This window comes from Narcine bancroftii, chromosome 5 (assembly GCF_036971445.1).
Source record: "Narcine bancroftii isolate sNarBan1 chromosome 5, sNarBan1.hap1, whole genome shotgun sequence".
NCBI classification, from domain to species: Eukaryota; Metazoa; Chordata; class Chondrichthyes; order Torpediniformes; family Narcinidae; genus Narcine; species Narcine bancroftii.
Window position 1 is genome coordinate 188,406,770 of NC_091473.1, and position 144,179 is coordinate 188,550,948.

The following is a 144,179-nucleotide window of genomic DNA, read 5'->3' on the forward strand; positions in this document are numbered from 1 at the left end:
TGAAAGATTGGATTTTCATTGAAGCAAGTTGTTATTTTTTTGACTTGTTAGCTTGTGAAAAAAAAAACATTTAAAAGGAGCTTAAAGGCAAGAGAAATATTATTTATTGAATATTTTATTTCTTATTTGTTAATTCTTCTTCTGGAAAGAGTTTAACCAAAACTATTATTAAACATTTATTTTAATAAGAAAAAGTTTAACATTACATATGTTGAAAGAAGAGAAAACATGCAGATGTTGTTGAAAATTTTCAATAAATATTTAGTTTGGCCCACGATTTAGTCCAAGTTTTTAATTTTGGCCCTCTGTGAATTTGAGTTTGACACCCCTGATCTAAATAATTTGAGACTGAAGAAGAATTTAGTGCCAATTCTGAAATGTGAAAATTGCAGTTTCATAATCAGAACTTATAGCAGTAAAGCCACAAATCATAGATCTCCCATGTAAAAATAGTAATTAAATCCATGAATCGAGAAATTGCATAATTATCGTGGCAATTATATAAAATGTAATTATTATTCAATTCCTTATGAATTAATTAGTCAAAATATTAGACGAAAAATATAAAATGTGATATAAATCATCAAATGGGCATCAAGGAGTTGCCGTAACTGAATCCCTTGAGAAAGTCTTTTACTGGGACCAGGTTGGGTCCTCGAGGTGGGGCCGGAACCTCGGTTGGAGGGACAGGTTGTGCAGCCGGACGGAGCGACGGAGACCGTGCGTCGCTCTTTATTTTCCGCCAAGATGGCGGCTCACGCCCGGTTTGTGTCTCGGACGGTGATGGTTCGAGGAGGCGACGTGGAAACGGCTTACCGGACCCTGACCCGGTGAGGGGATGGAGGGAGGGGGTTGGGGTAAGGGGAAGAAGGAGGAGGGCGGTTAGAGGGAGGGGGAGGAAGAGGAAGAGGAAGGCGGGGCAGGGGGAGAAGAGGGAAGGAGGGAGGGGGAGAAGGGAGGAGAGGGGGATGAGCAGGAGGAGAGGGAAGAAAGGAATGATTTCCCCCATAGTGAAAGGGGGTGGTCATTGCTCGGGTTAGGAAGCAGATAACTAGGTAGTCAAGTACTAGCCACATAGGCCATTACAGTGCAGTACAGGCCCTTCAGCCCACGATGTTGTGCTGACCTATATTCCGTATGCTAACCAAAAAAAATACAAATCCCTTCCTACCACAAAACCCACTTTCATCCGTGCGCCTGTCTAAGAATCTCTTAAATGCTCCTATATTTTCAGCCTCTTCCACCACCCTTGGCAATGCATTCCAGGCACCCACAACTATTGAAGCCCAGCATGCGATAGGACTTCTTCATGATTCTATCAACCCGTGCGGCATTCTTAAGTATCTGACCATTAGCCACGTTCTCTGCCATTGACCTTCCAAAATGCATCACCTCACACTTATTTGGATTAAACATTCTAGAGCACACATGTATTAGAGGTGGCCCGCCCTGCAGCGAGAGCCGATGCTGTTTTTTGGTAATGTCACCCCCACCATCCTCCCCCTTCATTGCACATCCTTCCCCATTGTAACATGAGAAATTGTAACACGAGAAGTCTGTCGATGTCATCAGCTGGCAAGCCAGTTGGAAGGCTCCCCGCACTACCAGTCACTTCGCTCACCTGTCGAGCGGTGCGGCGGATTGGCGAGCACCTGTGATTTCCTGTCGGCGTGACGGGCATGGCAGGCTGCGCACGGCCCCTGGGCAGCGCGAGCCCCGCGCGACTAGCACTGGACGGTCCTTCCACAGCGCGAGCGCACTTCTCCCGGTCGCCACGGCCTTCAGTGCTTGCACCTGCGCGGACCCCAGGGACGGCTGGTTCAGCCCTGCACGTGAAGAGAGAGATGGTGGCTGTCCGCAAAGGCTGATCGGCAGCGCGCTGGGCCTGAGTGGGTGGGTAAGCAGGGGTGGGCAGAGGGTGTAGATGAGGAGTAATGGGCAGGGGAAGTTATGGTGGTGTGAGGGGCAGTTAGAGGGAGAGATGAGTAGAAGGAGGGGTGGATAGGGAAGAGGTAAAAGGGGAGGGGCAGGGCGAGTAGGGGAGGGGTGATTAGAGGGTGAGAGACAGGTAGAGGGAGGAACAGGTTGAGGGGAGAGGCAGTAGAGGGGCGTGTATAGGATGAGGTGGGTAGAGGCAGAGCGAGTGGAGTGAGGGGTGAGTAGAGGTTGGGTAAAGGACTGGTCAGGTAGAGGGATGGTGGGTTGAGGGTGAATAGAGGCCTAGAGCCTGAGGAGTGAGCAGGAAATGCTGAGTCCTGATGCAGGCCAAAATGGACACAGCCTGTGAATGCTGACTACATCTCCACAGGGACCAAATATGTTTCCCTTAGGTCAAGCAAAGGGTGAACTTGAGCTACCTACTCCTGACCTGTAACATTATCCTCCTAAAGTTATATCCTAAAGTTTAACATTACATATGTTGAAAGAAGAGAAAACATATGATGTTGTTGAAAATTTTCAATAAATATTTAGTTCGGCCCTCGACTTAGTCCAAGTTTTTAATTTTGGCCCTCCGTGAATTTGAGTTTGACACCCCTGTTCTAGAGGTAGGTACACAGGAGAATGCAGACGCTGCCACCTGAAGCAAAACATCATCTGCTAGAGGAACAGTGGGTTGAGTAACATTGGAAAAGAATGGTCAATGCTTGGAATTGGAACCCTCATCAGGACCCTGTAATTCCTGCTTCAATCTCTTATTTTAGATCCAATAAATAAGACTGTCCCTAGCAGGCCCCATTGCTTCCACTCGCTCATGCCCCACCGAACTTGTCTCCTCGAGAGACTGGGAGATAGCTTAGACATACATACATATAGCATGGTAACAGGCCATTTTGGCTTATGAGTCTGTGCCGCCCAAGTTAACCTACACCCCTGGTTCGTTTTGAACGATGGGAGGACACCGGGACCCCCGAGGAAAGCCCAAACAAACATGGGGAGAACGTACAAACTCTCAACAGACAGTGCTGGATTCAAACCCCAGGTCCCAATTGCTGGCGCTGTAAAGGCGTTGCGCTAACCGCTGCGTCAACTGTGCTTTGTTGAGCACCTCGGCTCTGTCTGCCACAATAGCATGGATCTCCCAGTGGCTACCCATTTCAATTTCCTGCCTCACTCCCTTACTGACATGTCTGTCCATCTTATGCACCATAGACTGAGACCACTGGCAAATTGGAGGAACAACCCCTCATTCTCCATCTGGGCACCCTCCAACCAGATAGCATTGACATCAACTTCTCTGGCTTCATTAAACCCCCTCCTCCCCCCACTTCTTCCCATCGCCTTCCCCCAATTTGCTCTCTCTTCCTTTTCTCTCTGTCTCCTTCCTCAAAGACAAAATCAATTCTCCCCTCTCCCATTCTCAATTAACACCTTTTGTTGGTCTGAGCTCCTCCCCTAGCCAGCACTCTTTATTCTGAGATTTCTTGTGTCTTTTTTGCTTATTCCTTTAAGGGCTCAAGTACACATCCAAGTGTTCCCGGCACTTAATGCCTTTATACCTGTTGTTACCCGAGGAATGATGGGAGTCAGTGAGGAAGTTTTCCAAAAAGTACTTGTGTTCATCTTCTGTCCTGAGAGGCCACAATGCGTGGTATCTCTGTGTGTGCTGTAGTGTGCAGCAAATCTCCTGAGATGGTCTGGTAGGAGCTTTGTAGTCACCTGCCAAGATTGATGGTCAATGAGCCCTTATGTCCCATTTTTAGTTGAGGTTGCAGAATAAACATTTCTGGGAAGAGCTTCCATTCACAGGTATGCTATAGGATCTTTTACATTCTTCTGAGACGACAGTATCGAAACATCAGAGCAGGGTGCTGAGACACTCCTCCTTCGTGCCCCTCTGTCCCACTTGGTCCCAGGACGGGGACTTCCATGCAAATCATCAGCAATGTCCTCCTCCTTCAAACAACGTGGCTTTTTCCCTCTTATCACCATCAACTTGGCCCTCATCCTCCATCACCCGCACATCTGCCCTGGCTCCCACGTGCAACAAGGACAGGATTTCCCTTGTCCTCGCCTATCACCCCACCAGTCTCCTCACCCAACATATCCTCAACCATTTTCCGCCACCTACTACGTGATTCCACCATGAGTCACATATTCCCCGCTCCGCCATCTGCAGACTGCTCCCTCCGTCCACTCCTCCCTCCCCACCAATCATCCCCTTGGTACCTACCCCTGCGACTGTAGGAGATGCTCCACAAGTGTCCACACCACCTCCCTCGGCACCATTCAGGGCCCCAAACAATCCTTCTAAATGAAGTGACATTTCACTTGTGAACCTGCAGGGGTCATCTACTGCATCTGGAGCTCGCCTTGTGGTCTCCTCTACATCGGTGTTGCTGAGCACAGACTGGGAGATCGCTGCGTCGAGCACCTCTGCTCTGTCCATCGCAATAGTGTGGATTCCCAATGGCCACCATTTCAATTCCCCTTCCCATTTCCTTACTGACATGTCTGTCCATGTTCTCGTACACTGCCAGACTGAGACCACCTGCAAATTGGAGGAAATAACACCTCATATTCTGTCTGGGTACACACCAACCGGATTGCATTAACATTGACTTCTCTAGCTTTCATTAAACCCCACCCCCTCCCCTTCTTCCCCTGTCACCTTTCCTCCAGCTCTCTTTCTCTCCCTTTTTCCTGTCTCCTTTCACACAGACAAAATCAATTCTCACCTCTTCCCTTATCATATCCAATTAACACCTCAGCAGGTCAATGTCCTTTAAATATCAAAGGTAAAGATACATAACTGATCTTTCTGGCTTGAGCCCTTCATCAAGGTAAGATACCCTGCTGAGTCTCTCCAGCATTGTGTTTTTACAGCAACCACAGTATTTACAGATTTTCATGTTTTACTTTTAACACCTTAAAAGTTTGCTCCGGTGTTTGAGAGGTCCACTCCATTCCGTGGGCTCCTCCCCCAGTCAGCCCTGTCTTTATTCTGAGCATTCCTGTTCTTTTCTTGTTCCTTGAAGAAGGGCCCAGGCCCAAAACACTATCATGACTTACTATGGACACTGAGACCAGCTGAATTCCTCCATCATTTAATGTGTGTTAACTATCACCACAGCGTCTGCAGACTTCCACGATTTTCTCTTTCAGAATTGGTGACTGCCTGGAATTATGTTCTGAGATTCGACTCTGTGACCTTCTGGCAGAGTGGGGGTTGGGGGGGGGGGGGCGGAAGAAAGAGCATGATCATCAACCGAGGAGCTGCTGGCCTACTCCCTCTTTGGGCTGTGAATTCAGACACTCACTTTCTGAACTGATGGTGGTGGGCTACAGCATTGGCTGAGTCAGGGCCACAAGGCCCAGAAGGTAAACCTTTGGTGTCTGACTCAGTCGTAGGGCAAGGGTTGTGGGCAGTGAATGTGGTTCAGTGTTATAGCAGTAGTGCACTCCTGACCACAGGAGTGGTGTTTGAGAGGTCCATTCCATTCCGTGGATCAATGTCCTCTCTGTATTCCTTCTCTCCAGGTCCCACTTTTATCCCCGGGTGCTGTTCACCCTCCCCCATTCTGCCTCTTTCTTTCTCTCCCTTGGACACCCAACTGCTTCTTTCCCTGGGAAACAATTTCCTCTTTTCACTCAGGCCCCTCTCTTCCCCTCCATTTTCCTGTCCACCACCAGAAACCATTCCTTCTCTTTTCTTCAACCCCCATTCCTCCATCCAAGAATCCTCTCTCTTTAATGATGTACATTTAAACCCCTAGTATCCGGAATTCAAGCAACCAGCAACTAAATTGAGGAAAATACATTTTAAAAATTAAAATAAATAATAAAATAATAGGTAAGAAATACGAAGTATAAAATTTGTAGATGTTCTCTGAAATAACACATAAACCTTTGGTGAAGATTGGAGCAAATATTCAGCCAGCGGACAGCTTTGCTCGTAGCAGCAGTTTGAATAAAGTTGAGTGAAATAGCAGTGGTGTCGCCCAGGAAGATGCCACTCACCGTTGGGGTGCTTCTTAAAGGGTCTGCTTATCTCTACCCCAGTCAGAGGCTTTATCTGTAAACCTGGGGAAGGAGGGGCGGTAAATGATCTGAAATGTTATTGTTTGTCTTTTGGGCGGCTCCAAAGAGGGGGAGGAACCTGCAGATGCAGCGACGATTAAATGTTTTCAAAGAATGTGACTGAAAATAAAGTAACTTTAAGGTTTATATATTCATGCGATGGTATTTTTGTCTTTTAAACTGTTTTTTTTTAACTTTAATCCCATTTATTTTTATTCTTCCCACATGCCCATTAACTCTCCTCAGATTCTGCCATTCACCTATGCACAGCAGCTAGTCACCAACCCACACGACTTTGGAATGTCTGACGAAGTCAGTGCTCCCAGAGGAAACCCATAGAGTCACAGGGAGAGCATGCAAACTCTACATAGGCAGCAATGGAGATCAAGATTGAACTCTGATCTTTGGCACTGTGAGGTATTAGCTCTACCTTCATCAAGTACACAACTGTGCATATACAGGTAGCTAATAAATAAGCCATGTAAATAATAATTTTTTTTCTTTAATTTTTTTAAGTTTTTTACACTATGAACCACACTGACCAAAATACACACAAACATTTCCCTCTTGAATATACACAGTGTCATTTTCTCCCCTTTTCCTTCCCTCCCTCCTTCACCCCCCCTCCCCACCCACTCAACGTTCAACATATACGATACATTAAACCCATTAAACAATGACATCACATAATGAAAATAATCAAGAAAATTGTGTCATCTACTTTTACATACTGGTCAGTTCATTTTGTCTTCTTCTCCTTCTGTCATTTTAGGTGGTGGAGGTCTGTGGTAGGACTTCTCTGTTGTGTTCCATGTACGGTTCCCAAATTTGTTCAAATACTGTGATGTTATTTCTTAAATTATATGTTAATTTTTTTCCAATGGAATACAATTATTCATTTTTGTGTACCATTGCTGTATTCTCAGGCTATCTTCTAATTTCCAGGTTGACGTCATACATTTTTTTGCTACAGCTAAGGCTATCATAATAAATCTTTTTTGTGCTCCATCCAAATCGAGTCCAAGTTCTTTACTTCTTATATTACTTAGAAGAAAGATCTCTGGATTTTTTGGTATGTTGCTTTTTGTGATTTTATTTAATGCCTGATTTAGATCTTCCCAAAACTTTTCCACTTTCTCACATGCCCAAATTGCAAGTACTGTTGTTCCTGTTTCCTCCTTACAGCGAAAGCATCTATCTGATACTGTTGGGTCCCATTTATTTAACTTTTGGGATGTGGTGTAACCAATTATATTGTATCATGTGTAACCTCGTGTTCATAGTTCCAGAGCATAGCTTTTCCCATGTTTCATTCTTTATCTTTATGTTAGATCTTGTTCCCATTTTTGTTTGGGTTTACAGCTTGTTTCCTCGTTCTCTTTCTCTTGCAGTTTGATGTACATGTTTCTTATAAATCTTTTAATTATCATTGCGTCTGTAATCACATATTCAAAATTGCTTCCTTCTGGTAACCTCAGACTGCTTGCCAATTTGTCCTTCAAGTAGGTTTTCAGTTGGTGGTATGCAAACATTGTACCATGTGTTATACCATATTTGCACTTCATTTGTTCAAAAGATAATAATTTATTTCCCGAAAAACAATTTTCTATTCTTTTGATCCCTTTTCTCTCCCATTCTCGAAAGAGAAGGTTATCCATTGTGAAAGGGATTAGTTGATTTTGCGTCAATATTCATTTTGGTAGTTGATAATTTGTTTTTTTTCCTTTCTATGTGAATCTTCTTCCAAATGTTGAGCAGATGGTGCAGTACTCGTGAATTCCCATGTTGCACCAGCTTTTCATCCCACTTATATAGTATATGTTCAGGTACCTTCTCCCCTATTTTATCTAGCTCTAATCTGGTCCAATCTGGTTTTTCCCTTGTTTGATAAAAATCTGATAGGTACCTTAATTCTGCTGCTCTAAAATAATTCTTAAAGGTTGGTAACTGTAAGCCCCCTTGTTTGTACCATTCTATTAATTTATCTAGCGCTATCCTCAGTTTCCCCCCTTTCCATAAGAATTTCCTTATTATTTTCTTTAGCTCCTTCTAAGACACATTAAACCAGTCAAACAATGTTGTCATTCAATAAAAATAAACAAGAAAATCCACTGAGTCAATTCTTTTCATTTCCTTCTCCTTTCGTTAATTTAGGTGGTAGATGTCCCCGGTAGGTTTTCTCTATTGTGTTTCATGTATGGATCCCATATTTGTTCAAATATTTCAATATTATTTCTTAAATTATATGTTAATTTTTCTAATGGAATACATTTATTCATTTCTACATACCATTGTTGTATTCTCAAATTATCTTCCAATTTCCAGGTTGACATAATACATTTTTTTGCTACTGCTAGAGCTATCTTAACAAATCTTTTTTGTGCACCATCCAAATCAAGTCCAAATTCTTTGTTTCTTATATTACTTAGGAGGAAGATCTCTGGGTTTTTTGGTATATTGCTTTTTTGTGATTTTATTTAATATCTGGTTTAGATCTTCCCAAAATTTTTCCACTTTCTCACATGTCCAAATTGCATGAATTGTTGTTCCCGTTTCCTTTTTACAGTGAAAACATCTGTCTGATACTGTTGGGTCCCATTTATTTAACTTTTGAGGTGTGATGTATAGCCTGTGTATCCAGTTATATTGTATCATGCGTAACCTCGTGTTTATTGTATTTCTCATAGTTCTGGAGCATAGCTTTTCCCATGTTTCATTCTTTATCTTTATGTTTAGATCTTGTTCCCATTTTTGTTTAGGTTTACCATTTGTTTCCTCGTTCTCCTTTTCTTGCAGTTTGATGTACATATTTGTTACAAATTTTTTGATTATCATGGTGTAGTTGGTAATTTATTTTATTCCTTTCTACATGAATCTTCTTCCAAATGTTGAGCAGATGATGCAATACCGGTGAATTCCTACGTTGCACCAATTTTTCATCCCATTTATATAGTATATGTTCAGGTATCTTCTCCCCTATTTTATCTAGTTTTAATCTGATCCAATCTGGTTTTTCCCTTGTTTGATAAAAATCTGATAGGTATCTTAATTGTGTGGCTCTATAATAATTCTTAAAGTTTGGTAGTTGTAAGCCTCCTTGTTTGTACCATTCTGTTAATTTATCTAGTGCTATCCTCGGTTTTCCCCCTTTCCATAAGAATTTCCTTATTATTTTCTTTAACTCCTTGAAGAATTTCTCTGTTAGGTGTATTGGTAATGACTGAAATAGGTATTGTATCCTTGGGAAAATGTTCATTTTAATACAGTTTATCCTACCTATCAGTGTTAGTAGTAAGTCTTTCCAATGCTCTAAGTCATCTTGTAATTTTTTCATTAATGGATGGTAATTTAGTTTATATAGATGGCCGAGGTTTTTATTTATTTGTATACCTAGGTATCGGATTGCTTGTGTTTGCCATCCAAATGCTGATTCTTTCTTAAACTTTGTGAAATCCACATTATTCATTGGCATTGCTTCACTTTTATTTGCGTTGATCTTGTACCCCGATACTTCTCCATATTCCTTCAATTTCTTATGTAATTCTTTTATTGGTATTTCTGGTTCTGTTAAGTATACTATGACATCATCTGCAAATAGACTGATTTTATATTCCTCCTCTTTTATTTTTATCCCTCTTATTTTCTGTTCTTATCAGTTCTGCCAATGGTTCTATAGCTAATGCGAACAGTGAGAGAGATAGTGGACATCCCTGCCTAGTTGACCTGCTTAATTTAAATTGGTTTGATATATATCCATTTACTGTCACCTTCACCAATGGTCCCTTATATAATGCTTTAATCCAATTAATATATTTCTCTGGTAGGTTGAACCTCTGTAGTTCTTTGAATAAATAATTCCATTCTACGTTGTCAAAGGCTTTCTCTGTGTCTAAGGCAAAATGTTGGCGTCTTGTTTCCTTGTCCTGCATGGATTAAGTTAATGAACTTACAGATATTGTCCGTTGTTCGTCTTTTCTTAATAAATCCATTTTGATCTAGTTTTACTATTTTTGGTACACAGTCGGCCAATCTGTTTGCTAATAGTTTAGTTATTATCTTATAATCTGTATTGAGTAGAGATATTGGTCTATATGACGCTGGTGCTAGTGGATCTTTCCCCATCTTTGGTATTACTGTAATTATTGCTGTTTTGCATGAATCTGGCATGTTTTGTGTTTCTTCAATCTGGTTCATTACTTCCAGGAGAGGAGGAATTAATAAGTCTTTAAATGTTTTATAGAATTCTATTGGGAGTCTGTCCTCTTGTGTTTTATTGTTCGGTAGTTTTTTTAATATATCGTGTATTTCCTCTATTTAAAATGATTTTATTAATTTGATTTGCTCCTCTTCTTGCAATTTCGGTAGTTCAATTTTAGCTAGAAACTCATCTATTTTGTCTTCTTGCCCTTCGTTCTCAGTTTGATCTAATTGCTCGTAGAATTCCTTGAAGTTTTCAATGATCTCCATTGGGTTATATGTAATTTGTTTGTCCTTTTCTCTTGATGCCAATACTGTTCTTTTAGTTTGTTCTCTCTTAAGCTGCCAAGGTAGTATTTTGTGCGTTTTTTCTCCTAGTTCATAATACTTCTGTTTTGTCTTCATTATGTTCTTCTCCACCTTATACGTTTGTAGTGTTTCATATTTTATTTTTTTGTCCGCCAATTCTCTTCTTTTTGTTGTATTTTCCCTTGTTGCTAATTCTTTTTCTGTACTTGCTATTTCCCTTTCCAGCTGTTCTATTTCCCGATTGTAGTCCTTCTTCATCTTAGTTACATAACTTATTATCTGCCCTCTGATGAACGCTTTCATTGCATCCCATAGTATAAATTTTTCTTTCACTGATTCTGTATTTATTTCAAAGTACATTTTAATTTGTCACTCAATGAATTTCTAAACTGTTTATTCTTAATGCAGGTACGTGAGTTAGGCATTGAAAGAGTGAGTCTCAAGCAACCGGAAAATACACTTATCTGGCATCTACCACTCCCCAGAGGTGCTGCCGGATGTCAGAGGTTTTACTGTCAATAATAGAATGCCTTGAAAAGAATAATAGGATTGAGCAGAATGAAAGGAAAATTATGCTTGATTAATCTGTTGGAAATTTCGGAGGATGAAACCAGTAGAATAGATATGGCAGGACAATTGTGACAATTAGTGCAACTCTATTATTGCCACCAGTGATCCCGTGTCAGAATCCAGTGTTGTTTGTAAGGAGTTTATATGTTCTCCCTGTGTCTGCATGGGTTTCCTCCCACCCTTCAAAACATACAAACAAGGTTGTAGGGTAATTGGGCGGCACAAGTTGGCGGGCCGGAAGAACCTGTTACCATGTTGTATGTCTAAATTTTAAAAATAAATTAAAACAAGAACTTCAGATGTGGATAAGGTAGCATCCATGGCGAGAAACAGTCAGTGAATATTTCGGAATGGGACATTTTCCGGACCAGCATAATCTTGTGGACGTTTTGATGGGTTGGGGTCCTAGTGCTTACTAGAGGGTGTAAGTCTGAGCAGTTGTCATTTCCTTGATGTGTTGTGATCCTTCCCGCAGCATCCTGACCATGGACAGGATCATTGAGGAGGCAAAGCGAAGGCGCTACTACGAAAAGCCATGCCGCAAACGTATCCGGGAGAACTATGAGAACTGTCGGCGTATCTACAACGCGGAGATGGCCCGAAAGCTGGCCTTCCTGATGAGGGTGAATCGGCAGGATCCCTGGTTGGGCTGCTAGATGCCTGCTGCCCACCACGCACAACCCCTCCCCCATTGGCGCAGCACCTGGGTGTGGGGGGTGGCGGAGGAACTGATGACACTGCTCGGTGTGCCTATCGTTCGATGGTCAGCGCTGGACTCTTGTTTGGACTGAACCTCAATAAAGAGATGTGGACTCAATGAACCAAAATTAGCGTGTTTTCCTTTAGCAAGAAAATCTGCAGGTGCCAGGGTCAAGTGCAATACACAAGCCTGCTGCAGAAACTCAGCAGGTCACGCAGCATCTATAATCTTACTGTGTATAGTTTGTCTTGTTTTCTTTTAACTTCTCCTAACTGGTCATTCAGCTGTTGCTTGAGGCACTTTTACAGAGAAGATTAAAGCACAGTACAGGCCCTTTGGCCCACAATGCTAAAACTGACTTAACAAACTAAACCTTCCCTTCCTCGTGCCCACAACCCTCTAATTTTCTTTTATCCATGTGCCTGTCTAAGAGTCCCTATTGTATCAGCCTCCACCGCTCCCCCCCAGCCCCCGCCCCCCAGCAATGCATTCCAGACACCCACAACTCTGTATAAAAATTTACCCCTGATGTCTCCCCTAAACTTTCCTCCCCTCACTTTGTCAGATGTCCTCTGGTGTTTGCTACTCTCGTCCCGGGAGGAACAGGTGCTGGCTGTCCGCCTCATCTATGCCTTTCATAATCTTGTAGACCTCTATTAACTCGCCTTTCATTCTTTGTCGCTCCAAAGAGAAAAGTCCCTGGTTCTGTTAACCTTGCCTAATGAGACACGTTTGCCAGTCAAAAAATATTACGATATTGTGAGAGCCTCTTTTAGTTTTTTTAAATCTGAACCCAGTGCCAGGTTGATAATTCTGAGCAATCAGATTTGAACTGAGAGGTGACTTTATGAGGGGTGGACAAGATAATGAGGGCTGGACAAGATAATGAGGGCTGGACAAGATAATGAGGGCTGGACAAGATAATGAGGGCTGGACAAGATTATGAGGGCTGGACAAGATTATGAGGGCTGGACAAGATTATGAGGGCTGGACAAGATTATGAGGGCTGGACAAGATTATGAGGGCTGGACAAGATTATGAGGGCTGGACAAGATTATGAGGGCTGGACAAGATTATGAGGGCTGGACAAGATTATGAGGGCTGGACAAGATTATGAGGGCTGGACAAGATTATGAGGGCTGGACAAGATTATGAGGGCTGGACAAGATTATGAGGGCTGGACAAGATTATGAGGGCTGGACAAGATTATGAGGGCTGGACAAGATTATGAGGGCTGGACAAGATTATGAGGGCTGGACAAGATTATGAGGGCTGGACAAGATTATGAGGGCTGGACAAGATTATGAGGGGCATTGCCAGGGTGGACAGCCAGTGCTTTTTGTCCCCTAATTGCCAACACCAGAGGACATCTGTTTCAGGCAAGGGGAGGAAAGTTTAGGGGAGACGTCGGGGGTAAGTTTTTATACAGAGAGTGGTGGGTGTCTGGAATGCATTGTCGGGTGGTGGCAGAGGCTGGAACAATAGGGACATTTATAAGACTATTGGATAGGCAGGTGGAGGGTAGAGGGTTTGATTGTTGTAGAGCAGGTTTATGTGGGTTGGTAGAACATCATGAGCTGAAAGGCTTGCGCTGTGATATTCTATGTCAGTGGCGACACTATGGTTGGTGTCACCTATTTGACACCCGATGGACCTCCTCCCATACCAGACTAATGTTTTTTGTCCTAAAGTTACTTGTAAATCGTAATTCCCGTACGTCACTGAATGTAATGGTAATAGTAGTGAGATAAACAACTAGCAAAATTAAAACAGAGCAGCAACAGAAACAACGGCGCTTGCTGGTGGCACGTGCAGACGAAACCACGTGATTCGAAGCATCATTATAGTTGGGTAATAATGAAAACTCTGACTGGAGTGCATTAGAAGGTTCAAAAGTAAACTGCCATCGCGTTTTAGCTTTGTAGGTATATTGATAAATGTCAGCTGGCTTGCAATAAATGTTTTTGTTGTTATAACTAACTAAAAGGATATTTATAAAAAATTTCTGCTGAAACACTGCACAAATATTTTATAGACAGCCATTTTGGTACCACCCTCTCTGATAGTGTCACGCGGTACGGTCCGCACCCCCCGAGTGACGCCAATGTTCTATGTAACTGTGACCAAAATGCACAAATCTAAGACTGTTCCCTCCTCATCCTCAACACCACCCCTATCTTCGGACAATAAAACCCAATGGATCCAAGTCGAATCAAGTTCATTGTCATCCAATTGCACAAGTACAACAGATGTTTTAACATCTTCTCCGGTCCTCGGTGCAAAACATGCAGTCACACAACCAGACATAACACACAAACAGATTGGGACAAAGTCAAAGACACTTTTTTTCTTTTTGTTTTTCCTGTACGCCACAGTTTTAAATTTGTAATCAAATAATTCACGTGATTAAAGTGCACATTCCAGGTTTTATTCAAGTTATTTGTATACATGTTGGTTTGAATTCTGCGGACAGCTGTCATCAACTTATCTACATCTGCCTCCAGAGGAGTGTTTCTGATCTGTTCTCATCCGTTGTTATGAAGATTCTTGCGTCATCAGCAGTGGAGATCTTGGAATACCAGTCCCTTTGTAATTACTGAGCTCACCGGTATGTTCTTTCTTCTTAATGATATTCCAAATGTTTGATTTTGGTCATCCTGAGGTTTGGGCGATGTCTCTTATTGTTTTATTCTTGTTTATCAGCCTCATAATAATGGCTTCTTCAACTTTCAACGGCACAACTCTGGACCCCATGTTGAAAAATGGCAACTGCAGACTTGAAAGGTGACCAAAAGCTGAGAAACAAGCCTCACTCTCTTATACCTGCACCAATGACACAATTAATCAGAACTGAGTGAAGCAAAATGTCCCAAATGTTAAGGTGCCCTAAACAGTGCTGTAATTTCCACATGGTCAAACCAAAATGTATAGAAATAACCTTGAATAAAATCCAGAATGTGCACTTAAATCATATATATGAATTGTTTGATTACAAATTTAAAATGAGCACAGGAGCAAATAAAGCAAAAAAGTGTCTGTCCCAAAAATTACAGAAGGGCACTCTATGCAGGGCAGGTACAAATAAATAAATATTGTTTCGTAAAGATGACGGTCTCAGATGGTCAGTGTGAGCAGTTCCTTCAGTAATTTAACGTTCTCACTGCCTGTGGGAAGAAGCCGTTCCTCAGCCTGGCTCTGATCCTCCTGCATCTCTTCCCTGACAGAAGCAGCTGAAAGATGCCATGTGCGGGGTGGAAAGGGTGCTCACCGGTTTTGCATGCCCTCTTCAGACAATGATCACGGCGAGACCCCAGTTATCCTCATGGTCCTGAGGATTGTCCTCCGATTAATTCCTCTGCAGCAACCATACCTGCACAGTGATGCAGCCGGCCAGGACGTTCTTGATAGAGCTACTGTCAAAGGCTGACACGACAGCCGGTGGCCTTGCCCGCTTCAGTCTTAGGAAGTGCAGTCGCTGTCGTGCCTTCCTGACAAGTGAGATGTTGAAGTTCCAATGATAGATCACAAGTTAATTGAACTTCAAGGAACTTGGTGCTCTCCACTTCAGAGTTGTTGATGTGTAGTGGAGGGAGGTCATTCCTGGTCCTAAAATCTACGATCATCTCCTTTGTCCATGATGACTCTCAGGATCCATGCCAGTTGTCAACAGATTAATCGCATCTCTCCCAATTTATTCTCTCACATTTGATAATTACACTTTCGATTTTCCTCCAATTAACTTCACTCAGGGGTGTGAGAGTTTGTTTACCTACCAGTGTTCTGTGAGGAAATTGGAGTATCTGGGGAAATCTTTTTTTCCCCCCCTCCTCTTCATGTTTCAACAGAATTGGAGACAGGCAGAAATATACTCCACACCATCTCAGCCTGAAGATTAGCCTTCAGAGTACTTTACGGTGTGAAAATGTAAAATTATTACTTCCAAATAAAGTTTTGGATTAAACTAGCGTAGATTTACGTGAGACGCCTGTGGGGTCTTTATCTGAATGTAGCCATTTATCAGGTTGTATGCCTGCAAGATCTGAGGGAGGAGGAATGAGGGGAGGGCAAATGAGGGAGGGGTGAGGGGAAATGAGGGAGGGGATGAGGGGTGGGAGGAATGAGGGGCAGGGGAAATGAGGGAGTAGGAATGGGAGGGGAATGAGGGAAAGGTTAATGTGGGGTTGAGGTGGAGGGGAAATGAGGGAAGGAAGAATGGGGAGGGAGAAATGGGAGGAGGAATGAAAGGAGAACGAGGGGGAGGGAAGATTGAGGGGAGGGGGTTGAGATGAGAGGGGAATGAGGGAGGATTGAGGGGAGGGGAATGAGTTGAGGGGGATCGAGGGGAGGGGACTGAGAGCAGGGGACATCTCCCTCAACAAACTCTCGGCCCACACGGTTGCCGGGTGAAAGAAACTAATCGGCAGCGGGCAGTGAACACACACCAACAGGACATGATGACGTATGTACATCTATATAAAGGGTGTTCCAGAACTAACCTATCGTGAGCAGAGTGGCGCAGCGGAAGCGTGCTGGGCCCATAACCCAGAGGTCGATGGATCGAAACCATCCTCTGCTAGTTATTTTTCTCAAATCTTTCATTAAAATTTATATTGGGAAGTGCTTTGCAAATATTTGCAATTGCCATGTACTTCTTATTCTTTTGCATATTACTTTGGGAAGTGCTTTATAATTTTCCACATACCTTTTATTAATTTTAATACCACTTTTAATGGTATTTTTCATATGAAGGACAATATTCCTCACTGGAAAGCGTCAAGCTCCAAACACTGGGCCTCCGCACCCTCCTCTGCAACTGGATCCTCAACTTCCTCATCGGAAGACCACAGTCAGTACCAATCAGAAACACCTTCACTGACAATCAACACAGGATACGTGCTTAGTCCACTGTTCTAATCGCTCTACATTAAGGGGTCTCAAAAGTGGTTAATATCGACCCCCAGGGGTCGATGGGATCATCCAAGGGGTCAATAAATGCCAGAGGGTGGAAAAGGGGTCAAGTTAATATAGCACCTGTGGCAGAGGTGGCCGTGCTCTTACGAGAGCAGAGCTTGGCGGCCGCATGTTATATTTGGCTTCGGTCTACACTGTAGTTGAGAGGGAACGGGAGGACGGAAAGAGGTTTGAGGTACGTCCAGTGCCACTAACCCTCCCCGCCATCCACCACAACCACCGCCACCCACATCCAGCGCTGCCACCACTGAACACCCCTGTCTCACGCCACCACGTCCCCCAACCAATGCTGGGATTCCATGCCTGGGGAGGATGGGGGAACCCTGTAGTTCCTGAAGGGGTCGACAGTCTAAAGTGTTTGGGGGCCCCTGTTCTGCACCCATGACCTGTGTGGCCAGGCACAATTCAAATGCCATCGACAAATTTGCTGATGACACCATAGTAGGCGGCAAATAAGGAAGCATACAGGTGGGAGATAGATCAATCAGGTCATCGAGTGGTGTCACAAAGACATCCATTCGCTCGACGTTAGCAATTTCGTAAAGAATTTCAGGAGGAAGTCAGAAGCACATAACCCAGTCCTCATGGAGGGGTCAGCTGTGGAAAGGGTTAAGAACTTCCAATTCTTGGGTGTCAATGTCACTGAAGGTCTGTCCTGGGGCCTAGTGTCGATGCCATTACGAAGAAGGCTCACCAGCAGCTATACTTTGTGAGGAGTTGGAGGGGATTTGGTACATCACCAAAGACTCTTGCAAATTTTTACATGGAGAGCATTCTGACTGGTTGCATCACTGTCTGTTGTGGAGGTCCCGATACATAGTGTTAGGTAAAAACATCATGAGCTGGGAATGTAGAGGGAGTCACCCAGTGCTGGGCCGTAACAAGATGCAGTTGTGACCTTGTACTCTCAAGATAAGAGTGGGGATGACAAATTGATGTGCAGGAGGCTAGCAGAGAGGGACAGCAACAGTTTATTCATTGGACAATGTCATGGTATGATAATTTACTAAGTACGTATCCTAAGGTATATAAAAAACACCACTTGCTGATAACGGCAGAATGCGCCTTCTCCAACTAACACTGTTAGTTGCAAGTGTTACAATCCGGCAATAAAGAACAAAGCAGACCTAAGAATAGGCACCAGTCTTCACTCCACTGAGGGCATCTACAAAAGGCAGTGTCTTAAGAAAGTAACCACTAATCTCAAGGACCCCCACCACCCAGGCCACACCCTCTTCACTCTGCTACCATTGGGAAGGAGGTCCCGGAGCCTGAAGATGAACACCCAATGGCACAAGGACAGCATCTTGCCCTCCGCCATCAGAATTCTGAATGGACAATGAACCACAGACACTACCTCACCTTCTCTTCATTTTGCCCTAATTTATTTACTTTTAAATGTAATTTAATTTCATAACATGTTCATGATAATAAATTCTGAAGTGTCCAGCCTTGGGGAGATCAAAATCTAAGATGTTCCCCTAATCAAAGGGGTTCAGGTGCCTTTCAGAAGCCCATCATCCAAGCTTTAAACAGATGTCAAATTCTCTTCCTGTTACCTACTCATCGCCCGCATCTCAGGGCTCACGGCAGCAGACCAGCAAGGAGGTCAGCGGCTGGAGGACCCATACAGGCTGCATGCGACTGGCTCATGGGTACCATGATCAGGATTCGAGAGGGTCCTGAGGCTGAGGGAAAGAAGGGCTCCCAAAGGCTTCCTGATTGTGTCAGAGGTGTGGATCTGGTTCCCAATGGACAGATCAGGAGTCTGAGGCTTCAGGGGAATCCACAGACATTCAGTGACTCTGAAGGGACTCTCCCCCATTGTTAGGGGGACCGGGCAATGCTCATGGTAACTCTGTTTGCCTTGTGGAGGCAAACATATATCATGTGTTATATTTTTAATTCATTATTGCGTGACAATAAAATGTCCAATCCCCCCAGGCCCTTCCCCATCATCCTTAACCAACTCACCTTTTACATCTCTCATTCCAGGCTTCTTCTCCTCGCCCCTCCCTGCAGGGAGGAGACTCAAGATTGCAAAGGCTCTTACCAACAGGGTTAAGGGTTTCTTCTCAGCCATCAGGCTTCTGAACGATCCCCACAATGGTGCGCTCTTGCCTTTGCATTGCAGTCCTGCAATCTGTAGTTGTGCTCTTTACGCAGCTGTGCAAGGCTCGTTGGAGTCAGGAAACTGGCCCTTCGGCCCAACTTGCTTATGCTGACCAAACTGGCCCATCCACTTCTCGTGCCACCTTAGCTACATTTGGCCTATATCCCTCCAAATCCATCCTATCCGTGTGTCTGTCCAATTTTTTTTCTTGAACAGGTAAGTTAGACCCTCATAAAACAGTGCAAGAACAACCACCTTAATGTGGACAAGACAAAGAAGATGATTGTGGCTTTCAGGAGGTCAAAGGCTGACCTCTCTCCACTGCACATCAACGGTTCCATCACGGTGGGAACAAAGTTTCTTGGCACAGGTCACCTATCCTGGACCCACAGCATCTCCTTCTTGGTCAGAAAGGCACACAGCGTCAACATTTCCTCAGGAGGTTGATGAGGGCAAGGCTACTGGCCCACCTTTGGACAACCCTTTACAGGAGCATCTTTGAGAGTGTCCTGTCTGGCTGCATCACTGTGTGGGACAGTAGCTTGTGCGGACGAGGACACACACGTGTGTAAAAGGTGGTGCAGGCAGATATTCACCCTGGTTACCACAACCTCGGATGGCTCCGACTCCACAAAAGGACAGTCTGTCCTATTGCCAAGTTTTTTTTGGCACTAGGATGACTGACATTTTATTATTTATATTTTTATGTATTTATTTTCTTTTTAATTCAATTGTATATTGGACCCAGGTTTGAATCTGGTGCAGTCTGTAAGGAGTTTGTACGTTCACCCAGTGACCTGTGTGGGTTTCCTCCCAGGGTTCAAATTGTGAGGTAATTTCTACATGGTCAAACCAAAATGTACACCAATACCCTTTAATAAAATCTGGAATCTGCACTTCAATAACACAAATTGTTTGATTACACATTTAAAACTATAGAGCACAGGGGCAAATAAAGGAAGAGGAAAAAAAGTGTCTTTGTCCTAAACATTATGGAGGGCCCTGTATATATTATTATAGTTGTTTCTGCAATTTAAATAACATCTCCGGGTGCTGGGGCCAAGAGTAATACCGTATACACGCACAACACAAAAGTGCTGGAGAAACTCAGCATTCCTACCTCCTTCTCCTTTCCACCAGCTCCACACTTCCGTCAGTCATCGGCTATCTACCCCGATCACTTCTCAGCTCCCTCCTCTTTCCTCTCCTCCCTTGTCTCTTCCTACCATGCCCCTTCCTCTCTCCTCCTCCCCGCCCCTTCCTCTCTCCTCCTCCCCCTGCCCCTTCCTCTCTCCTCCTCCCCTGCCCCTTCCTTCTTGACCCTTCCTCCCCTCTCCTCCCTCCCCTTTCTCTCTTCCCCTGCCCTTTCCTGTTTCCTTCCCTCCCTCCTCCCCGCTTCTCCCTATCCCTTCCTCCCCCTCTCCCCTGCCCCTTTCTCTCTTCCCCTCCCCCTTCCTTCACCCCCTCTTCCCCTGCCCTTTCCTCCTGTTTCCTTCCCTCCCTCCTCCCCGCTTCTCCCTATCCCTTCCTCCCCCTCTCGCCTCCCTCCCCTGCCCCTTTCTCTCTCTTCCCCTGCCCCTTCCTCCTATTCTCCCCTGCCCTTCCCTCTCCACCCACCCCTCATGTACGCCGTACAATGTACATAACCAGAAATTCACTGTAAAACCCCTGGTATCTGGCACCTGGGGGGATTGGTAGATGCTGGATAAATGAATTTTCTGGTTGCTTGAGACTCACTCTTTCAATGCCTAACTACCCCGATCACTTCTCAGCTCCCTCCTCTTTCCTCCCCTCCCTTGTCTCTTCCTACCATTATTAAGAATAAACAGTTTAAAAGAAAAAAACTACCATCCTGTACCTTACATTGAACAAACTTCACTCACATGAATATATAAACCTTAAACGAAATTGCAGGAGAATTGGCCCTACAGGGTGCACAGAGAGGTAGTTCGGCACCATCAGTGTTGTGCACTACAGGAGGCTGCGCAGACTGCCACGTGTGAGTAACCAACCTAGAAATAAAAGTCATTGAGGCAGCTTCTAAGCTGATTGAAACACAGCAGCTGCAAGCAGCTCACCAGTCTGGCTGGCAGCTCTCCCCAGGCAAGGTCCTGAACCAGCATCCAGTGGGGGAGGAGGATATTGACACGTGGTTTGGGGGGGCGATGGACATGTGTGGATGTGACCATGAGAAAACAGAGCCCCACAACACAAATCCTTTCCCCGTGTGCCCAAGCCTGACCAGTGACCACGCAATCCCAGATCTGCCATTTGTGTCCAGACTTGTCTCTCTGTGAACCCACTGAACCAGATATTTTCCAAACACAACAAACGTGTACCGAAAGAGCCATGAAGTTCGAGCAAGCAGCTGGAAAGACTGATTAGGCTGGGGGCCATGAATGGATGACAGAGAAACAGATCTAAATTCTGCATTAAGAACGTTGAACTATTCCCCGCAAATGTGACAATAATTGGACACAGGACCTGATTTTCCCGCGGTCTGTTAATATTTTATTTGCTCTGGTCACATATTACACACAGTGTTCAAACTCTGACAAGCCTCACAGCTCCCCTGAGCAGGCGCTATGTCTCCAGATACTCACAACTCTGTCAGCCCTTGCACGAGGCTTTTGAGATGAACAAAAAAAACAGCAGGAAAAAAAAAACCCTATCGTAGCTTCAGCAGTCTGAAGTGGGGAAGAGAGAGAGAATAATTTAAGAAGCAGCAAGAAATCCACTACAATTGACAAGTGCTGGGGTGTCAGCACAGTTTTCCTGGGGATGTCAGTAGCAAACACCAGACCTGTTGAACAGAAAAGTCTGCACAGAAGTTTTTTTTTGCTTTGCAAATAACAGAGGTTTAAGGCAGCGGTTTTCAAATTTTTATTTTCCCTACTCACATCCCACCTTCAGTAATCCCTTACTAATCACAGAGCATCTATGGCATAGGAATTACTTAAAGTGGTAAGTGGAAATAAAGAATTTGAAAATCACTGGTTTAAGTGGAGGGGAGACCCTTTTTTTTTTAAAAAACAAAAACGCAGTGGTGAGTGCCTGAAATGGTGGTGGAGGCTGCTACAACAGGGGGAGGGCAGGTGCGTGCAAGAAAAGCACCGTAGAAACCCAGCAGGTCATGCAGTCAGGTGCGTGCAAGAAAAGCACCGTAGAAACCCAGCAGGTCATGCAGGTAAAAGGGCGCAAGGTCCCCCCTCTGAAATGCCAGTTTCCTGTGGATGCTGTGCGATCTGCTGAGTTTCATGCATTGCATCCTGTTGAAATGACCCATTGACCAGCCTGGATTGGGATAATTCGGGGTGGGAGGGTGGGATTTAAGCTTTAAATTTGGGGGGGGAATGGGGTGGAAAGCAAAGTTTCCTCCAATGCCCAAGATCGATGCTGCTCGTCCAGGTAGAACATAGAAAAATCACAGCATAGTACAGGCCCTTCAGCCCATGATGTTCTGCTAGCCTACCTTTGCTCATACCCATAACCCTCTTATTTCTCTTGCATCCATGTGCTTGTCTAAGAGCCTTTTAAATGCTCCTGTTGTTCCAGCCTCCGTCCCTGGCAAGGAATTCCAGGCACCCACTATTCTTGGTGTAAAAAAAAAACATCCCTGAGGTCACCCCTAAACTTTCCTCCTGTCACCTGAAACTAATGTCCTCTTTGCCACTGTCAACCTGGAGAAAAAAAGTCTGTCCACCTCACGTGAGCCCTGATTCACCTCGATTATGTCACCTCTCACCCATGCAATGCCAAGTGCAAGGCAGGGCCATCCTCTCCTAAAAGAGTAGACGGCTACCAAGAAAAGAGTGGCCTGGAATCTGACAGGGACAGTAACCAAGAAGAACCACTCTCCCGACTGGCGCAGGGATGTGGCGCCTCGCTCCATAATCCAAACCTTGTGCTCAGAGCATAGGGTGCGTCGTGTTGACTCGACAGTGGAGCTCGGGAACGGCACTGAAGATGCAAGTGCTGCCGGCCCACTAGTTTAGCATTATGACAACGTGCATGGTGGAGCATCGTTTCCCCTCCCCCAGTAGCGAGATCCGGAGGGAATACACCTATTCAGGACCCTTCCTCTTGCCCAGCCGACAGGGACCCAGTGCTCCCTGGGCGTCCTTCACTTGCATGGAGAACCTGAGAGGTAAATGCCGGACTCGAGGTATGTTTTCCTCCGGGCGGTTTCCTTTGCCACGCTGTGGTTTAAACGTCTCAGCCGTTCCTGCAGCAATGGCAAAAATTAAAACATCAATAACAGGCGGTGCTGGTACCGTTGTTGTTTGTCATCTATATCAATAATCTGGATGATAATGTAAATGGGATCAGCAAGTTTGCAGATGACACAAAGACTGGAGGCATTGTGGACAGCGAGGAAGGTTTTCAAACCTTCCACAGGGATCCGGACCAGCTGTAAAAAGAGGCTCATGGAATTTAATGCAGTTTGGAACGACAAACCAAGACTTACACGGTAGGGCAGAGGGGTGCGGTAGAACAGAGGGATCTGGGAATACAGATGTATAATTCTCTGAAAGTGGCGTCACAGGTGGATCGGGTTGCAAAGAGAGGTTTTGGCATATTGGCCTTCATAAATCAATGTACTGAGTATAAGAGTTGGGATGTTACGATAAAGTTGTATAAGACATCGGTGAGACCAAATGTGCAATATTGCATGCAGTTTTGGTCACCTAACTACAGGAAAAATATCAATAAGATTGAAAGAGGGCAGAGACGATTTACTAGGATGTTGCCCAGATTTCAGGAACTAAGCTACAGGAAAAGGTTAAACAGGTTAGGACTTTATTCCCTGGAGCATAGAAGAATGAGGGGAGATTTGATAGAGGTATTTAAAGTTTTGAGGAGTTAGACAGAGTAAATGTAGGGAGGCTTTTTCCACTGAGGGTAAGGGTGAAAGGAGAAAAGTTTCTCTGAATGAAGATGAGGAGGATCATCTTTATACAGAGTGGTAGAACGAGCTGCCGGCTAAAGTGGTGAATGTGGGCTCAATTTTAACATTTAAGAAGATTATGGACAGGAACATGGATGGGAGGGGTATGGAGGGCGATGGACTGGGTGCAGGACAGTGGGACTATGCACAAAAATAGTTTGGCACAGACTAGAAGGGCCAAAGGGCCTGTTTCTGTGTTGTTATGTTTTATGGTGAAGTTGACAGCTCTCACAAACAGTAGCCCCTCAAAGCCCGAACCCAAAAGAGGATAGGTGGGAGAGGGATGCTTCAAGCATCTCCCAAAACGATTCACATCTCTCACATCCCAGCAGCAGCCAGGGGAACAGGTCCCTCAGCCAAACTCATCTGTGCTGACCTGGGCTAGTCCCATTTGCCCGCAATCGAGTTCGAATTATCTTTTAAATTGCGAGACAAAAACATTCCTTTAGAATGAAGACGAGGAGGATCATCTTTATCCAGAGAGCAGTGAATCTGCGGCATACCTTGGAAATCCGTGGAGGCCATCACTGGGTAGATTTAAGACAGAGGGAAGGGAGGTGAGGGTTATGGGAAGAATGGAGTTGAAAAGGATAATAAATCAGCCATGGTGGGACAGATTCAATAGGCCAAATGGTCTGATTCCATCTAGTCCTTATAAAACTATTATTCACCCTCGTCCCAGTGACCTGCACCTCAGCTACATACACCAACCCCCATCCATGTACCTGTCCAAATTCTTCTTAAATGTCAAAATTGAGCCCACATCCACCACTTCAGCTGACAGCTCGTTCCACATCCCCCACCGCTCTCTGTGTGAAGAAGTTCCCCCTAAATGTTTCCCCTTTTAACCCATGTCCTCCGATTTGAATCTCATCTACCTTCACTGGAAAAAGCCGATCTACATTTACCCTGTCTGCAATAATTCATAATTTTGTACACGTCCATCAAGTCTCCACTTATTCTTCTACGCTCCAGGAAATAAAGTCTTAACCTGTTTAACCTTTCCCTGTAACCCAATTCCTCAAGTCCAGGTAACGTTCTAGTATATCTTCTCTGCCCTCTTTCAATCTTATTGATATCTTTCCTGTAGTTAGGTGACGAAAACTATGTACAATCCTCCAAAAGGCATATGTCATATAGAACTTTACCATAACATCCCAACTCATGTACTCAACATTTATGAAGGCCAAAATGCCAAATGTTCTCCTTACAACCCTTTAAACATTTCAGCATTAATGTCCTCTAGTTCTTGTTTCGCCCAACCTCAGTCTGTCTATTCCCCTCAAAATCTTGGAACACCTCATCAAATCTCTTCATTACCTACACCCTCTGATTTTCATTTTCTTTAATTTTAAAATTTAAATTTAGGCTTACAGCATGGTAATTGCCGTCCATTTGCCACGCATCTCTCAGAACAAATGGCCCCTTTGTTTAAATTTAAATTTTAAATGTAGACATTAAGCACGGAAATAGGCTATTTCAGCCCATGCGGTCCAATTACACCCAATTGAAGGGTAGGAGAAACCGGAGCCCCTGGAGGAAATCCGGAGAGACAAGGGGAGAACATACAAGCACTCGGCAGAGAGCGCTGGATTCAAACACGGGACGCTGGGCACCGTAATGGTATTGCGCTGACTGCGCCACCCAGACAGTTAGACTCCCCTTCCCTGGGGAAACAGACACCATGAAAAATGCAAAAGTCTGCAGACACTGATTGAAGTAAAAACACAACAGCTGGAGAAACTCAGCCAGTCAGTGTACTTTATATAGCAAAAGTAATGCTACACAGCCAATTGCCCCTCGGCATCTTCCCCTGCAGCCACAGGAGGTGCCACACTTGCCTCCACACCTCCTCCCCCACCACCAATCGTGGTCCCGAACAGTTCTTCCAAGCTCCCGGTGTGGTCTCCTCTACATCAGAGGGACTGGGAGATCACATAGACATGGGGAGAAGATCCAAGCACTCAAAAGAGAGTGCTGGATTCAAACCCGGGATCTTTGCTTTGTCCACATTAATGACAGGGGGACTTTTTAAATTCTGTGCCGCAATCCCACGCTGATGTGCCTGTTCAGGGCCTCGTGCGCTGCTAAACCAAGACCACCCGTAAATTGGAGGAGCAACACCTAATATTTGGTTTGAGCGCCCTCCAGCTGGGTGGCATTAACGTCGACGTCTCCAGTTTCTGCCAGACCACTCTTCTCCTCTCTTCCCCATCCCTCTGTCTCCTTTCCTCCCGCTCTCCAACCCTTCCCTTCTCCATTGACAGGGCTTTCCCCCTCTTGGTTTGCTGTTGTGCCCTCCCTCCCTTTTGCACCTCTTGCCATAGGAACACTGCTGGAGAATCTCAGCAGATGTACTTTACATAGCAAAAATAAAGATGGATAACCAACGTTTTGGGCTTGAGTCCTTCATCAAGATCCATTACAGGTACACGATCCTTTATCCAGAACCCTTGGGGGACAGTGTGTTCTGAATTTTGGATTTTTCAAAATTTTGGAAAGCCAGATTTAAGCCCACCCAAATTGTGCTGCCATCTCCCCCCACCCCCTCTCGTCCACCCGACTCGCGCTGCCAGTCTCCCGGCCGCCCGACTCTCGCTGCCGCCTCTCTCCCCACTTGTCGGGTTTTGGAGCTTTCCAGATTTTAGATGTCCGAATAAAGGATCGTGTACCTGTATTGTGATATAATAACAACTGTGCAATATTACATGGAATTTGCTTTCTAAGGTGGACAGATTTGCCACCGGCAGAAATTGCAGGGCCTCTTCCTGTCAGAGAAAGAGAAGCAAGAGTCCCTTCATGAAAGGCTCAAGCCTGAAATGTTGGTTATGCATTTTTATCTTTGCTTCTACAAAGGACAGTGACCTGCTGAGTTTCTCCAGCATTGTGTCTTTATTTCAGTCACAGGGTCTGCAGACTCTCATGTTTTACTCCTTTCAAGTCTGCATTAAACCCCCCCCCTCGAAAGGGCAAAACCCAGCCAATCTTAGTAATCAAACTGGAGAATATTCTTGAACTAGTTGTGTGACAGAGTATATAGCTGTTTTTGGGAGATAAATTGGGAAAGGTTTGTTAGAGTAGGTCACATACAAATACTTCAAAACAGATCTTATTTGAAATATTGGAGCTCTGCCCCATGCTAGACATAGCCTTGGAGCTTTTGCAAGAGCTTTGGAAAGGGCCAAAGAGACTTCACTAATGGATTGTTGTTTACAAAACCAAAAGATGAAAGATCTTGCTGGAGCCGCAGATTGTCTGGATGAGAACTTGCTGTTCTAAGAGGGTCATGTGGTTTTGCAAGCAGAGAGAGTCAAACAGGCATTCTCTCTGAGACAAAGAGTCAGAGATCACATCTACAGTCAGTAGAAGCAGCTGGGACTGGAACAGGACAAGCTGGCAAGCTTGTGGAAAACCCCATTTGCCAGAAAAATTATATAAATTGGATTAAACTATTGTATAATGGACTGTTGGCGAAGGTGACAGTAAATGGATATATATCGAACCGATTTAAATTAAGCAGGTCAACTATGCAGGGATGTCCACTATCTCCCTCACTGTTCGCTTTAGCTATAGAACCACTGGCAGAACTGATAAGAACAGAAAATAAAAGGGATAAAAATAAAAAAGGAATATAAAATCAGTCTATTTGCAGATGACATCATAGTATACTTAACAGAACCAGAATTATCAATAAAAGAATTACATAAGAAATTGAAGGAATATGGAGAAATATCGGGGTACAAGATCAACGCAAACAAAAGTGAAGCGATGCCAATGAATAATGCGGATTTCACAAAGTTTAAGAAAGAATCACCATTTAAATGGCAAACACAAGCAATCTGATACCTAGGTATCAGACTAGATAATAATCTAGGCCACCTATACAAATTAAATTATCAGCCATTAATGAAGAAATTACAAGATGACTTAGAACATTGGAAAGATTTACCACTGACACTGATAGGAAGGGTAAATTGCATTAAAATGAATATCTTCCCAAGGATACAATACCTATTTCAATTGTTACCAATTCCCTTAACAGAGAAGTTCTTCAATGAGCTAAAGAAAATAATAAGGAAATTCTTATGGAAAGGGCGTGGGAAATGGGGATAGCCATGGATAAATTAACAGAATGGTACAAACAAGGGGGCTACCAAACTTTAAGAATTATTATAGAGCAGCACAATTAAGATATCTATCAGATTTTTATCAAACAAGGGAAAAACCAGATTGGACCAAGATAGAACTAGATAAAATAGGGGAGAAAGTACCTGAACATATACTTTATAAGTGGGATGAAAAACATGGTGCAACATAGAAGTTCACCAGTACTGTACCATCTGCTCAATATTTGGAAGATTCACATAGAAAGGATAAAAACAAATGACCAACTACCAAAATTATTATTGACGCAAAATCAACTAATCCCCTTCACAATAAATAACCTTTCCTTTAGAGAATGGGAGAGAAAAGGGATCAAAAGAATAGAAAATTGTTTTTTGGGAAATAATTTATTATGTTTTGAACAAATTAAGTACAAATATGGAATAACTCATAGTACAATGTTTGCATACCACCAACTGAAAACGTATTTGAAGGACAAATTGGGAAGCAGGCTGAGGTTACCAGAAGGAAGCAGCTTTGAATATGTGATTAGAGACACAATGATAATTAAAAGATTTATAACAAACATGTGCATCAAGCTGCAAGAGAAAGAGAACGATGAAATAAGCTGTAAACCCAAACAAAAGTGGGAACAAGATCTAAACATAAAGATAAAAAATGAAAAATGGGAAAAGCTATGCTCCGGAACGATGAGAAATACAATAAACACGAGGTTACACATGATAAATATAATTGGTTACACAGGCTATATACCACGCCCCAAAAGTTAAATAAATGGGACGCAACAGTATCAGACAGATGTTTTCGCTGTAAGAATGAAACGGGAACAACAGTACATGCAATTTGGGCATGTGAGAAAGTGGAAAAGTTTTGGGAAAATCTAAATCAGGCATTAAATAAAATCACAAAAAGCAACATACCAAAAAATCCAGATCTTTCTTCTAAGTAATATAAGAAGTAAAGAACTTGGCCTCGATTTGGATGGAGCACAAAAAAGATTTATTATGATAGCCTTAGCTGTAGCAAAAAAATGTATTATGTCAACCTGGAAATTAGAAGATAGCCTGAGAATACAGCAATGGTACATCGAAATGAATAAATGTATTCCATTGGAAAAAATAACATATAATTTAAAAAATAAAGTCACAGTATTCGAACAAATTTGGGAACCGTACATGGAACACAACAGAGAAGTCCTACTGCGGACCTCCACCACCTAAAATGATAGAATGAGAAGAAGACGAAATGAACTGATCCAGTGTGTAAAAGTAGATGACACAATTTTCTTATTTATTTTCATTGTGTGAAGACATTGTTTAATGGGTTTATTGTATTGTACATGTTGAACGTTTAGTGGGTAGGGAGGGGGTGGGAAGGAGGGAGGGGGGAAAAGTGTGTATTTTGGATAATATGTTTCATAGTGTGAAAAATAAAATTAAAAAAAAAATCACTGTGTCTGCAAACTTTGGTATTAAGGTCATGACAATAAATTCTGATTCTGAAATCTAAATGGTTGGAATCAGAACTTATTGTCATAAACATGTCACGAATTCCACTGTTTGGTTGCAGCAGCAGCACATAATGCAAGCATTTTATGTAAAACACATCACAACATAAATACAGGGCGTCCCCGGGTTATGAATGAGATCTGTTCCCAAGTCTGTCTTTAAGTCAAATTTGTAGGCAAGTCAGAACAGGTACATATGGTTCATATTTAGCGTCAAATTTCTTGAAGTAGGCATCAAGGAGGTTTGTACAGAGCTCATCTTGCATCGACCATGATCTGACTTTTAAGGACGGATGACGCTCTACTTCCTCGAGCCGACGAATCCGCGAGTAGTCCGTTCGTAAGTACAAGTTGTCCGTAAGTCGGACTTTCATAACCTGGGGGCTGCCTCTAAAATGTAATGCTGTCACCAAACGAAATTCGTAATATGTTCACAACAATAAATTCTAATTCAATTCAATGAAATCAAGGGATCAGGTGCCCGCCTGCTTTTTGCTCACACTTTGATGAAGGGCTCATGCTCGAAAATGTTGATTCTATACCTTTGTTACCTGTGTGACCTCTGAGTTTTCCCTGCGTCTTTGAGCACTACACTGCCACCACAGCACCGGCAAACTTTCCTGTTTGACGCTGGTGTGTTGGGGGGGTGGATTGGCCAGAACAGCTGACCTTGAAAGCACAGGGAGGGAGGACTTCGGCAGATGACATACTGGTTGGGGGGGGGGGGGGGGGAAGCGGGGGGAGGTGGAGGTTTCTCCAATGAAGCCAAGCATAGTATTCATTCTGTTTCAGGCAATGGGGACGGGAGTGCTCAGGAGAGGGACTGGACGGAGCGGAGCGCTACAGTCTTCTGGGTATCCGACAAGCGGGCATTCCCATGGTGGTGTTCCTACCTGGGCGTTCTGTAAGATGTTGCTGACCAGTACCACCCTGCGCCGAGCATTCAGCAGCTTCTTCACGTACGGATCCAGGTCTAGTGACACCTTCTGCTCTTCATTTATCCTGCACAGCTCTGGATAAGAATAGAAATCACTGCCCTGCCACTTCATTAGCGAGGACCCTCCCCACCTTTATTCTCCAAACTTCGCCCCCACTCTCCCCTCCTCCTGCACCCACCTCACCTCCATCGGAAGACCACAGTCAGTATGAATTGGGCACTGTGATGATCAACAACTCAAGGACATGTGCTTAGTCCACTGCTCTACTCACTCTACACCCATGACTGTGGCCAGGCACAATTCAAATGCCATCCACAAATGTGGTGGTGACACCATAGTCGTCAGCAGAATCAGAGACGGCAATGGAGAAGCATACAGGAGGGAGATAGACCAGCTGGTTGAGTAGTGTCACAACAACCTTGCACTCAAAATTAGCAAAACCAAGGAGATGATTGTGGACCTCAGGAGGGAAAACAGGAGAACACGAACCAGTCCTCATTGTGGGGTCAGCAATGGAAGGGGTTAAGAACTTCATGTTCCTGGGTGTCAACATCTCAGAGGATCTGTCCTGGAGCCTCCATGTCGATGCAATCATGAAGAAGGCTCACCAGTGGCGATACTTTGAGGAGATTCGGTACCGAAGAGAGCATCCTGTCTGGTTACATCACTATTTGGTACAGAGGTACCAACACTAAGGAAAAGAAAAAAAACTCCAGAAAGAGTTGTTAACTTGGCCTATGACATCGCTGTCACCAGTCTTCACTCCATCGAGGACATCTACAAAAGGTGGTGTCTTAAGAAAGCAGCCTCTATCCTCAAGGACCCCACCACCCAGGCCACGCACTCTTCACACTGCTACCATTCAGAAAAATGTACAGGAGCCTGAAGACAAGCCCCCAGCAGCACAAGGACAGCTTCTTCCCTGCTACCAACAGATTCCTGAATGAAGAATGAACCAAAGACACTGCCTTACTTTGACTTTTCCTTGAACTATTTTTATTTCTTTCAAAATGTTGCTTATGGAAATGTTGCTGCCGCAAAATTAATTTTGTGATATGTTCATGACAATAAGTTCTAATGTGATCTGCCGAAACCCCTCCCCCCAGGCCTTCCTACTCCCCCCCCACCTTCCCTGGGCCCTCCATCCAACCTCCTTTTCCTGGGCCCTCCATCCCCCTACCTTTCTCCGGGCTCTCCATTTCCCCCCCCATCCATTCCCAGGGCCTCCACTCCCCCTTTTTTCCCCAGGGCCCTCCATTCCACCTCCTTTTTCCTCCCCACAAGGCCCTTCACTCCCCCCCCTTTTCCCCCAGGGCCCTGCACTCCCCCTTTTTTCACAAGGCCTCCCACCCCTGCTCCCCCCCAAGGCCCTTCAACCCCCTTTTCCCCAGGGCCTCCACCACACCCCCTCTCCTCAGGACCTTGGTCGCTCCCTGACCTCCTGCCAACTCGATGATTCGCTCCCTCACCCACTCCGCTGGAGCCTCAGGCATTCCCTACCCCCCAATCCCCCTCGGGCACTCCCCCTCGGGCACTCCCCCTCGGGCACTCCCCCTCGGGCACTCCCCCTCGGGCACTCCCCCTCGGGCACTCCCCCTCGGGCACTCCCCCTCCCCATCCCCACCCACGTTCGGGCGCTCCCTCCCCATCCCACCCTTGAATACTCCTTCCCCCTCAAACACCACCCTCCCCACCCTCGGGCGCTCCCTCCCCCATCCGAACCCCACCCTCATGCGCTCCCTCCCCATCCGAACCCCACCCTCAGGCGCTCCCTCCCCATCCGAACCCCACCCCCAGGCGCTCCCTCCCCCATCCGAACCCCACAGGCGCTCCCTCCCCATCCGAACCCCACCCTTAGGCGCTCCCTCCCCCATCCGAACCCTACCCTCAGGCGCTCTCTCTTCCCACCCTAGGGCTCCCTCACCTGCTGCCAGCCGGTCGATCTGCTCCCTCAGCTCCACTTGACTCTCCCTACGCGACACAAGACAGCCGTGTTAGTCGGGGCCCTCCCGGCCGCCGCGTCCACCCACCCCCCTCTCGGGCCCAGGCTCCTCACCTCACGGCCTGCACCTGCTGATCTACCTCCCGCACGCCCGGCTTCAGCAGCTCCAGGAGCCCTTCGCTCAGCACATCCCGCGCTGTATCGCCAACGCTCGGAGGCTCGGGCGCCATCATCGCCGCGGCGCTCGCTGGGAGGAAGGTCAACGGGGTGGATGAAGATGACAGGTCCACACCATGGGACCATGGGAAGAAGGTCATTTGTTGAATACTTTGCACCACGGGTAGGAGGTCAATAATTGTGACATCATGCCTCATAGGAAGGTGAACGGTCAAAACAAATGCTATTTATAGTATTTATGCTAAATTTCTCCAGCATTGTCAAGTTTATTGTCATCCGATTCTACAACCCGACAAAACAGCATTCTCCGGCCCTCAGTGCAAAAAACATGTAGACACAGATGGTTAATGGGAGCAGTTCCTTTGGTCATTCAGCATTCTCATTGCCCATGGGAAGAAGCTATTCCTCAGCCTGGTGATGCTGGCTCTGATCCTCCTGTATCTCTTCCCTGACGGCAGCAGCTGGAAGAGGCCGTGTGCGGGGTGGAAGGGGTCCGCGATGATTTTGTGCACCCTCTTCGGTCAAATAGGTCCTTTCAAACTGCTTGGTAAAATGGGGTTAGCTACGTGACAGTAACTGGTCAACCCTGTCGGAATCCAACCGGGTCCCTGACCTACCTCCGAGGTAATCAGGGAACCAACCCAGTTAAACTTGCCTAGGTCGCGCCTACAGGCGACTTGAACAGGAAAATGGCCGACCTGTTTATTCCGGTTACATCAGCGCTTGCGTGCGTGCATCACCGGGCACCTAGTATCCGAACGTTCGGTGAGTTGGCAATTTAAAAGGTGCTTCTAGCACCTTTGTCCCAGTACACACCTGGGACCCAGTAGGGCTACCCAGGTGCTGCAGTTTAAAAGTGGCTAATGATCCCAGTTGATCACGTCAATGGCGGGGTGGGGTGGGGGCTGGGTGAGGGAGAGGGAGACTCCAGTGATCCTATTTGCCTCTGTTATGGTCCTGCGATTGACCTCCAATCAATTTTTCTCTGCAGCAACTGTACCACACTGTGATGCAGCTGCCCAGGACGCTCTCAATGGGGCTCCTGTACCCTTCAGGTTTGACCTTTCAAAATGCATCACCTCACATTTATCCGGATTGAACTCCATTTGCCACTTTTCCGTCCAAATCTGCATCCTGTAACCTACGACAACCTTCTATACCATCCACACCTCCAACCTTTGTGTTAACTGCAAACTCAATGACCCGTCCCTTCACTTTGTCCGTCATTTATAAAAAAATTACAAAGAGCAGGAGTCCCAGAGAAAATCCCTGCTGAACTCCACTAATCAATGACGTCAAGGCAGAATACTTCGTATCTGCTGTTATCCACAGGCAAGCAAATTCTAAAAATCCAATTTTGTTTGCTCAGTGTGGGCTGTTCCATCAGTTTTGTATAAACAACCATCCATCTTAGACTAATCAGGGACTGCTCCGACACCACAAAAGGACATCTGCACTATATTGTTATGAATATTTATTATGTCCAATAGAAATGTGAATGGATGACTGGAGGTTACAACTCTTTACATCAGGAAACCTGCCACAGTTGGTAATCAACTCAGTGCTGCTTCCATAGGTATGACTGGATAGATGAGGCAGGGGAATGAGCTTGGATGAAGCCATTCTCTGGGTCCCAGATCAGAAAATCAACATCTTTGGGGGTCCTGAGGCAAGAAAGAATCATAAATAAATAAATAAATAGATAGATAGATAGATAAATAGAGAGAGATATATATACACACACATATGTGTGTGTGTGTATGTGTTTGAGTAGTTATGTGCTCCTGTGTGTCTGCCTGTGACAGCGTTGTGCATGTGTTTGTACAGAAATGTTTCTGAGTGAGTGCTACGAGACTATGTATGTCTGCATGCCTCTGTGCACTGTGCATACATGTAATTCTGTGCACGTGCACTGTATTTTTATGAGTGCACGCTTGTGAAAGTGCATGCACTTTTGTATGCATGCAAGTGCGTGTTTTGTGTTTATTTGCGCAGTGTGTGTGCATGCATATTTATGTACATGCATGCACATGTGTAAACAGGCATGAATGTGGTGGGTGCACGTGTCTGGACTCACCAGTTCAGAACATTGACAACAGCGGTTCCGTCCGGCTGCAGAAAAGCCACCGTCTCCAGCCCTGTCCCTTCACTGGGGTCAAGACCGACTCTCTGAGAGCCCTCGGGGACAAATTTACTGCAGAGTAAAGTGGAATTGGTTACACGTCCTCCTCAACACAGCTGCCCCACTCGCATGGTGAGGACAAGGTGATGCAACGCCCGCTCGATTTACCTAGCGGCTGCTAAGGCAGCAAGTACTCCCCCACAAACCCCTGCTCCATGTGCACCATAGAACACAAAAAGAGTTTTGGCACATTGTCCTTCATACATCAAAGTATTGAGTTCAGGAGTTGGGATGTTATGGTAAAGTTGTATAAAACATTGGTGAGGCCAAATTTGGAGTATTGGATGGAGTTTTGGTTACCTAACTACAGGAAGGATATCAATATAATTGAAAAAGTTCAGTGGTTTACTAAGACATTGACAGGACTTCAGAAACTGAGTGACAGGGAAAAGTTAGGACTTTATTCCCTGAAGCGTACAAGGATGAGGGGAGATTTGATAAAGATATACAAAATTATGATGGGTATAGACAGAGTAAATGCAAGTAGGCTTTTTTCACTGAGGTTAAGTGAGGACAGGGGATAAGGGTAAAGTTTAGGGGGAACTTCCTCACACAGAGAATGGTGGGAGTGTGGATCAGGAAGTGGTGAATATGGGCTCAATTTTAACATTAAAGAAAAATTTGAGCAGGTACATGGACAGGAGGGGTGCGGAGGACTACGTTTGAGCACAGTCAGATGAGGCAGATAAATAGTTTGACTAGAAGGGCTAAAGGGACTGTTTCTGTGGTTCCATGGACCAACCTCATCAGGTTGCAAGAGGCAGCCATTCCATTCAGGAGCAGGATTGTCATGTTACAACTGTTGCTAAGTCTGCACTTGGAAGATTGCAGGATGTCTATGACAATAAACTCCTATAGCTGGGCGACTAGAACTGCACTCAGTGTACAAATTCTTACTTGCTGCAGCTAGACGAGCAATTGTAAAGAAGAATTACAATAGTAAGCTAATTGAATACACATGATTGATATAAATATTCACAGTAATCCTTGAGCAAAAAAAAGTGACTTGAAATAGCCCACTCCTCTCTTCCCACCTACCCGCGACCACATTTGTGCCCACACTTCCTCCCTCACCACCATTTGGGGTAGCAAACAGTCCTTCCAAGTGAAGTTACATTTCACCTGTGTATCTGCAGGGGTCATCTACTGCATCTGCTGCTCCTGTTGTGGCCTCCTCGACATTGGAGGGACCGGGCGCAGACTGGGAGATCATTTGATTGAGCACCTTGGTTCTGTCCACTGCAATAGCATGAATTTCCCAAGGCCACTCATTTCAATTCCCTGTCCCATTTTGACATGCCTGTGCATGGACTCATGTGGTGCCACCTGCAAATTGGAGGAACAGCACCTCATCTTCTGACTGAGAGCCCTCCAACTGGATGGCATGAACATTAACTTCCATGGCTTTCATTAATCTCCCCTCCTCCCCCAACTCTCTCTCACTGTCCCCTTTTCCCTGTCTCCTTTCACAGATCAAAATCAATTCTCACCATTCTTCATCATATCCAATTAATACCTTTTGCCTGTTGGCCTGGACTCCTCCTCCTTCAGTCTTTATTCAATGGCTTCCTGTTTTTTGCTTATGCCTTGAAGAAGGGCTCAGGCCCGAAATGTTGGTAATATATCCTTACCTCCTATGGACACTGCAAGACTGGCTGAGTTCCTCCAGCATTTCTGTGTGATTTTAATACAGTCACAACACCGGCAGACTTTTGTGTTTCACTTGCAATAATGTAAATAGTCCTTTTGTGAATAGAGGAATTAGTGTACAACTGTAACAGTTAAGAGACTCTTTGACAGGCAGGAAAGGTTTAGAGGAATGTGGGTTGAATCTTTCTTCTTCTTTGGCTTGGCTTCGCGGACGAAGATTTATGGAGGGGTAATGTCCACGTCAGCTGCAGGCTCGTTTGTGGCTGACAAGTCCGATGCGGGACAGGCAGACACGGTTGCAGCGGTTGCAAGGGAAAATTGGTTGGTTGGGGTTGGGTGTTGGGTTCTTCCTCCTTTGACTTTTGTCAGTGAGGTGGGCTCTGCGGTCTTCTTCAAAGGAGGTTGCTGCCTGCCGAACTGTGAGGCGCCAAGATACACGGTTTGAGGTGATATCAGCCCACTGGCGGCGGTCAATGTGGCAGGCACCAAGAGATTTCTTTAGGCAGTCTTTGTACCTCTTCTTTGGTGCACCTCTGTCTCGGTGGCCAGTGGAGAGCTCGCCATATAACACGATCTTGGGAAGGCGATGGTCCTCCATTCTGGAGACGTGACCTACCCAGCGCAGTTGGATCTTCAACAGCGTGGATTCGACGCTGTCGGCCTCTGCCATTTCGAGTACTTCAATGTTGGTGATGAAGTCGCTCCAATGAATGTTGAGGATGGAGCGGAGACAACACTGATGGAAGCGTTCTAGGAGCCGTAGATGATGCCGGTAGAGGACCCATGATTCGGAGCTGAACAGGAGTGTGGGTATGACAACGGCTCTGTATACACTAATCTTTGTGAGATTTTCAGTTGGTTGTTTTTCCAGACTCTTTTGTGTAGTCTTCCAAAGGCGCTACTTGCCTTGGCGAGTCTGTTGTCTATCTTGTTGTCGATCCTTGCATCCGATTAAATGGTGTAGCCGAGATAGGTAAACTGGTTGACCGTTTTGAGTTTTGTGTGCCCGATGGAGATGTGGGGGGGCTGGTAGTCATGGTGGGGAGCTGGCTGATGGAGGACCTCAGTTTTCTTCAGGCTGACTTCCAGGCAAAACATTTTGGCAGTTTCCGCAAAACAGGACGTCAAGCGCTGAAGAGCTGGCTCTGAATGGGCAACTAAAGCGCCATCGTCTGCAAAGAGTAGTTCATGGACAAGTTGCTCTTGTGTCTTGGTGTGAGCTTGCAGGCGCCTCAGATTGAAGAGAATGCCATCCGTGCGGTATCGGATGTAAACAGCGTCTTCATTGTTGAGGTCTTTCATGGCTTGTTTCAGCATCATGCTGAAGAAGATTGAAAAGAGGGTTGGTGCGAGAACGCAGCCTTGCTTCATGCCATTGTTAATGGAGAAGGGTTCAGAGAGCTCATTGCTGTATCTGGCCCGACCTTGTTAGTTTTCGTGCAGTTGGATAACCATGTTGAGGAACTTTGGGGGGGCATCCGAGGCGCTCTAGTATTTGCCAAAGCCCTTTCCTACTCACGGTGTCAAAGGCTTTGGTGAGGTCAACAAAGGTGATGTAGAGTCCTTTGTTTTGTTCTCTGCACTTTTCTTGGAGCTGTCTGAGGGCAAAGACCATGTCAGTAGTTCCTCTGTTTGCGCGAAAGCCGCACTGTGATTCTGGGAGAACATTTTCAGCGACACTAGGTATTATTCTATTTAGGAGAATCCTAGTGAAGATTTTGCCTGCAATGGAGAGCAGCGTAATTCCCCTGTAGTTTGAGCAGTCTGATTTCTCGCCTTTGTTTTTGTACAGGGTGATGATAATTGTATCACGAAGGTCCTGAGGCAGGTTTCCTTGGTCCCAGCAGAGCTTTTAAAGACCCCCATTACCCCGGTTACAACCTCCTCTCACTTCTACCTTGGGGCAGAAGGTGCAGAAGCCTGCAGACCAGCACCTCTAGGTTCAGGAACATTTCCTTTCCAACAATATTAAGGCTCCTGAACCTCCCTGTGTGACACTGATCACGGACAGCAGCCACACCACAAGAGGACTGTCTGCACTATTGCTAAGTCACTTTCTTTGTGAATATTTATTAACTTTTATATTACATAGAAATAAGAGCAAAGATTTAGAATAAATATAGATAATGTCTCCTTTTCATTTCATTAATGAAACTATCATAGTTCTTTTTAACCTGCTCAGCTGCAGCAAGTAAGAATTTTGGGGCACATCTATATTGCACAATGTAGATACCACACAAGCTGCGGGCTGCTGGTGACTTGCGGTCAAAGGGGCCCCACCAGGCTGCTGAAGACTTACTCATGGCAACCAGGAATTGGAGCCGGAATTTGAGAGGACACTGGGGGAAAGAAGGGCTCCGGGCGCTGAAGGCTGCCTGATCGCGTCGGAGATTTGGATGTGGAGCTTGGGTTGCCAAAGGATCGAACAGGAGTCTGTAGGAGCACTGGAGGCGAATCCACGGACACTTGGTGACTCTGAAGGGACTCCCTTTTGTTCCTAGTCCTCTTGTATTGTAAGGATTGCCGGTCAGTGCTAATGATGACCCTCTGGTTGCCTTACGGCAGGCAGAAGGAAATTTTGTGCAATCTTTTTTCTTTTGGCTTGGCTTCGCGGATGAAGATTTATGGAGGGGGTAAATGTCCACGTCAGCTGCAGGCTCGTTTGTGGCTGACAAGTCCGATGCGGGACAGGCAGACACGGTTGCAGCGGTTGCAGGGGAAAATTGGTTGGTTGGGGTTGAGTGTTGTAAAATTACATGACAATAGAGGAACCTTGAATATGACTATATATTATCATTAAGTGGGACTGGCTTGGTCAACATGGGAAAGTTGAGCTGAAGGGCCTCTTTCCATGAAATCACTGCTCTTACAAGGGTCCCCTTTCTCTCACCTGAAGTGAGCCATGTGGTAGAACATGGGCTGTTTGTAGAATGAGTCCCTCTTGCTGTCCACGATAACTGGACTGTCAGCGAAATTTCTCACCCAGTTAGGGCCACCCTGCAGGTCCAAGGCAATGTTCCAATCTGTCCAACCGGTCACAAAGTGGTTCAGGTCCTGGCAGACGAGTGGAGACGGCAAATGGGTCAGTTCTGGTGGCCACTGGGTAACACAAGATGTCCCCACTGTGGCTGAAAGCCCCTGAAACATTTTCCATACCTGACCACCAACCTTCCCGCCCACCCCTTCCACCTGAAGCCACTTGCAGGAAGAAAGCCTTGCTACAGAGTGCGTGCACCATTAATGGTCAGTGTAGACGTATGGGAAAGTCACCAAAAATCTTAGCTACAAGCTGTAAAGGTTATCAAGGTGGGGTCCATTGGACGAGATTAGAATTAGATAAAATAGGGGAAAAGATACCTGAACACATATTATATAAATGGGTTGAAAAATTGGTACAACATAGAAGTTCTCCAGTATTACATCATCTCCTCAATATTTGGAAGAAGATTCATGTAGAAAGAAATAAAACAAATTATCAATTACCAAAACTAATATTGACGCAAAACAAGTTACTCCCTTTTACAATAGATAACCTTTCCTTTAGAGAATGGGAAAAAAAAGGGATTAAAAGAATAGAAAATTGTTTTTCAGGAAATAGATTCTTATCCTTTGAACAAATGAAAGATAAGTACAATATAACTGGAGATACAGCGCTGGCATATTACCAATTGAGATCCTACTTGAAGGATAAATTAGGAAGCAGTTTGAGTTTGCCAGAGGGAAGTAACCTTGAATATGTGATTACAGATACAATGTTAATCAAAAGATTTATAACAAATATGTATATTAAACTGCAAGAAAAGGAGAATGAGGAAACAAATGGTAAAACTAAACAAAAATGGGAACAAGATTTAAATATAAAGATAAAAAAGGAAACATGGGAGAAGTTATGCTCCGGAACGATGAGAAATACAATAAATACGAGGTTACGTATGATACAATATAACTGGATACACAGGCTATACATTACACCTCAAAAGTTAAATAAATGGGACCCAACAGAATCTGATAGATGTTTTCGATGTAAAAAAGAAATGGGAACAACAATTCATGCAATCTGGACATGTGAGAAAGTAAAAAAAGTTTGGGAAGATCTAAATCAGATATTAAATAAAATAACAGAAAACAATATACCAAAGAATCCAGAGATCTTCCTCCTAAGTAACATAAAAAATAAAGAATTTGGACTCGATTTGGATGGTGCACAAAAAAGATTTGTTAAGATAGCTCTAGCCATAGCAAAAAAATGTATTATGTCAACCTGGAAATTGGAAGATAATTTGAAAATACAACAATGGTATATAGAAATGAATAAATGTATTCCATTAGAAAAAATAACATATAGTTTAAGAAATAATATTGAAATATTCGAACAAATATGGGAGCCTTACATTAAATATAATAGCGAAAACCTACCGGGGACAATCATTACCTAAGTTAACGGAAGGAAAAGGAAATGAAAAGAATGGACTCAGTAGAATTTCTGGTGTATTTTTATTGAATGACAACATTGTCTGACTGGTTTAATGTATCCTAGATTGTATACCTTAAATGGACGGGAGGGGGGAGGTAGGGAGGATGGGATGGGAGGAGGGGGGGGGGAGAAAATGGCACTGTATATGTGTGAAAAGGAAAAAGTGTGTACCATGGTTAATGTGATTTATGGTGTGAAAAATAAAAAATTAAAAAAAAAAAAAAGGTGGGGTCCGGTAGCCTTGCCCTCCTCAGGAAGTGTAGAAGATGCTGCGCCTTCCTGACTAATGAGGTGTTTTGGATCCAGGATAAATCTCTGGGGCCGGATAATCTGCATCTGAGAGTGCTGAAGGAAGAAGCCCAGGAAATAGTGGGTGTGTTGATAATGTTTCAAACCTCTTTGGATACTGGATTAGTTCCTGAGGATTGGAGGGTGGCTAACGTAACCCCAGTCTTTAAGAAGGGAGGGAGAGAGAAAAAAAAACAAAAAAAAATGGGAAACTACAGACCAGTTAGCATGACGTCAGTAGTAGGGAAGGTGCTAGAATCGGTTATTAAAGATGCAATTGCAGCACATTTGGAAAGTCGTGGTATCATCGCACAGAGTCAGCATGGTTTTGTGAAGGGGAAATCATGTCTGATGAATCTAATAGAGTTTTTTGAGGATGTAACCAGTAGAGTGGATAGGGGAGAATCAGTGGATATGGACTTTAGTAAGGCGTTTGATAAGGTTTCGCACAAAAGACTAGTGTATAAACTTAAAGAGCATGGTAAAGAAAGTATGGTATTAAGGTGGATAGAGAATTGGTTGAGGGACAAGAAGCAAAGAGTAGGAATAAATGGGTTCTTTTCAGAATGGCAGCCAGTGACCAGTGGGGTACCGCAGGGCTCAGTGCTGGAGTCGCAGTTGTTTACGATATATAGCAATGACTTAGATGTGGAAATAGATAGCAGTATCTCGAAATTTGCAGACGATACAAAGTTGGGTGGCAGGGTTAGCTGTGTGGAGGATGCTAGGAGAGTGCAGGGTTATTTGGAAAAATTAGGCGAGTGGGCCAGGACATGGCAGATGCAATACAATGTGGATAAATGCGAGGTTATTTACTTTGGAGGTAAGAACAGGAAAGAGGATTATTATTTAAATGGTATCTGTTTAGGAAAAGGGAGGATGTAGAGAGACGTGGGTGTTGCTGTGCATTAGTCGTTGAAAGTGGGCGTGCGGGTGCAGCAGGCGGTGAGGAGGGCGAATGGTATGTTGGCGTTCATAGCGAGAGGATTGGAGTACAGGAGTAGGAAGATCCTGCTACAGCTGTACAGGGCCTTAGTGAGACCACACCTGGAGTACCGTGCGGTTTTGGTCACCTTATCTGAGGAAGGACATCCTCGCAATGGAAGGAGTGCAGAGAAGGTTCACTAGGCTGATACCGTGGATGGAGGGACTCGCATATGAAGAAAGGTTGGATAGACTAGGCTGGTATTCTCTGGAATTTAGAAGATTGAGGTGGGGATCTTATAGAAACTTATAAAATTCTTAAGGGTTTAGAGACTAGATGCAGGAAGGTTGTTTCCAATGCTGGGAAAAACCAGATCCAGGGGCCATAGTTTAAGGATAAGGGGGAAGTTTTTTTAGGACTGAGATGAGGAAAAATTTCTTCTCTCAGAGAGTGGTAAATGTGTGGAATTCTTTGCCACAGAAAGTAGTTGAGGCCGGTTCCCTGTCAATATTTAAGTGTAGGTTAGATTTGGCCCTTGTGACCAAGGGGATTATGGGGTATGGGGAGAAAGAAGGAACCAGGTATTGATCAGCCATGATCATAATGAATGGCGGTGTAGGCTTGAATGGCCAAATGACCAACTCCTGCACTTATTTTCTATGTTTCTACCAGAGAGTATGTGTTCAAGCTGAGGAGGAAAGTTTAAAAAAATGTATAGGTCATTTTCTTCCCCATACAGAGAGTGATAGGTCAGGAATGGGCTGCCAGGGGCAGTGGTGGTTCACGCTCAGGCACACAATCCAAGCACACACACTCACAAACACTCGGCAAGGTAACAGGCCATTCCGGCCCACAAGCTCGTGTCACCTAATTAACCTACAACTCCCGCATGTTTTTTGAAGGGTGGGAGCACTTGGAGGAAACCCATGCAGACACTAGGACAGCATACAAACTCCTTTACAAGACAGCGTGGGATTCAAACCTGGGTCGCTGGCACTTTAACAGTATTGTGCTAATGCTATGCTAATCGTGCCACCCCTACTGCAATGCTAACCATGACTAATAATTACTTATGTACATAAAGGGATCACCATCCAGTGGGAGGGTGGCCAGGGCCAAAATTAGACTTTTACATGGTATCGACTACAAGATGCAGAAATATGGTAACCATCCTGTCAGGCTTGAGTCCTTCATCAAAGTATGAACACAATGAACAAAATGGTGGGGCGGAGGGGGAGCCATAGTCCCAGGCAAGAGGTAACCGATGGATAAGAAAGGGAGGGCACACCAGGAAACAGGAGGGGGATATCTCTGAATGAAGAGGGTGAAAGGGGTCTACTCCCTGTTCTCCCTCTCTTCCCCTTCCCTCTGTCTTCTTTCCTCCAGCTCTTCAACTTCCCCCTCCCCCCCAATTTTCTGGTGTGCCCTCCTCTCTTTTTTTTCATAACTTTATTTATTCATTCAACAAAGTTATTACATACAATAATAAAAATACATATTATGAACGATAAAAAAATTATCTTTATATAAAAAAAAGAAAAAAGAACCCCCCCCCTCTCAGCCAACTCTCTGTAGGAGAGCCAAAGAAAAAAGAAAACAAATATATTTACTAAAATCTAATCAAGGTAAATCTAAATGTAAATATTCTAAATATAAAGACCACATTAAAAAAAGGAATAATTATCATGTTAAACATATGTAATTTTTTCCATTACTAAACAAGTTTTCATCTCATTATGCCATCTATTAATATCAATCACATTAGCATTTTTCCGTGTACTTGCTATACATTTTTTTTTGCAACAGATAAAGCTAAATACACAAAAGAAATCTGAAATTTATCTAATCCTAAATCTTTCAAAGGATTCAACTCACCCAACAAAAATATTGTCGGATCCAGAGGTATTTTGATCTTATACAAACATTCCAAAAACAATTGAATTGCTTTTCAAGAAGATTGTATATGTACACATAACCAAACAGCATGAAAAAAAGTTCCAACCGAATTACCACACCTAAAACAAGAATCTGATTCACTAAAACCATATTTTTAAAAAAAACTTTTCAGGTGTTAAATACAATTGATGTAAAAAATTGTAATTAACCATTGCATAATGAAGATATATCAATCTAGTAACACTACCATGACAAATATCTAACCAGTCATCCTCAGAAAAAGTAAGGTAAAGTCCTTTTCCCATTTAATCTTCGATCTATCCCATCCCTTTTTTTCCATACTTTCCTGTAATATTTGGTACATCAATGAAATATATCCCTTCTTTGGTGCAATCACAAGAAAAGATTCAAATTTAGTCAATTTAGGTAAAATCATATCTCTACCAAATATTTGTTTTACTAGCGATCGAAGTTGATAATAAACAAATAAAGAATTCTCATTAATACCAAGATCTTCCCTCATTTGATTAAATGATTAAAAATTGACCTTCTTTAAAACAATCCCCCAAATTTTTTATACCTTTAGATTTCCAATGTAATAAACATTGATTATACATTGAAAAAGGAATAAGTTCAGTTTATTTGCAGATGACGTTATAGTATACTTAACAGAGCCAGAAATATCAATAAAATCATTACATAAGAAATTGAAGGAATATGGAGAAGTGTCGGGATACAAGATTAACGCAAATAAAAGTGAATCAATGCCAATGAATAATGCGGATTTCTCAAAATTTAAGAAAGAATCACCATTCAGATGGCAAATGCAAGGAATATGATACCTAGGTATACAAATAAATAAAAACTTCGGCCATTTATATAAACTCAATTATTATCCACTAATGAAAAAATTACAGGACAACTGTATGGAAAGATTTACCACTAACACTAATAGGAAGGATAAACTGTATTAAAATGAACATTTTCCCAAGGATACAATACCTATTTCAGGCATTGCCAATACACTTGACGGAGAAATTCTTCAAGGAGTTAAAGAAAATAATAAGGAAATTTTTATGGAAAGGGGGGAAACCAAGGATAGCACTAGATAAATTAACAGAATGGTATAAACAAGGAGGCTTACAACTGCCAAACTTTAAAAATTATTATAGAGCCGCACAATTAAGATACCTATCAGATTTTTATCAAACAAGGGAAAAGCCAGATTGGACTAGATTAGAACTAGATAAAATAGGGGAGAAGATACCTGAACATATATTATATAAATGGGATGAAAAATTGGTACAACATAGGAATTCTCCAGTATTACATCATCTGCTCAATATTTGGAAGAAGATTCATGTAGAAAGGAATAAAACAAATTACCAATTACCAAAAGTAATACTGACGCAAAATCAGCTAATCCCTTTTACAATAGATAACCTTTCCTTTAGAGAATGGGAGAAAAAAAGGGATCAAAAGAATAGAAAATTGCTTTTCAGGAAATAAATTATTATCCTTTGAACAAATAAAGAATAAATATAATATAACTCACGATACAGTGTTGGCATACTACCAACTGAAATCCTACTTGATTTGGGAAACAGTCTGAGGTTACCAGAGGGAAGTAATTTTGAATATGTGATTACAGACACAATGATAATCAAAAAATTTATAACAAATATGTATATTAAACTGCAAGAAAAGGAGAATGAGGAAACAAATGGTAAAACTAAATAAAAATGGGAACAAGATTTAAACATAAAGATAAAGAAGGAAACGTGGGAGAAGTTATGCTCTGGAACTATGAGAAATACAATAAATACGAGGTTATGTATGATACAATATAAGTGGATACACAGGTTATACATTACACCTCAAAAGTTAAATAAATGGGACCCAACAGTATCTGACAGATGTTTTCGCTGTAAAAAGGAAATGGGAACAACAATTCATGCAATCTGGACATGTGAGAAAGTGAAAAAATTGTTGGGAAGATCTAAACCAGATATTAAATAAAATCACAAAAAGCAATATACCAAAAAACCCAGAGATCTTCCTCCTAAGTAACATAAAAAACAAAGAATTTGGACTTGATTTGGATGGTGCACAAAAAAGATTTGTTAGGATAGCCCTAGCTGTAGCAAAAAAATGTATTATGTCAGCCTGGAAATTAGAAGATAACTTGAGAATACAACAATGGTATATAGAAATGAATTAATGTATTCCATTAGAAAAAATAACTTTTAATTTAAGAAATAATATTACAATATTTGGACAAATATGGGAGCCATACATGAAACACAATAGAGAAAACCTACCGGGGACATCTACCACCTAAAATGACGGAAGGAGAAGGAAATGAAAAGAATTGACTCAGTGGAATTTGTTGTTTATTTTTATTGTGTGACAACATTGTTTGACAGGTTTAATGTATCTTAGATTCTGAACTGTAAATGAATGGGAGGGGAGGTAGGGAGGGTGGGATGGGAAAAGGGAGTGGGGGGAGAAAACGACACTGTATATATTTGAAAAGAAAAATGTATGTATCTTGATCAATGTGGTTTACAGTGTGAAAAATAAAAAAATTTAAAAAAAAGAAAAAGGAAGAAGTTGATTATTATGTAATGGCGTTAAAGTCAATAATTTACCCTTAGAACTGATCATTTTATTTTTCCTCATCCATAACTTCATTAAATGTTTTAGTATAGGCACATTATATTGTTGTAATAAATTTAATTTCCACTGAAACAAAAATTGATGTATTTCAAATTCAGAAATATTCGCCATCTCAATTTTAGCCCAACTAGGGGGCCGTTCCAAATCCATTAATAAACTAATAAATTTAAATTGAGCTGCCTTATAATAATTTTGAAAATGTGATAAGCGTAATCCCCCTAATGCATATTTCCAGGTTAGCTTATTCAAAGCTACTCTCAGAAATTTAGCCTTCCATAAAAATTCCCTAACCATTTTATTTAAATCTCAAAAAAAATTCTTATTAAGTAAACATTGAATTGACTGAAACAAATATTGTACACGTGGAAAGATATTCATTTTGATTGTATTTATTCTTCCAATTAAATTTATAGGAAGATCCTTCCACTTAATCAAATCAGCTTTGATTTTCTTCATTAATGGTACATAATTTAATTTATATAAAGATTGATAATCAACATCCACATTTATACCCAAATATTTAATTCGATCAGTCTACTTCAAATTAATAATATTCTTATAAACTAAATAATCTCCTTCACCTATCGGTAAAATTTCACTTTTTTCCCCAATTAACTTTATATCCAGACAAAGATCCATATTGTGTTAAACATTCCTTCAAGTGTAAAAGTGACTGAGCTGGGTTTGTTAAATACACCAATATGTCATCAGCAAATAGATTAATTTTATACTCCTCGTCTAAAACTCTCATACCTTGTATCTGTGTATTTTGTCGTATCAACTGTGCTAAAGGTTCAATTACTAACGCAAACAAAGCTGGAGACAAAGGGCAACCTTGTCGTGTTTAACGAGTTAATTTAAAAGATTCCGAGATCTGACCATTTGTCAATACGCGGGCTATTGGTTTATTATATAAAGCTTTAATCCGACCAATAAAAGGACCAAACTTAAATTTCTCTAAGACTTTAAATAAAAAGTTCCACTCAACTCTGTCAAAAGCCTTTTCTGCATCAAGAGATACCACCATCGGATGGTCATGGCACTGTCGATGTTTATTAATCAAACTAATCACTCAAAGAATATTTTCTGAAGCATAATTTATAAAACCTGTTTAATCAACATGTATCAACTTGGGTAAAAATTTAGCCAATCGATGCGCTAATACTTTAGCTATTATTTTATAGTCTACATTCAACAAAGAAATTGGTCTATATGAAGACACCTTTAACGGATCTCTATCCTTCTTAGGGATTACAGTAATTAAGGCACTAGAGCATGATTCAGGTAAATCATAATGTTCCTTAATCTGTCGTATCACATCTCCAATCTGTCGTATCACATCTCCAAACACTGTAGATAAATCATCATAAAATACCTTATAAAATTTAACCAAAAACCCGTCATCACCAGGGGATTTTTCCATTCGGTATTTCCAACATACCCGATTTAATTTCTAAATCAGTAAAAGGAGCTTACAGCTCCAATATATCTTCTCCCAATACCGGTAATTTCAACACCGATAAAAAGGAGTCAATCGAACCACCTTCCTGTTTTTCCTCAGAAGTATATAATTTCTTATAAAATGAGTAAAACTCATTAATCTCACAAGGTTTGTAATTAACAGTCGAATTTCATCTAACTGCATGATAACTTCTTTCTTTAATTGCAATGCAAGTACCTTATGTGCTTTCTCACCCCATTCATAATACCGTTGTTTAGATCTATTAATCAAACATTCAAATTGATAAGATTGCAGCGTATTATATTTCAATTTCAATCTAGACAACTCCATCTTCTGATTTTCTGTCACATCTCTCTGAAATTCCTTTTCTAATTCATCAATCCGTTTCTCTAATTCAAGGCTCTCGGTCAAATAATTCTTTTTAACCTTAGAGATATAACTAATTATTTGACCTCTCAAGTAAGCTTTCATAGCATCCCACAATATAAATTTATTCTGAACATTTTCTTCCAAAAAGAAATTAATTTGTTTTTTAAATAATTCAATAAATTCTGCTTTTTTTTAACATCGTATTAAATCTCCAACGAGGAGCTGCACGAACGTTTTCAGAACTTTCATGTAAAATACATCAAAGAATGATCCGAAATTACCTGACTTTTATATTCTGCTTATAATATTTTCCCCTGTAAATGTGCTAATACTAAAAAAAAATCAATTTCTGGAAAAAGATTCATGTCGAAATGAATAAAAATAGAAATCCTTCTCTGTTGGATTCTCTTCTTTTTCTTTGGCTTGGCTTCGCGGACGAAGATTTATGGAGGGGGTAAAAAGTCCACGTCAGCTGCAGGCTCGTTTGTGGCTGACAAGTCCGATGCGGGACAGGCAGACACGATTGCAGCGGTTGCAGGAGAAAATTGGTTGGTTGGGGTTGGGTGTTGGGTTTTTCCTCCTTTGCCTTTTGTCAGTGAGGTAGGCTCTGCGGTCTTCTTCAAAGGAGGTTGCTGCCCGCCAAACTGTGAGGCGCCAAGATGCACGGTTTGAGGCGTTATCAGCCCACTGGCGGTGGTCAATGTGGCAGGCACCAAGAGATTTCTTTAGGCAGTCCTTGTACCTTTTCTTTGGTGCACCTCTGTCACGGTGGCCAGTGGAGAGCTCGCCATATAACACGATCTTGGGAAGGCGATGGTCCTCCATTCTGGAGACGTGACCCATCCAGCGCAGCTGGATCTTCAGCAGCGTGGACTCGATGCTGTCGACCTCTGCCATCTCGAGTACTTCGACGTTAGGGATGTAAGCGCTCCAATGGATGTTGAGGATGGAGCGGAGACAACGCTGGTGGAAGCGTTCTAGGAGCCGTAGGTGGTGCCGGTAGAGGACCCATGATTCGGAGCCGAACAGGAGTGTGGGTATGACAACGGCTCTGTATACGCTTATCTTTGTGAGGTTTTTCAGTTGGTTGTTTTTCCAGACTCTTTTGTGTAGTCTTCCAAAGGCGCTATTTGCCTTGGCGAGTCTGTTGTCTATCTCATTGTCGATCCTTGCATCTGATGAAATGGTGCAGCCGAGATAGGTAAACTGGTTGACCGTTTTGGCGTTGACATCGCCAAATGTCCACTAAATTAAAATCTTTCATCAAAGCTCGAATTTGAATTGCCATTTTAGATTTTTTAACATTTTTTGGAGATTTATCTAATAAAGGTTCCAAAACACAGTTAAAATCTCCTCCAACCAGAACATTTTCATTAGCTTGTCCCAGAGCAGAAATGCATCCGAAATAAATGCTTCATCATCCACATTCGGTGCATAAATGTTGAGTAAAGTCCAAAATTCATTAAAAATCTTACAATTCAACTTAAGAATACGTCCTGCATTCATTTCCATTGATTGTAATTCAAAAAATAAATTTTTACGTATCAAAATTGCTACTCCCTTAGCTTTGGAGTTAAAGGAAGAAAAAAAAACATATCCAACCCAATCCCTCTTCAATTTCATACTTTCTTTTTCACTCAAAAGCGTCTCTTGTAAAAAAGCAATATTAATCTTCATCTTTTTAATGTAAGCCAAAACTCTTATGCTTGATCAGATTATTTAATCCCTGAACATTAAAGGTAGCAAATTTCAAATTCGACATATCTAATACAATTGCTAGATACCAAAAATAGTCACAAAATTAATAATAACAAGAAGACATTTATATATATATATATTTATATATATATATATATATATATATATAGAACCCTCAAATTAAAATATATAGGCCCTCCAAATAAAAATAATATTCGTTAATAAGAGAGAAAAAAAACCAAAAAAAAAACCAAAAGGTAGCAACTCCCTAAAAAAAAAACTGGGTGTGGATTACCCACTAGTGACTGATTACTAACAAAGAAGTTAGTGCAATGCCCTCCTCCCCAGCCAGCCAGTCAGAAATATTAACATATTACCAAAAAAAAAAAATCAGCCTTAAGATTCTGGTCCAGATGGTGAACTCATTTCAAGAGTAGATGAACTCTTTCCATTACTGCCATTTTGTCCATTTCCAAGTCTATCAGATTTTCTTTTAGGAGATAATGGTGGACTCTTTCTTTGTCCTCTGACATCCGGTAACGAATTAGCAAAAACCATTGCCTCATGCTCACTTTCAAAGAATTGAAACTGATAATTTCCATAAAACACTTTCAACTTAGTAGGATAACGAAAAGCAAATTTGTAACCTTTATAACCATATATAACCATATAACCACTTACAGCACAGAACAGGCCAGTTCGGACCTACTAGTCCATGCCATAGCAAATCCCCACCCTCCTAGTCCCACTGACCAGCACCCGGTCCATACCCCTCTAGTCCCCTCCTATCCATGTAACGATCCAGTCTTTCCTTAAATGTAACCAATGATCCCGCCTCGACCACATCTTCCGGAAGCTCATTCCACATCCCCACCACCCTCTGTATAAAGAAATTTCCCCTCATGTCCCCCTTATAATTTTCCCCCTTCAATCTTAAACCATGTCCTCTAGTTTGAATCTCCCCCTTTCTTAATTGAAAAAGCCTATCCACATTTACTCTGTCTGTCCCTTTTAAAATCTTAAACACCTCTATCAAGTCCCCTCTCAATCTTCTACGCACCAGAGAAAAAAGCCCCAGTCTGCACCTTTCCCTGTAACTCAGACCCTGAAATCCTGTTTTATGCCATAAAACATCTTTAACCGGATTAAATTCACGTCGGCGTCTGATGATATCTTGACTCAAATCAGGATTTTAAAAAAACTCTACTGTTCTGAACCATCATTGGAGCTTGCCTTTGTCTTGCATTTTGAACTGCAAGTTGAAGAAATATCTCTCTATCCAAACAACGAACTATCACAGCTCTTGGCGGCTGACCAGATAAAGGTGGTCTTCTTAAAGCTCTACGTGCTCTTTCCAATAGTAGTTCACCAGGAAAGGACTCATCCCCCAACATCTGGGGAATCCAATTTTTAAAAAATTTTGACGGGATCTTGACCTTCTATACCTTCTGGCAAACCCACAATTTTCACATTATTTCTTCTGCTTTGATTTTCCAAATTGTCCATTTTTTTAATTAACTCTTTTTCCCGGGCTCCTAAATCTTTAACTGAATTTTCCACCTTTACTATTGTTTCTGTATTGGATTGTACTTGTCGTTTACATTCAGAAGAAGCAGCTTCAAATTTTTTGAAGTTTTCCTGGTTTTCTTTAACTTCTGTCTGAACCACATTTAAGTCTGAAATTATATCAGTATTCATTTGAACCACCTGGTTCAATTGACCAGTAATAACATCCAAATAGGAACCAATACCTTCAAACATCACGTAAACAGGCTGAAGTGCTGTTTGAATTACAGGATCCGGTTCCATAATTTGTAACTCACTTTCTTCCAGCTCTTCTTCCATTTCCTGTGCAGTGGTAGAGTAAGGTAAGTCTTCTTCTTGTTGCTCTTCAAAAGGTAGCATTCTAGTTTTGCTGCGAGTTTGGACACCCAATGATGACCCCCCCAACTTCCTCAGGGGGTCGTCGCTGCTGTCCCCCCGCAGACCATTTTTAAAATAAAATTACAGAGTTCTCCGTAATTAACAGCATCACACAAGCACATAGTCGCTGCAGACTGCATGTCTGCCATCGGAATCTTCTTCCTCCGCTCTCCCGTCTCTTCCAACGGGAGAGTTCTTTGTAGCAAGCCTCCAGGCTCGTGCCCGACATCTCGGGAGCGCGCTCCTTCCTCCGCAGAACGGGTCGAACCAGCGCCATCTTGAGACTGGTGAGTAACTGTTACCTTTGCTTTTGTCCCCACCGGTGATTGTTGAAGCTTGGGGATCGCTGAAAACGGATCTGAGGCTGTTCCAAGTTGTTTCGGCCCCAATTCTTTTGCACTTCGAAACTGTATTATCTTTTGTAACTGAGACTTTTTTTTTACATTAGTAGCCATAATGGCTCACCACAATATCAAACTAAAAATTTAAGTTTTAAAATTAAAAATAAAGGGTTTAAAAAACGGGCATTTAAAAGTCTGTCCAGAGAGGGCAGGGATTACACGTCTGATCTCTACGCCATCTTGCCACACCCTCATGTGCTCTCCTCTCTTCACCACATTACCTCCTCCCCTTGATCATATGGTTCGGACTTATGCCTATGTTTTGCTCATACCTCAATAAAGGCCCAAAATACTGGTAATGTATCTTTATTTTTGCTGTATACCTACTGTTTGACCTACTGAATTTCTCTAGCATTGTTTTTCATGTACACAGAGGCTGTGTTACAGCTCAGGCATGCGTTGTTTGGGGAGGGTGGGTGGGAGGCGGGGGTTCTCTGTCCTCCCCCACACTCCTGGCTTACCTCAATAATGTCGTGACTGTACATGGCTCCTCGCTCCCAGCTTCCCAGCTGCACCGTGTGCTCCCAGGGCAGGTAGCCAGTGCAGGCTTCCGATCCGAACAGGAAGTACTCCGGGAAGAGCCAGTGAGTCGTTCCCAAGGTTTCATCAGCAGGGATCATCATGTCCATGTACCAGTGTACTGAGATTCCATGGACGTACTGGGCAGCATGTACATCTCCTAGGACCTGGTACAGGACCAACAAACCAAGAGGGCAGAGGTTTATAATGAGAGGAAGGGGGAAGGGGCTTCGTGGCACGGGGAAGGGGCTTTAAATGGATTGGAAGGGGCAGAGACTTGATGTCTGGAATTTGCTAACAGAGAAGGTAGTGGAAATAGATTAGAATTGGACTGCTTTATTGCCGTGGGCATGGCGATGCTTCTTTTTGTGTACTATCTTGGAAAATCAACTCAAACATGGTAGTTCACCAATAACAAATGAGAATCACGGTGTAGGGAGTCGTGTTACAATCAGTCAGATTGCGCAGGGTTTAGAGATAAGTATGGCTTCAATGTTGAAGGAATGGACACTTGAATAGGCAAGGCAGAAAAAAGACATGTAGCAGGCTCAGCACAAAAGGATACTGTCCTAATGCAGGCAAATGTGGATGGGCAAAAAGTCCAGCACAGAGACGATGGATGAAAGGGCCTGTTTCAGTACTTGACGACTCCATGATTGTGTGGCTTGCAACAATAAAGGCAGGAGGTGTTTCAGTTTGAAGTAAGCTTCTTATCCCAGGTTCACATTCAAGGTCTTACTTAGGGTGTTGCACAAGAAGCTGCGCCACCATTCGATGTGGCCATGGCTCGGGACACAGGTGGGCAGGGTGTTGAGGCAGGTTCTTGGAAGCCTACTTCCACAGGGCAGGGTACAGAATACAAATGCTGGGACCTAGCTGTACAGGGCACAGGTCAGACCAAGATGCGGAGAACTGTGGCAGTTCCGGCCGCCGTGCTGTCAGATGGACATCGAGAAGCTGCAAAGGGTGGTGCGGAAGCGATTCGCCAGGATCTTGCTATTTAGAAAAGTGTGTGGATGGGAGGGGTGTAAAGGCAATAGCTCAGGGGCAGGTTAGTAGAAGTGGCCAGAATAGTTCAGCACTGACTGGATGGGTATCTGGATAAATATCTTTGCCTCCTATGCCCACTGCAGGACCTGCTGAGTTCCTCCAGTACTGCAGACTATCGTGTTTCATTCAGCCTGGTGAACCTTTGTCTCCATAAGAGACTCCCAATGTGGAACCAGGCCCTTCAGCCCATCTTCTCCATGATGTCCATCAGACCACACAACGATCATATTGACCCTCACCACATTTGCCCACTTAGGTACGAACAATCGTTGATCATCTAGCATCATCAGCCGGATGTCCTTGTGGGGACTGTTGTGTAATGCAGGACCGAGATCCAGGGCAATGAAATCTCGTTGCAACTCCGGTGTGAAACCCAGGCACTGGAAACGGTAGTTGATAATCAGCCCCGCTGTGGGCTCGTTCTCCACAGTCACTGCCCAGAATGTGAGGTTGTGTTTGGCATACTCATCCAGGAACCTTCAAAGGGAAGTTGGGAAGGAGAAGGTGAAGGATACAGGGAAGGAGCGGGTGACAGGGAGGGGAGACAGAGAGGGAGGGTCAGAGAAGGGAAGGAGAAAGAGAGCCAGGCAGACAGACAGGCGATGGTGGGGGGTTGGAGGGCGACGGGGGGTTGGAGGGCGACGGGGGGTTGGAGGGCGACGGGGGGTTGGAGGGCGACGGGGGGTTGGAGGGCGACGGGGGGTTGGAGGGCGACGGGGGGTTGGAGGGCGACGGGGGGTTGGAGGGCGACGGGGGGTTGGAGGGCGACGGGGGGTTGGAGGGCGACGGGGGGTTGGAGGGCGACGGGGGGTTGGAGGGCGACGGGGGGTTGGAGGGCGACGGGGGGTTGGAGGGCGACGGGGGGTTGGAGGGCGACGGGGGGTTGGAGGGCGACGGGGGGTTGGAGGGCGACGGGGGGTTGGAGGGCGACGGGGGGTTGGAGGGCGACGGGGGGTTGGAGGGCGACGGGGGGTTGGAGGGCGACGGGGGGTTGGAGGGCGACGGGGGGTTGGAGGGCGACGGGGGGTTGGAGGGCGACGGGGGGTTGGAGGGCGACGGGGGGTTGGAGGGCGACGGGGGGTTGGAGGGCGACGGGGGGTTGGAGGGCGACGGGGGGTTGGAGGGCGACGGGGGGTTGGAGGGCGACGGGGGGTTGGAGGGCGACGGGGGGTTGGAGGGCGACGGGGGGTTGGAGGGCGACGGGGGGTTGGAGGGCGACGGGGGGTTGGAGGGCGACGGGGGGTTGGAGGGCGACGGGGGGTTGGAGGGCGACGGGGGGTTGGAGGGCGACGGGGGGTTGGAGGGCGACGGGGGGTTGGAGGGCGACGGGGGGTTGGAGGGCGACGGGGGGTTGGAGGGCGACGGGGGGTTGGAGGGCGACGGGGGGTTGGAGGGCGACGGGGGGTTGGAGGGCGACGGGGGGTTGGAGGGCGACGGGGGGTTGGAGGGCGACGGGGGGTTGGAGGGCGACGGGGGGTTGGAGGGCGACGGGGGGTTGGAGGGCGACGGGGGGTTGGAGGGCGACGGGGGGTTGGAGGGCGACGGGGGGTTGGAGGGCGACGGGGGGTTGGAGGGCGACGGGGGGTTGGAGGGCGACGGGGGGTTGGAGGGCGACGGGGGGTTGGAGGGCGACGGGGGGTTGGAGGGCGACGGGGGGTTGGAGGGCGACGGGGGGTTGGAGGGCGACGGGGGGTTGGAGGGCGACGGGGGGTTGGAGGGCGACGGGGGGTTGGAGGGCGACGGGGGGTTGGAGGGCGACGGGGGGTTGGAGGGCGACGGGGGGTTGGAGGGCGACGGGGGGTTGGAGGGCGACGGGGGGTTGGAGGGCGACGGGGGGTTGGAGGGCGACGGGGGGTTGGAGGGCGACGGGGGGTTGGAGGGCGACGGGGGGTTGGAGGGCGACGGGGGGTTGGAGGGCGACGGGGGGTTGGAGGGCGACGGGGGGTTGGAGGGCGACGGGGGGTTGGAGGGCGACGGGGGGTTGGAGGGCGACGGGGGGTTGGAGGGCGACGGGGGGTTGGAGGGCGACGGGGGGTTGGAGGGCGACGGGGGGTTGGAGGGCGACGGGGGGTTGGAGGGCGACGGGGGGTTGGAGGGCGACGGGGGGTTGGAGGGCGACGGGGGGTTGGAGGGCGACGGGGGGTTGGAGGGCGACGGGGGGTTGGAGGGCGACGGGGGGTTGGAGGGCGACGGGGGGTTGGAGGGCGACGGGGGGTTGGAGGGCGACGGGGGGTTGGAGGGCGACGGGGGGTTGGAGGGCGACGGGGGGTTGGAGGGCGACGGGGGGTTGGAGGGCGACGGGGGGTTGGAGGGCGACGGGGGGTTGGAGGGCGACGGGGGGTTGGAGGGCGACGGGGGGTTGGAGGGCGACGGGGGGTTGGAGGGCGACGGGGGGTTGGAGGGCGACGGGGGGTTGGAGGGCGACGGGGGGTTGGAGGGCGACGGGGGGTTGGAGGGCGACGGGGGGTTGGAGGGCGACGGGGGGTTGGAGGGCGACGGGGGGTTGGAGGGCGACGGGGGGTTGGAGGGCGACGGGGGGTTGGAGGGCGACGGGGGGTTGGAGGGCGACGGGGGGTTGGAGGGCGACGGGGGGTTGGAGGGCGACGGGGGGTTGGAGGGCGACGGGGGGTTGGAGGGCGACGGGGGGTTGGAGGGCGACGGGGGGTTGGAGGGCGACGGGGGGTTGGAGGGCGACGGGGGGTTGGAGGGCGACGGGGGGTTGGAGGGCGACGGGGGGTTGGAGGGCGACGGGGGGTTGGAGGGCGACGGGGGGTTGGAGGGCGACGGGGGGTTGGAGGGCGACGGGGGGTTGGAGGGCGACGGGGGGTTGGAGGGCGACGGGGGGTTGGAGGGCGACGGGGGGTTGGAGGGCGACGGGGGGTTGGAGGGCGACGGGGGGTTGGAGGGCGACGGGGGGTTGGAGGGTGACGGGAGAGGGGACGGATTCAGCGGTGATGGAAACAGAGTGGTTGGGAGAGAGAGAGGGAAAGAAGGAAGTTGACGGAGAGGGAGGGAGAAAGCGAAGATACATATCTTAATTTTTCTGCGTACAGATATAGATAGCTACAGTGCCAGTGACTGGGGTTTGAATTCAACACTGTCTATAAGGAGTTTTTACATTTTTCTCTTGTCTACGTGGGTTTCCTCCAGGTACTTCAATTTCCTCCCATCCTTCCAAATTTACTGGGGTTATAGGTAAAAAAATTGTAATTGGGTTGCACAGACTTGTGGGCCAAACCGGCCTGTACCATGCTGCATGTCTAAAAAATAAGTAATTCCTAGCATCTGGGCTTTGTGATTTGCCTGGAACTTGTAGAGTGAGAATAGCACTCTGGATGAGCACTCGCGCAGAAGGGAACTGGGATTAATACGAAGGGGTCAGCATTGGTGTGGAGAGCCAAAAGGCCTGCATCTGTACTCAACGACCCCATGATATTCAGTGAGCTGGGCAGCATGTGGAGAGAGAGGGGGAAAAATAAACTTTCAACGTTTCAAGACGATTCATCTGAATTGAGGAGAGTGAGATCAGCCAGAAACAAGAAACGTTCTGCTGGAGAAGTCAAGTCCATGGGGAGAGAAGAGCAGGGGACCATTCAGGTTGGAGACCCCCTTCGTCAGGACCGACTGACTGGAGTTAGTCTTCATGGGGGCCTCTGACCCAAAACATTAACCATTCTTCTCTCCCTGACTGATTCCTGAGTTCCTCCAGCAGACCACTGAGTGCTCCAGGTTCCAGGATCTGCAGTCCTGTTGGGTTCCCACTGGTTAGAATATAGAAATCTACAGCACAGTACTGGCTCTTCAGCCAAAACTATTGTTCTGACCCTATTCTATCAACTGCCTAGAATTTTCTCACTGCATAATCCTCCAATTTTCACAGTTCCATGTACTCATCTAATCGTCTCTTGAGAGATCCTATTGTTCCTGCCTTCACCATTGTTGCTGGCAGCATATTCAATGCACCCACCATCTGTGCGAAAGACTTCCCTCTTACACCCTCCCCCCGCCCTATACTTACTCCCAAGCATCTTAAAATGATTCCCCCTCATGTTACCAATTTCAGCCCTGGAGAAAAAGCCTCTGGCCGTCAACACAATCTATGTCTCTCATCATCTTGCATGCCTCTTATCAGATCAACCCCCTCATCCTCCATTGCTTCAAGGCAAGATGTTCTCATAAGGTGTACTCTCTAATCTAGACATCCTTGTGAATCTCCTCTGCACCCCCTATACAGCATCCACATCCTTCCTGTAATGAAGTGACCAAACTGAACATAATATTCCAAATGGGGTCGAATTAAGATCTTGTATAGCTGTAACATTTCCTTACGGCTTTTGAGCTTAATCCTATGGTTAAAAAACTGCTTACTCTAACCATCCGAGACTCTCAAATTTATAAAAGAAAATTTATTTATTTATATATTATGAATACTTTGTCCTGCATATATATGTATTGTTTATGTGTGTGTTATATCTGGGTGTGTGTCTGCATGTTTTGCATCGAGGACTGGAGAAGGCTGTTGTAGTTTTGTAATGACATCAAACTTGACTTAAATGAAGGCCCACACACCATATGCCTTCTTAACAACACTAACAAACTGAGTGATGTGAACACCGACTCCAAGATCACCCAGTGCATCCACACTTCTCAGAGCTCTCCCAATAACATTGTATTCTGCCTTCAGATTTGATGAACCACTATACTGCATTAAACTCCATCTGCCAATTCTCGGCCCAGCTCTGTGTCTTATCAATCTCCCTCTGTAACCACTGGCGACTGTCCAGACCAGGGATGGCAAAACTAGACCCCCGGGACAACTGTGGCCCATTGCCCATATTTAAGTTGTCCGTTAGAGGAAAAAAATGGTGGCGATGCCAGAGCTGCTGCAGTGGTGGTGTTGGTGTAGACTGCAGAGAGCAGGGAGAGAAGTCTCAGTGCTCTCCCGTGGGGTCCAACTTCCCAGTCCGAGTGCCGTCGGCTCTGTACAGGGTTTAAAAGACCTGTTAAAGGAACGGACAGTCATTGAAAACTGCCGAGCTTAATATTGTTTGGCTTGTAACCCCCTTTATTTTTTCTGCATGTGGCCCACAACCCAAACAGTTTGGCCACCACAAGGTTTACTGACTGGCTGCATCACAGTCTGGTCAGGGAACACCTGAGGGTAAAGCCCTGCAAAAGGTAGTGGACACATCCCAGGACATCACAGGAAAAACCCTCCCCACCATCGAGAACATCTACAGGGAACGCTCCCGTCGGAGAGCAGCAGCGATCATCAAGGATCCACACCATCCATCACACGGTCTGTTCTTGCTGCTATCATCAGGATTCAGGGATAGCTGCTACCCTTCCACCATCAGATTCCTCAATGACAAACTCAATCAGGAACTTATTTAAGGACTCTAACTTTTGCACTTCATTGATATTTTTTCTCTGTAATGCACAGTCAGTTTGTTTACATTTCTTTATTTGTCTGCATGTGTTCATTGGGTACAGCTTTCTTTTGCATTTTCAATATGTGGTAATTCTGCCTTGTCCACAGGAAAAAAGAATCTCAGGGTTGTATGTGATGTCATGTATGTACTCTGGCAAAAAAATCTGAATCTGAACCCATTTTCATGTCATCTGCGGAGAGGGAGGACTAGGCTGGAATAAGAGTGCACTGGGGTTCTGTCACAGGTTAGAGTGGAGCGCAAGGGAGTGGGAAGAGCAGGGTCATCTCACCGGATAAAGTAGTTGGCCCAGGTCTTGTAGTATGGTCCCCCAGGGTCTCCAATCAACGTTCCCTTCCCAATTGTGGAATTACTGGTCTTCATCCAGGAAGGAGCACTCCAGGGGCTGGCAAACAGAGACAGGGAACGCTTGGACATCTTCTGGACAGTCTGGATGAGTGGGATCTGGTGGGAAGGGGGAAACAAAAGAGGGAAAGAGAGGACTGCTGGCAATGAGGGGCATGAATTTTAAGGCAAGACTTTGAAATAAGAACACGAGTAGGAGAAGGTCATTCAGCCCCTTCACGTCTGCCTTGTCGGATGTAGAGGATAGGTGTTGATCCTCAATCCAGTTTATGGGGTGACCTCAATCAGCAGTTTACTCCCGAAGGAATGAAGGACTCAAGATTTGCCACTTCCCTTTATTTACACAGTGGGAGGTCCAAGGAGCTTTCCAAACATACAAATACATACCCCACTGTAATCTAATGTTAACCAATCACACAGCAGTTCCTTCCCATTGGCCTATCAGCATTAAGCTACAGTAAAAGTTCAAAAATCCAGATGCCTGAAATCTGGACCACCCGAGAATCCGGACTTCTCGAAAACCCTCGCCTGAAATCTGGACCACCCGAGAATCCGGACTTCTCGAAAACCCTCGCCTGAAATCTGGACCACCCGAGAATCCGGACTTCTTGAAAACACTCGCCTTAAATTCGGACCACCCGAGAATCCGGACTTCTTGAAAACACTCGCCTTAAATTCGGACCACCCGAGAATCCGGACTTCTCGAAAATCCTCATCCGAAATCTGGACCACCCGAAAACCCTCGCCTGAAATCTGGACCACCCGAGAATCCAAACTTCTCAAAAACCCTCACCTGAAATCTGGACCACCCGAGAATCCAGACCTCGAAAACCCTTGCCTGAAATCTGGACCACCTGAGAATCCCCTACTGATGCTACTGGGCAATTGGGGCATCCCTGCAGTTATTGCGCCTTGAAGAGAGGACATGTAGGAGAGAAGTCCAGAGAATTGCTTGGTCCCTAGGAGGCAGCACCGCGCCACAGCATGGAGATGAATATAGTTCGTGGGACTTTGCCTATGCTGTTCACTTTGCTCTGCTCTGCCTTTGCTCTCCCAGTCCCCTCTCACCACCAAATTCCACCTCATTGCCCTTCATCACTCAATGCCAGAGGGAGGAACATGTGGAACCAAAGGGCTCTGCAGCGTGGAAACAGGACCTTCGGCCCAACTCATCTATGCTCTCACCTTCATTTTTGTGTCTTCTGCTGTCAGGCTGAAGTACTTCAGATCAAAGTCTCCTGGATGATCGTCATATGTGTAGATTCGTGTGGAAAAGTCACAGCTTGCCATCGGCATGCGGATGATATTGTACTCAATTCCTACGCTAGGCAGAAAGCGGAAAGATTAAAACCAGAATCGGTGTGGCACAGAGATGGTCATTCAAGGATGGGGGAGAGGAGAGGCGAGGCGGGGGGGGGGGTGGAGAGGGTGACAGGCAGCACCCCAATGAGGTAAGAGGTCCGAGCATTCACAATTGAAGCACCACGTTGACCTATCACACACCTTCCTCAGAAAAGTAGGAGCGCAGAAGGTTCTGTTGTGATTGGGGGGAGAGAGAGAGAATGTTCATGGCTGCGGCATCCGTCATTGCTCCTCCAAATCCTTTTATCCATTGGTATTTCTTCCTCACATCCAGAGTGAGCTGGAGCCCTGGGAAGGAGAAGATGAATTTACTTAGCACTAAACCACTCTGCTGCTGGCAGTTGCTGCCTGTTACCCAAAGGAAGTTGTGTGAACTGGAGGTGCAGTACAGAGACCCACAATGAGGTCTTCCAGTCTAGATCAGCCAAGATATCCTCCTTCAAAAAAAATGTCTTCCCCTCTAACAACTCTTACTTGTATCTCCTCCATTTCCCGCACCGCTGCTTTGGGCCCCTCCCCTAGACGCAACTAAAACAGGATTTCCCTTTTCCTCACCTTCCACCCCTTTCAGATTTTAGATTTATTGTCAGAGTACATAAATGATATCAACCCTGAGATTTCTTTTTTCTGTTGGCACAGCAGAATTACCACTAATCGGTTGTGCAAAGGTTAACTGGACACAGCCTGAACATGTGTATTGGAAAGGGATGTGGCTGTCCTGTGACAGTTCTGCCCTCTACCTTATCGGAGGACACACCAGCTGCCAATCAAGGTTTGGTTCTGGCCCACCCATTAGTGCACACCTTCCTGTTGGACGCATGTAAATTACCCGGACTCACTCTCCAGCCTGCCTGTACTTGGCCTTGGACCATTGGCTGTTGTAATTAGATTAATCTTCCTGCCACTGAGCTATTGGCCCCCAGTAAATGGTGTGGGCTTGTCCCTCCAGCACTAGAAAGGTGCCATGTGCTCTTTATTCTCTCTCTTTGCCAGCCAGCTTGGGAGCACCCTGCTTCACTCCAGGCCATGAAATGTGGAAGGGGGCTGGAGAAACTGTTGGTAAGATGTGCACTGTTAAAAGAGTTGAGAGTGTTTAATTAGAGTCCCTTGTAGCATAGAGCCGTGCCTGCACTGAGTCGATGGGTAGTGGGGCATTGTAGTGATTTTTCCCTGATTATTGTATGTACCAGATCATTATGTGCGCACGCTCTGCATCAGTTGCCATTTTCCTACACTTGCCTTCTGTAAATAAAATCCTTCCCTACTCAAAATTGTGTTGAGAGTCCTTGCCTTTGAGACCGACCAAACCAGTTTCCTCACTCACACATGTAATCAAAAGAACTGTATACAGATAAAGAATGTAAACAAACTGTGCAATACACAAAGAAAATCAATAAAGTGGACTAGAGTCCCTAAATGAGCTCCCGATTGAGTTTGTTGTTGAGGAGTCTGATGGTGGAGGGGGGAGCAGCCATCCCTGAACCTGCTGGTGCGAATCTTGTGGCACCTGCACCTCTTTCCTGATGGCGGCAGCGAAAACAGAGCGTGTGCTTGGTGGTGTGGATCCTTGTCGATCACTGCTGCCCTTTGACGGTAGCGTTCCCAGTGGATGTTCTCGATGGTGGGGAGGGTTTTGTCTGTGATGTCCTGGGCTGTGTCCACTACCTTTTGGGGGGGGGGGGGTTTATGCTCAGGGGTGTTGGTGGCCCCAAACCAGACCGTGATGCAGCTGGTCAGCACACTTTCCACTACACATTTGTAGAAATTTGTCAGAATATCTGATGTCATAACAAATCTCTGCAAACTTCTGAGGAAGTAGAGCCACCATGTGCTTTCTTCAAGATGCCAATAGTGTGTTGGGTCCAGGAAAGATCCTCCGAGATAGTGACTCCCAAGAACTTAAAATTTGCTCACTGTTTCCTCCTCAGATCCCCCAATGATCACTCTGGTTTTCCTTTCCTGAAATCAACTATCATCTCCTCAGTTTTGGTGACATTTTTAAAATTTTTTTTATTTTTCACACTATAAACCATATTAACCAAGATACATACAGACATTTTTCTTCTTAAATATATAGTGTCGTTTTCTCCCCCTTTCCCCCCCTCCCTTCCCTCCCTCCCTCACCCGCTTCCCCGTTTATTTGAAGTTCAATCTATAAGATACATTAAACCCGTCAAACAATGTTGTCACTTAATAAAAATAAACAAGAAATTCTACTGAGTCAGTTCTTTTCGTTATCTTCTCCTTCTGTCATTTTAGGTGGTGGAAATCCACGGTAGGATTTCTCTATTCTGTTCCATGTATGGCTCCCATATTTGTTCAAATATTGTAATGTTATTTTTTAAATTATATGTTATTTTTTCTAACATTTATTTTTTCTAACATTCCAACATTTATTCATTTCTATATACCATTGTTGTATTCTCAAGTTGTCTTCTAATTTCCAGGTTGACATAATACATTTTTTTGCTACAGCTAGGGCTATCATAACAAATATTTTTTGTGTTCCATCCAAATCAAGTCCAAATTCTTTGTTTCTTATATTACTTAGGAGGAAGATCTCTGGGTTTTTTGGTATATTGCTTTTTGTGATTTTATTTAATATCTGGTTTAGATCTTCCCAAAATTTTTTCACTTTCTCACATGTCCAAATTGCATAAATTGTTGTTCCCGTTTCCTTTTTACAGCGAAAACATCTGTCTGATACTGTTGGGTCCCATTTATTTAACTTTTGAGGTGTGATGTATAGCCTGTGTATCCAGTTATATTGTATCATGCGTAACCTCGTGTTTATTGTATTTCTCATAGTTCCGAGGAATAGCTTCTCCCATGTTTCATTCTTTGTCTTTTGTTTAGATCTTGTTCCCATTTTTGTTTAGGTTTACCGTTTGTTTCCTCGTTCTCCTTTTCTTGCAGTTTGATGTACATGTTTGTTACAAATTTTTTAATTATCATTGTGTCTGTAATCACATATTCAAAATTGCTTCCTTCTGGTAACCTCAGACCTTTTTCCAATTTGTCCTTCCAGTAGGCTTTCAGTTGGTGGTATGCAAACATTGTATCGTGAGTTATATTATATTTATCCTTCATTTGTTCAAAGGATAATAATTTATTTCCTGAAAAATAATTTTCTATTCTTTTGATCCCTTTTCTCTCCCATTCTCTGAAGGAAAGGTTATCTATTGTGAAAGGGATTAGTTGATTTTGCGTCAATATTAGTTTTGGTAGTTGGTAATTTGTTTTATTCCTTTCTTCATGAATCTTCTTCCAAATGTTGAGCAGATGATGCAATACCGGTGAATTCCTACGTTGTACCAATTTTTCATCCCATTTATATAGTATATGTTCAGGCATCTTCTCCCCTATTTTATCTAGTTCTAATCTGGTCCAATCTGGTTTTTCCCTTGTTTGATAAAAATCTGATAGGTATCTTAATTGTGCAGCTCTATAATAATTTTTAAAGTTTGGTAGTTGTAAGCCTCCTTGTTTGTACCATTCTGTTAATTTATCTAGTGCTATCCTCGGTTTCCCCCCTTTCCATAAGAATTTCCTTATTATTTTCATTAACTCTTTGAAGAATTTCTCTGTTAGGTGTATTGGTAATGACTGAAATAGGTATTGTATCCTTGGGAAAATGTTCATTTTAATACAGTTTATCCTTTCTATCAGTGTTAGTGGTAAGTTTTTCCAATGCTCTAAGTCGTCTTATAATTTTTTTTCATTAATGGATGGTAATTTAGTTTATATAGATGGCCGAGGTTTTTATTTAGTTGTATGCCTGGGTATCGCTTTGCTTGTGTTTGCCATCTAAATGGCAATTCTTTCTTAAACTTTGTGAAATCCGCATTATTCACTGGCATTGCTTCACTTTTATTTGCGTTGATCTTGTACCCCGATACTTGTCCATATTCTTTCAATTTCCTATGTAATTCTTTTATTGATATTTCTGGTTCTGTTAAGTATATTATAACTTCATCTGCAAATAGACTGATTTTATATTCCTTCTCTTTTATTTTTATCCCTCTTATTTTATCTTCTGTTCTTATCTGTTCTGCTAGTGGTTCTATAGCTAACGCGAACAGTGAGGGAGATAGTGGACATCCCTGCCTTGTTGATCTGCTTAAGTTAAATTGTTTTGATATATATCCATTTACTGTCACTTTCGCCAATGGCCCCTTATATAATGCTTTAATCCAATTAATATATTTCTCTGGTAGACTGAATTTTTGTAGTACTTTGAATAAATAATTCCATTCTACTTTGTCAAAGGCCTTCTCTGCGTCTAAAGCAACCGCTCTGTTGGAGTTTTATTTCCTTCGACTGCATGAATTAAGTTAATAAATTTACAGATATTGTCCGTTGCTTGTCTTTTTTTTAAATAAATCCAGTTTGTCTAGATTTACTATTTTTGGTACATAGTCGGCCAATCTGTTTGCTAATAGTTTAGCTATTATAATCTGTGTTAAGTAAAGATATTGGTCTATATGACGCTGGTGCAAGTGGATCTTTCCCTATCTTTGGTATTACTGTAATTATTGCTGTTTTGCATGAATCTGGTATGCTTTCTGTTTTATTAATCTGATTGATTACTTCCAGGAGGGGAGGAATTAATAAGTCTTTAAATGTTTTATAGAATTCTATTGGGAATCCATCCTCTCCTGGTGTTTTATTGTTCGGTAGTTTTTTTAATATCTCCTGTAATTCTTCTATTTCAAATGGTTTTATTAATTTATTTTGCTCTCTGTTTGTAATTTCGGGTAGTTCAATTTTAGTTAGAAATTCATCTATTTTGTCTTCTTTCCCTTCATTTTCAGTTTGATATAGTTGCTCGTAGAATTCCCTGAAGTTTTCATTGATCTCCGTTGGATTACATGTAATTTGTTTGTCCTTTTTCCTTACTGCCAATACCATTCTTTTAGTTTGTTCTGTCTTAAGCTGCCATGCTAAAATTTTGTGCGTTTTTTCTCCTAGCTCATAATATTTGTTTTGTCTTCATTATGTTCTTCTCCACCTTATATGTTTGTAGTGTTTCATATTTTATTTTTTTATCTGCTAATTCTCTTCTTTTAGTTGTATCTTCCTTTATTGCTAATTCTTTTTCTATATTTGTTTCCCGATTGTAGTCCTTCTTCAACTTAGTTACGTAACTTATTATTTGCCCTCTGATGAACGCTTTCATTGTGTCCCATAGTATAAACTTATCTTTCACTGATTCAGTATTTATTTCAAAGTACATTTTAATTTGTCGATCAATTAATTCCTAAAATCCTGTCTTTTAAGTAGCATGGAGTCTAATCTCCATCTATACATTCTTGGTGGGATGTCCTCTAGCTCTATTGCCAATAACAGAGGTGAGTGGTCCGATAATAGTCTAGCTTTATATTCCGTTTTCCTAACTCTCCCTTGAATGTGGGCTGATAACAGGAATAGGTCTATCCTTGAGTATGTTTTATGTCTACCCGAATAATATGAATATTCCTTTTCCTTTGGGTGTTGTTTCCTCCATATATCCAAAAGTTGCATTTCTTGCATCGATTTAATTATAAATTTGGTTACTTTGTTCTTTCTGTTAGTTTTTTTTTCCAGTTTTATCCATGTTTGAGTCCAAATTAAGGTTAAAATCCCCTCCTATTAGTATTTTCCCATGCGTATCTGCTATCTTAAAAAGGATATCTTGCATAAATTTTTGATCTTCTTCATTAGGTGAATATATATTGAGTAAATTCCAAAATTCTGAATATATCTGACATTTTATCATTACATATCTCCCTGCTGGATCTATTATTTCCTCTTCTATTTTGATTGGTACATTTTTATTGATTAATATAGCTACTCCTCTGGCTTTTGAATTATATGATGCTGCTGTTACATGTCCTATCCAATCTCTCTTTAATTTCTTGTGTTCCACTTCAGTTAGATGTGTTTCTTGTACGAATGTTATATCAATTTTTTCTTTTTTCAGTAAATTTAACAGTTTCTTCCTTTTGATTTGGTTATGTATTCCATTAACATTTAAAGTCATATAGTTCAACATAGCCATTTCATACTTTATCTTTCCTTTCCGTTTCCTCATCATCACCTTCCCTTCTTATCCATTTCTGCTTTCTTTTTTTGAACACATTATAAGACAACATTTCTAAAACATAAAGTATTTCCACTATTCTCATATCTAAAATTCCTTTAACCCCAATAGTCCCTCCCCTTTCTGAGTTGCCCTTTGTCCCTTGTCGGGCAACCACATCTCCCCTCTCCATTTGGATTTGCGAATCCGCTCGCAAGCGTCAACTGATTTTGCAGTAACTGTTATTCTTCCCCACCCAGTCCCCACCAGAAAAGATTTTAATTTTCATATATAACAAAGGTCACTCTCTTAATTCCCTCCTTACTTCCTTTCTTCCCTTTCTTTAATCTCTTCATCTCTCTGTCTGTTTTGTAGTTGTTCTGCAAATTTTCGTGCTTCTTCCGGATCCGAGAATAGTTTGTTTTGCTGCCCCGGGATAACTATTTTAAGTACCGCTGGGTATTTTAACATAAATTTATAACCTTTTTTCCATTGGGTCGTTTTTGCTGCATTGAACTCCTTCCTCTTCTTCAGGAGTTCAAAACTTGTATCTGGATAGATCCATTCTTTTATAAATTCTCTCATATTTTTGCCTTCTTCATCTTCCTCAAGGCCCACTATCTTTATATTGTTCCTTCTACTATAATTTTCCATTATATCTATCTTCTGAGCTAACAGCTCCTGTGTTTCTTTAACTTTTTTATCAGATTCTTCTAATTTCTTTTTTAAGTCATCTACCTCCATTTCTATGGCTGTTTCTCATTCTTCCACCTTGTCTACTCTTTTTCCTTTATCTGTCATCATCATCTCTAATCTATTCACTTTTTCTTCTGTACTTTTTATTCTTCTTTTTATTTCACTGAATTCTTGTGACTGCCATTCTTTTACTGTTTCCATATATTCTTTAAAAAATATATTTATCCATGTACTTGCCCTTCCCTTCATCTTCCATTTCTCTGTGTTCTTCCTCCTCTTCTTCTGAGTCCACTCCAGGGTCTGTGTCCTTTACCTCTGTCTCTTCTGGTTTTCTTGTTGGGTTGTTTATTTTACTTTGTTGGGTATTTTTGGTCTTCTTATTTTAATTAAAAGTGTCTTGGTGTTGGTCTTCTTCCTCTGGGTTGGTCATCTGTTGTTTCTTTGATGTCCTATTTTTATTCTCTTCCTTCTTGTTCTCGTTATTTTCTATGTTTTGCTGTTGAGAGTCTTGCTGTTGTGTTGTACTTGTCTGCTTCAGCTGTGGAGATTTACTCCTCAGCTGGTCCCCCCTCCCGTCAGTGTTATTTTTTTCTTGCGCATCGTGCACGCGAGGCTTCGCGCGCGTGAGGATTCGCGCACTTTTGTTTGGCTCCGTGAGCCATTTTTGTATTCCTGAGTTCAGGGTTTCCACTGACCTCAGGGAGCGGGCTTCTCGCTCCACGGTGGGCCTCCTCGTACCGGTAAGGCCTTCACCTTCCTCCTCCGACGTCCTTCCTTCTTCTTTTCTTCCGTTGTTTTTGGTTTTTCTTTCTTCGCTGCCATTTTCTCCACACTCACTTTGTTATGGTTTCTATATTTGTGCCTTTGTTTTTTCTCTATCTTTTTTTAACTTTTCTGGAGAGGGCTGGAGTTCACCTACTGGCCACTACTCCATCACGTGACTCCCCGTTTTGGTGACACTGAGTGTAAGGTTGTTATTGGTGCCTCATTCAGCCCAAGTTTTCAATCTCCATCCTGTTCACAGACTCATCCCCATCCTTTATATAACCCACTATCGTGGTATCATCGGCGAATTTGTAGATGGTGTCATCGTCATACTGAGCTACACAGTCGTGGGTGTAAAGTGGATAGAGCAGGGGGCTAAGAACACAGTCCTGTGGCGTTCCAGTACTGATAGAGATTGCGGGTAAGAAGTTCTTACTAATCTTCACTGATTGTGGTCTGTCGGTGAGGAAATCCCAGATCTAATTACACAGTGGTGTTAACTCCCAAGATTGGAGTTTGCTGATCAGTTTTGAGGGAATGATGATGTTAAATGCCAAACTGTAATCGATAAGGAGCAACCTGGTGTATGCATCTTTGCTGTCCAAGATGTTCCAGGGCTTTGTGTAGGGGCAGTGAGATGGTATCTACATCCAACACATCATCCTCCGCAATTTCCGCCTTTAATAATTTTATATGTTTCTATGTGTGTCCCCTCTCATTCTTCAGAATTCCAGCTGTTACAAACCCAGACAACCCATCTCTCCTCATAGACCAACCCCCTCATCTCTGGAATAAACCTGGTGAACCTCCTCTGCACCGCCTCCAAAGCCAGTCCATCCTTCCTCAAGTCAAGAGGCCAGAATTGCACGCAGTACCCCAGATGCAGCCTCGCCAGTACCTTGCAGCGTAACATCCCTGCTCCTAAATTCAATCCCTCTAGCAACGAAAGCCAACATTCCATTTGCCTTCTTCACAGCCTGCTGCACCTTTTACGATTCAAGCACAAGCTCTCCCAAGTCCTTCTGCACGGTGGTAATCGTTTGCCATTTAAATAATATTTTGATCTTCCATTTTTCCTTCCAAGGATGATAACCTCACATTGACCAACATTGTACTCCGTCTGCCAGACCCTTGCCTTCTCACTTAACCTATCTATATCTCTCTGCAGACTTTCCACATCCTCTGCACAATTTGCTTTTCACTCAATTTACTATCATCTGCAAAGTTAGATACAGTACTTTGTTGCCCCTTCCAGATTGTTAATGCGTATTGCGAACAGTTGCAGGTCCAGCCCCTGCGGCACACCACTGATTGCCAACCAGAATAGCACCCCTTTATCTCAACTCCCTGCTTTCTATTGGTTAACCAATCCTCTATCTATGCTAATACAGCACCCCTAACTCTATGCATCCTTATTTCGTGTTTAAGTCATTTATGCAACACCTTCTGGAAATCCAGCTGAATAATGTCCATCTGCTCCCCTTCAACAAAGGGCAAAAAGATGATTCCCTTCCACTGCTATTAACTATACCTTTCTTCTTTTTTTTAAACTTTAAGATTTTATAACATGAATAACATATAGGATTACATTAAAAAAAAATTAAGAATAAAATAATAAAATTACAATACAATATCAGTAATCTAAATAAACTATACCCTCCCCAATAATTATTACACATTAATAACCCAACTCAAATTAGTCCAACCCCCCTTTCCCCCCAAAATAAAGAGTGAAGAATTAATAAAGTTAATAATATATGTAAGAAAAAAAACCCACTTACAAAAAAAACAAAAACATAACCGATTAAAATACTAACAAAAAAAAGTAATTAATACTAAGATATCAGACTTTAAAAACATATTTAAATCAAGATTAAATGCATAAATTTAACAAACGGAGTTAAGATGAAACATATATTTAACTCAAACTTAATATAAAAAATTAGTAAAGTTAGTAACATTATCTATCAAAAATTCTTAAACAATAATCAATTCTTAAAAAAAAAATTGTAGCATAAAAAAAAGATGAAAAAAAACTTTCTCTATAGATAAACCTTCACCAAATATCAACTAACTTCACATCTATCATCATATTAGTCACATAAACCACCATCTTAAAACAAAATTCAAACCTCATTAAGCATTGTACAATTCAATTTTAGTACTCTTCCACCATTTTTCCCTTTTACTCTTGAATAGTTATCCAATAAAAGCTCCAATACCACATTTAAATATCCCCAATCATTACGTTAAAATTCAGATATCCAAATAATAAAAACACATCTACAACGAAATCTATATCTTCAACAAATGGAGCATAAACCACAAACAAAATTCAAGCCTCATTAAGAATTGTACAATTCAATTTATAACTTTCACCATTATTCCCTTCGTTCTATAACTAAAATAGCAAAATAATATACACCAGAATTACCACTCCTTTCACCTTAAAGTTAAAGAAAAAATATAAAAACTTATCCATCCCATTCACATTTAAATTTCAGATATTCCTTATCTACTGAATAAACTTTACAAAAAAAAACCACATCAATTTTTAGTTTTTTTAAACAATCAAATACTTTCTTATGCTTTTTTTTATATTTAAACAAAAAAAACCCTTCTCTCTTTAATCTAATAATACAAAAAAAAGGGAAAAAAAAAAACAGGTAGGAGGTTAAAAATACCCCCTCCCGTCTAAACCGCGCAATGCGGTAACTCACCAAAAAAAAAGTACCTTTCTTCTGTCCCTGCACTCTGTTTGTACCTTCCTCTATACTTTGTCTTCTGACTTATTGCCTACACTGTTCTCTTATTTGTTTGCATGGCTCGCAATTTCAATTGACTTGAGTGAAAAACAAGCGTCTGTGGATGCTGAGATTATATTAAAAACACAAAAATGCTTGAGGAACACAGCAGGTCACGCAGAGACAATAGGAGGTAAGGATATATAACCAACATTTCAGTTTACACAAAAATGTTGGAGAAACTCAGCAAGGTTGAATCACTAAGGTTTCGGGCTTGAACCCTTCATTAAGATGCGTATCTGAATAAAATGGTGGGGGGGGGAGGGGGAGGAGTGGGACGAGCAGAGGGTCACAGGCAAGTTCATAGGTGGATATGGGTGGGAGGGCACCCTTATCCACCTACATCTCCCGCTACTAAGGAGAGGCAGCCAACATGCAGGAAGGTCCATCACAGCCCAAACTCTCTTCTCTCCTCCCATTGGAGAGAAGGCTTAAGAGTGTCAAATCGTGCACCAACAGTTTCTTTCAGCTTTAATAAGGGTCAGCCAGGATCGTATTAACAGCAGAGCAGGCTTGATGGGGCGGATGGCCTACTCCTGCTCCTTGTTCTTCCTTATAGCCACCAGACTCCTGAATGAACTGCACAACAGCATGCACATGCTTCTCATGCCATAAACTAACTGATCTTGCACTGAAGCGCCACACACTTGATTTCCTAATTTGTTCTGCAATTGACCCCCTGGACTGATCGCAGAAGAACCCTGTTCACTGTGCCAGGTGACAATAAACTTGAACTTACTGACAGAGGTGTGCCAGGGCACGCACCTCTCCCTTTGGCTGAAGAATTACCTGGGTGTTTGACACTAGGCAGGATGTGTCCAATCTTGCTCTCAAGTCGTTTACCGGCCTTGTTGGTCTCATATAGAAGGTAACGTCCCTTCCCGGGTACCACCACAGGATCCATGGTGTCACAATAGGTCGCATTGCACACGCAGACCACCGAGCTCTGGCCAAAGCTTTTGGCTTGGCATGGATTACCAGCTGGATAGAAACAAGCAATCATTAGAATTGATTTTTGCTCCAACATCTCACCTCCCCCTTCCCCGCATTGTTGATGTGATTTTATTAGCAGGCGAAGGTCATTCGGCAAGTTGCCCTTGTCCCTCAACAACAACTTCAGGTGCTTGTTCAAAAGTAGGCTTGCTGAAGGCGGGAGCAGCTAGCTGGAAATCTGAACGTGGTAAACGCATGCAAATCTCACTCCCCGAAGCTGCCAGAAGTGGTAGAGGTGGGAACAATTGTAATGTTTAAAAGACACTTAAACTGTGAAGTGGATTGGGAAGGTTGAAGGCAATTTGGCCAAAATGCAGGAAAAAAACTCCTGGACACCAGATTTCACTCCATCGAAGACATCCACAAGAGGCATTGCCTTAAAAAGCAGCCTCGATCCTCAAGGACCCCCACCACTGCTACCATTGAGGGAAAAAGGTACAAGGGTCTGAAGACAAGCACTCAGTGGCCCAAGGCAAGCTTCTTCCCCCTCTGCCATCAGATTCCTGAATGAACAATGAACCAGACACTACTTTGGCTTTTTCTTACACTATTTTTATTTATTTTGTAAGGTGGTTTATTTAAATATTTGCACTGTGATACTGTTGCAAAACAAGGAGAGGATTCCCCTTGTCCTTACCTATCACCCCATCAGCCTTTGTATCCATTTATCCTCCTTAGCCATTTCCGCAACCTCCTACATAATCCCATCACCAGCACATAATCCCCTTTCCTTCTCTTCTGCAGGGACTGCTCCCTCTGTGATTCCTTCGTCCACGCCTCATTCCCCTGCATCGTCCCCTTGGCACCTACCACTGTGACCACAGGAGATCTTTCCCGTGACCAACCTCCTTCCCATTCGGGGCCCAAAACACCTCACATGAATCGACTAGGGTCATTTACTGCATCTGGTGATGCCTGTTGCGGTCTTTACATTGGAGAGTCTGGACGCAGACTGGAAGATCACTTTGTTGAGCCCCTCAGCTCTGTCCGCCACGATAGTGTGGATCTCCCAATGGCCATCCATTTCAATTCCCCGTTCCATTCTGACATTTCTATCCACAGACTCATGGCAGTCTGAGACCACTCACACTTCAACTTCCGTCTGGGAGCCCTCCAACGAGATGGCATTGACTTCTCTGGTTCTGAACAACCCCTCCCTCCTTTCCTCTAATTCTGTCTGTCTCTCTTTCTTTCCCCATCTCCTTCAGAGTCAAAAATCAATTCTCACTTTTCCTCTCATCATATATAATTAAAACCTTTTGTTTGTTGGTCTGGACTCCTCCCCCTCCCATTCTTCCACCTTTCTTTCTCTCAATCTCTATTGAAACGCCTGCCTGCCAACCTTGAAGGAGGGCTCAGGCCTGAAATGTCACTAATATATCTTTACCTCTGATGATCTACATGTTCCTCCAGCATTTACTATGTGTTTTTACTCCAATCACAGTATCTGCAGACTTCCATATTTCACTCCTACTATTGTTTGTACACCTTGATTAAATCTCCCCTCAGCCTCCTCTGTTCCAATAAAATAGTACTAGTGAGAGACTATTCATTCTGATTCTATTTTCCCAGCAGCCTCCTCTGCACTTTGAGGGTTTGTCAAGTTTATTGTCACCTGACTGTACAAGTACAACCTGATGAAAGTGTTCTCTGGTTCTCAGTGCAAAACACAGACACAAAACCAGACAAATACTACATATGCAGGACATGTATTTTATCAATAGAACATTGGCTTTGCTTAAATGTTGTCCGATTACCTGTGACTGGAGGGACAGTCAAGAGAGGAAGACAAGCGAATAACCAAAAAGTGGACATCTTGGAGGAGCAAACTGCTAATACTGTTCTAGCAGTACACTTTGCCTTTAATTAGAGAACAAAGAGGAAAAAAGACAGACAGATTATAGCAGCTGCAGGATCCGAGAGACCATGTCTAAGGATTTTCATCTGTCGGCGTTAACGGTTACAGGTACGGTTAGAATACTGGGCGGTACGGTCAGCGCCACATTCTTACAGCGTCAGCGACCCGTGTTCCAATCTGCTGCTGTCTGTAAGGAGTTTGCACATTCTCCCCGCGTCTGTGTGGGTTTCCTCCAGGTGCTTCAGTTTCCTCCCACCCTTCAAAACGTATGGGGTTGAAGGTTAATTTAGGTATTTGGGTGGCACGGACTCGGAGGCGTTACCGTGGCTGCACGTCTAAAAATGAAAAAAAATTATAAAGCACATTTTTGCATCACAGGCCAACAGCAAATCCTTATTTATTTGTTTCCTCTTCCTTTTATATTTATTTTTTCTCTGCTTTTGCATAATAATGTTTAAATTGTTCTCAGAGTGTTTTATTTTATTATAACCAAAACGTTGGTTACAACTCTTTATCTTTCTTAGAATCACTTTTGCTGAGCACATTTGCTCTGACCACATTAATGGCAAGGATCTTTCAGTGGTTTAACCACTTCAATTCTGCGGCAGGATATTAAGGTAAAAAATAAACTTAAATTAGTCAACGAGAACTTGAACTTATTTTTTTTTAAATTTTTTTTTCCCACACCATAAACCACATTGACCATGATACATACATTTTCCTTTTCAAATATATACAGTGTCATTTTCTCCCCCCCCCTCCTCCCATCCCACCCTCCCTCCCTCCCCCCATCCATTTAAAGTACAAAATCTAAGATACATTAAACCAGTCAAACAATGTTGTCATTCAATAAAAATAAACAAGAAATTCCACTGAGTCAATTCTTTTCATTTCCTTCTCCTTTCGTTAATTTAGGTAGTGAATGTCCCCGGTAGGTTTTCTCTATTGTGATTCATGTAAGGCTCCCATATTTGTTCAAATATTTCAATATTATTTCTTAAACTATATGTTATTTTTTCTAATGGAATACATTTATTCATTTCTATATACCATTGTTGTATTTTCAAATTATCTTCCAATTTCCAGGTTAACATAATACATTTTTTTGCTACGGCTAGAGCTATCTTAACAAATCTTTTTTTGTGCACCATCCAAATCAATTCCAAATTCTTTGTTTTTTTGTTACTTCGGAGGAAGATCTCTGGATTTTTTGGTATATTGTTTTCTGTAATTTTATTTAATATTTGGTTTAGATCTTCCCAAAATTTTTCTACTTTCTCACATGTCCAGATTGCATGAATTGTTGTTCCCATTTCTTTTTTTACATCGAAAACATCTATCAGATACTGTTGGGTCCCATTTATTTAACTTTTGAGGTGTAATGTATAGCCTGTGTATCCAGTTATATTGTATCATAAGTAACCTCGTATTTATTGTATTTCTCATCGTTCCAGAACTTAATTTCTCCCATGTTTCCTTTTTTATCTTTATATTTAAATCTTGTTCCCATTTTTGTTTAGTTTTACCATTTGTTTCCTCATTCTCCTTTTCTTGCAGTTTAATATACAAATTTGTTATAAATCTTTTGATTATCATTGTATCTGTAATCACATATTCAAAGTTACTTCCCTCTGGTAACCTCAGACTGCTTCCTAATTTGTCCTTCAAGTAGGATCTCAATTGGTAATATGCCAGCACTGTATCTTGAGTTATATTGTATTTATCTTTCATTTGTTCAAAGGATAATAATCTATTTCCTGAAAAACAATTTTCTATTCTTTTGATCCCTTTTTTCTCCCATTCTCTAAAGGAAAGGTTATCTATTGTAAAAGGGAGTAACTTATTTTGCATCAATATTAGTTTTGGTAATTGGTAATTTGTTTTATTCCTTTCTACATGAATCTTTTTCAAAATATTGAGTAGATGACGTAATACTGGAGAACTCCTACGTTGCACCAATTTTTCATCCCATTTATATGTGTTCAGGTATCTTTTCCCCTATTTTATCTAATTCTAATCTAGTCCAATCTGGCTTTTCCCTTGTTTGATAAAAATCTGATAGGTATCTTAATTGTGCGGCTCTATAATAATTTTTAAAGTTTGGCAGTTGTAAGCCTCTTTGTTTATACCATTCTGTTAATTTATCTAGTGCTATCCTCGGTTTCCCCCCTTTCCATAAGAATTTCCTTATTATTTTCTTTAACTCCTTGAAGAATTTCTCTGTTAGGTGTATTGGTAATGACTGAAATAGGTATAATATCCTTGGGAAAATGTTCATTTTAATACAGTTTATCCTTCCTATTAGTGTTAATGGTAAATCTTTCCAATGCTCTAAATCGTCCTGTAATTTTTTCATTAGTGGATAATAATTGAGTTTATATAGACGGCCGAGATTTTTATTTATTTGTATATCTAGGTATCTTATTGCTTGCATTTGCCATCTGAATGGGATTCTTTCTTAAATTTTGAGAAATCCGCATTATTCATTGGCATTGCTTCACTTTTATTTGCGTTCATCTTGTAACCCGACACTTCTCCATATTCCTTCAATTTCTTATATAATTCTTTTATTGATAGTTCTGGTTCTGTTAAGTATACTATAACATCATCCGCAAATAAACTGATTTTATATTCCTTGTCTTTTATTTTTATCCCTTTTATATTATTTTCTGTTCTTATCAATTCTGCTAGTGGTTCCATAGCTAACGCGAACAATAAGGGTGATAGTGGGCATCCCTGCCATGTTGACTGTCACTTTCGCCAATGGCCCCTTATATAATGCTTTAATCCAATTAATATACTTCTCTGGTAAACTGAATTTTTGCAATACTTTGAATAAATAATTCCATTCTACTCTGTCAAAGGCCTTCTCTGGGTCTAAAGCGACTGCTGCTGTTGGCGCTTTACTCCCTTCTACTGCATGAATTAAGTTAATAAATTTACAGTTATTGTCTGTTGTACGTCTTTTTTTAATAAATCCAGTTTGGTCCAGATTTACCATTTTAGGTACATACTCTGCTAATCTGTTTGCTAATAGTTTAGCTATTATCTTATAATCTGTGTTAAGTAATGATATTGGTCTATATGACGCTGGTGCAAGTGGATCTTTCCCTTGCTTTAGTATTACTGTAATTATTGCTGTTTTACATGAGTCTGGTAAGCTTTGTGTTTTATCAGTCTGGTTGATTACTTCCAGGAGGGGAGGAATTAATAAATCTTTAAATTTTTTATAGAATTCTATTGGGAATCCATCCTCTCCTGGTGTTTTATTATTTGGAAATTTTTTTTATTATCTCTTGTATTTCTACTATTTCAAATGGTTCTGTTAATTTATTTTGTTCCTCTATTTGTAATTTTGGTCATTCAATTTTGGTTAAACATTCATCTATTTTCCCTTCTTTCCCTTCATTTTCAGTTTGGTATAATTGTTCATAGAATTCTCTAAAGTTTTCCTTGATCTCTGTTGGATTATATGTGATTTGTTTGTCTTTTTTCCTTGATGCCAATACCATTTTCTTAGCTTGTTCTGTCTTAAGCTGCCATGCTAGAATTTTGTGCATTTTTTCCCCTAATTCATAATATTTCTGTTTTGTCTTCATTATCTTCTTCTCCACCTTATAAGTTTGTAATGTTTCATATTTTATTTTTTTATCTGCCAATTCTCTTCTTTTAGTTGTATCTTCCTTCATTGCTAATTCTTTTTCTATATTTACTATTTCCCTTTCCAACTGCTCTGTTTCCTGATTATAGTCCTTCTTCATCTTGGTTACATAACTTATTATTTGCCCTCTAATGAACGCTTTCATTGCATCCCATAGTATGAACTTATCTGTCATGATAATGAATATGTATGAGATGTACCGGAAGTCACGTGGTATGAGAGAGAGATAAGAACACAAGCAGGAGAACAAAGGAAACGGGAAAATAAAGCCACTGAGAAGTTTACCTGATAAAACTTGTGTTTAATGTTTCATTAACTTCACATTTCGGGCCACAAATGTGACATTGGCAACGAGGATGAAAGAAGCTTGAAGAAAATTAAAGACTAAACAAGATTACAGAGGATTACAGACAACTTCAAGGTGATAAGAATTTTCTCTTTGTCTCAGTACTTTTGGGGCTGGAATATTTCCTCATGGCTGGGGCAGACGGTGACTTTCTAACGCATAGTGGAATTGCTCATTTTGACCCGACTGGTGATGCAAGCACTGTAAGTGTGAAGTGGAAGGCATGGGTGGAAGAATTTGAAGCCTCCGCCGACAGTCGTGGCCTATTTCTAGATACCGGTACAGTTGAACAAAAAGCGCAGAGGAGGGCGTTATTTCTTTTCACTGCAGGACCCTCAGTTCGGGAAACATTTAAGACACTTTTGAATACTCGAAGAAAGGATGAGTACCGGAAAGCGGTAGATGCATTAAATGCACACTATGTAGTGACACTGAATGCTACATTTCAACGCCATTTGTTTCGGAGAATGAGACAAGAAGATGGCCAGACAATTGCTCAGTACGTGACGAGACTACGCCAGCTAGCTGTTGGATGCAATTACATGCCAGCTGATTTGGACAACCAATTATTGGATCAAGTCGTACAGCACTACAGATCAGATAAACTCAGAAGACGTCTACTGGAAAGAGGGAGTGAGTTGGAACTCACCGATGCTTTAGCCATTGCTGCTGCATTAGAGGCTGTTGAAGGGCAATTTCATACCATGACCCTGAAAGACAACTCAAACCAGCAAATTAAGAGGCTCTCACACCGCCATAACCAGCCAAGATATACGTCGACACAGGACGTGGAGTGGTATCGATGTGGAAACCGAGGTCACTTTGGAAAAGACCCATATTGCCCGGCCAAAGACAAAGTTTGCAGAAAGTGTGGAGGTAAGGACCACTTTGCAAAGAAGTGCAAAAGCAACTCCAATGCAGACCAGAAGAGGAAGAGTACAACTTCCAAAGGCATAGCCTGGGGGAAAGGAAAGTATCCTGGAAAGAAAGATACCATTCGCCAGATAGACGGTGACGATGATGATACCCAGGAGGAACAGAGTTGTTACCAATTTACGTTGAATGAAGTACATCATGAGAAGGTCCCAGTGATCATTGGTGGAGTGACAGTGCAGGTCATTGTAGACTCAGGCAGTGACAGTAATGTGATTGATCGACATTTATGGGAGAAGTTGAAAAGGAAAAAGATCATCTGTACCTCAAAGAAGTGTTCCAAGAAACTGTATCCATACACAGCAACCAAGCCATTGCAGACCATTGGATGTTTTACTGCAACTGTTGAAGCTGGAGATAAGTACACTGAAGCAGAGTTTATGGTCATAGAAGAGAGGGGAGAACCATTGCTGAGTAGAAGCACAGCGCAAGACCTGGCAATACTTCATATTGGAGCTTGTGTCAATTCAATTCAGTTATACGAGGATATGAAGCAAGAATTCCCCGCAGTCTTCCAAGGAGTAGGAAAGCTGAAAGGTCGACAATTGAAGCTAGCGGTAGATGAAACGGTCAAACCCAAGGCACAACCAATGCGCCGAACTCTGTTTGGACTTCGTGGGATAGTTGAAGCCAAAATTAAAGAATTGATCCAACAAGATATTATTGAACCGGTGAAACATTCGACACAATGGGTCAGTCCCGTAGTGATTGTGCCCAAACCAAAGGGTGACATAAGACTATGTGTTGACGTGAGAATGGCCAATGAAGCTATAATTAGAGAACGACACCCTATACCAACAGTGGAGGAAATACTTCAAGAACTAACTACCAGCAAGGTATTCTCAAAAATTGATCTGAAATGGGGCTATCATCAATTAGAGCTGGATCCAGGTTCCCGAGATGTAACAACATTTGTGACTCACTGTGGATTGTATCGTTACAAGAGACTATCATTTGGAATTAATGCAGCTTCGGAGATCTACCAGTATGAAATCCGTCGAGTGATTCAAGGCATTCCTGGAGTTGCCAACATTTCTGACGACATCATAGTCCATGCACCAACGAAGGAAGAGCATGACAAATGGTTGAGGTGTGTACTATCTAGACTACAGGAGGCAGGCCTTACCATGAATGAAAACAAGTGCCAGTTTGGTGTGTCAGAAATGGACTTCATGGGACACAGACTTACACGGGAAGGACTAAACCCTGCAGAGGCCAAGGTGAAAGCTATTGCAGAGGCACGTGCACCTCAGAACGCAACAGAGGTGAGGAGTTTCCTGGGATTGGTCAATTTTTGTGCAAAGTTCATTCCTAATTTCGCTACAGTGGCAGAACCACTAAGGAAACTAACCAGGAAAGGAGCACCATTTCATTTTGGATCTGAGCAGAAGAAAGCGTTCACAGCGCTGAAGCAAAGCCTGACAGATGCAAAAACTCTTGGATATTACGATCCGGCGGCATCAACCAAAGTCATAGCAGATGCCAGCCCGGTTGGTTTAGGAGCCGTGTTGGTCCAGATGCCAGCAGATCGTTATCAGATGTGGAAAGAAGATACTCTCAGACAAATAAAGAAGCACTCGGACTTGTATGGGCCTGTGAGAGGTTCCATGCATATTTATACGGCATTGAATTTGAACTCATCACAGATCATAAGCCATTAGAGGTGATCTATGCACCTAGATCCAAACCATGTGCCAGAATAGAGAGATGGGTACTCAGACTACAACCCTACAAATATAAAGTAATCCACATTGCAGGGAAAGCAAACATTGCAGATCCGCTGTCCAGATTGGTGAAGGATGGTGGTCCACATTCCAAGTCAGAATTGGGAACAGAAACAGAGAGCTTTGTACGCTTCGTAGCTATTCAGTCGACACCGAAAACTGTGACTACGAAGGAAGTCGAGAGAGAATCCGAATGTGATCCAGAACTTATGGAAGTAAGAGAATGCATACAGAGTGGACAATGGGACAAGTGTACTCACAAGGCTTACATTCCCATTAGAGACGAACTTTGTTGCATCGGACAGTGTGTATTAAGAGGTTGCAGATTGGTGAAACCGCAAAGATTGAGACCGAAGATCGTATCCTTAGTGCATGAAGGACACCTAGGTATTGTTGGTACCAAGCAAAACCTCAGGACCAAGGTATGGTGGCCACGTTGTGATAAAGACGCCGAGAAATTTGTTAAAACTTGTCACGGATGTCAAATCACAAGTAGGAGTAATCCGCCAGAACCAATCCGGAGTACGCAACTCCCGACAGGACCATGGATCGACGTAGCTGTTGATTTTCTTGGACCTTTACCGACGGGTGAATCAATTATGGTAGTGATAGATTACTACAGCAGATACTATGAGTACGTGGTGTTGAAGTCCACAACCACTGAAAAAACAATACAAGCGTTAGAGATATTCGCAAGATATGGATTACCTGTTACATTATACTCTGACAATGGTCCACAATTCATTTCAGAGACATTTGCGGAATACATGAGGACCACAGGTATCCACCATCATAAAGTAACTCCGAAATGGCCGCAAGCCAACGGAGAAGTAGAGAGACAAAATCAGTCCATTGAAAAACGATTGAGGATTGCACACGCAGAAGGACAAAATTGGCGAGAAGCATTGCTATCTTATGTGGCTGTCTATCGAGCAACGCCTCATGCAACCACTGGAAAAAGTCCTGCAGAAGCATTTTTTGGGAGAAAAATCCGCACAAAAATGCCAGAAATAAAGGAAATCCGAGACGACCAGGAGATGAGGGACCACGATGCTGAAAAGAAAGGTGCAGCAAAGCTGTACACAGATTCGAAACGTGGAGCCAAGTACTCAGACATCATGCCAGGAGATAATGTTCGAGTGAGGCATGAAACTGGTGGTAAGCTAGACACACCTTATTACCATCAACCCTATACTGTCGTATCCAGAAGTGGCAGTATGGTGACAGTCAAGTCTCCGACTGGAGTCCTGTATAAGAGAAATGTATCAGGTGTAAAAAGGTACCAGTCCAGAGATACATCGAGCGAAGAGGTTGAAAGGCCAATACGAGATGCTGAAACTGAGAGACCTGATGATGTTCCAGAGGCAGTTACCAGCACTCCTGATGAAGTTACTAGAGCGCCAGAAACACCCGAAGCCGTGGCGAGCAGTATTGCCGACGCCGAGAGTGAACAACCGAGAAGCGACGACAATATCGCAGGCAGGCCGAAACGAAACCGGAAAGCGCCCAAACGATACAAAGACTTTGTGCCATAGTTTTAATAAGAACTTTGGGACAGTATTTAATCTTATATCATAAAGTGCATGTATGAGTGCTGTAGGAAGTAAATTTTATGTAGTTGAGTTATAGTATTACCATTAGTTACGATGTTTGTATGTTTCCGAGGGATATTAGTAAGTGAAGGTAAAGTTTATTTCTGATTAAAGGAGGGATGTCATGATAATGAATATGTATGAGATGTACCGGAAGTCACGTGGTATGAGAGAGAGATAAGAACACAAGCAGGAGAACAAAGGAAACGGGAAAATAAAGCCACTGAGAAGTTTACCTGATAAAACTTGTGTTTAATGTTTCATTAACTTCACATTTCGGGCCACAAATGTGACATTATCTTTCAAAGTACATTTTAATTTGTCTTTTAATGAATTCTCTAAAATCCTGCCTTTTAAGTAGCATGGAGTTTAATCTCCATCTATACATTCTTGGAGGGATGTCCTCTAACTCTATTGTCAATATCAAGGGTGAATGGTCCGATAATATTCTAGCTTTATATTCTGTTTTTCTTACTCTATCTTGCATACGAGCTGATAACAAAACTAGGTCTATTCTTGAGTATGTTTTATGTCTACTCAAGTAATATGAATATTCCTTTTCATTTGGGTGTTGCTTCCTCCATATATCCAAAAGTTGCATTTCTTCCATTGATTTAATTATAAATTTGGTTACTTTGTTCTTTCTGTTAATTTTTTTCCCAGTTTTGTCCATATTTGAATCCAAATTCAGGTTGAAATCCACTCCTATTAATATGTTCCCTTGCGTATCTGCTATCTTCAAAAAAATATTTTGCATAAACTTTTGATCTTCTTCGTTAGATGAATATACATTGAGTAGATTCCAAAACTCCGAATATATCTGACATTTTATCATTACATATCTCCCTGCTGGATCTATTATTTCCTCTACTATTTTAATTGGCACATTTTTAACTAATTAATATAGCTACTCCTCTTGCTTTTGAATTATACAACGCAGCTGTTACATGTCCTACCCAATCTCTCTTTAATTTCTTGTGCTCCAATTCAGTTAAGTGTGTTTCTTGCACAAATGCTTTATCAATTTTTTCTTTTTTCAGTAAATTTAGCAGTTTCTTCCTTTTAATTTGGTTATGTATTCCATTAATATTTAAAGTCATATAGTTCAGCGTAGCCATTTCATACTTTGTTTATCTTCCCTTTTCGTTTCTCCATCATCACCTTTCCTTCTTATCCATTTCTGCTTTCTTGTTTTGAACACTTTATAAGACAACATTTCTAAAACATCAAACATCTTCCTTATTCTCCTATTTAAAACTTCTTTAACCCCATTCTCCCCTCCCCCTCCTGAGTTGCCCTTTATCCCTTGTCGGCCAACCACATCTCCCCTCTCCATTTGGATTTGCGAATTCACTCGCAAACGTCAGCTGATTTTGTAGTGACCGTAACTCCTCCCCACCCAGCCCCCCCAGAAAAGATTTCAATTTTCATATGTAACAAAGGTCACTCTTTTAATTCCCTCCTTATTCCCTCTATTCCCTTTCCCTCCCTTATTAATTCTTGTCTATACTCTATATATTTTCCTCTAAATATGGATACATTCATGTATACACACTATATATATATTATATATACACACACACACACACACACACACACACACACACACACACACACACACACACACACACACACATATATAGTTCGTGGTCATTTTTACTCTCATTACATGTCTTCATCTCTCTGCTTGTTTTGTAGTTGTTCTGCAAATTTTTGTGCTTCCTCCAGATCCGAGAATAGTCTGTTTTGTTGCCCTGGAATAACTATTTTAAGTACCGCTGGGTACTTTAACATAAATTTATATACTTTTTTCCATAGGATCGTTTTTGCTGTATTGAACTCCTTCCTCTTCTTCAGGAGTTATGTCTGGATAGAAAAAAATTTTTTGACCTTTGTTTTCCAGTGGCTTTTTGTCTTCTCTTATTTTCTTCATTGCTTTCTCCAATATATTTTCTCTTGTTGTATATCTTAAGAATTTTACTAAAATGGATCTTGGTTTTTGCTGTGGCTGTGATTTCGGGGCTAGTGTTCTATGTGCCCTCTCTATTTCCATTTCTTCCTGTAATTCTGGTCTTCCTAGGACCCTGGGGATCCAATCTTTTATAAATTCTCTCATATTCTTGCCTTCTTCATCTTCCTTAAGGCCCACTATCTTGATATTATTTCTTCTATTATAGTTTTCCATTATATCTATCTTCTGAGCTAACAGCTCTTGTGCCTCTAACTTTTTTATTAGATTCTTCTAATTTCTCTTTTAAGTCCTCTACTTCCATTTCTATGATTATTTCTCGTTCTTCCACATTGTCCACTCTTTTTCCTATCTCTGATAGGACCATCTCTATTTTATTCATTTTTTCTTCTGCACTCTTAATTCTTCTTTTTATTTCATTAAATTCTTGTAATTGCCATTCTTTTACTGATTCCATATATTTAAAAAAAATATCCATTGTTCTGCCTTTCCCTTCTTCTTCCATTTCTCTATGTTCTTCTTCTTCTTCCTCTGGGTTGGCCAACTGTTGTTTCCTTATTTTCTTTTTGCTCTCTTCTTTCTTGTTCTCGTTGTTTTCTGTGTTCTCTTCCTGTTGCTGTGTTGCAGCTGTCACTCTCAGCTGTGGAGATCGACTCCTCAGCTGTTCTCCCCTCCCGTCAGTGTGTTATTTTTCATGCGCATGCGCGGTTGCGCACTTTTACTCGGCTCCGCGAGCCATTTTTGTAGTCCAGAGCTTGGGACTTCCACCGTCCTTAGGAAGCGGGCTTCTCTCTCCGCGGCAGGCCTCCTCGGACAGATAAGGCCTTCACCTTCTTCTTCCGACGTTCTTTCCTCTTCCTGTTGCTTTCGACTCTTCTCTCTTTACTGCCATTTTCTTCTCACCTTTACTTTTACTTTGTTTTAATTTTTATTCTTGTACCTTTGTGTTTTGTGTTTTTTTTTCAAACTTTTCCGGAGAGGGCTGGAGTTCCCTGACCGGCCACTACTCCATCATGTGACTCCTCGATCTGGACCAGCTTGAAGAATGGGCTGATGGAATTTAATGCAGACAAGTGTGAAATGTTGCATTTTGGAAGGACAAACCAAGAAAGGACATATGCGATAGTAAATCAATGGTTTTCAAAATGCCCCCTTAAACTCACATTCCACCTTAAGCAATCCCGATGCCATAAGTGCTTTGTGATTAGTAACGAATTTCTTAAGGTGGAAACTGAGTGGGAAGGGAAGGTTGAGAACCACTGCTCTAGACCCAATTATCACTGAAAAATTTTGCTTGAGAAAAATTGCCATTGGCCCATTTCCTTTGGAGTTATGAAACGATGCAGATAACGAGTCAATTAGGTACAATTAAAACAATGGCTTTCAAACCTTTTTATTTCTACTCACATACCACCTTAAGCAATCCCTTACAAATCACAGAGCACACATGGCATAGGGATTACTTAAGCGGCAGTTTGAAAACCACTGCAGTAAATGATCGGGCACTGAGGAGTGCGGTAGAACAAAGGGATCTGGGAATACAGATACACAATTCCCTGAAAGTGGCATCACAGGTGGATAGGGTTGTAAAGGGAGCTTTTGTCATATTGGCCTTCATCAATCAAAGTATTTAGTATAGGAATTGGGATGTTATGGTAAAGTTCAATAAGACATTGGTGAGGCCACATATGGAAAATTGTGTGCAGTTTTGGTTACCCAACTACAGGAAAGACGTCAATAAGATTGAAGCAAGTGCAGAGATGATTTACTTGGATGTTGCCCGGACTTCAGGTAAGATGCAAACCAAAAGACATGGGTTAAGGATGTAAGTGGAAAAGTTTAAGGGGAACATTGGAGGAACTTCACAGAGAGAGTGGTGGGAGTGTGGAACGAGCTGACAGCTGATAATGTGAATGCAGGCTCAATTTTAACATTTAAGATGAATTTGGACAGGTATATGGATAGGAGAGGTGTGGAGGGCTATGGATTAGGTGCAGGTCAAAGAGATTAGGCAGAAAAATGGTTTGGCACAGACTAGAAGGACAAAAGCATTCTCTTTCTATGATCCTATCTGTATGACTGGAACAAATGATCGGCTGGAATGGGGAGACGAATGTCAGCTTTCATGATATTTGAGCAGATGATATGACGGTTGGAAATGATGAATGTTGTCATAGGTTACAACAGGATATAGACAGGATGCAGAGTTGCGTGGAAAAGTGGCAGGTGAAATTCAACCCAGATAAGTGTGAGATGATGCATTTTGAAAGGTCAAACGTGAAGGCAGGGTACACGGTTAATGGTAGGATACTTAACAGTGTGGAAGAACAGAGGGACCAAGATTGCCACACCAGTTGATACGACAGTTAAGAAGGCCTATGGTATGCTGGACATCATTGGACAGGGGATTGAATTGAGGACTCGTGAGGTAATGTTGCAGCTCTATAAATGTCTGGTTAGACCACATTTAGAATATTGTGTTCAATTCCAGTTACTTCATTACAGGAAGGATATGGAAGTGATGGAGAGGATGCAGAAATTTACCAGAATGTTGCCAGGATTAGAAACACGTTTTATCAGAGTCGGCCTTTTCTCTTTGGAAGGTGACTCATAGAGGTCTCCAAGATTATGAGAAGTATAGACAAGGTAAACAGTGAGCACCTTTTTCCCCAGGGCATGAGAAGAAAACACCAGAGGACATCTGTACAAAGTGAAGGGGCAAAGTTGTTTTGATTTTGATACACAGAGTTGTGGGGGCCTGGAATGTCTTGCCAAGGGTAGTGGTGGAGGCTGAAACATTAGGGGCATTTAAGAGACTCTAAGACAGGCACATGGATGAAAGAAAAATTGATGTAGGGAGGGTTTAATTTTTTTTTTTAAAGTTTCTTTTGGTCAGAACAACATCATGGGCTAAAGGGACTGCACAGTGCTCTAATGTTCTATGTTTAAAATGACACAACCTATGATTACAATTGAGGAACAAAACATTTGAACATGCGGGAAGAAATCAGCAGCATCTATGATGCAAATTGACAATTTGGGTCGAGAACCTGGGCGGCTCAGTTGGCATCGTGGTTAGCACAACGCATTTACAGCGCCAGTGATTGGGACCGGGATTAGAATCCTGCGCTGTCTGTAAGGAGTTTGTATGTTCCCCCCGTGTCTGCGTGGGTTTTCCTCCACCATTCTAAACATACTGGGGATGTAGGTTATTGGGTGTAAATTGGGCAGCACGGACATGTGAACTGAAATGGCCTGTTACCATGCTGAATGTCTAAATTTAAATTAGGTTTAAAAAAAAAGTTCAAATATATTGCAAGAAACACACGACATCATATACAATGCTGAGATTCTTTTTCCTGTGGGCCAGGTAGGATTCTAATTTATCGGTAACTGGAAACTGTACTCATGAAAAAAAAATGCACACAAATAAAGAAATGTAACCAAATTAACTGTGCAAATCCATAAACAAATATTCAATAATAAACAATGAGCAAACTAAGAGTCCTCAAATGAGTCTTTGAATGAGTTTGTTGCTTGGCTCTCTGATTCTGGTGAGTTAGCAAATGTTCTTGAACCTGCTGGTTCGAGTCTTGTGGCATCTAAACCTTTTTCTTGAAGGCAGCAGCAAGAACAGGGCACGTTCTGGGAGATGTGAATCCTTGATGATTGCTGCTGCTCTCTGACAGGAGCGTTCCATGTCCATTTTCATGATGGTGGGGAGACCTTGCCTGGGCAAGGTCGATTACCTTTTGTTGGGCTTTCCACTCAGAGGTATTGGTGCCCCCATACCAGGCTGTGATGCAGCCAGACTGCACACTTTCCACTGGATATTTGAAGCAGTTTGCAAAGGTTTCCAATGTCACTCCGAAATTCTCTGAACACCAAAGGAAGTAGAAGTGCTGTTGTGCTTTCTTCACTATGACATTTGTATGTTGGGTTCAGGACAGATCCTCTGAGATAATGAGTCTCAGGAACTTAAAGTAAAAAGTTAAACACGAAAGTCTGCAGACATCACAACTGAAGTAAAAACACAATGCTGTAGAAACTCAGCAGATTAAACAGTGCACTTTACAACACAGATAAAGATACAACGTTTCAGGCTTGAGCCCTTCATCACAGTGTGGTCAGGCATCCAAACAAAATGGTTGGGGGGAAGGGGTAGGTGGAGGAATACAGTCCAGCAGGTAGGAGGTCATGGGTGGCTAAGGAAGGGACAGGGAGAGGGGGGATGGCTCCGTGAATGGAGGGGGGTGGGGTTGGAGAGCTGCAGGAAAGAAGGAAGAGGGATAGGGAAAGAATGGGAGAGCAAGGTGACAGAACCAGATGGTAATGCCTTTCAGTTGGAGACGGCCCAGACAGAAAATTAGGTGCTGCTCCTCTAATGGTTTGACAGTGCATGAGGCCGTGGACAGGCATACAAGCTCGGGAGTGGGGTGCGCAATTGAAATGGTTGGTCACTGGGAGATTTAATTTAAATGAGGAATTTAAATTCCATCACCCTCTCAACCTCTGAATCTCTTTTTACACCTCTTCTGAAGTGTACAATCAGCTCCTTTGGTCATGACACATGGTTCTGATGCAGGAAGGAAACTTACTCTTTTTACCTTCATAGATTCAACGAAAATCCCACTTTTTTTCCTCCCTGTGTTCTGTATTTTCAGTTCCAAGTTCCACGTTTGCCCTCACACTTTTTCCATGCAGCACTGTCGTGGGAGGGCCACACTGGTAGAGTGGGCAAGCCAGAGAGCAATAATTTCGCCCCAAATATAATAAAAATAATGAACCTTATTTTTACCTGACAGAACCAGAGCTTCCATTTTCCGGAAACTGCCCTCCATAATCACGTGATCCAAAACGAGTATTGTTGATTGGCTGGCGCCTCGTGACGGACGGCGAGGGAGGCGGGTGTGTTGCGTGACCCGGGTGCTTTGCAGGCTCCACTCCTCCGCCCGCCCCTTCCGTCGGCTATTGACGCCTCGTGACGGTCAACGAGCACCGCCCCTATCACGTGATCAAACTGATCGGCAGGCGGCTGCGGCAAGGAATTGGGAGGATCTCCGCTCCTGCCCGCTGTTGTGGTGTGGACGCTTCGCGACGGGGGCCGGGCGCCGGGCATCACGTGACCAATCTGATTGGCAGGTGGCTGCGGCATGTGATTGGCAGGCTTCCCGTCTCTGGGACCCCTCTCCCTCCTCTTTCCCGCTGCTCTTGGTGTTGTCGCCGCCGCGGGTCTTGGTTCCCCTTTTTTCTCTTTCCGGCCCCAATGGACTCTGCTGTGCAGCTCCGGCAGAGGCAGTATGGCGCCGCTCTGCCCATGGCAGGTGAGTGGGTGCGATACGGCCTCGGGTGGAATCAAACTTAGCGCGGCGTGCTACTAGGCGCGCCGTCCGCTCCGAGGCCTTGGCCAGGCGGAACGGTTCATCGTGTGGGTGGGTGGGCCGGGGTGGTGGAGGTGGGGTGCCTTTGTCCCGGCCGCCACCTCGTTCTACCCGGCGGCCGTTGAACGGTCGTTCCTGTGACGTCACATCGTGGCCGCCATCTTGTTGCCGCCGCCATTTTATTGCTTTGCTGGGGAGAGTGCACCCCCTCTTGAGACCTTCCTGCACCCCTTCTCTTCCCCCTCCCGCCATCACACTGTGGTCCTCTTGGTGCTCCCTGGTTCGCGCACCTGTATCCATGAATGAGGAGGTCACGTCCTGGGGGAGGCTGGTCCATGCATGGGCTGATAGGGGTCTCAGATATGCTCCCTGTGGGAGTTTAAGATACAAATGGGTGGAAAAGCAACGTGTAGATGAATGGGCGTCTCTGCGTGACAGAACTGGTGAGTGCGAGGTTGACTTTGGGTGTATATTTCTGTAATTTGGGTGCAGATACATGTGTTGGCTCTGTTGAAGGTAAGTGATTGGGGCTACAGGTAAGGAATTGTGGCTACTCGTAGGAGTGAGGGCAAGAAACAACATGCAGCAGACCAGCATCTGGATTTGGGGGGAGAGGGGGAAAGAATTGATATTTTGGATTGAAACCCTTCATCGAGACAAAGTTTGATGGGTATGGCTTGGGCTGGTGGTTGCTCACAGGTTGAGACTGGATCTGAGTCTTGCAACTTATGATGACTGGAATGTGTGTATGGTAATTGGACTGCACTATTGTGTTTTTTTAAATTAAGCTGCTAAATCCAAATTAAAGGTTATTTATATAGCTTGGAATTTGATATTTAAAAGACATTTACACACTGACACAGGAAAGGTTTAGAGGGATATGGACCGAATACAGACAAAGAAATGGAACTATCTGAGCTCGATAACTTGTTCAATACATACGTGCTAGAGAAACACAACAGGTCACACAGCATCCATGGGAAGTAAAGGGAAACCAATGTTTTAGGCCTGAGCCCTTTGTGTATTGCACTCGACCCCAGCATCTGCAAACTTTCTTCTTTAACTCCAGGTAGGTAACTTGAGAAACACTAACTGAGCAACGGCGAGATGTTAAAAGGGTCATAATTTCAGCTAGCCATTTCTATCCAGGATCCTACTTCCTCATTCTCTAACTTGATTATTCCAAAGTTTAACAACAAGCAACCTGTCCTTGCACTACAGATTGGTCCCTATACAAAAAAAAAATCGAGGGTTCTGGGGTTGCAAATATTAGGAAAGCTGGTTATCCCTTTAGTATGGTGCAAAAATAACAGTAATCTGATGGCATTATACAGCCTCTTCCCAACTTACGATCATCTATACATATGACTGGAATGAAAAGAATACAGTACAAGTTAGCATCACTGCCATCTATCGTTGGGGGCTGTTGGGGAGGCGGAGCAGGGGAGTGGGATCAGTGTTGGGACTGGTGGCAGGCTGTTGATCTCCGCATTGACCACACTGCTCTGCTCTCCTGGTCGTCCCCACAACCATCCCACCACCTTGCTCCCTCCTGACAGCGTGCCACCATCCCCCACACTGATCCCACTGCCCTGCTTCCAATGGAAGAATAATAAAACGTATACAGTGAAATTCTGACTACATCCATTTTGAGATCAGACTGGTCGGTCAGACCGGAACTCAGGCGTACGTCGGGGAGAATCTGTGTTGTGAGTATTTCTGGTTATTATGACTAAGGCTATGAAATCGTTGGTTGAAGGAATGTGTGAAGAAAGTATCTAATTAGCAACCTCATAAAGCATCAGTGGGGTATAGAATGTAGTTGAACATGTGAACTTCTGTTCATTATCTTGCTGATTCATCAGTACTTCCCTTGATTTCAGTTTTGGAGGTACATTATATGGTGGCTGCATTTGCATGACAAAATTCAAGTAGGTCACTTGATCCCTGAGGCCTGATCTGTTCGAGGTTGATCTGCCCTGGGGCATCTCACCTGTACAGGTTCCCCATTAATTCATGTTTTTAAAAAAAGTTCTGACATACAGGATTCCAATGATTCACGGCCCTCTGGGCAAAAGTTTTTGTTCCTCTAACAGTCAACCTGTTATTGAACCTTTCTCTAGTCTTTTAAACCTGAGGATGTGGCTGCTTTATTGCTCCTTTCCCTTAAATATCTGTGCTCCTTTAAATATCTGTAAAGTCTCAAATGAGATTGCCTCTTTCCTCTTAGAAGAATACTTAGAAGATTAATACTCAAAAACTAATTTCATATATAAATATAACTCCTCAGGTTATCGAAAAGTACTTGAATGTATTTCCAAAAAAACGTACAATTGCAACAAGACTTCCTTGCCTTACTCTTGTACTCCAATGTCTTTGCATTACACATTGACGTGATTTGCTTTTTGCATTGAGGAGTGGGGGATCTGGGAATGTAGGTACATAATTTCCTAAAAGTGGTGACACAGGATTGTAAAGCTTTTGGCACACTGGCCTTCATAAAACAAAAATATTGAATACAGAATTTGTGATGTTATGGTCAAGTTGTACATGACATTGGTGAGGCCAAATTTGAGGCAGTTTTGGTCACCTAACTACAGGAAAAATATCAATAAGATTGAAAGTGCAGAGAAGAATTACAAGGATATTGCCAAGACTTGAGGAATTTAATTACAGGGTTAAGATTTTCTTCCCTGGAGCATAGAAGAATGAGGGGCGATTTGACAGGTGCACAAAATTATGTGGGTTAGATGAAATTAATCCAAACCAGGCTCTTTTCACTGAGGTTAGGTGAGACAAGGGTGAAAAGTGACATTATGGGGAACACCTTCAGGCAGAGAGTGGTGGGAGTGTGGAGCGAGCAGCCAGCTGGTGGTGATTGCGGCTCTGTTTTGACATTTAAGAAAAATTTGGACAGGTACGTTGATGTGAGGTAGATGGAGGGCTATGGTTTGGATGCAGGTCAATGAGACTGGGCAAAATAATAGTTTGGCACAGACGAGGGGCCTGTTTCTATGCTGTAGTATTCTATGGTTCTATGCATTTGAGTACAGGTATACCCCACTTTACAAAACTAGAGCACTCCTTGGAAACCTTTCGTAAGCTGAAATGGCATAAAGTGAAACCCCGTTCACTACTATTGGAGGCTATTTTTGTAAAAGCAAAAACCCATTCAAATCCTTTAGTAAAAGTGAACACAGCTTACTTTGTAAAAGCAAGTTTTTGTATTTCGATTATTTGTAAAGTGGGGAATACCTGTATTTGTACTCTGAGCCAGCAGACTAATTTTGCCTATTATTTTTATTTTAACATTCTGTGCAAGCAATTTTGTGCAATGCACAAAAATTCTGGATGAACTCAGGTCACACAGCATCATTCAAAAGCAAGAGTCTGTTGATGTTCGGGCGAGAACCCATCATTGGGGAAAGATCAATTTCCTGATGAAGGATTCCAGCTCAAAATGTCGACAACCCATTGCTTTCCATGGAAACTGCATGACCTACTGAGTTTCTCCAGCATTTTTGTCTATTGTTCAAGTTCCCCACCATCTGCAGATTCATTGTTAACAAGCAAATAACTTTTATTTACTTGCATTAACATTAATTTCTCACCTCATCTATTTGTTAAAGTATTCTATATAGTTTTGAATATATATATCCTTCTCACAGTCACTTTGACCAATGTCTTTTCCTCAGTGGCAAATCTGGATAACATAAGAGGAAGCTTCTTCACTCAGAGAGGGGTGGTTGAGTGGAATGACCTTCTGGAAGAGATGGTTGCTGCAGGGTCAATTTTGTCATTTAAGAGGAGGTTGGATGAGTACATGGATGTGAGGGGGTTGAAGGATTATGGGCAGGGAGCAGGTAGGTGGAAATAGTGAAGCTTCACTTAAATCAGTGCGGACTAGAAGGGCCGATATGGCCTGTTTCCGTATTGTAATTGTTATATGGTTATACCTTGCACTATTAAATTTGAATTTTTATAGACCACTGATCTTGATGTCATTGACAGTGGTCTCCCATCTGATATAAAAAGTTTTTTTTTGCAGTTTTCTTTATATAAACCAACTCGTCTAAATATGGTTCTGTGATTTATTTTTGGGATGAAATGAGCATTGTTTGGGAGTAAATAAATGGGAGTCCATGGTATTACACGAAACACTATTGTGGGAAAAGCATTGGCATGAAGCAGAGTCGGAATGCAAGGATCATATTCTGACTGGCTGCTAGTTGCTTGTGGTATTTCACGGTGTTGGGGCTGCTTTTAATGTTGTAATTAATGATTTGGATAATGGGATGAATGTCAGATGATACGAAGATAGGTAGAGGAGCAGGTAATGTAGAGGAAACATTGGAGGCTACAGAAAGACAAATTAGGATAATAGGCAGAGAAGTGGCAAATGAAATATGATGTTGCAAACTTTACAGTCATGCATTTTGGTTAAAAAAAATATACAGGCAGACTTTTTTTAAATGGGGGGAAAAATGAAAATCTCCCGACGTGAAGGGACCTGAAAGGACTCTTGCAGGATAGCCTGATGGTAAACTTGCATTTGAGATGGTAGTGAAGAAGGCAAATTTAGTGCTGGTGTTCATTTCAAGAGGAATAGAAAACAAGAGCAAGGATGTGATGTTGAGGCTTTATAAGGCACCAGTGAGGTCTCACCTGGAATATTGTGAGCAATTTTGGCCTCCTCATTTAAGAAAGGATGTGCTGACATTGAGGAGGGTTCAAAGGAGGTTAACTGGAATGAATCTGGGAATGAAAGGATTATATGAGCAGTGTTTGACAGCTCTTGGCCTGTATTCTTTGGAATTTAGGAAAATGAGAGGGGGATCTCATTGAAACATTTTGAATGTTTTAAGGAACACACAGAGTAGATGTAGAAAGATGGTGGGAGAGACTCAGACAAGAAGGCCCAACTTCGGGATTGAACAGATGTGTAAGAATTTTTTTTAGCCAGAGAGTGGTAAATCTGTGGAATTTGTTGCCAAAGGCGGTTGTGAAGACCAGGACATTGGGTGTTTAAGGCGGAGATTGATAGGCTCTTGATTTGCCACGGCATAAAAGGTTATGAGGAAGGAGAAGTCTGGGCTGTGGGAAAATGTGTTGAATATCCCATGTGTTACAATGTATTTAAAATTCCTCCTTATCTGACAGTGTGTTGTCAGTTCCAATTCAGCGATGAATGGTGAATGTTTGTAATGGGATATCTGGGATGTCTTTTGCTGGGCTGAAGAACATTGATATCTAGGTTGATGTTTATTCTCTTGTGTAGCAAGATGCAGTGATGAAGTTTGTTTTGGAAGCAGTTCAGCTCGATAGCCCATCTGATGCCCACCTTTTAATTTTTAATTTAGACATACCGCATGGTAACAGGCCATTTCGGCCCACGAATCTGTAATGCCCAATTAACCTATGCCCCAGAACATACTGCTGGGCTGAAATAGCCTGTTACCATTGCTGTATGTCTAAATTAAAAGGTTGGCTACCCCTAGTCTATATTATGATTTTGAGCATCTTTATCATCCTTCATTGGTCCAATGAAAATAACCTCCGACAGCAGGATCCTTGTGATCATAGTCATGGCTGGAACTTGAGACCTGTGTGAACAACTGGCCAGAGTTGTTTTTAGGTAGCCTCAGTGGTCCGGGGTCACCATCTGCTTCAAAAGGACCACCAAGCCCAAGAAGAGCAAAGTGAAGTGCCTCCAAAACCATCCGCTACTGGCTTTGACATTGATGGTGATGTGTTTGGAGAGGCTGCTGATGCATCACATCAACTTGACCAGTGGTACTCACATCAACAGTGGTGTTCTGAAAGGCTGGTGTTGAAGCATATCCGCTCCAGTCTGAGCGGCGACATGAATCCATTCCAATTTGCCAATCGTAGCAACAGGTCTATGGCTACATTTAACACCATCCCCTCAAAACTGATCGAACTCTAAGACATGGGACTCGAAGTGTGATTTGATCCTTGATTTCTTCACTTCTAGACCACAACCTGAAGATTGGCAAGAACATCTCCTGGAGCACCACATAGCTATGATCTTTCTCCCCCTGCTGTACTCACTTTACATCTATGACTGTGTGGCTCAGTTTGACACCATCTACAAATTTGTTGATGATACCACTGTATAAAAAGAAGCGATGAGTCATCATACAGGAGGGATATTGAAAAATTGGCTGAATGGTGAACCAGCAATAACCTTGAACTCATTGTCACCAAACCCAAGGAGCTGATTGTTGACTTCAGGAAAGGAAAACCAGAGATGTATGATCCAATGATCATTGGGGAATCAGGTGGAGATAAATTCTTGGGAGTCACTCTCTTGGGGGATCTTTCCTGGACCCAACACACTAATAGCATCTTGGAGAAAGCACATAGTGCCTCTACTTCCTCAGGATTTTGCGGAGATTTGGTATGACAAATTTCTACAAATGCGTAGTGGAAAGTGTGCTGACTGGCTGCATCACGGTCAGGTACAGGGATACCAATACCTCCAAGTGATGAGCTTTACAAGAGGTAGTGGACACAGCCCAGGTCATCACAGGCTAAACTCTCCCCACCATTGAGAACATCCACTGGGAACTTTGCAGCAATTTTCAAGGATTTACATCACCTGGCACTCGCTCTGTTCTCAGTGCTGCTGTCAGGAAAGAGATGTCGGTGCCACAAGACTTGCACCACCAGTTTCAGGAATAGCAGCTGCTGCCCATCCACCATCAGACTCGACAATAAACTCAATCAGTGACTTAAGGACTTCTACTTTTGTGCGTTATTTCCTCTGAATTGCACATCGAGTTTGCATTTCTTTGTGTACAGTTTTTTTTTGCACTGCTGATAAGTGGTAATTCTGCCTGGCCCATAGGAAAAGAATCTCGGGGTTGTATGTGATGTCATGTATGTACTCTTGACAATAAATCTGAATTGGCTCCTATTCCAGAAAGGACCTGGACCCACATCATTCTCTCTATTGACCCAACAGGTCAATGGCAGATGCCAACTCACTGTTGACTACATAGCCTCATTCAGCTCTGCCTCCATCTAGCAATTTGCTGACAACACCATTATTGTTGTCTGAATAACTGGAGAGGCCAAGAGGCAGGGGTGACTAGAACCTTCAAGTTTGTGGGAGTCCATAATCTTAGAAGACCTTTCCTGGAGCCAGCACATTGAGTAGATTTGTCATGTCATTGAATACTCTTATCAAATTTTTACAGATGCACCATGGGAAGTGAACTGACTGGTTGCATTACAACCTTGTTTGGGAATTTGACTCCCAAGAAATACAGAATATGACAAACATAGCCAGGAGCATTACAGGCCTCACCTCCCATCCATTAAATGCATCTAAGCAAGGAATCACCTCAAGACGACAGCCAACATTATCCCCCATTGTCCTGGTCACTACCTCTTCTCATTGCTGCCTTCAAGCTGAAGACCAGGACTTCTAGGTCAAATGACAGTTTCTTTCCCACAGCTGCAGGTGTTGAACCTCCCATTGTCAAACTGATTAAGGACTGCTCTAATGCCACAAAGACTATTCCAAAGTCACTGTTTTTATGGATAACTTATTAAAAGTTATTCTTTTTAAATTTTTCTATTTTTTTTCTACGGCAAGTAAGAATATCGATACATCTGTACTTTGTAGAATGTACCTGACAGTAAACTTATCTTTGAGACCATTCTGCATCCATTCCTAAAATGTGGCACCCAAAACTTGATGCAATAGCTTTGGGCAAACTAGTGTTTTACAAGGTTTGTTGGAACCAGTTTGCTCTTTTTAATGATTTTCTCTCTGCTCTCTCATTTTGAATGAAATATGCAAATATTGCCCCAGATATGTTGTCCCTTTTTTTAAAAATTGTCCTTTTTCATTCAATTGTGGGATGTGTACTTTGCAGGCTGAGTTGCAATTATACAACTGTTGTTGAGAAAATAGGCACCTTCTGAAACGAATGCTGTTAAGGGGGATTTCTGCCATAATAACCTTGGGAAAATCTGTGACATACAGTCGGAGTGCAAGTCTGCAACTGTGTACATGAACATCATCCTAGTGGTGTAGGTCACAGTACTATTGGATATTTACCTGTTACTATAACACAGGTAGGTACTGATGGGTTTGGTTTGTAATCATTTAATTCTGGGTGTGTACTTGCCAATACAATATAATCTTGGTGTCTAGGTGGGAATATAATTATTTTTGTTATTGAAATAACATGGCAGAGGTTGTTATTGATTGTGTAAAGTAAGGCATGTAGTGACATTGAAAAATTACAGTGACTTATTTTTCATTGCTTATTAATTACTGGTCCAATCAGTTTGCTAATTGCATGATTTGTTGTTTTCTTTCAGACCATCAAAGTCTCATAATGTCTGCCCCATCAACACCAAAGATTGTGCTGAAAAGCACAACCAAGATGTCACTGAATGAGCGGTGAGGCAGCCGGCAGCATTTCAAGTGCCACTCGTGTAGCTGATTAGCAATTAAAGGATATATAAGTGCACAATGATTTCCAGGGGATTCATCATAGGAGACTATTACTCTTCTTGTATATTGCTGCTGCAGTAGTTGATGGCACTTAAATAAAGCAGTTATCAGGTGCAAAGAATTTTTTGGAGAAGGATGGTGATGATGCAGGGCTGTTGAACTGAACATAAGAACAAGCTGATTGTAAAAATGTGATTTTAATGGAAATTACACTAGTTGTAAGATTGCCGGCATGGTCTTGAACATCCTTATCCTTCATATACTTGAGGTTTTTTTTTGATAAATTTGAACACAAACTCTGGGTTGCAACCGCCTCCTGTGCTGTCCATGATGGACACATGAGCTAAGCTGTGTGGTCTGGTCTGTAAGAGGCAGCTGGTGGGCACTGTGATTGAAGTCCAAAGCCCTCCTGTGTACATCTGGAGGTCTTGTAAGTGGCACAAAATCTGCTCTATAACCTTTTTTCCGCTTTCATTTTGAACTGATTCCTTTCTTCTGCTTGGATTGTAAATATGACCTGCCATCTCCATAGATGGAGAGGTGTTTGATGGTATGCAGCTCTTACAACTTTATTTTTTTACTCCACTGGCTTAACAGTTCCATTCCTAATTGCTATAATAAACTATTCTTAACCCAGTTTTACTGAAGGCTTTGACTGCTTATTAGTAAAACAAGCGATTACTCTTTTATGAGCTGAGCAGGCCATTCATGGATGGTGAACGTGGAGAGAAAAGGAAGAAAAAGTGGGAAGGAAGTTTTTCCAATGAATGCAGGATCCTGCTCAGCCTGTAAAAGGCTTAATTAGAGGAGATCTCATCAACCTTGATATTTGGAACGTTGGGGCGTGTAGAGAGTAATTAAAAAAAAATAATCACAGGAAAGTGAGTTTCAAAGCAAGATAATAACTTTGAGAGGGGTGTTGATTCTTAAGGAGAATGTGATCTAAACTGGAATCATGTGTTTCACTCAAAAAATTTGAAAACATATGCAATAAAGTAGAGGAGAATTCTGCCCCACTAAAAGACAAGATGAAAATAGGAAAGCAAAAAGGTGTGGGGAATACAATCAGATTTGAATAAATGGGTACTTGTTTATCAAAGTTTCAAAGAGATTGATGATGGTGGATGTTTTTGGAAGCAGTGCCTGGAAACTGAAGTTAGTGTGATTTCAAATAGGAAAGTAATTTCTATTGATTTCTTTGGAAAAAGTAACAAGATAACTGATAGTGCTATCATGGATCTTGTTTGTTGAGATTTTCTAATAACCTTGAATAAGTTGAAGGATACTAGTCCTGTGGATAATTGAGGTATACAAAGTCAACAAAGTGACAAGTCTGGAATCTACCAGCAGAGGTGCACATTACTAAAAGTTGACAAAGCAAGAAAATAAATACTGTAATGATACCAGAATTTAGATGTTATGCAGTCAGAAAAGATTGAACCGTTTGGATCTTATTCCTCTTTGGTGGAGGGGTGGAAATAGATTGATCTTTGGAAAGTTTTTTGGGGATAATATTGAGAGATTTTCAGCATAAAGGGAGGCCAGAAATTGTGGCTATTCTATGTTAAAACCATTTGGGAATGACTTCACCCATGGAATGGGCCAAATGTGGAGAATGGGTAATGATTGAGATGACCAAGACAGTGAAAGGAACAGCTGTTGTTGATAGCTGTTGACTAAGAAAGGTTTGGGGAGTTGGGGGGGGGGAATCTGTCTGGAGCCATTGTCCCCCTGAATGAAATGGTTTTTCCCTATTTATACTAATTTAGTATATAGCTTTCTTTCCCGGAAAGAAAGTAGGAAACCTATCCAATTATCAACCTCTGGCTTAACTAGTTGTTTCAGGAGAATTTGCTGTTATTTGGGAAACTGATGTCCTTTCGGGATTGATCTGAAATTAGTGTATTGTAATATTCTGTCCTTTTGCTGATGTGAACTAGAGCAATTGGGATGTCTGTACCTGTAGATCAATGCACTCCTTTAGTTATCTTCACTCCTGTGAGAAGGCCAGTTTTGAAGCCTTGTTAAACTCATCTGGTTAGTTGGTTTTTAAAAACCGATTTTATGAATATATAACTAGTTAATAACTTTCACCGAGGTTGATGAAGGTCTTGCTACTTGGTTCTCTTGCGCTAGTTGCAAATGATAAACTTCAGTAGTTTTGAGTGTAGTCCATTTGGTGATTGTATCAGAAAGAGCACAGAATTGTAAATATCTGCCTCCCTGTAGAATTTGGTATTTGGAAAGCTGATGCCTTGAGTGGGCGGTTCTGAAATGGTGCATTTTGTTTGAAGCGTACTACTTTCTTTTAATGCTTTGTGCTATTGCTGTGTCTTTCAGTTCTCCAACTAACTTTGCTCACTTTATCCCTCCTTTCCTTGGAGCCAGTGTTTTCCCTTGCTCTCTTGATTTTTCTCTTTCTGCTATTGTATGCTTGCATTTTTCTCTCTGATAACACACCTGCGATGGTTGCAACCCCAGACTTGCAAGGGAGTGAATGCATTTAACAACCAAAACAGTGTGCCACTTGTCTCTAAACAGAAAAGAGGTTATCACTGGGAACTGGGGCACCATAGCTGAGGGGCTCGAGTTGCCTTTAAGAGTTGTGTGTATTTAAACCTGTTTAAACCACTTCTGTTCAACCTTGAAGCTTTACCAACATGCTGAAGAACAAACAGCCTCCAACCGTGAGCATCCGTGCAACGATGCAGCAACAGCAGCTGGCGAGTGCCAGAAACCGCCGGTTAGCGCAGCAGATGGAGAACAGACCCTCTGTCCAGGCTGCTCTGAAGCTGAAGCAGGTGAGCAGCAACTTCCCGGTGACCATTTTCCTTTCCCCAGTTCCCATGGCATGCACCATTACTCCTGACGGCCTTGTGCTCTCCAGCCACACGCAAGCGTTGTTGAGATTGGTCTCTTTCCCCCTCTGGAGGGAAGCATATGATGACTTCACCAAGATCAGATGGCAAACAATTATCTGTGGGGAAATGGATTCGGGAGCCTGCACTCGCACCGAATCATTTGAATTATCCGGACTGACTATGCATTGGTTCCTGGGAGCCACTGTATTTTAATGCAGGATTATCAATGCTCACTGTCCAGTATTGGAAATAAACGTTCGGGTTACTGATCCATCACAAGAATCAGGATGTTTCTCTGACGAGTTTTTCCAAAATGAATAGAGATGTTGCATCGTTTCCACAGTGTGTAATGGGAGGAAAGTCGAGGATTGGAGATAATTGGCATTAAATAGCGCCTGAAAAAAAAACTTTTCAGTAGTGCCCAAGTCTCAAGATTGACACATCCAACATTTTTCTACATGTTAACAGAAAGCACCCAAATTGTCGAAGGCTTGGTGAGTTTCCGATTCATTCTGTGCAGGGTTTGTTTGGTTACCAGGGTGATGCTACACTGGGAGGATTGTATGTGAATTGGTGGAACTCCATTTAAGTGGTTTCATTCTGAATTTTAACAATTTTGTGAACTTTATGCTCATTCATCACATGGGATTTCCCTTAACAGCAAGGTTTGCTGGAGAGCACCAGACTCTGATGCTTGGAGACTTATTAGCTCCGTGGGAAGTACTGGAGTTTGGAGGCCAGGTGTCCACATTGTCCATTTGACCAGCTGTTGCCATTTCTATCAAAAAGAATAATTTTCCCACCAACTCGAGTGTTTAACAGAACAAATGTTACAGCTCTCATTTGCTTAATTGACAGAATCTATAGTCTGCATGTTGCTGAATCTCTTAACAGACTTCTGTTTACACAGAGGCTATGAAACTCACTGAGGAAAAACTGGAATGAAGATTGTTCTCTCTCACTTCACAGGATTTTCTGTGATAATTTAGGCACAGTGGTGGATAAGACTTGAGCTATTATATGCATCCTTCAGCCCATTCCATTGTTCAGGTTTTACAAGGTTGAGCCAAGACCTGATTTTGTAGATCTACCTTTGCTGGGATTGCACAACCCTTACATATCACTTGGATTAAAATTAAAATCCATGCCACCATTGGCACATAAAGATATTTCCCAACTTGTTGCTTAATCTTAAAAGTAACACTGTAATATTTGTGGCATTCAGCACTTGGTCTCTGGGTAAATCCATGCAGCAGTCCTTCCAAGACCAGTACAGTAAAACACCTGGTATTTGGCAGCTAATGGTAAATGCCAGAAAATTGAGTTTTCTGATTGCTTGAGACTCACTTTTACAATGCCTAACTAATACATTAGCAATAAAGTTTTAAAGGCCAAAATACTATACTATTTTTACACAGAACAAACTTCACTTGCATGAATACATGAACCTTAAAGCATTTTAGTTTGTTTTCAGTAACATTTTGAAAACATTTAACGTAGCTGCATATGCAGGTTCCTTCTAAAAGACTAACAATTACATTACAGAAAATTAACCCCTCCCACCCCAAGTTTACAGATAAATCCTTTCTAATATTTAATAAACTAATATAGATAAAGACTCTTACTAAGCAGGGATAAGGAGACACTTTAAGAGAATTGGCCCAACAGTGAGCAGCATCAACTAGCTCTTCATCCTGGGCAACACCTTTTTACAAACACAACTTTATTCAAGCAACTGCTACAAGCAAACCACGACCAAGGCACTCCGCTGGCTCAATATTTGCTCCCATCTTCAAAGGGTTTGCGATCACAAGAGAAAGGAACAAGCAGGCCATTCGGCCCTTTGAGTCTGGTCCATAAATCCACCCTGAGCTAAACTGTTCTCGCATCCACTTCAGGGAACGAATACTATTTTGAACCTATTTAATTTTGTATTTGTTTTTATTTAAATTTTTATTTATTTTCCTTGATTGTTTTTGCGGGTTTCTTGAGGTTGACAGTTGCTTGAATTCTAGATGACAGGTTTTACTGTATATCGTTTCCAAAGGGTGGTGTTCAGTAAACTCTGCATACCCCCACACCCCCTTGTTTTCTAATCTTCCAGATATGAAGGCTTGTGTCTCATTAAGATTTTATTTCTTTCTGTAGTTGAGCACAAAATCTTAATTTACATGGATGGATCTCTGAGTATCTGTACCTTTGGCTTCTTGCATCTTAGAAAATACTCCTGTTTTTGGGAGTGGCTTATTTCCTTGGGGTATGAACGGTCTCAAACAACTTTTAGAGGCTGGAGGAATTAACGCAGATCTATGTGAAATGGGAACTGAGGCCATGTTTTGCTTCATGGCAGCAGGGTTGGAGGTTGCAAGATTTCAACCCTGCTGGCATTTGGGTGCTAGTGCCAGCAGGATTGAAATCTTGCAACCCCATTCATGATGCCTGCTTGCTCTTGGGTGGGGTGGCCCTTGTCAGCTGCGAGCCTACCTTTGGCAGAGATCCATCTTGTAAGGCGCACGCTGTAGCAGTGTGTGGTGAATCTCTGACTGCTTCAGTGTTTTAAAAAAAAAGTTAATTGTGTAACTTTATGGCCCAGAAGAGTCTGAAACAGCGACTAGGTAAGAGCAACATTCAAGCAAGACTGGGACGACCGGTGGGGGCGCTGGCTCGCGGACCCATTGTTGGTCGGGGATCACCAAGAGGAGGTGTGCGCCTAGGTCGTGGCGGAAGAGGTGGTGTGAGAGGAGGCCTTCCTCTTCGAGGTAGGTGGTGCTGTGCTGGTCATGAGCTGTTTTTCATGGTACTGTATTAAATTACTCAGGTGTTTAGTGTGTTCAGTTTACAGGAAGGATGCAGTGGCTGACCTATTTTGTAACATCAGTGTGCATGGACCCAGGTGGAATAATCAAGGCAGGAGGTTGACCACAATATATTGTATCATAGCAAATCAAAAGTACCCAATTGGCTGATACTTCAAGGATGCTAAAGGCAAACTTTTGCCTTTGTTCCATTGCTACAAGTTAAATCTAAAGAGTTAAATGTTTTTTTTTCTCCCACAGATGTAGGTCCTTTGCCCCTCAATCGCCACTATTTTTCTGTTTCTCCATCTTTTCTAGCCCTTCCAAACCCAGAAAAATAAAGTGTACGTGTTCTGTTGCAAAGAGGCATTTTCTAGACTTGACCCTGATATTTGCAGGAAGCCTGGTTTGATTGCCTCCAGGTGTGAATGACGAGGCATTGGGGGTCCTGGTGAATTTAGTGGTGTACCCTCAATCCTGCCTGGAAAGGGGAAAATAGAGTTGGTGGGATACAGATAATCAGATTGTGGGGTGTAGACACAGGCTGTCCTGTCATGTGGAACTGCTTTGTGCTGGACAGTGGAATAGTGCCCAGTTGAATGCATTACCATGCATTTGATGTGCCAGTGGTTGGCTTTAATGGAATACTGGGGTTTCAAGAACCAGGTCTCAATGAGGCTTTAAGATTTTTTTTGCCTTGGCAGCACCCAGCTTTCCCTTGGCTTTTGTTTTGGCCTCTGCTGGGCTGTCTCTGCTGTCAAAGCCAATAAATGTAAGTAATGCTAGCTGATTCTTTGCTTTAAAAAAAAAGTACTTTTTCTACATTGATCAAAAAGAGAACAAATTTACAAACTTCTGTATAGAAAAAGTATACATGGGTCCCTTTTTTAAAAAAAAATTAAAACATTTCCTTTTTTGCTGCTGCCAAATCAATCTATCACACTCACCAAAGTCCAAATCTTCACTTTATTTGTTCTGCTTTACAGTAAAAACACAATGCTGGATTAACTCAGCAGGTCAGATGTTTCGGACTTGAGCCTTTTGTCATTGGTTATTTATCTTTGCTCTTTAAAGTATATCTTATTTGACCTGAGTTTCTCCAGCATTGATTTCAACCATGATATCTACCGACGTTCGTATTTTACTCTTGTTCTGCATGCAGATGTCACCAAACAGTCGGAGACTCCAGACCCAAGTGGGCCGAGGGGAACAAGAGAGATATTTGCATGCAGTTACAAATGAGTGTGTAGCTGGTCTTGCACACTATCCTTAGCAGTTATCAGTGCATCAAATAATTGCCTTTAGCAGTTAGCAATACATGAAGTCTTTGGAACCACATCCATGCAAGGCAATTAATTAGATATTTCCCTTCCTTAGGTGTCCAAATACTTCAAAGCATGGCAATTAAAGGTGACACCATTTAACCCCTAACCTCTCACTACAAGTCACAGCATCATCTTTTTCTTTGAAGAAAAAACCCTATCCTGGATGTTTACCCTTTCTTGGCAATTATAACTAAATACATCTGCTCTCTTCAAGCTGCTTCCCTGAGGTGCTCTTCAATGTCCATGGAACTCTGGTTAAGAGTTTGGACAGGGGGTGATGGCAGAGATGCTCCACAAGCTGGAGTTAATGACAGGATTGGGTCGGGGTTGTCAACACCAAGGCAGGGACTGGTGCTAATTTGTATCTCTTCCCTGCCTCCATACAGCATCTTGTTGGGATGTTTGAATCTATTTCTCTCTGAATCCCTGGGGGTGCTTCTGGTCAGTCCTGCATTCCATGTCTTGGCTCATTTTTAAGTTTGACGATTTAAAGTTCTCCTCAGTATGCTGTACTGTTCATTTAAAAAGTATTTAAAACATTTAAGGACTGACCCCAGAATTCTTTCCATCCTCTTTCCCATTCACTGTACTTTCCCAGTAGTTGCTCCTTCACTGGTCTTTGGTTGTATTTCATGTCTATGAAGCAAATGAAGAGATGGAAGGTTGATCTAATATTTGTTTTTTTCCTCTCTTTGTAGGTCAGGGTTTAAACCGAGGGCGTGGTGGAGTCCCACGATTAGGGCTCAAGCGGGGTGGAATGAGAGGCCGAGGAGGTCTGGGCCGGGGTGGGCCACCTGGACGGGGAGGAATCAGTGGCAGAGGTGAGTGTTGGAATTGACTGAAGGAGGGTGTCATAGAATTTGGGCGTTAGGACACTGCAAACGTTTGTTTTGGTAGTTTTTGAGCAGGTTTCCAGCAGGGGAAGAACTGGAAGTACTTCAAATTTATTGTCAGAGTTCTTATATGACATCGCATAAAACCCTGAGATTCCTCTTCCTGTGGCCCAGGCAGAATTTCTACTTATCGGTTAAAAACTACTCATTAAAAGATATGTATACAAAAGAGAGGAATGTAAACAAGGAAGTGCAAACAAGCTACAATACAGAAAATAAATATGCAAAGTACAAATCCTTAAATGAATCCCAGATTGAGTTTGTTGTTGAGGGTTCTGATGGAGGAGGGGTAGCAGCTGTTCCTGAACTTGGTGGTGTGAGTCCTGTGGGACCTGTACCTCTTTCCTGATGGCAGCAGCAGGATCAGACCATGTCCTGTGTGGTGTGGATCCTTGATGATTGCTGCTGCTCTCTGACAGCAGCATTCCCTGTAGACAGATGTTCTGGATGGTGGGGAAGGTTTTGTCTGTATGTACTGGGCTTTGTTCCCTACCTTTTGCAGGACTTTTTGCTCTGGGTTATTGATGTTATACCAAATCTCTGCAAACTCCTGAGGAAGTAAAGGCGCTGACGTGCTTTCAGCATGACATTCATGTGTTGGTCCAGGAAAGTTCCTCTGAGATAATGACTTCCAGGCCTACTTGAACATGGGTTTCCACCTTGGCCTCTGACATGCAGGACAGGGCCTCTATCACAAACTCAAACCCTGGCTGCGGGAGCATGTGGGCCTCTTCCTCCATTCTCTGACTTTCCCAACTCTTGCCTCCCTCCCTTGGATCATTCCTACCTCCTACTTCCTGAACCCATCTTCCTCCCCTACCCCATTGAACCCCCCCTATCCCCTGTGAGACTGAATGTGCTGTCCTCAGTACAGGCCTCTGCTTTGTTCCCCCTACACCATAATGAGTTTTGCGCATACTGTGATGCTGAACTGTTGCAGTTAGTGCAACGCCTTTACAGCGCCAGTGATTGGGACTTGAGTTCGAATCCCGCGCTGACTGTAAGGAGTTTGTACGTTCTCCCCATTATCTGTGTGGGTTTCCTCTGGGGGCTTTGGTTCCCTCCCACCCTTCCAAAAGAAAATACAGGGGTTATAGTTAATAGGCTGTAAATTGAGTGGCATGGACTCGTAGAGCCAAATTTGCCTGTATCTTGCTGTTTTAAAAAAAAAATAACCTTCCATTGGCTCTGTCTCCATGCCTCCTTCCACAATTACTATTCTCCACCCCACCCCCAACGATAGATCCCTTCTCCCGCTTTAACCCTTCTTCCTCCTACTGGACACCTCGTTCCAGACATCTGCCTGTTCTGAACCTTTATATTTCCAACTGCCACTGTGATATCAACCATAGACTTCACTACTCCCCTCACTTATTCTCATCTCAACCCTCAGAACACTTGGCCATCCAGTCTCTCTGCACCAATCCGAACCTCACCATCAAATCTGCAGACAAGTGTGGCGCTCTTGTGATTTGGTGCACTGACCTCTTTCTGCCAAAGCTAGATGCCAACTCTCAGACACCTTACTTACCCTTCCAACAGGACTCCACCAAAAATCAAACAACTGTATCACACACCATCTCTGAACTGATCACTTCTGGTCACCTCCTTGGCACAGCCTCCAACCTTGTTTCCCAGCCCTGAACCTCCTCCCCACACCCCCCCCTCCAATTTCTACCTCCTACCCAAGAACCACAAACCCAATGGTCCCAACAGATCCATGTGGTCCTACCCACCACCAAGTTACCTTGACTGTTTTGTCCCTCTTAGTCCAGTCTCTCCCCATCTACATCTGGGACACTTCATAGCCCTCCATCACTTCAACAAATCCCAGTTCCTTGAACTTGATTGCCTCGTGTTTACCATGGATATCCAATCCTTCCATTGCCCATATTGAAGGCCTCAAAGCTTTTTATTTCTTTCTGGTCAATAGACCCAACCAGTCCTCCTTCATCATTGCCCTCCGGCTAGCAGAATGGGTCCTGACCCTCAATAATTTCTCCTTTGACTCATCCCACTTTCTCCAGGTCAAAGGGGTGGTCACGGGTACCTGCATGGGCCCCAGCTATGTCTGTCTTTTTGTTAGCTATGTGGAGCAATCCATGCTACAACCCTACACAGGCAAAGCCCCTCAAATCTTCCTCCACTACATCAGTGACTACTTTGGTGCTGCCTCACATACTCCTGATGAGCTCGTTGACTTCATCAACTTTGCTGCTAACTTCCACCCTGACCTCCAATTCGCATGGTCTATTTCTAGCAATTCTCTCCTGTCTCCATCTCGGGAGACAAACTCTCGACAGACAGCTTCAATAAATCCATCAACTCCCACAGCTACCTCGATGACACCTCTTCCCACCCTGTTCCCTGTAAGGATTCCATTCCATTTCCATCCGGGATGAGGACTTCCATGCCAGATCATCAGAGATGTCCTCCTCCTTCAAACTATGTGGCTTTCCCTCTACTATAAATAACAGCAGTCACTCGCATATCCTCCATTACCCACACATCTTCCCTGGCCCCCTCCACTGCTACAAGGGCAGGATTCCTCGTGCTTACCTACCACCCCTAGCCTCCACATCAATCCATCCTCTTCAGCCATTTCCACCACCTACTACGTGATCCCACCACTAGACACATTCCCTCCCGCCTTCTGCCGAGACCGCTCCCTCCATAATTCCCTTGTCTACTCCTCCCTCCCAATTGTCCCCTTGGGACATTCCAATAATTGCAGGGGATGCTCCACTTGTGCCCACGTTTTCCTCCCTACCACCATTCAGGGCCCCAAACAGTCCTTCCAAGTGAAGCAACATTTCACTTGTGAATCTGCGAGGATCATCCACTGCATTTGTGGTCTCCTTGACATCAGAGAGATTGGGCACAGACTGGGAGATTGCTTTAATGAGCACCTCAGCTCTATCCGCTGCAATACCATGGAAGGTGAAGGTATAATCATCTTCCACCCTGGTGTGGGGAGAATGAGACGAGCCCTAGATTTCTGACCTTTATTTTCAATTTAAACTTGAACATGGTTAATGGTAGGATACTTAATAGTGTGGCAGGACCAAATCCATAGATCTCTTAAGGTCATTGTGCAAGTTGATACTATAGTTAAGAAGGCTTCTGGCATGCTGAGGTTCGTTAGTTGGGGGATTAAGTTCAGGAGTTGTAGGTTAATGTCGCAGCTGTATAAATCTCCGATATTACCACACTTAGAATAGTGTGTCCAGTTCTGGTCACCTCATTACAGGAAGATGTGGAAGCTACAGAGGGGGCAGAGGAGATTTTCCAGGATGTTGCCTGGATTAGAAAACATGTCTTATGAGGCAAGATTAGCAGAGCTAGGGTTTTTCCTCTTTGAAGAGAAAGGAGGATGAGAAGTGACTTAATAGATTCAGAGAGACATAGATAGGGTGGACAGCCAGTGTCTTTTTCCTAGGGCAGGAGTAGCAAACACCAGAGGACATCTGTACAAAGTGAAGGGAGGAAAGTTTAGGACAGACATCAGGGGTACTTTTATTTAATAAAAAAGAATTGTGGGTGCTTGGAATGCACTGGAATAATAGGCACATGGATGAAAGAAAAATAGCAGATTATGGGGGAGGGAGGGTTTAGTCTTTTTTGGTAGGTATATATGGGTTGGCACAATGTTATGGGCCAAAGGACCTGTACTATTCTGTGATGTTCTATTCTCTGCCGATTTATGGTGTACAAGTTTGTTTCTTAACTCCTCCCTACTGATTCCAGCTGAAATGCCAGCACACATCCCTGGGTTCACACAAAAATAAACCACTTTCAAAAAGGTCTACAACAGCTGGAAACAAAAGATCAACTTTTTTGGCTTGCCAAGCTACATGGAAAGATGTGATCTAACTGAATAATGGCTCATACTTGAGGAATTAAAAAGCTTTTTCCCAGTCCCGTATATACACAAGTTTTACTTTGACTAAAGTTTCCTTTGCCAGAGATGTTAAGAGGTTTATAATTTAATTGAGCTTTGCCTCCATTTTTAAGAGCAGGCCCCACACGCTAACCAACTCTTGAAATTTTATATTTTTAAAATTTTTTGACATGCAACACGGTAACAGGCCCTTCCAGCCCATGAGCACGTGTGCCTAATTACACCCATAAATTTTGCGAAGGGTGGGAGGAAACCGGAGCACCTGGAGGAAACCCACAGAGACACTGGGACAATGTACAAACTCCTTACAGGCAGCGCCACAACAAAATCTCATCCCAACCAAATGATGAGTCGCTTAATTGTGTCTCTAGGTCGTGGCGGAATGATGGGTCGTGGCAGAGGAGGATTCCCAGGCCGGGGCAGAGGCAGAGGGCGAGGAAGAGGAGCAACCCGTCCCCCACTAACCAGAGAACAGCTGGACAATCAACTGGATGCATATATGTCAAAGACAAAGGGCCATCTTGATGCAGAGCTTGATGCTTACATGGCACAAGCTGATGGCGAAGCCAATGATTAGCAGTGTCGATCTGGGAGATGTTTGTTTTATGAATCATATTTGAACTTGAATTTGGGGAGGGAAGCACCCCAGGAAACAACGGCAAAAAACTAAAATGGAGACTTTTCAGGAAAGAAATAAGCTGATTGGAACTGCTGACAAACGGGCAGACTTCAAGGGTTTCGCTTTTTAATTGCTTTTCTTTATCCTTTTTACATTTTGTGAAGTTCACAGTTGCATTTGATACTCTTCTTTTCCCACTGCCCGATGATCATGACACTGTATAAAGTTTTCTCTTTCCTTGGAGACCCTTTGTTTTTAGATTAGAGATTCCATTAGCAACCTGCCACTTTGTGGTGGCAGCTGTTTATCATAAAATGTTAGAATTCGAAAGCTTTGCTCTTGTTTTTTCTCTCTCTGCAGACAATGTGCTTGTTTATTTTTCTGTCATCTCCCTTCTGGTCTTTGATCAGTGGGTTGTGACAGTTCCAAGGACTGATAAATGCTCTTGATTATCCAGGCTGCAGTTTCAAAGCACACGGGTGCTGGTGATCTGTGGGGTGCTGCAGGGTTTGATTAAGAATTTCATCGCAGGATAATGCTACTGTGCTACCAGCAATCCATCAAATCCAACCCCCATGTTTGGGGAGGAAGGGAGAGAGAGGTAAGGGAACAGCGAGGATTAGGCTGCAGCTGGTGTCCCAGCATTGTAGGATGAACAGGAATTCCTCTCCACTTGCTGACCTTGCTGCATTCCACTTGGGGGGTGGGGAGAAACCATCCTATCCCATCTGGTGCTCAATTTGGGGTCGATAGAATATTCCCCCATTTCCCCTGAAGTTCATCATGAAGGAGGGGACTTGGGCAGATGCTTGAATCTGGTTCAGAGCCATTTGGATGCATTGGATTCCGACAAGGATGATCAGTTGTAGAAACGAGTTGCTAATTCTTCTTAATGGAGTTTTTAAAAATTACATTTTCCTACGCTGCTGCTTACTGAGTTGTGGTGTGGATGTGGTGAAGCTCTGCTTTTCGTGTAATAGTTTGTTTCTTGTAACACTGGACAATGAAGATTTTGCTTCCTGAACATTTTTGGGTGCATTTTATGGATTTTGGGCTGCTGATCACGAAAATCACCTGAACCTTTTCCTATCACGTACTGTTTTTTTTTAAGATGTAACCTATTGTGATTTTTTTTTTCTCTTTTCTTCCTCCCCCCCCCCCCCCATCATATTTTAAGTATTTCAAGCATGCATTCCCACTTGGGTGTCTTCTCCACTGATCTTGGTGTAGTCAGTGACGAACATGATGAAAGGTTTCACTGGGATTGCGTCTATGGATAAGTGGTATCAGGGCAAGTGGAATCCATCAATGCTGGCCAACCATTGTTGGACACTGACACAAGAGGCATCAGGTGCTGAGTAGAAATGAAAATCAGCGGCCAAACCCTTTTAGGTCAATTAAACTAATGCAATGTGTCAGTGTCATGCAATTCAACATGCTAAATTCAATAAAAGTTAATGTTTCTCCAACTTTCTGTGTGATACAGCAAATTTGAAATTATCTTTGTGTTCAGCTTGAAGTTGTCTATCATAATCCCCTTTTTTTTTTAATTCAGGAAGCAAATCTTTTGAAAAATTTGTTGTCCAGTGTAACACTAGTTTCAGATGGTGAAAAAACACATTTATGATGGACAAGTTGATGTCCCTGCTTTTGTCCTACAGAACTCTCCTGGCAAGGGTCAGTGCTCTCAGCAGCAAATTGATATAAACCTCCATAGAACTTGGTTTCTAGTCTAGTTACTAGTTCATCTAACAGGCAAAGTTTGGTAAATTGACACTGTACCACCTGGTCTGTTTGGGAGATGGTTTGGATTTTGGTGGGGGTGGCAGATAGCACAACGCTATTACAGCACCAGAGACCCAGATTGAATGCGCCGCTGTTTTATAATTGGTTTGTGCATTATCTCCCCCATGTTTGCGTGGGTTTCCTCCCACCCTTAAACGTAGGGAGTTTCTAGGTTAATTGATCAGCCATGATCTCATTGAATGGCGGAGCAGGCTTGACAGGCTGGGTGGCCTACTCCTCCTATTTCTTGTGTTTTTATTGGGGTATTTGTATGGGCTTGTTGGCCAGAAGGGCCTGTTACCATGCTGTATGTCTAAATGTAAAATAAAATTTACAGTAAAGCCCCTGTGATCTGGAATTCAAGCAACTGGCAAAAAAATTGTGGTAAGTAAGTAGGTTAAAAAGTACAGAAGGTCAAAATTGGTGCACCTCGTTGTTATTTTGCCAATCACGCAACATGCAATCTCCAGCACCCAGCAAATACACTATTCTGGCATCTACTAATATCCATAGGTGCAAGATACCAGGGGTTTTGGAATATGGAACACTGCAGCACCAGTTGAGGCCCTTGATGTTGTTCTAACGAATATATTCCTTTTAAAAAAAAAAGTACTAAACCCTCCCTACTCTGTAACCCTTTATTTTTCTTCCATCCATGTGTCTATCTAAGAATCTCTTAAATGCCCCTAATGTTTCAGCCTCCACCACCATCCCTGGCAAGACATTCATGGCATCCACAACTCTTGCATTAAAAAAAACTTACCCCCGATGTCTCTCCTAAATTTGCCTCCCTTCACTTTGTACAAATGTCCTCTGGTGTTTGCTGATCCTGCCTTGGGAAACAGGTGCTGGCTATCCACCCTATCTATTCCTTGCATAATCTTGTAGACCTATTTAGTCTCTTCTCTTCCAACCACAGAGAAAAGTCCCAGTTCTGCTAACCTTGCCTCATAAAACTTATTTTCCAATCCAGGCAACATCTTGGTAAATCTCTGCAACCTCTCCAGAGGTTTCACATCCTTCCTATATTGAGGTGACTAGAACTGAATACAATACTCTGGTCTCACCAGAGATTTGTAGTGTTGCAACATGACCTCTCTACTCTTGAATTCAATCCAGCTATTAATGAAGCCCAGCATCCCATAGGCCTTCATAACTATCCGATCAACCTGTGGGGTGACCTTGAGAGATGCAATGATTTGGACCCAAGGTCCTTCTGTTCACCAAACTTAATGGTCAGCCTTCTGTTTTGTCCTTCCAAAATGCATCACCTCATTCTTGTCCGGATTGAACTCCCATTGCCCACTTCACCCAATTCTGCATCGTGTCTATACCTTTGGCTCCATGCACGACTCCTCCAACCTTTGTATCATCTGCAAACTTACTGACCCATCCTTCCACCAGGTCGTTTATAAAGATCACAAAGAATAGGGTTCCCAGAACAGATTTCTGCGGTTCTCCACTAGGCAGTTAACCTCCAGGCAGAATACTTTCCCGCCACTACTACACTCTGCTTTCTACCTGCAAGCCTATTTTTTAAAAAAATCTTGACCGCCAAAGTTCCATGGATCCCATGCCTCATGACTTTCTGAATGAGTCTCTCATGGGGGACCTTGTCAAAAGACTTGCTAAAATATTAGGTGCTTTGGTTAGTAAGGGATAACTTGAGATGGTATGTGAGTGGAAAGAAAAAGGTTGATAACCACTGATATATAGACTACATGTACTGCCCTACCCTCAACTTTCTTTGTTACCTCCTCAAAAAACTCAATTGGACTTGTGAGGCACGACCTTCCCTTTACAAAACCATGCTGACTATCCTTGAGTAGACTGTACTGCAAATGCTCAAAGATCCTTAAAAATCCTCTCCAATAGTTTTCACACCACTGACTCAAGACTTGCTGGTCTACAACTCTCAGAATTCTCTCTCTTACCTTTTAAACAACGGGACTACATTTTGCCATTCTCCAATCCTCCCAACACCTACCATGTGGCCAAAGAGGACTCAAAGATCATAGCTACAGCTCCAGCTAACTCTTCCCTCACTTCCCACAGCAACCTGGTATATATTGTGTCCAGCCCTGGGGACTTAACAATCGATGTTTTTAAGAAGATCCAACACTTCCAGCTCACAAACCTGTTCTGATCTCACCCTGATCAAGATTATTTGTGAATACAGAAGTACTGTATTCATTTAGGATGTCCCCAACCTCCAGGCTCATGCCTCCTTTAGTGCCCCCGCCTTCATCCTTCTAGTCTTCACGTGCATAAACTCTTAGGATTCTTAATTCTGCATGCCAAGGCTGCCTTGTTTCCCCCTTCGAGCTCTCCTAAGTCTGAAGTGCCTTCCTGGCTACCATATACTTTGCATCAGCTCTTGCTGCTTCCCATATCTACTGTATCCTTCCTCTTGATTAGCTGCCTCACCTGCTTCGTCAACCATGGGGCTATAAATGGTTTAGATAACCCGGTTGTCAATGGAGCATTTGGTGGTTTAACCCATGTTACTGCACTATATCTAAAAAGATTAATCAACCTTTCTAAGATTGTGGGATTACTGATTTGCTTTCTCAAAATCCCAGTTGGTTTCATCTGATTGCTTTTATTGACGATTTGAGACCCAGTGTGTGGACACTTTTGGGAAACCAAATCTAAAGAGTCTGAAACTTCCGTCTGTAATTCAGGCGATTCAGCATGCTGTCCGAGAAGTGTTGTCACACACACACACACTATACATTGAGAAGCTTTGTTTTGCGTGAGCCGCAGACAAGCCAACCCATGCTTCAGTACAGCCAGTTGTGCAATTATAAGACAAAAGTGCAAGATACGCAAGAGGGCAGAGAATTTTTTCAAGGATGTTGCCAGGACTTGGATCTGAGTTGCAAAGAAAGGTTGAAGGGGTTAGGACAGTGGTTCTCAACCTTTTTTCTTCTACTCACATACTATTTTAAGTAATCCCTACGCCATTGGTGCTCAGATTAGTAAGGGATTGCTTCAGGTGGTATGTGAGTAGAAAGAAAAAGTTTGAAAACCACTCTTAATTGTATCTAATTGAATCATTATGTGCACGGTTTCATCACACTAAAGGAAATGGTCCGATGACAATTTTTCTCAAGCAAAATATTTCAATAACAATTGGGTCTAGAGGAGTGGTTCTCAACCTATCCTTCCCACTCACATCCCACCCTTACTAATCACAGATGGCAGAGGGATTACTTAAAGTGGGTTGTGAGTGGAAAGGAAAAGGTTGAGAACCATTGGGTTAGGACTTTATTCCCTGGAACATCAGAGAATGAAGGGAGATTTAATTTTTAAAGATCTTGACATACAGCACCGTAACAGACCTTTCTGGCCCACATGCTGCCAAAATACCCGAATTAACCAATAGCCTCCTTATGTTTTGTCAGATGGGAGGAAACCCATGCAGACACAGGGAGAACATACAAACTCCTTGCAGACAGCGCCAGATTCAAACCCCAGAAGCTGGCGCTGTCATTGTGTTGAGCTAACCATTACTCTAATTGTGCTGCCCTGTTTTGATGGAGAAGTACAAAGTTATGAGGTATATAGGGTTAGGTGAGACGAGAACTGGAAGACATTGGTTAAGGGTGAAATGTTTTAAGGGAACATTGGGGGAACTTCACACAGTGGTGGAGTGTGTTTGAATGTGGGCTCCATTTTGACTTGCAAGAAAAATTTGGACAGGTACGTGGATGGGAGGGGTATGGAAAGACTATGGTCCAGATGCAGGGGCTGGACAGAATAATAGTTTGGTACAGATGAGATGGGCCAGAGGGCTTGATCCTGTGCTGTTGTGTTCCATGATGTAGCGCACAGTAAGTTAGGGAGAATGCCGAATGATTGTAATGTATGTAAGTAGAGAATCTGGGAGGAACAGCTTGCAACAACAGACCCAGATAAAAAATACTGACAAAATGAAGTTTTGACGTGGAGTCAGGCAGATAACCGCATTGGTGCTGCTCCAAAAGGTTGGTGGGACTGTGAGTAGAATGTCGCTATGGATGAAGCGAGGACCTGCACCTTAATCCTGGAACATAAAAGAATCAAATGTTAAACTGTCAATTGTTTCATGTTGTCAAACTGAATGAAAAGTTGACATCCTGTCTTTATTTTTCAGATGTGTTTGTAATTATGGGAGAGGAGTAATGGAAGGAGGGCTCACTCGACTTGTGGGTGTGGCAATCTATTATCCCCTTGCGACAAACCCAGTTTTGCGTTTGGGTGAATACACTTTCACACCAGCATTAAATTTTCAATCAAACCTGGCAGCGTAGAGAGCTCTGAAAAGGGTACTTTTGAGAATTTTCCATGAGTTGATTACCCACCTTCCGGGGAAAAAAAATTGAAAAACTTCCTCTTTGTATATTGGGAAGGAAATTAGATCGCTGGAGCAGAAATAAGCTATTCGGCCCATAGAGTCAGCCCCACCAGTCAATCATGACCTCCATTTTCCCACACAGCCCCACTGGCTGGCCTTGTTCCTATAATCCCTTGACACCTTGGCTAAATCAAGAACCTATCAATCTCTGCCTTAAATACACCCAATGACCTGGCCTCCACGATCACCTGTGGCAACAATTTCCAAAGATTTACCACCCTTGGGCTGAGGAAATTCCTCTGAATCTCCATTCTTAGTGGATTCCCTTCATTCCTGAAGCTGTCCAAGTTTCTCCCACTGTGGGAAACAACCTTTCTCCATCTCTCCACGCTGTTCAAAATATTTCAATGACATCCCCCTCATTCTCCTAATTTCTAACAAATTTAAGCCCTGTCAAACACTCCTCATACGATCACTTTTTAAAAAATTCCCAGTGAACGTCCTTTGAACCCTCTCCAACGTCAACACATCTTTTAAATGAGGAGCCCAAAACTGCTCACAATACTCTGAGGTCACACCAGTGTCTTATTTAGCCTCAACACCATATCCCTGCTTTTGCATTCCTCTCGAAATTAATGTCAGCATTACACTTGCTTTCACCACCAACTCAACCTGCAAAGTTTACCTTCAGACTGTCCTGCATGAGGACTTCCTGTTTTTAAGTTGACATGTATGGCACCTTGTCAAAGGCCTGAAAAATCCAAGTGCACACTATTTCTTTTATGTAGCCTGTTTGTCACTTCCTTTCAATTGCTTTGTTGAGCAAGATTCTCCCTTAAGAAAACCATGTTGGCATTGGCCTATTTTGTCATAACCTCATCCAATAAGGATGACTCCAGTCACCTCGACTACACCTGTTCACACCCTGTCCCCTATAAAGAATCCTTTCTCATGAAGGGGGTTTTACCATTTGTTTTCCAATGAGCAGGGTTTCATTTCAACAGTGTTGCTGGAAGTCTTCAAGGAAGTAATTGAGAAGTGAGGAATCTTACGGAAACAAATTATGAAAAGAATAGATAAGATGAAGGCAGGAAAGTTGTTTCCACTGGCAGGTGAGACTAGAAGGAAGGGACACAGCCTCGAGTATCAGGGGAGTAGAATTCAGGAGGAGCTGGTTCTCCCAAACAGTTGTGAACCTGCAGAATTCTCTGCCCAATGAATAGAGGCAACCCCACTGAAAGTATATAAAACACGGGCAGATAGATTTTTGCATGGTAGGGAAATTGAGGATTATTTTGGAGAGAGATGGATAAGTAGATCTGAGTCCATGGCCAGATCAGCTGTGATTCTCTTCAATGATGGAACAAAGGTTAAAACGTGAAGATCTGCAAACACTGATTAAAGTAAAATGCCACTACTGGAAAAAACACAGCAGGTCAAACATTGTACTCTTTATAGCAAAGATAAAGATGCAGAGCCAACGTTTCAAGCTGAGCCCTTTGAAAAATAACTAAAATGTAGATAGGTGTCTGAATTGTGGGGTGTGGTGGGGGGGGAGGAGTGGAGCACACTCCTACAGGCAGGGGTACTGGGTGGATAAAGGAGGAAGGGCACACCAGCAAGGGGGGGGTGGGATGTGGGATGGCTTGGTTACTGGAGAGGGAAGGGTTTGGGGAGCTGGAGCAAAGGAGACAGACAGAGGAAGGGGGAAGAGAGGGACAACAGGGAGAGGTCTACTGGAGAAATCGACGTTAATGATGGAGCAGGCTCCATGGGTCATTGCTCAATGACTCCTTTATCTTGTGTAATTTATGCATGTATTCTAACCTTGTTTCGGAGGATATTGCCCTATAGAGTGAAATGGGAAACTTGGAACAGGAAAGAATCTTAAAAAGTTGTTATAGCATTGGAGAAGGCCATTTGGCCTGACGAGTCCATGCTGACATGGCAATTGCATTCATTTTTTTCTGCCCTCAGAATACAATACATCTAATTCCCCACTGACTTTAATATAACTGCTTCCTTGGCCCTTGCTACCAGTGACTGCATCAAGTTTCTTTCTTTCTTAACATTGACTTTTCTTTGTCCAATGGGTGGCATGGTTAGCACAATGCTGTTACACTGCCAGTGACCTGGGTTTGAATCTACCGCTGTCTAAGGAGTTTGTATGTTCTCCCTGTGTCTGCGTGGGTTTCTGCTGGATGCTCAGGTTTCCTCTCACTCTTCAAAATGTTGATTAATTGGGGTATTTGGGCATGGGATCATGGGCCCAGAAGGCCCTGTTACTGTGCTGTATGCCTAAATTATAATGGAGTCCCTCCAGAGTCACTGAGTGACCATGGATTCCCCTCCAGCGCTCGCACCGCCTTCTGCAGCCGCACTGACTCCTGTTCAAAGCATCAGCCGCCCGAGCTCCAGATTCGAACCTCTGATCCGATCAGGAAGCCTTCAGTGCCTGAGGCCCTTCTTGCCCTCTCGACAATGTAGTGTCATCAAAGCCGTGGAGCAGGGGGACAGGACGTTGGTGACGAGGCGGCACAAGTCGCTTTCAGGTGCTTGAACGCAGATAATGTACTGGAAGACTAATTTCTGTCACCTGAACGTGCCGGCTGAAGGAGAGCCACGTCTGAGTGAATGCCGGCTCCTGTGCACTGTGGCCGTTGTCCCACTGCTGCTTCCAGGTTCAATGGGGGATTCTCCTAGCCGGAAAATATACCCTCAGGAGGATGGTTAGGTAAGTGCTCCTCCTGGAAGGGTTCTCCACTTTCAGGTGGCCACCCAACAGCCTCATTGGGGTAGAACAGGCAGCTTTACAGTCGGGTATTCTGGCCACCTGAAAGCGGCAACAGTTAGCACAGTGCTATTGCAGAGCTAGCGATCGGGGTTTGAATTTGGTGCTGTCTATAAGGAGTTTGTACGTTCTTCCTGTGTCTGTGGGTTTTCTCCCACCCTTCAAAACATACAGGGGTTGTAGGTTAATTGCGGTATCTGGGCAGCACAGGCTCCTGGGCCTGAAGGCCTGTTGATGTGCTGTCTGTCTAAATTTTAAAAAAAGAATGAAAATTGAAATCTTTCCTGACTCTTCTGCCAACAGAATTGTCTTTAAACTGCTATGAGCAACCTCAGTCTGAATTTCTTGCATATTCTAGGCAAGAGGAAGTAATTCCAGCTTCACTTGACTAGCGTCTCTGATCTGTGGGACTATTCTACCTCTAATGGGTTCGTGTCCATCGGACTTCAGGGATTTGCTCTGTGGGCTGCCAGCACAGGAGGAGGTTTGATTTTAAACAAGTGCATTCTCAGACTGTTGCTCATTACAGTATAATCATTGTTTGGAAATTGAGAGTCTCACTTCAATCAGAAACATTCCTTAGTATTTTTGGGCATGGTTGCTAAATTGCCCATAAAGTATAAAGTCGTTCTCTGTTCCATAGAAAGTAGAAATCTATGACACAGTACAGGCCCTTCAGCCCACAGTGTTGAGCTGACCTGATGGTCAACCCCAAAAAGAATTTACCTACATAGCCCTCCATTTTTCACAATTCCATGTTTTCTCTTTCTCTCTTCTGGCCCACGAGCACATGCCGCCTAATTACGCCCAATTGATGGTCAACCCTCGTACGTTTTGAATGGTGGGAGGAAACTGGAGCCCCTGGAGGAAATCCACTCAGTCACGGGAGATGTTGCAAACTCGTTACACCGTTGGATTTTAACCCCGGTTGCTGGAACTGCCACAGCGTTGCACTGCCACGCTAGCCATGCTGCCCCGATTATTGAATATTTTCTTAAAAAGATCCTGTTGTTCCTGCCTCCACCACCATTGCTGGCAGTGTAGCCCCACCGCCCTGTCTGAAGAACTCTTCTCCCTCACCTCCCCCCCCCCCACCCCAACCATACTTATTCCCAAGCACCTTAAAATTATGTCCCCTCATGCTGGCCATTTCAGCCCTGGGGAAAAGTCTCTGACCATCCACACAATGCCTCTCGTCATCTTGTACACCTTTTATCAGATTGCCCCATATCCTCTGTCGTTCCAAGGAGAAATGTTCATTCAACCTATCCTCCGAAGGCGTCCTCTCCAAACCAGGTGGCATCCTCGTGAATCTCCTCTGCACCCTCTCTACAGCATCCACATCCTTCCTGTAGTGAGGCGAACAAAATATTACAAGTCACTTTTCTGTCGCTCGTGATTTTTTTTCATTAATTCACAAAGACCTTTATAATGTCAAAAACATTATTTCGGAATGTATAATTGCTAGCAAAGCCAAGATTTGTTTCTTCCCCCCCCCACCGCTCCCAGAGCCCACCAGAGCTGTTGGTTACCCATAGAGTTTTGAGTCTCTGAACATGCAAGATGTGAATCTGAAATTCCACCTACGATCCCATTTCTTTCTGATGAGCTGTTAAGTGGGAGCAACAATCCTTCATTCCATTGCATGGGTGATCATGTCTCTTCATCTGTTGTGATCTCTGACCTTCCAAATTGTAGTTGTTTCCCTCCTCTGCTCTCCTTTGGTGAGGGCTCCATCTTTGAGCTGAGCACATAATGAGTGTGTACACATTACATGCACGTATTGAGTTCATGATTATACAAGGGGAAAAATACTGAAGTGGTTTCCCCATTGCCTTCTCCAGTTGCAGGGTCCATTCCAGGATGGGTAACCCTGGCCATTGATCAGCAGACTCATCTGCCCAGCATTTTTAATTTTACAACCGTAAATTCCAATTTGTAGAATCTATAAAAACCATCCACCATCTGCAATCCGTGGCTTCACGTGACCCTGATTGGGAGATTAAACAGGTTCTACACCTTGCCCAAGGGTGACCTGTATGCTATTGGACGGAAGGAGGGCCCTATGCCTCCTTTTGCTGAGCAATTGGGCAGCACCTAAACCAAAGGAGCGACAGTAGTCATAAATAAGGAAAATGCAGTGTTAAGGGAGAGAGATTCTGGGGGGGTTTTGTGTCAGTCACTTCACAGGTACTTACACCACATCTCATTTAAAATGCAAGAGCTTGCTGAAATGAGACATTCAGGCACCAGTGGTTTTGCAAAAGACGATGGAACTCCTTTGGAAGGAATTTCAAAAGCAGGTGCAAATGGGGAAGTCCTGGGGCTCAAGGGCTGATAAAGATCTTTCAAGGTTTGGGGTTAGAGCCTTGGGAGAGGTTCTGGTTTTCACAACGAGAGAGAGGAAAGGAAACAGGATTCTTCTCAGAGTGAGAGGGAGAGAAGACAGTTCTTCAGTGGCTTTTGAGGCGGTGAGCTGGCAGGCTTGTTGAAAAACCCCATTTTGCAGACGGGCTGTGAGTTCTGAGTTCATCCTGTTCAAAACCCTTGTAGTTGTTCCAAGAGAAAATGGCTGGCTAGAGTGTTTCTCCTGAAAGAAGGGAAACGAGAGGAACTCTGGTGACCTTGAAGAAGAGGTTATCATTTGGAAAACCCATGATGGGGTTTGGCAACACATTGAAGTGGCTGAATGGAGGAAATCAGTTTGTGTGTGTGTGTCCAACAAGCAGCAAATCTCTCTCTGATACCAATAAGAACTTTCTGAAGTGGTAACCATTTACCTTTTAAGCACCAGATTCATAAATGTTAAACTCTGTGAACAGTATGAGAATTGCCTGATACCGGTGAACTTGGAGAAGTGAATGACTGGACTATTAAAGCAAAGAACTTTCCCAAACATGTACACATTACATGCTGGTGTGCTTAGAATTGGAAGGGGGTTAAGTTAATAAAGTTTGATCCTATTTTTATGTTTAAAGAAAATTAAAAGCGAATTTTGTTTAAGTAACCATTTGCAGGGTTTTGGGGTCCTCTAGGCTCATAACATCAGACACTGTGGTTGAAGTAAAACCACAATGCTGGAGAAACTCAGCAGGTCAAACAGTGTACCTGATGTAGCAAAGATGAAGATATATCACCAACACTTCAGGCTCGAGCCTGCATCAAGGTGTATGATGAAATATGTATTTTTGTGAGAGTAGTCCTATTAACGGAGGATTCTCTTGTACTCAAACTGGCATGTTCTGGATGAAGCCTTGATCAACAGTTGACTGCATTCTTGGAATATGTTGTGCTGTCATAGGATTCCAGATATGGCTCCTTTGGTGGCATGCTCCTTACAAATGGCGCTGGATTTGAACTGAGGTTGCCAGCTCTGTAAACTCATGGTTTGGCAAATCGATTCTAAAACTCGGATAGTAAAAATACAAAAGTCTGAAGACATTGCAGAATAGAAGTCTGCAGACTTTCTATTCTTGCCTACAGCACAATTTCTTCTCTTTTATATAATTTATTTTTCACACTGAACCATATCAACCAAAATATGTACAAACATTTCTCATTAAATTTACACAGTGGCATTTTCTCCCTCCCTCCCTCCCCACCCCCCTCTAAAACCCATAAATATTCAACATATACAATACAGTAAAACCATAAAACAATATCTTCACACAAAGGAAAATAAACAAGAAAAATGCATCATCCATTTGTTACACACTGAATCTAGTTGTTTTGTCTTATCATTTTCATTTTAGGTGATGGAGGTCCTAGGCAAGCCCTCTGTTGTGATCCATGTATGGTTCCCAAATTTGTTCAAACAATGTGACTTTATTCTTTTTAATTATGTTATTTTTTCCAATGGAATACATTTATTCATTTCTATGTACCATTGCTGTATTCTCAGGCTCTCTTCCATTTTCCAAGTTGACATTATACATTTTTTTGCTACTGCTAAGGCTTTCCTAATAAATCCTTTTTGCGCTTCATCCAGTTTGAGGCCTAATTCTTCTTGTGTTACTTAAAAGAAAGATCTCTGGATTTTTTGGTATGTTATTTTTTGTAATTTTATTTAATATCTGATTTAGTTCTTCCCAAAACTTATTCATTTTCGTACATGCCCAAATTGCATGTACCGTTGTCCCCATTTCCTTCTTACAGCGAAAACATCAATCCGATAATGTTGAATCCCATTCTTTTAATTTTTGAGGAGTGATGTATACCCTATGTAACCAATTATACTGTATCATGCGTAACCTTGTGTTTATTGTTTTCTTCATAGTTCCAGAACATAACTTTTCCCATACTTCTTTATTTATCTTTGTTTAAATCCTTTTTCCACTTCTGTTTAGGTTTATAGTTTATTTCATAATTTTCCTTATCTTGGAGCTTAATGTACATATTCATTATAAATCTTTTAATTATCATTGTGTCTGTAATCACATATTCAAAGCTGCTTCCTTCAGGTAATCTCGATCTGTTTCCCAATTTATCCTTTAAATAAGCTTTCAATTGATGATATGCAAACATTGTACCATGAGTTATTCCATATGTGTACTTCACCTGTTCAATTGTTAATAAATTATTTCCCAAAAAACAATTTTCTATTCTTTTGATTCCTTTTCTCTCCCATTCTCTAAAGGAAAGATTATCTATTATAAAAGGGATTAGTGGATTTTGCGTCAATAATAATTTTGGTATTTGGTAATTTGTTTTTTTTTCCTTTCTAAGTAGATCTTCTGCCATGTATGAAGTAAATAATGCAATACTGGTGAGCTTTTATATTGCACCAGCTTTTCATCCCACTTACAAAGTATATGTTCTGGTACCTTTTCCCCTATTTTATCTAGTTCTATCTTAGTCCACACTGGTTTTTCCCTTGTCTGGTAAAAATCTGATAAATACCTTAATTGTGTGGCTCTACAATAATTTCTAAAGTTTGGTAACTGCAAACCACCTTGGTTATGCCTCTGTTAATTTATCTAACTCTATCCTCGGTTTTGCCCCCTTTCCACAAGAATTTCCTTATTATTCTCTTTAGTTCATTTTTAAAAAATTCTGTTAAGGGAAATAAGTATTTGAAATAGTATTGTATCCTTGGGAACATATTCATTTTAATGTTAGCAGTAATTCTTTCTAAAGTTCTAAGTCTTCCTGCAATTTCTTTATCAGTGGCTGATAATTTAATTTGTACAAGTGGCTTAAGTTATTATCTAACCTGATCCCTAGGTATTGGATTTCTTCTACTTGCCATTTAAATGGTGATTCTTTTTAAAATTCTGTATAATCCACGTTACTCATTGGCATCACTTCACTTTTATTTGCGTGGATCTTGCACTATATTCCTTCAATTTCTTATGTTCTTTTATTGATATCTCTGGTTCTGTTAGGTATACTATGATGTCATCTACAAATAAGCTGATTTTATACTCCTTTATTTTTATCCCTTTTATTTTATTTTCTATTCTTGTCAGTTCTGCCAAAGGTTCTATTGCGAAGGCGAACAATGAGGGGGATAATGGACATTCCTGTCTAGTTGACCTAGTTAATTTAAATTGATTCGATACATATACTGCTACCTTCGCCAACCGTCCATTATACAATACTTTAATCCAATTTATATATTTTTCCGGTAGATTGAGCTTCTGTAATACTTTAAATAAGTAGTTTCACTCTACTCTGTCAAAGGCTTCTTCTGCGTCTAAAGCAAAAGCCACTGTTGGCTTCTTATTTCCTTGAACTGCTTGAATTAGATTAATAAGTTTACAGACATTATCCACTCTTCCGTCTTTTCTTAATAAATCCAGTTTGATCTTGTTTTACTATTTTTGGTACACAATCGGTCAATCTGTTTGCTAATAATTTCACTATTATCTTATAATCTAAGTTAAGTAGAGATATTGGTCTATATGATGCTGGTGTTAATGGATCCTTTTCCGTCTTTGGTATTACTGTAATTATTACATGAATCTGGCAAGTTTTGTGTTTCTTCTACTTGGTTCATTATTTCCAGGAGAGGAGGAATTCATAACTCTTTAAATGTTTTATAGAATTCTATTGGAAATCCATCCTCTCCTGGTGTTTTATTGTTCGGCAGCTTTTTTTTAATATATCCTGTACTTCCTCTATTTCAAATGGTTTTTATCAGTTTGTTTTGTTCCTCTTGCAATTTCGGCAGTTCAATTTTAGCTAAAAATTCCTCTATTTTATCATCTTTCCTCTTGTTCTCAGTTTGGTATAATTGTTCATAAAATTCCTTAAAATTTTCATTAATCTCTGTTGGGTTATATGTAATTTGTTTGTCCTTTTTTCTTGATGCCAATACAGTTCTTTTAGCTTGTTCAGTTTTAAGTTGCCAGACTAATATTCTCTGGTTTTTTTTTCTCCCAGTTTGTAATACTTTTGCTTTGTTTCAAATATGTTCTTCTCCACCTTGTACGTTTGTAATGTTTCATATTTTATTTTTTTGTCCGCTAATTCTCTCCTTTTCGTTATCATCCCTTTTTACTAGTTCCTTTTCTGTACTACCTATCTCCCTTTCCAACTGCTCTATTTCCCGATTGTAATCCTTTTTCATCTTAGTTATATAACTCATTATTCGTCCTCTAATGAAGGCTTTCATTGCGTCCCATAATATAAATTTGTCTTTCACTGATTCTGTGTTTATTTCAAAATATGTTTTAACGGCGTTCAATACACATTCTAAATTCCTGCCTTTTAAGTAGCATGGAGTTTAACCTCTATCTATATGTTCTTGGTGGGATGTCCTCCAGTTCTATTGCTAATAACAGGGGTGAATAACCTGATAGTAATCTAGCTTTATATTCAGTTTTCCTAACTCTCCCTTGAATATGGGCCGACAACAAAAACATCAGTTCTTGGCTATGTTTTGTGCCTACTTGAATAATATGAATATTCCTTCTCTCTTGGGTGTTGCCTCCTCCATATATCTATAAGTTCCATTTCCTGCATTGATTTAACCATAAATTTGGCTACTTTATTCTTTTTGCTTGTCTTTTGTCTAGTTTTATGCAACATTGGATCCAAATTAAGATTAAAATCCCCTCCTATCAATATATTTCCTTGTGTGTCTCCAATCTTCAAAAAAATATCCTGCATAACCTTTTGATCCTCCTCATTAGGTGCATATATATTGAGCAAATTCCAATATTCTGAATATATCTGACACTTCATCATTATCTACCTCCTGCTGGATCTATTATTTCCTCCTCTATTTTGATTGGTACATTTTTGTTAACTAATACGGCTACACCTCTAGCTTTTGAATTATAGGATGCTGCCGCTACATGTCCGACCCAGACTCTCTTTAATTTATATTCCACTTCAGTTAGATGTGTTTCCTGCACAAATGCAATATCTATTTTTTTCCTCCTTGAATAAATTTAGTAGCCTCTTCCTTTTAATTTGGTTTTGTATTCCATTAATGTTTATAGTCCTATAGTTCAATGTGGCCATCTTGTATCTTGCTTACACCTCTTCCACCTTCTTGCCACCTCCATCCCCCTTTTTTCCCAATTTCATCTCTTAGTTTTCCCTTATTAAACTCAATGTATGACAACACATTTAAAACATAAAATACCCCAACAGTTCCCACTCCCAATAATACCATATCCCCAAATGCTCCCCCCCCATCTCTGAGTTGCCCCTTATCCCTTGCCAGGCAACGACAACTCCCCTTTTCATTTGGATTGCGATCTTGCTCGCAAGCATCAACTGATTTTGCAGTGATGTTATTCCCACTCCCGCCATACCTCCCCAGAAAACACTTTTTTTACACATATAACAAAACTTTTTTCCCCCTTCCTTCCTTCCCTTCTCTTTTCCCTCTTTAGTTCTTTATTTTAGTACATTGTTTTTACATCTTTATAAATACTTTAATCTTCATTCTTATTACATCTCTTCCTCTCTCCTTCTGTCCTACAAGTGTTCTGCGAATTCTTGTGCTTCCTCTGGATCCGAGAACCGTCTGTTTTACTCCCGGGGATAAATATTTTAATCACAGCTGGATGTCTTAATGTGAATTTGTAACCTTTTTTCCATAGGATCGATTTTGCTGTATTAAATTCCTTCCTCCTCTTTAAGAGTTCAAAACTAATGTCTGGGTAAAAAAATATTTTTTGACCCTTGTATTCCAGTGGCTTATTATCTTCTCTAACTTTATTCCTTGCTCGCTCCAGTATATTTTCTCTTGTCATATATCTCAAAAAATTTAACTATGATAGATCTTGGTTTTTGATGTGTCTGTGGTTTTGGAGCGAGTGTTCTGTGTGCCCTTTCTATTTCCATTTCTTCCTGCATTTCTGTCATTCCCAGGACCTTCGGGATCCATTCTTTTATAAATTCCTCCATGTCTGTGCCTTCTTCACCCTCCTTCAGGCCCACTATTTTTATATTGTTTTCCAACATCTCAATTTTATGAGCTAACAACTCTTGTGTCTCTTTAATTTTTTTGTCACTTTCTTCCAATTTTTCTCAAGTCATTTACTTCCATTTCTACAGCCGTTTCTCGTTCTTCCACATTCTCTACTCTTTTTCCTATTTCTGTCATAACCAGCTCTCAACTTTGCATTTTATCTTCTGCTCTTTTCATTTTCCTTTCAATTGCACTAAATTCTAATGACAACCATTCTTTTAATGATCTCATTTATTCTTCAAAAAAAGCTTTATCTTTATTCTGTCCATCAGCTTTACCTTCTACTTCTCTGTGAAGATCTTGGTCTTCTTCTTCTGTGTCTGTACCTGTGTTTGTCTTCTCTTCTTTGTCTGTGTCTTTTCTGTTTTTCCTGATGAGCTGCTTGTATCTCTTTGCTGGACCTCTTGCTATTGGTCCTCCCCTCTTGGGCTGCTTGTCTGAAGGGTTTCCGGTCATTGATCCTCTTCTCGGTCACCCCTCCGTCTTTCTCCCTCGTCTGTTTTCTCGCTCCTTTTGCCGCCTTTTTCGTCCTCCAGCTGAGCACCCTTGTGTTGGGCGTCCCTCAGCTGTTCGTGCTGTGGCAGCCTACTCCTCTGCTGAGCCCCCCTCCCATCGGTGTCCTTTTTCCTTTGATTGCGCACTTTTGCTTGGCTCCGAGAGCCATTTTTGAAGTCCACTAATCGGGAGGTCACGAATTTGCAGGGCAGGCACTAACCTCTGAGATTGGGCGCTTCTCACCACTACAGCTCCCTCTTCCTTCGTGCAGGTAAGGCCTTCCTCTTTCTTCGGCGACTTTTCTAATTTTTTTTCCGTTTTTACTTTCTCCTTTTTGGGTGCCATCTTTTCTCTGTAACTTTATCTTCCATTTTTTGTATTTTATTTTTGTTGTGCTTTGTCTTTTCCTAACTTTTTTCCTATTTTTCTGGAATGGGCTGGTTTTCCCGACTGGCCACTAATCCATCATGTGACTCCCTGCAGCATAATCTCTTCGAGGGAAGAAGTTCTTTGCTCTCCGAAGGGAGTTATGTGGGATTCTCTCACTGGCCCCCATCTGTATTCCCCTGATGCTCTCGAGCTCTATGGCCATGTTACTCTCCCAGACTCGCTTCCATAGCCACGTTGCCTTCCTCGGTACTTGCCTCTGAGGTGCCCTCCCTTATCCACCTAATGCCTTCTTTCCCCCCGACCCACCCCCCCCCCCAACCATACTGTTTGGGTGCCTGCCTACATTATGTTCATACCTGATGTAGGGCTCAAGCCCGAAATCTTGGTTATGTATCTTTAGATTTGTCATGTTTGACCTGTTTGACCTGCTGAGTTTCTCCAGCATTGTGTTTTACTTCTAACACACTGATGCCTGTTCAAAGTAGCAGGGAAAGAGCACTGTTGCAGAGTATATGGTTACGATGAGAAAAATCAATTGGATCAGGGGTATCATGAGAGCACTGTTAAGTGGCTTTGGAACTTGATGAGCATGTGCAACAAACAGACTTTAAGCCAGTTGGTGTGAGATTTCACGCTCTTGAATTTCTTTCTTTCCCCCCCCCCCCCCATGTGAGGAGAGAGGAAAGACTGTGGGGTCAGATGGGTTGTTCAGGATGTCGTCTACCTTTCCCAGGCTGAGGGAGGTGCTGGGTGGGTGGGTTTGCATGGTTTCTGAGTTGCATTAACTGTTTTCGGCATCTCCTGGGGGGGGGGGGGGGGAGAAGCCTCAGGCCATCCGTGTGATCAATGCCTCTCGACCTCTATCAGGTTACCCCTCCTGCTGCGATGCATCAGGCAGGTCAGCTTTCAATGGCATACATGTAGAAGCTGTTGAGGACAAGCCGAATTTGTCTTTTTTTAAATATTAAAAAAAAGGCATTGATGTGCTTTCTGAATACACCAGCCACGTGGGAATAGAGCTGAAGAGAAGACGTCAAAATGGGTGTTCTGTGGATCAGCCGGAAGGAGGTGTTAGAAATTGAAGTACCTTTAAAGAAATTGCTCGAGACAAAAATTGAGAACAAAGAACATTTATTACTACAACAATGCAAAGTTGGGTGCTTCCCCTTACCCTGGGAATACACACATACACTGGGGCTCACCCAACTTTTATACAGTAAATTTCAGTATCAGAATACCCTCCCCCTTACATTCTTCGGCCCCCTGGATGGGTTTGGCATAGGTAATCCTTCCTGCCTACGTGCAGTTTCAGTACACTTGGAGGACCAGGGGGTATCCTGTGGGTGTCCCATCATGTCATTGTCCTTATTCACACCTTCCTGATTCTCGGGGCTACAATCTCTTGGTATGCGGAGTTGACTCATTCTATCTAGGGTTGGCTAATTTCATATGTATAAATCTGTGTATGGTTAGCTAATTAGATATGAAGGACTTGGTACTTCTATCCAGGGCTAGGAGACCTTTATCTGATCCAGACTACCTCAACTTCCTACATTCTATTGTACCTTACCATTCCTTTTCTTAGTCTTATGGTGGCTCTTGTCACACAGAAGATTCTTATGTTAATCGTGCTGACTCTGCTTTCCTGCATCCTAACCCCCAAGCTTATCCTGTTTGTACTGGTTACAGCCATTAACTGATGAATTTTAGTTTCTTCCATGTTCATAATTTTAGATCAATTTTCCCATCTCTCACAATCCTCACTTTTCTTTTAGATCAGTAATACTGATCTTTCACCATGATCAGTGTTACTGATCTTTGGTTACTAGTGTCAGTGTGACTGATTCCCCCCCCCCCACTTTCCTCACTTTTCTTTTAGATCAGTAATACTGATCTTTCAAGTGTAAGGTGTTGTTTTACCCAGCTGGTCAATAACCGAATTGTAATACCTGTGTAAAGTCTTTAGGTAGGGGAGCACCATGAAGGTCAGAGTAGCGAGTCCAGCTGCTTATTAGGGTTGCGAGTATCAGGCTCCAGTTCTCAGTAAAGAGTCTAGTCCATCCCACATCAGTCCGAAGTTGCCATGTCTGAATATGGGCATGGGCAGATTCACGTTGAAACATTGAAGCAGTGTCTTTTAACCACCCGACTTTTGTAAGCATTGTCCTGACGAAGTCTGTGAGAGACGCTGCCTTCAGCAGCGAACGAGTAGCAGTCTGTGAGAAACGCTGCCTTCAGCAGCGAACAAGTAGCAGTCTGTGAGAAACGCTGCCTTCAGCAGCGAATGAGTAGCGAGAGTCAGGCGGTTCTGTTGAATTGTGGCTAGTATCTGATGTCCTCTTCAGCCCCGAACCCTAGGGCCACCGATCTCCGAAGGCTGTCTGGAGCCTGATATTAAAGTGTCAAGCAGCTCACGTTGTTGGTAACTGGTGCTCCCCTTCACAGGGTGATGAAAAGAGACCAAGCTGGGGGGGGGGTTGTTTCTCGTGAATTTCAGGTTGCCTGTGAGTTTCTCCCTGTGTGTGGAATGTACATTGATTAATCACTATGTAGGCTGTTAACTGACTATCGCTACTGTGTTCCCCTGGTCCGTATTAAAATTGTCCTAAATCTATGCCCTGTCTATACTGTAAAGTATCACAATTGTAACCTCTGCTGCCCCTATTCCAGGAGGACTTAAAACATAGCGAGTACTGAAGTGACATATCCATTTAACGAACAATATTCCAATAAATGAATAAACAGTTAAAATACAACAATAAATGTATAAACCATTAAAATACGACAATAAAAATACAACAATAAATGTATAAACCGTTAAAATACGACAATAAATGTATAAACCATTAAAATATGACAATAAAAAATACAACAATAAATGTATAAACCATTAAAATATGACAATAAAAATACAACAATAAATGTATAAACCGTTAAAATACAACAATAAATGTATAAACCGTTAAAATACAACAATAAATGTATAAACCGTTAAAATACGACAATAAAAATACAACAATAAATGTATAAACCGTTAAAATACAATAAATGTATAAACCGTTAAAATACGACAATAAAAATACAACAATAAATGTATAAACTGTTAAAATACGACAATAAAAATACAACAATAAATGTATAAACTGTTAAAATACGACAATAAAAATACAACAATAAATGTATAAACCGTTAAAATACAATAAATGTATAAACCATTAAAATACGACAATAAAAAATACAATAAATGTATAAACCATTAAAATACGACAATAAAAATACAACAATAAATGTATAAACCGTTAAAATACAATAAATGTATAAACCATTAAAATACGACAATAAAAAATACAACAATAAATGTATAAACCATTAAAATACGACAATAAAAATACAACAATAAATGTATAAACCGTTAAAATACGACAATAAATGTAACATTACGGCACTCTGTCACGGCGCAGTGTAAGTTTCAGGTCTGAAGGATGAGGAACTGCACGCCAGGTTGAGGGTTGAATCTGTGTGTCGTGATGTTGTGGTTCAGAAGCTGGTTTAATTCTTTGAATGTGGGTCCAGCCTTTCTCTCTTGTTCTTACTGCGGTGTCTGTAATTAAAAGTACACAGAAGGGACCATCCCAGGGAGGTTTTAGTTGATCCTCTTGCCATGCTTTTACATAAACCCAATCACCAGGTTTAATAGAATGTACAGGAAAGTCTAAGGGTGGTGTTTGGGCTAATAGTCCCTTTTGTTTCAAATCTTGGATGGAAGTAGAAAGCCCTCGTAAAAATTTGGAAATGTATTGGTCATTAGCCTCAGGAATGGGAGAATCAGTGTGGAACCCCATAAATGGGAGCCCAAATATCATCTCGTACAGTGAGACTGCAAGGCCTTTACGAGGGGCTGTCCGAATTCTAATCAGGGCTAATGGTAATGATTTAATCCAGGAAAGACCAGTCTCTTCATGAAGTCGGGTGAGTTGAAGTTTCAACGTTTGATTCATACGTTCGACTCGACCCGAACTTTGGGGATGCCATGGGGTATGTAGTTGCCAGTCTATTCCTAGGTTCTTGCAGACACCCTGGAGAATCTGAGAGGTGAAATGCGTACCTCGATCTGAATCAATGGTCTGCATCATACCGTATCGTGGAATGACACATTCAATGAGTATTCTGATGATAGTGTTGGCGCGATCATTCGGGGTAGGAAAAGCTTCAACCCATCTTGTAAAATGATCGACCATGACAAGGAGAAATTTGTAAATACCAATCTTAGGAAGTTCAGTAAAGTCTATTTGTATGCGCTGGAACGGGCGAACGGCAATGTCGCGACCGCCAGGTATTACTTGGCGCATCGATTTCTTATTAACCCTTTGACAAATGGGACAAGATCTAGTAGCAAGTTTAGTAATATTGTATATGCCAGGGCAGTGAAGGAAACGTCCAAAGGTATCAACAAGGGACTGGGTTCCCCAATGCGTTTGTTGATGTAACTGATCTATGACTTGGCGGGCTATGGCTTTGTTAAGGACTTGCCGTCCGTCTACTGTCCACCACAACCCGTCGGGAGTCTGGCAAAATCCCTTATCTCTCATTGAGACTTCCTCTTCCCGTGAAAAGATGGGGTTCTTTTTAATCTCTATCGGCGTGGGCAGTAGCTGATACATGTGAATCTTTTCTGCTAATGCTGCTTGTTTGGCAGCTGCATCAGCCTGCCTGTTTCCTCTAGCTTCAGGACTGTTACCAGTCTGGTGTCCCCGCACATGTACAATGGCAATTTCGGACGGGAGTGTTAAAGCCTCTAGGGATTGGGTAATTAACTGTTCATGGGCTAACTTTTGTCCTTTGCCAGTTATCATCCCTCTTTCTTTCCATATCTTACCGAAGGTATGGACTACACCAAAAGCATATTTAGAATCAGTGTAGATCGTTCCTACCTTGTTCTCTAGTTCGTGGAGTGCTCTACAGAGGGCATATAGCTCACAGGATTGTGCTGACCAATGACCAGGGAGGCGACCAGCTTCGATCACCAGTTCCTGTTTACCGTCCACTATACTATACCCACTATAGCGGGTTTCTGCAATACAACGTGAAGAACCGTCAATAAACAATCTTTCTCCTTCAGTTAAAGGGACATCGGTTAGGTCTTCCCTAATTTTTGTTTGTAAGTCGATAACCTCTGAGCACACATGTTCTAAATTGTTTGAGGGCTGGTCATTAGTTGGAGAGATGAGGAAAGCTGCTGGGTTGAGAGTTTTGGTCGTGAGTAAGGTCAAATCATTGCTGTCCATTAGTATCGTTTCATATTTTAAGATTCTCGAATCCGTGAGCCACCTTCCAGCCCGCTGCAATAGAATATTGCGGACTGTATGAGGGGTATGAACTATCATAGGGGCGCCGAAAGTAATCTTTCGTCCTTCTTCAACCAAAATTGCAGTGGCTGCAATGGCTTGTATACACTCTGGCCAGCCGCGACAAACGGGGTCTAAAAGCTTTGACAGGAAAGCCACTGGTTGTCAAAAGCCAGCCCTGCTTTGGGTGAGCACTCCGGTGGCTGCCCCAGCTTTGGTATTAGTGTATAAATCAAAAGGTTTGTTTAGGTCGGGTAGCGCTAAAACTGGGGCACGCGTAAGGCACTGTTTAACAAAGTTAAAATTTTCAATCTCTTCATCCGTCCAGTCAAGGGTTTCGGTTCCTATACTGGGAATCTTATCATAAAGGAATTTGACCAGGTTCGAATAATTTTCTATCCATATTCTACAGAATCCCACTAACCCAAGGAATTTCCTGAGTTCCTGGGCATTTTTGGGAGGGGGGGGATCTGTATAATACCAGTTATTCTCTCAGGGCTAATTTTCCTGGTTCCTTGACTAACTAGATGTCCTAAGTATTTGACCTCGGATTGCACAAATTGTAGTTTGGACTCACTGACTCTCAGACCTTTCTTCTCCAAAAAATTTAAAAGTGTTACCGTAAAATCTTTAGCTAATTCATAAGTTCTTGCTGTAATTAGCAAGTCATCCACGTACTGTATGAGTTGGCAATTTTCTCTCCGAGGAGCTTCATCTAATACCCGCTCTAGGACTTGACCAAATAAATTGGGCGATTCTGTAAAGCCTTGTGGAAGGACAGTCCACTGGTATTGGTTTTTACGGCCAGTAAAGGGGTTCTCCCATTCAAAGGTGAACATGTCTCTGCTCTCTGTGGCTAATGGACAAGTCCAAAATGCATCCTTGAGATCAATGACACTAAACCATTGATTATGGGGGTCAATTTTACTCATGATGGTATAGGGGTTGGGTACAACCGGGTGACGGGCAAGAATGAATTTGTTAAGCTCCCTCAAGTCCTGTACTAGTCGATAGGTGCCGTCTGGTTTTTGAACAGGTAAAATCAGGGTATTAAAGGGAGACATACAGGGTTCGAGTATACCGTCCTGAATCAACTGGTCAATTACGGGCTGTAAACCTTTCTGGCCAGCCATCGGAATCGGGTATTGTTTCTGTCTAACAATTCGTTGAGTATCTTTTAAAGTGACTTGTAGCGGAGGAATATCGAGGATACCTCTATTTCCCTTTCCTGCCCATACTCTTGGATTTATTAGTTTGCGATCTTCCTCGTTTAAAACATAGAATTGTACTCCAATGCCTGATTGTAGAGGTCGAGTACCGATAGCCAATTGGTCCTGTAAATCCCTTCCTAGCAAGCATACTCCGTATCCGGCTTGGGGAAGTAATAGAAGATCCTCAATTATGATCTTATCTCCCATTTGAATTCTGACTTCTCGCAATACCGGGACTGGAAAGTCTTGTCCTCCTACCCCAGAAACTGTAACTGTCCCTTCTATTTTCACCCCCTGGGGTTGGTGTAGAACGCTAGATCGGGCGGCTCCAGAATCGACCAAAAATGTCATCTTATCCCTGTGGGGTCCTATGCATAAATTAACTAACGGTTCTCCTTGCAGCCCCACGGTATGTATTAATTGAGAACCGTGACCCCCCCCTATTCGTGATCAGCTTCCATCAGGGCATAGGAACGTGTGTCCATTGCTCGCAGTGGGCATTCCTTTTTAAAGTGCCCTTCCTTTTTACAATGAAAACAAATAAGGGGTCCTGTTTCCCAATCTTTCCCAAAATTTCTAGGGGGCATACGTCGTCCCCGGAATCCTCCTCTACTCCTCCACCTGCTGGGGTCTCCACCTCCCCACCCGTGGCTCCCCTCACCTCGTACAGAAGTTGGCCAGTAATCCTTATCTTTTTCGTGATGGTCAGCTACTATTCCTTTGACTGTTTGTAATAGAATTTCAGCTTTCCCTTTTTGTTTATCCTCTGCCCTCTGGACAAATGCTCTCTGAGCAATCTGCAGTAACTGGGTAATTCCTTGCTCGTGCCAATTTTCTGTCTTTTGTAGCTTTCTTCTGATGTCTGGGGCTGAGTTGGTAACAAAACCCGTTAGAACCAATTGTTCCCCTGCTGGGGATTCTATGTCGAGACCCCCATATTGTTGAATTGCCGTGCGCAATCTATTGAGAAATACAGAGGGGGTCTCCTCGGGACCTTGGGGAACCTCAAAGGCTTTTTTGAAGTTCTGTCCTTTGGGGACAGATTCCCTGATTCCTTTGATCAAATTAATCCTGTATTCCTCCATCAGTGTGCGGCCACCACTGGTATTTTTGTCCCAATTAGGTTTTGTGAGGGGGAATTTGACTTCTCCAGGGGTCGCCTCGTGTCCCCCTTGGTGTTCCTTATCCCATACTCTAATGCCTGCCTGTCGGATCATTCCCCGCTCATCTAAGGTAAACAGAGTCTTAAAGATGGATGTTAATTCCTCCCAAGTATACAGATTTGGTCCCAAAAATTGGTCTAACTGTTCGGCACATCCCTGGGGATCTTCTATCAGGGAGATTAATTCTTTCTTAAAATTACGTACTTCAGTGCTGGTCAGGGGCACATTTACGAACCCAAGACCTTCTCCCACGGGAACCTCCCGCAGGGGTCGCATCCAGCTGATTTCTGGTTTCTTAGATTTGTGTTCCTGTTCCCTGAGAAGTGAATCCCAGGGTTCTGCCACTTCTTCCTGAGGGATCTCACGCTGTTCTGAATTACAATGTTCTACCTCTACTGTCAATGGAGGTGGTAATCGAGCGCTTTGTGAGCGAGTCACCATACCACTCCGGTTCTCCTCTTTCTTCTCTAATGGTGGGGGAGGAGGGGGAGGTGCAGAAGGGTAGGTCATAGGAGGGGAAGGAAAGATAGGACCCGGCATAGGAGGAACACAAGGTGGAGGGAGGGAATGTAACACATCCCACCCCTGTGATTCAGGGACAAAAGGTTCCTCCTCTCTCTTATCCCTGAATTCTTTCTCATTCAAAACCAGTTGTTCAATGGGTCCCTTGAGCCAGCAGGCTGCATATTCCCTGCTCTCAACATTGTCTCTCTGGTTTTGATAGAGCCAGATGTTCAAAGCTTGACACATCCATTCATCCTCGGATCCGAACTTTGGCCAGTACACGGAGCTCCCTTTAACCGGGTATTTAACCCATTCAATACAACAATACCTGACCATTGTCAGTTTGTCTTTCCCACGGGTCTTTCCTGTGCCCCACTCAGATAACATCAACCTAAGCGGGCTGTACGTAGCTATCTGGTGTTCACATCCTGAACCAGGACTCTCTTCCTTGCTACTCATTATTCCCATACTTATAAACAAGTAAAATTACTCTTACCGAGTTCCAGTAGCAATGCTCTAGCGCGCTTCCTTCCGTCGTTTGTTCTCAATGCCTCTTCTCGGATATCACTCGCTTCTTCCACTGACCAGCCACCCGTCGCCCGTGAGTCCAGCTGAATCAGCCGGGGTGCACCTACTCTCATCGTCGGGGCACTCTGTCAGTGGAGGGAGTGTGATCCCGGACGAGCCCCCATTTGTTAGAAATTGAAGTACCTTTAAAGAAATTGCTCGAGACAAAAATTGAGAACAAAGAACATTTATTACTACAACAATGCAAAGTTGGGTGCTTCCCCTTACCCTGGGAATACACACATACACTGGGGCTCACCCAACTTTTATACAGTAAATTTCAGTATCAGAATACCCTCCCCCTTACATTCTTCTGCCCCCTGGATGGGTTTGGCATAGGTAATCCTTCCTGCCTACGTGCAGTTTCAGTACACTTGGAGGACCAGGGGGTATCCTGTGGGTGTCCCATCATGTCATTGTCCTTATTCACACCTTCCTGATTCTCAGGGCTACAATCTCTTGGTATGCGGAGTTGACTCATTCTATCTAGGGTTGGCTAATTTCATATGTATAAATCTGTGTATGGTTAGCTAATTAGATATGTAGGACTTGGTACTTCTATCCAGGGCTAGGAGACCTTTATCTGATCCAGACTACCTCAACTTCCTACATTCTATTGTACCTTACCATTCCTTTTCTTAGTCTTATGGTGGCTCTTGTCACACAGAAGATTCTTATGTTAATCATGCTGACTCTGCTTTCCTGCATCCTAACCCCCAAGCTTATCCTGTTTGTACTGGTTACAGCCATTAACTGATGAATTTTAGTTTCTTCCATGTTCATAATTTTAGATCAATTTTCCCATCTCTCACAGAGGTGAACAGCAGAAAGTAGAGGAGGAGGTTGGAAGCTGCAACCTAGGAACACTCAGTAGGTGACTGAGGGAAAATTAGGAATGTTCAGGGCCAGATTCAGATCTAAGAGTGGTAAAGGACAAGTCAAGATTATTGTCATCCGATTGCATTAGTATAACCCTGTGAGAAACAGAAGTACCTTCACAGAAATTGCTCGAGACAAAAATTGAGAACAAAGAACATTTATTATACAACAATGCAAAGTTGGGTGCTTCCCCTTACTCTGGGAATTCACACACACACACTGGGGCTCACCCAACTTTTATACAGTTTATTTCAGTATAGAAGTACCCTCCCCCTTGCATTCTTCTGCCTCCTGAATGAGTTTGACATTAGGTAATCCTGTCTGCCTAAGTGCTGTTTCTGTGAACTTGGAGGACCAGTGGGGGTATCCTGTCTGTGTCCCATCATGTCATTGTCCTTTTTGACAAACCTGCCTTTGTCCTTATCACACCTTCCCAACCCTCAGGGCTTACTAACTCTTACATGCAGAACTTGCTAATTCTGTCTAAGGCTAGAAGACCCTTATCTTATTCAGACTAACTTTACTTCCTACATTCGATTATCTACCCTTATCCTATTCATACTGGCTTTATTCATTACACATATATCCATACTAGCTTTCTTCATCTCTCATTTTTATATTAGTTTTACTCATCTCTCACAATCTCTCTTCAGACAAGGATCCCGGTAGATCACGTTGATGGTGGGGGGGGGGGGGGGGGGGGGGGGGGGAGAGGTAGGAGACCTCCAGTGATCCTCTCTGCTGTGGATGGTCCTGTGGATTGCCCTCCGATCCATTTCTCTGCAGCTGCTGAATCCATGCGGTGATGCAGCCGGCCTGGAGGCTATCATTAGAGCTCCTGTGAAGATTGACATAATGGTGGTCAGTAGCCTTGCACAGTGGCTGCTGTGCCTTCCTGACAAATGGGTGGTTGAGTGTCCACGGCAGGTCACAAGTTATGGACTCCAATGAAGTTGGAATCTCAGTGTCCATGGGGGTAAAGTTTGATACGGAGTCCAGAGGACCCTAAACCCAGCAGCAACAGATATGCACCACAACACAGGGGTACTTCAAATACAATTAAAAACTACTTTTTTTAAAACAAGAAAACAGAAATAAACTTTTAACATTACTTAACCTAACCAACTAAATACCCCTCTAATACTAAGTGTAGGTGTGTGTAATGTATATTTAAGATTAGAAAAGCTCTTTTGGATCACAGTCATTCTCACTGGTTGCAGGCAATTCTTGTACTGTGCACAGAAGTTAGCATTAATAAAGTTCACCAGGCTTTGGTGCTTAACAGACAAATGGTTTACCACTCAGAAGGGTTCTTGTTGGTATTCAGAGAGAGAGATTCCTTTTGTTCCAGGACCTCTGCACCTGATTCCTGTTTAATCAGTCTTGCTGACAAAACTTGCCCCCTTCAGGGTTCTCCTTTTGGGTCACCTGTCAGACAGTCCGTCTTCTCCTTTGACCAGACAAGACAGTCTTCCAAAAGTTTGCCAGCTTTGTACTTCTGGAACTGATTACTGTCTCCTTTCTCCTCTGTTTCACACCCTCCCTCTCTGAGAGCCAAAATTGTTCTCTCCCTGCAAAAATCACATGCTCTCCCAGGCAAGCGGTGTGCTGCAACTTTGCTGCTCTTTTTGGAAAAAAAGTTTCTTTTACAGTGGTCATATTTTTGGACCAAAAAAAAGTTGACTATTACATCGATAATTACATGTTTTTTTTTCTAAGTTTAATCAGAATTTATTGTCACGAACATGCCACTAAATTTGTTGTTTCACGGCAGTATCACAGTGCAAACATTTATATAAACCACCTTACAAAATAAACAAAAATAGTGCAAGAAAAAATGGAATAGCCATGAGAATGCGGCTCCAGAGCCGGCTGCGGGTGTGTCCGAACCGACATTCAGATGCCAGTGCTGAAGGCACTGTTCTGGTACCTGAAAGGTCCGCAGTGGGGGAGAGGTGCCGCGGAGCAAAAGCTAGCTCCTGTCGACTGTGGCTGCAATCCCGCCTGCTTTCAGGTGCCTAGAGGGAGCGCTCGGAAGCAGAGAATACACCTACCTGAGGAGGGTTGGGTAAGTACTCCTCGGGTCAGGGTTCTCCATTTTCAGGTGGCCTCCCGACAGCCACATTCGGTAGCTTTATGTTGGGGTATTCTGGCCACCCGAAAGTGTGTCTGTGATTCATGTGTTCATTCAGGAATTTGTGTCCTTGCGCCGGCTGAGTGCTTGCCTTCAGACTCCTGTACCTTACTTCCCTCCCCCCCCCCCCCCCAGAATGGTAGCAGAGTGAAGAGGGACAAGGCCTGGGAGGTGGGGGTTCTTGAGGATAGAGGCTGCTTTTTTAAGACCTCGCCTCTTGAAGTTGTCCTCGATTAACGTCGCTGGTAAACATTAGGTTTTGCAAGTGAGGCTTTCTGAATTCAATAACCTGTGAACAAGTTACTTGAACTTATTCCTAAAGAAGGACTCAGACACGAAACGTGGCAATATATCTCTGCTTATAAGGACACTGAAAAGTCCGTGGCTGAGTTACTCCAACATTTTACTACAATCACAGCGAACAAGTTGGCCATTCAACTCGATGCAGTCATTGAATTGCAGGAAAGTGCAGCTGATTGGGCGATGTTGGCGCTGACGTCATAGTTGGCCCTCCTATTTTGCTGGGCCCATGATAATCAGACGGCGTCGTCATGACGCGTGGGCTCCGACCCACCTTCCCTCTCAACTACTCGCGCGTTCCTTGGTAGCCACCCGCCGATTGGGCAGGAGCGCCGGGCAGGTTCTCGCTGATTGGGCCGCCCGCCGCGGGGTCGTGAGAAGCGGGCGGCGATTGGCGGAGGGCGGCTGGCGCCGCACGCGGAGCGGAGGCGCTGCTGCTGCTTGTTGTTGTTGTGAGAGGAGGAGGAGCGGTTCGGCAGGACTAAGGGCTTGGGGAACGGCGGCCCGCTCGGTGAGTCTCGCTCGGCCAGGAGGGTAGTAGGGGTAGGGGTGGGGGTAGGATTGGGGGTGGGCAGCGTCCGGTCGGGGCTGACCCGACTCACCCTGTACGGCCCTTCACCCAGCGACGGCCGCTGCCTCCCCCCTTGCCCCTCCCCCGAAGGCCAGGGCTCTAACACCACCCCCACGAAGGCCGGGGCTCTAACCCCCCCCCCCACGAAGGCCGGGGCTCTAACCCCCCCCCCCCACGAAGGCCGGGGCTCTAACCCCCCCCCCCCACGAAGGCCGGGGCTCTAACCCCCCCCCACAAAAGCCGGGGACTCTAAAACCCCCCCCACGAAGGCCGGGGCTCTAATCCCCCCCACGAAGGCCAGGGGCTCTAACCCCCCCCCCCACGAAGGCCGAGGCTCTAACCCCCCCCCCACAAAAGCCGGGACTCTAAACCCCCCCACGAAGGCCAGGGCTCTAATCCCCCCAACGAAGGCTAGGGCTATAACCCCCCCCCCCACGAAGACCGGGGCTCTAACCCCCCCCCCCACGAAGGCCGGGGCTCTAACCCCACACCCCCCACGAAGGCCGGGGCTCTAACCCCCTCCCCCCACGAAGGCCGGGGCTCTAACCCCACTCCCCCCACGAAGGCCGGGGCTCTAAACCCCACCCCCCACGAAGGCCGGGGCTCTAAACCCCCCCACGAAGGCCGGGGCTCTAAACCCCCCACGAAGGCCGGGGCTCTGACCCCCCCACGAAGGCCGGGGCTCTGACCCCCCCACGAAGGCCGGGGCTCTGACCCCCCCACGAAGGCCGGGGCTCTGACCCCCCCACGAAGGCCGGGGCTCTGACCCCCCCACGAAGGCCGGGGCTCTGACCCCCCCACGAAGGCCGGGGCTCTGACCCCCCCACGAAGGCCGGGGCTCTGACCCCCCCACGAAGGCCGGGGCTCTGACCCCCCCACGAAGGCCGGGGCTCTGACCCCCCACGAAGGCCGGGGCTCTGACCCCCCCACGAAGGCCGGGGCTCTGACCCCCCCACGAAGGCCGGGGCTCTGACCCCCCCCACGAAGGCCGGGGCTCTGACCCCCCCACGAAGGCCGGGGCTCTGACCCCCCACGAAGGCCGGGGCTCTGACCCCCCCACGAAGGCCGGGGCTCTGACCCCTCTGACCCCCCCACGAAGGCGGGGCTCTGACCCCCCCACGAAGGCCGGGGCTCTGACCCCCCCCACGAAGGCCGGGGCTCTGACCCCCCCCACGAAGGCCGGGGCTCTGACCCCCCCCACGAAGGCCGGGGCTCTGACCCCCCCCCACGAAGGCCGGGGATCTGACCCCCCCCACGAAGGCCGGGGCTCTGACCCCCCCCAACGAAGGCCGGGGCTCTGACCCCCCCCCCCAACGAAGGCCGGGGCTCTGACCCCCCCCCCCAACGAAGGCCGGGGCTCTAATCCCCCCCCCAACGAAGGCCGGGGCTCTAATCCCCCCCCCCAACGAAGGCCGGGGCTCTAATCCCCCCCCCAACGAAGGCCGGGGCTCTAATCCCCCCCCCAACGAAGGCCGGGGCTCTAATCCCCCCCCCCAACGAAGGCCGGGGCTCTGATCCCCCCCCCAACGAAGGCCGGGGCTCTGATCCCCCCCCCAACGAAGGCCGGGGCTCTGATCCCCCCCCAACGAAGGCCGGGGCTCTGATCCCCCCCCCAACGAGGCCGGGCTCTGATCCCCCCCCAACGAAGGCCGGGGCTCTGATCCCCCCCCCAACGAAGGCCGGGGCTCTGATCCCCCCCCCAACGAAGGCCGGGGCTCTGATCCCCCCCCAACGAAGGCCGGGGCTCTGATCCCCCCCCCAACGAAGGCCGGGGCTCTGATCCCCCCCCCAACGAAGGCCGGGGCTCTGATCCCCCCCCCAACGAAGGCCGGGGCTCTGATCCCCCCCCCAACGAAGGCCGGGGCTCTGATCCCCCCCCCAACGAAGGCCGGGGCTCTGATCCCCCCCCAACGAAGGCCGGGGCTCTGATCCCCCCCCCAACGAAGGCCGGGGCTCTGATCCCCCCCCCAACGAAGGCCGGGGCTCTGATCCCCCCCCAACGAAGGCCGGGGCTCTGATCCCCCCCCCAACGAAGGCCGGGGCTCTGATCCCCCCCCCAACGAAGGCCGGGGCTCTGATCCCCCCCCCAACGAAGGCCGGGGCTCTGATCCCCCCCCCAACGAAGGCCGGGGCTCTGATCCCCCCCCCAACGAAGGCCGGGGCTCTGATCCCCCCCCCAACGAAGGCCGGGGCTCTGATCCCCCCCCCAACGAAGGCCGGGGCTCTGATCCCCCCCCCAACGAAGGCCGGGGCTCTGATCCCCCCCCCAACGAAGGCCGGGGCTCTGATCCCCCCCCCAACGAAGGCCGGGGCTCTGATCCCCCCCCCAACGAAGGCCGGGGCTCTGATCCCCCCCCCAACGAAGGCCGGGGCTCTGATCCCCCCCCCAACGAAGGCCGGGGCTCTGATCCCCCCCCC

At 43.5% G+C, this 144,179-nt stretch overlaps 4 protein-coding genes and 1 non-coding gene across 10 annotated transcripts; 3 read left to right on the forward strand and 2 right to left on the reverse strand.

The window, feature by feature from the left end:
• Positions 1–714: 714 nt before the first annotated feature.
• On the forward strand, positions 715–11,911 carry mrps21 (mitochondrial ribosomal protein S21). The gene is made up of 2 exons (XM_069936392.1): positions 715–830; positions 11,570–11,911. The coding sequence occupies exons 1-2, from the start codon at positions 748–750 to the stop codon at positions 11,748–11,750; spliced, it is 264 nt and encodes an 87-aa protein (XP_069792493.1). The 5' UTR covers positions 715–747; the 3' UTR covers positions 11,751–11,911.
• Positions 11,912–16,298: 4,387 nt separating this feature from the next.
• On the forward strand, positions 16,299–16,370 carry trnam-cau (transfer RNA methionine (anticodon CAU)). The gene has a single exon. It is a non-coding gene; the product is annotated as a tRNA-Met (tRNA).
• A 4,996-nt stretch (positions 16,371–21,366) lies between these two features.
• Positions 21,367–33,163, reverse strand: snapin (SNAP associated protein). The gene is made up of 4 exons (XM_069940278.1): positions 32,453–33,163; positions 32,321–32,367; positions 30,352–30,470; positions 21,367–23,103 (listed from the first exon to the last, which is right to left on the reverse strand). Exons 1-4 carry the CDS (start codon positions 32,710–32,712, stop codon positions 23,002–23,004), a joined length of 528 nt encoding a protein of 175 aa, XP_069796379.1. The 5' UTR covers positions 32,713–33,163; the 3' UTR covers positions 21,367–23,001.
• Positions 33,164–33,974: 811 nt separating this feature from the next.
• gba1 (glucosylceramidase beta 1) lies at positions 33,975–89,493 on the reverse strand. Of its 2 annotated transcripts, none has more exons than XM_069940271.1 (12): positions 89,389–89,493; positions 74,519–74,700; positions 74,265–74,367; positions 72,304–72,495; positions 61,330–61,476; positions 61,012–61,145; positions 59,753–59,925; positions 54,271–54,508; positions 52,924–53,148; positions 39,238–39,401; positions 34,593–34,709; positions 33,975–34,179 (listed from the first exon to the last, which is right to left on the reverse strand). In XM_069940271.1, exons 3-12 carry the CDS (start codon positions 74,320–74,322, stop codon positions 34,074–34,076), a joined length of 1,554 nt encoding a protein of 517 aa, XP_069796372.1. In that variant the 5' UTR covers positions 74,323–74,367; positions 74,519–74,700; positions 89,389–89,493; the 3' UTR covers positions 33,975–34,073. The 2 variants fall into 2 exon arrangements, with proteins under 2 accessions (XP_069796372.1, XP_069796373.1); XM_069940272.1 differs by lacking the exon at positions 89,389–89,493 and adding an exon at positions 89,198–89,377.
• Positions 89,494–89,601: 108 nt separating this feature from the next.
• On the forward strand, positions 89,602–111,189 carry chtopa (chromatin target of PRMT1a). 5 transcript variants are annotated; one of them, XM_069940277.1, is made up of 6 exons: positions 89,602–89,732; positions 98,330–98,411; positions 101,116–101,266; positions 103,920–104,085; positions 106,145–106,267; positions 110,612–111,189. In XM_069940277.1, exons 2-6 carry the CDS (start codon positions 98,347–98,349, stop codon positions 110,815–110,817), a joined length of 711 nt encoding a protein of 236 aa, XP_069796378.1. In that variant the 5' UTR covers positions 89,602–89,732; positions 98,330–98,346; the 3' UTR covers positions 110,818–111,189. The 5 variants fall into 5 exon arrangements, with proteins under 5 accessions (XP_069796378.1, XP_069796376.1, XP_069796377.1 ...); XM_069940275.1 differs by lacking the exon at positions 89,602–89,732 and adding an exon at positions 89,739–89,914; XM_069940276.1 differs by lacking the exon at positions 89,602–89,732 and adding an exon at positions 89,739–89,914 and having other exon boundaries at positions 103,923–104,085.
• The last annotated feature ends 32,990 nt before the right edge of the window (positions 111,190–144,179 follow it).

Bases quoted from the DNA above. Each gene is read 5' to 3' on its own strand.
- mrps21 (XM_069936392.1), top strand. From the start codon at position 748: ATGGCGGCTCACGCCCGGTTTGTGTCTCGGACGGTGATGGTTCGAGGA. The intron at 831-11,569 runs GTGAGGGGATGG...TCCTTCCCGCAG, and splicing joins GCTTACCGGACCCTGACCCG to CATCCTGACCATGGACAGGA.
- snapin (XM_069940278.1), bottom strand. From the start codon at position 32,712: ATGAGGCATGATGTCACAATTATTGACCTCCTACCCGTGGTGCAAAGT. The intron at 32,368-32,452 runs GTGAGGAGCCTG...TGTGTCGCGTAG, and splicing joins CAGCAGGTGCAGGCCGTGAG to GGAGAGTCAAGTGGAGCTGA. The intron at 23,104-30,351 runs GTAGGAACACCA...CCATTGCTGCAG, and splicing joins ACATCTTACAGAACGCCCAG to GAACGGCTGAGACGTTTAAA.
- gba1 (XM_069940271.1), bottom strand. From the start codon at position 74,322: ATGTCCACTTTTTGGTTATTCGCTTGTCTTCCTCTCTTGACTGTCCCT. The intron at 61,477-72,303 runs GTAATTCTTCAG...TCTCCTTCCCAG, and splicing joins GCCTAGTGTCAAACACCCAG to GGCTCCAGCTCACTCTGGAT. The intron at 34,180-34,592 runs GTGAGTCCAGAC...TTCTTGCCTCAG, and splicing joins GTTGTCAATGTTCTGAACTG to GACCCCCAAAGATGTTGATT.
- chtopa (XM_069940273.1), top strand. From the start codon at position 90,270: ATGAATGAGGAGGTCACGTCCTGGGGGAGGCTGGTCCATGCATGGGCT. The intron at 98,412-101,115 runs GTGAGGCAGCCG...TCAACCTTGAAG, and splicing joins AAGATGTCACTGAATGAGCG to CTTTACCAACATGCTGAAGA. The intron at 104,086-106,144 runs GTAGGTGGTGCT...CTCTCTTTGTAG, and splicing joins AGGAGGCCTTCCTCTTCGAG to GTCAGGGTTTAAACCGAGGG.